General features: G+C 40.1%; 5 protein-coding genes across 6 annotated transcripts in view; 3 read left to right on the top strand and 2 right to left on the bottom strand.

Moving 5' to 3' along the window:
- The window catches only part of LOC117343820 (twist-related protein-like), a 10552-nt gene extending 8206 nt beyond the window's left edge, over positions 1-2346 (bottom strand). The window contains exon 1 of the mRNA XM_033906339.1: positions 1457-2346. Coding sequence (XP_033762230.1) covers positions 1483-2163 — 681 coding nt within the window. The 5' untranslated portion in view covers positions 2164-2346 and the 3' untranslated portion in view covers positions 1457-1482. The remainder of the gene's footprint in view (positions 1-1456) is intronic.
- Positions 2347-43148: 40802 nt separating this feature from the next.
- Positions 43149-47890, top strand: LOC117343858. Its single transcript, XM_033906401.1, has 3 exons — positions 43149-43490; positions 43984-44084; positions 45144-47890. The coding sequence occupies exon 3, from the start codon at positions 45146-45148 to the stop codon at positions 46883-46885; it is 1740 nt and encodes a 579-aa protein (XP_033762292.1). The 5' UTR covers positions 43149-43490; positions 43984-44084; positions 45144-45145; the 3' UTR covers positions 46886-47890.
- LOC117343859 lies at positions 47040-49703 on the bottom strand. Its single transcript, XM_033906402.1, has 2 exons — positions 49483-49703; positions 47040-48961 (listed from the first exon to the last, which is right to left on the bottom strand). The coding sequence occupies exons 1-2, from the start codon at positions 49505-49507 to the stop codon at positions 47466-47468; spliced, it is 1521 nt and encodes a 506-aa protein (XP_033762293.1). The 5' UTR covers positions 49508-49703; the 3' UTR covers positions 47040-47465.
- Positions 49704-51933: 2230 nt separating this feature from the next.
- On the top strand, positions 51934-84245 carry LOC117344006. The gene is made up of 10 exons (XM_033906600.1): positions 51934-51966; positions 53882-53936; positions 54676-54761; positions 59168-59239; positions 59727-59832; positions 69600-69700; positions 71129-71197; positions 77529-77682; positions 78351-78575; positions 83192-84245. Exons 2-10 carry the CDS (start codon positions 53888-53890, stop codon positions 83794-83796), a joined length of 1467 nt encoding a protein of 488 aa, XP_033762491.1. The 5' UTR covers positions 51934-51966; positions 53882-53887; the 3' UTR covers positions 83797-84245.
- A 1709-nt stretch (positions 84246-85954) lies between these two features.
- LOC117343668 (solute carrier family 28 member 3-like) lies at positions 85955-133479 on the top strand. 2 transcript variants are annotated; one of them, XM_033906125.1, is made up of 12 exons: positions 85955-86251; positions 97103-97251; positions 109097-109440; positions 110707-110860; positions 113116-113307; positions 121063-121224; positions 123757-123882; positions 124378-124508; positions 125281-125464; positions 126914-127216; positions 128611-128791; positions 131406-133479. In XM_033906125.1, exons 2-12 carry the CDS (start codon positions 97120-97122, stop codon positions 131429-131431), a joined length of 1935 nt encoding a protein of 644 aa, XP_033762016.1. In that variant the 5' UTR covers positions 85955-86251; positions 97103-97119; the 3' UTR covers positions 131432-133479. The 2 variants fall into 2 exon arrangements, with proteins under 2 accessions (XP_033762016.1, XP_033762017.1); XM_033906126.1 differs by lacking the exon at positions 85955-86251 and having other exon boundaries at positions 97107-97240.
- Positions 133480-144179: the final 10700 nt, after the last annotated feature.

The following is a 144179-nucleotide window of genomic DNA, read 5'->3' as shown; positions in this document are numbered from 1 at the left end:
TTGAAAAATGGAGATTATTCCTAAAATAGAAAGCCTAAAATAAAAATGTTTATGTTCTGACGCTCTTACCGAGAAAAAAAAATTAAAAAAAAAAACAACCTGCATCATATTAGTTATCTGCATTTTAGTTATTTTATAAATGCAATAACAATATACTAACCTCTCAACGAGGCATCACAAAACGAAAAAAAAATAGAAAGTTTAGCTGTCTAACATCCAGACCTCCTTACATAAAAAGACCATTATATTGGCATACACGTATACGTACCAGCTAGAATACTGGGGTACCGGAATACAGGGGGTACCGGAATACAGGGGGTTACCGGAATACAGGGGGGTATCGGAATACAGGGGGGTACCGGAATACAGGGGTGGCCATACAATCGAATCCCAGTATCTATGTTTTGGACTTTTCGTGAGTAAATTAAAACAATAGATACCCTGACTCGAGTATATGTCATTGTTTTATGACCTCAGTATATAGGATTCCTTACCCCTAAAGTTTGGTGTCTGGTAACACGGGGAAATGAGTACTTTGTATGATTCAAACATGATTAATATTGTTGTAAGGTAAAATCGGTCACGTGATCACTCTGTACCCCCTCGCGCAGTCACTAACCTTGTCAGTAATTAGTTAATGTAATATTAGGAGTATGTCCAAAGGGGAGCGTCTCCAGTATTCTAGTGGGATAGTGTTCTTACACAGGCTGATTCACGTGCAGGTCCCTAACAAGCGGTACGTGTATGTTGCGCGACAGAATAATTTTACAAATTTTCTGGTTATGTGCTTCACACACTGGCACGGCGTGATCGAGTGTGTGAGACAAATATTACAGATATATCTACATATCGCGTGTTTGAACAATGTTAAATATTTCAAGTTGGTCTGTAAGTATCATAAACTTAACACGGTTGAGTATCACACGTGCATTGTAATGCTGTCGGGGTGTAGTGTTACTTTTGTGTTACCCTGTCTTGATTACCGCGCTACAGATCCCGATACCAATGGAGAACTTACGTCGGAGATGACTATCCGACATATTTGTAAACGGAATAAATTCCAAGTCGTGTGTTACGGAAAGGAATCTTAGCGAATGCGCAACTCACGTGCTCTTTAAAGTCTAATTTTGAAGTCGTCAACGAAAGAGATGAAAGAAGAGATTTTGCGCTCAACACATTTGTATGTTTTATCTGCAGGCTGGAGTCGCGACACAACATAGATCTAGATAGTGTAGTCGGTCCATTTAAGAGAGCTAACATTCGCTTAGAAGATATTTTGACACTTATTTAGCGGCGAGAGTCGGTTATACGGGGTTTTAACGGCATCCCGCCGGATTTCCAACTCTCACTTCACGAAATAAAAGAAATTGTATGATGGGGCAGCGAGGGGAGAATAAATGTGGGTCGGGGGAAGCATTGTCACGGACAAGAAACATTCTTAATAAAGAGTATTTACCACAGAGAGACTCCATGAAGTTCCGGTCAGTGGGTTGGCATGGACCAGGCTCCTTCCATCCTCCACGCTGAGAACGCGTAACTAAGGCGGTCGTCAGAGACATAGTTACACGACGCCGCCATCTTGTTTGAATTGTCACTTGAATCGTCCGTCCTCAGGACCTGGTACAGAAAGTCTATGTAACGAGTGGCGAGTTTTAGAGTTTGAATCTTACTCAACTTGTCAGATGGTAGCGTGGGAATTATTTTCCTCAGACTAGAAAACCCCTCGTTCAGGGACTGAGTTCTCTGTCTCTCCCTCACGTTCGCCATCACCCGTTGATTCTGAATGTCCACGACGTTTTGTTGTGAAGCTTTGGAGGACAGCGATTTCCTTGCCTTTTTACTGCAGTGAATGTCTGTAGAGCAGTCTGAACCAGGCGAGAGTGATGCTGATGACGACAATGATGATGACGATGACATTGATTCTAGGTCATGATAAAGTTCGAAGGGTTTGCTAACGTCGACACTCACATTATTATTTTCCTCTGATCGTTTCCTTTTGTTTTTTCGCGACTTTGAATAACTTTCCTGGCACTCTTGTTTGATGGTAGTTATGACGTCATGACCCTGATGGTCAGAGTAGTCCAGTGGGGGAGAGGCTTGTTCAGAACACCGCATCCCCTGAAGCTGATGTTGGGCGAACATGCTGAGATCCGTGAGAACCATAGGGAAATCGTGGTATATACAGACAGTTGTGGTACACTCAATACACTAATTGAGCAAGTCTCTTCTCCTCGGCTAATGGAACTCCCGTTATTTAGGGTTATGAATATTTGTATGAAAATGAGCAATATACACGTGCGCGCGTGGTTCAATGGCGATGTACGTATGTGTTCTGGTCGGGGTGACGGCAGGGTATTTATAACAAACTCTTGAGAGAAAGGAGAATTATGTTTGTTTACGTTGATAGGGGCGCTTGTCCCCTCCCACTTTGCCACTGGGCATTAAACCTAGGGTACAGTCGCTAGGCTCCTTTAGCTGTGAAACCGGCTCTCGCGCTGTCAATCAAACCTTCTCGCGGACCCCGCGCGCTCTCGTCGGATCAGATTTCAACAGGACTCGATGAGATTTTACGGCGTCCGAGTAAATAAGATGTAATGACAGACGGCCACAATCTATTCGTCAGGCGTGCCAGATCGGTCAGAAAATCAAAATTTTACCTGACAGAATTGTGTGACGTATAGCGTTAAATTTGTCTCTTATCACAGTGAATTGAATAAATTAAAAGTCGGGGTGATGACGGAGGCAGGTCATTCTAATCACGTGTACATACGGGGACGTGACTCGGCCCGTCCATCTCGTTATCGCTAGGTATATACCGCTAAATGCACGTGGGCTTAAACCAGGTTGGTCGTTCGTGTTTAATCTCTCTCAAATCACCAGCTACATTTGTGTCATGGCAAGGCATCGGAAGCATTTATCAAGTAAATAAAACAAATTTTAGTTGAAGATAAAATCTCAAAGTGAGATAACAAAAAACTCCGTTCACATGCTGAAGTCATCCGATTTAAACATTTATTAATATTGTAAGGATACTTTTGAAAGGCAAAAACAAAACAAGGTATTCCAGATGTGAGACGTTTTTAGGTTTAAAAAGTAAATAGGTTTGTCCATGCCCCACATATATTATTGTTCTACATTGTAATATCCCGCCGGTATCTGCACCAAGTACCCATGTATTTTCTAAAGGAAGGAGGGCTATTCCTTTTGATAGTGTGTAACATACAAAGATATCTTTGGATGAATTTATTATTTTATAATGAACAGCTAAAACGGTAAACCCTTCAAACATTGGAGCACAGAAGAATGTGGGAGCTGTAATATTGTATGTGACAGACAGAAGTATTTTTTTAACCTTCGAATTGTAGATTTATACAATAATTTAACCCAGTATATATATCATTGACGTGTTAACTGTAAGACAGTATGAATTCATCTAGACGAGCATATGGAAAAATGATTATAACTATCATATGTACATCATGATACTACACAATAAACGTTGAAATACCAGGTACTATGTGGAAACTGAATGATTGATTTATTGATTTATTGATTTATTGATTTATTGTTTGATTGATTGATTGTTTGATTGATTGATTGATTGATTGATTGATTGATTGATTGATTGATTGATTATTAGATGCAAAACCCATTTACTGACCAATATATATCCACTATAATTAAAAAGTTAATTGTTTCTGTCTTTAGAATGAAAAACAAATGATATTCGAAGTAGAGCAGATAATGTTTGGGATAAAACGGGGACGAAATAACATAAATATCGTTAATTACGGACCCGACAGTACCCTGATTGCGTTGGTCTGGGGCCGTATGGCAGGCGAGGTATGGTGCCGAGCTGGACTGTTGTTAGAGGAAATGGAGGCGAGAAAACAAATACCCCTTGGTGGGAGGGTGTTCCGATTGACCGGCTGATCGCGTTATCTTGGGTATATCTCACCATATAATTAACACTTCCCTGTTAATCCCCATTCCGTACCCCCTCCCCGACCCCCGCCGGGGACGAACCGTCGTAAAACCAGGTGTAATCTGCAAACATCCACGTGCCAACATGGCGGCTGTCACATCGCCAACTTTGTATCGCGCCCGAAATGGGTTGTAAACAACTCGGTATTGACAAACATGACGATAAAATGGGTTTCCGAGATATCGTCAACAATACTACAATGCCTCTATTATGTGACACTTCCCGAAATCGTCCGATTGTAATTTGTGACTTTAAGATGCCGACAGGTATTAGGCCTATACTGTAACTCGGAGGTAGTTAGTTAGTCAGTTTGTTCAGTTAGTTAGTAAGTTAGCTAGCTAGTTAGGTAGTTAGTTAGATAAGTACATTTTTTTACCGCCTACATGACGCTACCCATACCTAGGCTTTGTCTCATCAACTATAGCAAGTACTCTGTCTGCGCGAGGGAGTAGTCCACTGTTTCGGAACCATCTGTCCTCGCAGACTTTTATCACAGTTTTATGAAGAGCGACACATTTTCTATGAGGGAGAATACCATCGCTCCAAAGGTGTTTTGTTTTATTTTGTACTTAAGTTTTTTTTCAAACACAACAATCTAATATTTAGCTTAACAACATAACTATCGTGGATAATCCATGTTATTTTACAAGATTTGATATGTGCCAGATTATGAATTGATATTTATTGAACTCGTTCCCGTTCTTACCGATATATATAGAACTATATGTCTGTTGTTCATAATTTAAAAATTCGCGGGTTAATTTGATTCAGATTGATGACAAGGAAACTGATATACATTCAGTGATGGTGTCAGGACTGTATCTCATAGAATTATGTGAGATATGTTTTCTTAGATTTCGTTATGTATTATTTTATAAAGATAATGAGATGTACATTATAAGAAATGGTAGATATACCATATCGTATATGTTTTATATGATATAGAGGCTAGTCAATGGTTTACCGTTTGATATCGAATATATTTCACGAGTATGGCAGATCTTTTTTTTATACTTTCACGAGTGCGTATCACTGAAAAATACACAACACAAAAACAAAGATATTTTATACAGTTAATGAAGTATCTAACAGATACAATATCCCCCGGATAAATGTCACCTTGGTTTGCCATAGTGCTTACATAAATCGAGTGAATGGATAGAGGAATAAACAAATTTAGCTGAAATGTAGTTTGGTGTAGAAATGTACGGTACATGGGTGTTTGAGAGCCTTAAAACTCTCCCTCTGTAGGAGGAGGGTTACCGCCGAAACAAGTAAACACAAATCTGTAATAGTAAAAATACAGAGCGCTGGGATCGGTTTGCCAGGAGGACATTTTACAACATGAAATCTGACGTTAACACCAACCGGTCATAGCGCCCGCTTCCGCCTTCAGCTCCTCGATCTACTTTCCCACGCTCGTTTCCACGTGCTTTCTCATTCAGAAAATCTCGAAAACTCATTTGGATAGTGTTGAGATTGAAGTTACAGAGTCCCAAACATGCTGGTTTGAACTTCTGTAGGTCTGTGACGGTGGGGGCGTACTTTGTTCTTTTTAAAATTAGAGAAACTGGGATTATTCGTGAAATTTATTTTTAATTTGGTAACCGATAGCGACTATTTTAGCAATATATCCAGACAGACCATATCTTCAGCAGTTATGTATCTGAACACGCAGAGACAATTGTTCGTTTCCATCACTTGTCTATTTTGGCAGTGACTGTCAATTCGTCCCCGGTTTTGGAATGTTCCGCCACGAAAGAGACCTATTATGCGTAATACAAGGATTAATCGAACCAGCATCCTAACACTAGATTTAAAATCCCCCTAGCCTGACCTAGTTAAGGTGGTCTAGACTTTCCCCTTCTACACTACTCCTTCCTTCACAAAGTCTTCATCCCCGAAGACAATCCACGAGTTCTATCTCCTATAACTTTCACATGGATTGGTCAACAGCACCAAAAAGCCTGTCCGAGCGCGCGCTGCAGCTCAACTAGCGACCTCTCAATCTCAAAAGGACATTCTGGCTAGCTCGAGCTAATGAAGTGACCGTATTCTCCACTCTAGATAGATATGAATGAAGATTATAATTCCAGTTCCAAGATCATTTTTAAAGATTTCGGCAACAACATTCTTGTATACAAGGGACTTTATTCAACATGACATAAATCAAACAGAAAAACATTAACGCCGTAGCGTGGCTTTTTGAGACAAACATCACGGATACAAGTAAACAAGAAACAAGCCGTACACTATCACGGGCAGCTAGCACATAGTCAGCGAGTAAAAAAAAAAAACCAATCACATAGCAACATAGAATTAGATATCAGAGGCACTAGATTTAAAACACTACTAATACTGAAGTAATGAGATAATAGTGAACACCTGCATATCACAGAGGTGTTGTTACAATAGTAGGGATAAAGTACTGGGAGTGTAATATATATACATGATAATAGAGCAAAATAGTTAAATTGGCATAATATACGTATACATGTACTCTAATATTATAGTGTAAATCAAAATATAACAAGGTACTCGAGTAAGTGAAAGATGTTGAGTTATAATGATGGTTAGAAAAAAAGGGGCTAGAAACTACGTTGCCAGTTATTTATATATACAAGCGCCATACAAAGCAGAAATTCGGCGAAATATAAATAAATAAATTAATTGTATGTATACCAGAAACTTATATAACATGTTTCTGATGTGTACGTAGTGTCAAAAACAGCGACGTTTAATAACTTATGATATCTTATCATACGTCTATGGAGAACAGATTATGAAAAAAAATCAGACCAACCAGAGATATATATATATATTAACTTTAGTATATAAGTCTGGACCAACTAATCGGCACATTATCGGAGACCTGATAAACGCCCCCCGTGACGTCACCGACGGAGTAACGGCGGTCAATCCCCAGTGACGTGATTGATTTCACACCTCGCGTGTCATAATTTACACGGTTGATTGCGTGTACGATACAGTGGCGGTCCGGCCTCGTTATAGACTTAGGTTATCGGTTATTCTCGCCTGAGTTACGTCACCAGCAGTGATAGACATCGCTCACACAATAGATGTTAATTATCTGATGCACGTCCCGTCGTCGTTGCGATTGTATCGCGCGAACTCATACACTACCCTCGTGTTCAGTAGATAGTTTGTTTATATCGATATGTGTTTACAGACATGACATTTTGTAAGACAAGATTTTAGGTCAATGGACCCGCGACTCAGCGTTTGTTAAGTCATATTCTTTAACCTCTAGGGTCATATCGATATACATGTATACCATTCCCTAAATAGTCCGGTCACGAGAAAGTCGCTCACATTGCAAAGCTCTGACCCACAGATTAATTCTAAATACGCAGAAATATGAAGTAGATTCAGAAAGTTTATTTATGAAATGTGGATGATATAGGAGATTCATTTCATTTTATCGTTAAATATAAGTGTAACGCAAACATTGGTATCGATATTATCAAACCTTATCAATTCCATAGTCATATTATGTTTAAATTCATTCAGTTGTGAAAAAGTGAAAAAATTAGGAAAGTATCTAAAAGTAAGTTGTTGTATCGAAGTGTTTTTAAATTGGATCATTTTCTCTCTATGAACCCGAGATTTGTCGTTATTTGGTGTAACACGGTGGACAGGCTATTATCCGTTAATCATGTTCTACATTTATATCTGTAAGTACAAAGTGTAAACAGGAGAGGTGTGAAAAAAACAGGCTCATCCGGGTCTTTTAATTGCGGCCTCAGGTGGTGCTCTCCGTGCCCGTGACAGCGGAAATACAACTTACACAATGTCAACAACAGGTCGGGTGTAGGCACAGCGGGAAGTTGGAGTGCTCAGAAATGAAATACTTCCTGGGGCCCAGCCTCAGCAATTTTATTAGACGAGATTTCTCACTATACGCAAAAGGCGACACGTGCTCTATTGTAATAAGGTTAGAGCGAGCTTTTACTAAGCAGTGTACATTTTTAATTTCAATTTCTAACAGCTGTACTGAGCTACTCTCTTATCGTAATTCAGGAAAACATCACCAATCTATTATAAATGTATCAAAGATAGTATTTCCTAAAAATCTGTCAAATATAGTTTATTTCAAGAAATATCCATTTTAAAATACCGATGTTATTTATCTGATCAGCATTATCGTGTTAGAATTTAATCTTGTTTGTGTAAAGCATTTTTATCGGCATAAAATTAGTGTTTTCTGACCATAACGTAACAAATGACGTCACTGTTTTTAACGTCGCCTCTGATTGGATGATAAATCGGCGTAATGATTTCTACATGTAATAGAAAAAGAGTCCATCAATAAAAGTAGATTTCCACAGTGTAGAGTAGATTAAATCAAAAGGATTAACTTCGCAGTTAAGTTAGCTACACTGCGTTTTGTTTTTGATTTAGTTTTTTTTTTATGACTATTCAAATAATGGCGAAAATGATAAAAATAAATACAATATAAAAATCACAATATGAATGGATTACAGTGAACATTGAAGTATCATACCATTTTGAAGTAATCTTTAATCAGTAAAAGAGAACTAAGTGTTCCTTATAAAGCTGGCCACCTTCTCTATACAGCGTACATAAATAGAATTTGAGACTTAAAATGAAAAACGTAAACTTGATTTATTTTTCAGTAATTGCGAAACAGGTTATAGCAACCTATATAAATCACTCTCGTTGACCCGCGCAAGCGGTCTTAGACTAGTAAAGACAAACTTGTTATGTTTGGGTGGTTCTGATAGAACGCATGGTTATATTGGCAGTCGTTATATACATTGTGACATGTCGGTTCTCGCCCCCTACTTTAGACACAGAATTTCACATGTATACAACTACACCACAACTTACTATCAAAAAGATTCAGTGTTTTAAAACCCGCAACTTTCCCGTTATGCTTAAATTATATATTTTAGATTATATGTATGCTCTGTTGGTCGGGCCTATCCGTTCCTAGAAGAAAACAATATAACGTATCGCAATCGTCACGATGATAATTAGAATATAATTAAATAATTAATTTTTCTTTGTTTTCATGGTAAACACTCAAATGTGATTGGTCGAAAAATTCTTTTCATTCTTCTATGAAAGAAATTCCGAGAATGGCGCGAAAAACGTGACGTCACAATACGAAAATTGACGTTGCGTATTGATTTGAGAAAAAGAATCCCATTTAAAACCAGTAAAATTGTACATAAAACATGTTTTAAATTAGAAAATCATTTTCAACGCGGATTCATACAGTTTGCAAACAAAATTTGTTTCATACCCCGACGAAACTAAAAAAAATGACATCAATGCTTAAAAGACTTCTAGGTATACCTTGTATATTTAATGTGACAAATTACCTAGTATCCAATAATCAAAATAAGGAAATGTTACAGAAGTAAATTAAGTTTCCCGATACGGTACTTGATTAGTTTAACACCTACAAAACAGCTTCAGTCAGTTATAGACTCTGTCTGGGATACTTATAGTATCATCACACTGAAATGTCATCGTCTGTAACCAGACATGGTAGTCTGACTCACCATTCATTCGCTATATACTGATCATAAATGTTCATATTTATACAGAAGGAATAAGGACCTCAACGTCATCCTTTTTACAAAACTTCCAAACCTGTGTAAACAGAGAACTTAGTCACAATCTATAAAGGTTTCTATCTCTGGTGTTAGTAAGAAGCAGTGCCTCATCTAGTGAGAGCCTGTGGCAAAAACACACACCACCCATGCCCAAAGGATGACGAAATTACTATCCAAGAGAAAACTTAATTCCGAAAAGCTCCTAAGAAGCGAAATATATTTTCAAAGTGTTCTTCTGACTTTGAAGATAACTATAAGAAATTTTATGACACAGGATTTTAAAGGAATTAGTGAGCAATTGGTCAAACAGCTTAAAAGCGGCGAGACCTTTAAAAGTCGAGCCGCCGCTAGGGGGCGTGTCTTGTGTCCAGCACGAGAGACGCACGTGTACTGATCACAGGCTCCAATTAATTTTGAGATTAGAATTGGGCTACTTCATCAGGATCCAAAGAAGTGAAGAGGTATCACTTTACGGCGAATTCAACTTAGCTACGCAGAGTTTTTGGTATTTTACAGAACATTTGTAATTAGCTGAAACTGGGCATGGCGGAATGCCAAGTGTCGCTGTCTTTATCCTGATAGATCTGGCGTGTCGCTAACGCTCCTTGTTAGTAAAAGTTTCTCCGGGAACAGAAAAATAGTTCATAAAATGCTGTTAGCCAGAATCACGATTCTTGTTATGTGGTTAAAGAGTTTAATTTGGAGTTTGTAAGCGTTAATGTAAATAAAAACAAAAAACGAATGGGAGCTCAGAAAGCTATACCCACTTCTAAAAAGTGGCCAAGTGCAACCGTAAACCTTGACCGATGAAATCTTAGTGTGATGTGTGAATATGAACTACATCTGTCCATGGATTTATGAGGTACATGTACAGTACCTTGTACACAATCTGTACATGGACGGAGTGACTTTTTACATTTTTATGATAGCTATATGTACATTGTTTGTAACTTCTCAATTTTCGCCACGCTTAAGCGAGTTTCCATAATCACAGGTATGCTGATGCTACTGTTTGTTTCAGCGATATCCCGGGACTTAATTGGAATATTGTCACCTTCGTAATAAAACATGTTTATAAAGGTGACCTTAAAACCTGGTGCCTATAGCCCAGTTACCCTGGTCTCATATCTACAGAACGTTTTCATCTCTTTTTTGAACAGCAGACTTAATAGGCTTTTTTAAATACATCCTATTACAAAAGTTGGGTTCAGAAAATGTTTACCTATTGTACCAATCAGCCAGTATTTTGCCTACATATGATAGCTGTGTTATATTTATCATCAGGAAAAAGTTATACGTCTCTTTTGTTGATTAAAACAAAAACTTTTGGAGAAATAGGTTATGGGTGAAATAGTAACGGTAATTCAAAACACTAAGTCTTATGTAACAATGGACATGAGTGTATACTATATGTTGATATCAAACATTGGTTTAAAACAAGGATAACAATTATTTACTGTATATCTAAATTGCTTTGATTTTATTAATTTGATAATGTAGATAGCTTGCAATATAATGGGAATATCAGCCAAAAACGTTATGATGTTTCCGTTAGACTCGTTTTAAAAATATATAGCTTGCTGATGACACCGAACTTGCGGAATGATTAAGAATGTTTTGAGTGGTATTGTAATCAATGGAAACTCAACAATGAACACAAACAAAAACAAGATTCAGGATAGTAGGTTTTCAAAGAGAAAAGTAACAACAAACTACAGCCCTGTATCACTATCAGGAGAGGTCTCTTACTAAACAGGTAAAACTACAGACCTATATCACTATCAGGAGAGGTCTCTTACTAAACAGGTAAAACTACAGACCTATATCATTATCAGGAGAGGTCTCTTACTAAACAGGTAAAACTACAGACCTTTATCACTATCAGGAGAGGTCTCTTACTAAACAGGTAAAACTACAGACCTATATCACAGTCAGGGTAGGTCTCTTACTAAACAGGTAAAACTACAGACCTATATCACAGTCAGGGTAGGTCTCTTACTAAACAGGTAAAACTACAGACCTATATCACTATCAGGAGAGGTCTCTTACTAAACAGGTAAAACTACAGACCTATATCACAGTCAGGGTAGGTCTCTTACTAAACAGGTAAAACTACAGACCTATATCACAGTCAGGGTAGGTCTCTTACTAAACAGGTAAAACTACAGACCTATATCACTATCAGGAGAGGTCTCTTACTAAACAGGTAAAACTATATACCAAGAGGCGACTGATGGGTACATTTTCTTATATCGGTATACTAGTATTATCAATGGAAAGTTTGTAAGTGTGATAAAACGCCTTACTGGACAAACAAGTTAAACACTGCGTAACAATAGCTGATCCAAAAATAAGAAACACAAGTATTCCAGTAGATTTTCTGATAATTTTTTTTATCTTTCAGTGTGACCAATTTTGATGTATTCCTCAGAAGTGATTGGAGAATGCTAGTACTATAGTGAGAGTACATCGTCAGTCTGATAAGAGAATGCTGTATGTGAGGAGACATACTGGTTCATACTTATTGTATAAATGCCTATTTGGAAGGGCATAACTTGTCTAGTAATTCATATCAACTCGTGTTTACTTATCAAAACTATATGATAATGATGTCGAATCGTCAGGAAAAGGAGATTTTGTAACCGACACCAATGTTGATATCACCGCACAAGCGGTGACTTATGTTTGAGTTGTAACACAAGTATCGTTTTACAAGATATGGTTGCTATTTGCGATAACTATTTATGTAAATGGAGTTTTCATTCTCTGTTGATAAAAGTGAGATTGTTATTTCTACAAAAGGAAGAAGACAAGTGTGTATTTATATAGAAACATTACCAGTTGTTGAAAACATTACGCACGTTGGTGTTGTTTTGAATTTTAAATTATGTTCATCAGACAGAACAGAGTCTTATTCGATCTGGTGCCCATCCTAGGACCTTAATCTTTTAACAGTTGCGGAGGTAATTAAGGCTAATGTTTTCACGTCTGCCTGTATGGGTGTGGACTATGGTAACTTTCTAGAATTGAGTAAATCAAATTAGAGCGCGCTCAAACTTTATTGTAAAATCCATTCAAGGGTTAAACATTAAAACTAATACGGCCAACTCCTTAATTGGCAGGACCTCCGTAGGAAGTTACATTGGAGGTTTCTTGGTCGTCTACAATGGTACACTGGACAGTAAATACATAACTCACACAATAATTCTCAAATGTCTCTTCCTGTATCATTTGATTGAGTCTTGTCAAAATGGGTTTGTTCCTGATATTGTGAGAATACTTCGCAAATATGATTTGTTTAATCATCTCTTGCAGAATATTTCAGATACAGTTTTTAAGTAGTATATCATTATCTATAATGATATAAAGCAGTGTAATGATTGGAAGAGCTAATGATTTACAATGGAATGAATAACGATTCAGATTTTTGCTCATTGAAGATGTAATTTCTCCTCATAATTTACTGATATTAGCATTAAAATTCCCTGAAATCTAATCAAGATAAATAATAAAGTTCGATTATGTGCTAATTTAAGATCAACAAATGTTATTAAATTGTGCTATTTTTGCGATATTTACCATAATGACCGGAGAACAATACAGTACTCCATTGTAAAAAAAACCCTGAAAGTCTTAGAGACGATCTATTCTGTCTTATTAGTACGGCTTTTGAAATAGAATTTAGCTTGTTTTTAACTCCTTGTCTAGACTACATTTATTTTAGTAGTACTAAAATTTATTAATTTCTCCAGTCATCTCTGTAATTAAGTGATGTATTTAATTATAATTTGATAATATTTGATTTGTAATTTGTGATTAAGATGTATATTCTAATTCTTCTGTCCCCAGTATTATAGGGAATGTGTAACCTATATTTGTACCCAGTATTACCCCAACCAAATCTCCCAACTCCATACATAATATCATGCCCCCAAATTCTCGCCCTTCAACCCACTATCGCTTTTACCCCTACCCCCCCCCCCCCCCCCCCCCCCCACCACCACCACCACCACAGCACCACCACAGCCCCACATCTCTTACGATCCTTCCTCCTCCGTCAAAATCCCCTCCTCCCCCTCCCCTCCGTCACGATCCCTCCTCCTTATCCTCATCATCTCACAATCTACCCATACATTAGTGGGAAGGAGGTAATGGCGGGAATATTACGTCATTAAGTCTGCATTTTCAATACATTAAACCATTAATATAATAATAATCACTTTTGGCGAAGTCTGCCATTTGTATTCCATTATGAAGGTGTTGAGATAATTACTACCTAAATCCAAAAACAAAACACGTGTTCTTTACACGCGGAAACTCGGGGGTCTAACAAGACACAGGTTGTAGGGGAGGGGTGTCGTATATTACAAACAGTCCGGGGATACATGGAATTAACTTATCTGTACTCTATAGACACTTAACATATAGTTTTATATTTGTCGTCAGTTAAAACAGTGCTAAAATATTATTAGATTTGGCAATTGTTTCATTTGTTTACTGTTTGTATTGTGCTAAAAATGTAATGAATGTAATAAACGCATTGTGAGGTGATAGGCCATGAATAACCAGTATTGTTTGTAAAGTTGTGGAATGTCGACCCCTATACGTCCCCTTAACTGCAGGGTCGGAATCAAGTTCCGTCGGCACGGTACAAGAACGAGGTAACCATCCCCACCCGTTCTCCTCAATTCACCGTGCAGCTTCCTTTGATCTCAATTGGATGCAGGAGTTCAGCCATTGGTCATTAATTAACCAATCAAGTGCTTCAGATTTAGCATTGCGGACCTACACAAGAAAAGAAGTAAATCTTATTAGAAGCAGTAAGTCGGACATTAGAGGATCCGCGTCAGACAAACAATATCATCTCCAAGCTAATCTATCACTGACCCTCACTTTGTAGTTTATTAAAAATGACCGGATGTGGTCGACCATGATACTATGTATAGACAGAGGGTCAGTAAGCAGTCAGGAAGTGATTTTCATTAATGAATAGTTTCAGAACTATGGTTGTCGAATGCTCTGTTTAAATTGTTGGACTTTCCAAGTGTCCCTCTGAATCCATTTGTACCACTTTTTTACATTAAATGCAATTGAATATAATTGTCGTAATTACTTTTAATTATTCATATCAATACGATTTGGTTTTAATCATTCTAGATATTGTCTTTAGTGAAAATGTCGTAATTTGTAGTTTTGGTAATTAAGGGCATGCAATGTGTTTTCCGGAGTTACAGATGTCCTGGTTTACCCGGGTTGCCTTATCAAACTTAAATGAATGCACAGTTCATTTATGGACCTTCGTAAGCCATCTCGTCAAATAAACCATTTTTGCAGCGCCTTATACTTTCATAAGAAACATAATATGACATCTTCCTCTTCTCGTAACGATCTATGAAGTTTGTACATGAAGCAACAGACATTGGCTGTGAACCTTCTAAACAGACATTGGCTGTGAACCTTCTCAACAGACATTGGCTGTGAACCTTCTCAACAGACATTGGTTGTGAACCTTCTCAACAGACATTGGCTGTGAACCTTCTCAACAGACATTGGTTGTGAACCTTCTCAACAGACATTGGCTGTGAACCTTCCCAACAGACATTGGCTGTGAACCTTCTCAACAGACATTGGCTGTGAACCTTCCCAGCAGACATTGGCTGTGAACCTTCCCAACAGACATTGGCTGTGAACCTTCTCAACAGACATTGGCTGTGAACCTTCTCAACAGACATTGGTTGTGAACCTTCTCAACAGACATTGGCTGTGAACCTTCTAAACAGACATTGGCTGTGAACCTTCTCAACAGACATTGGCTGTGAACCTTCTCAACAGACATTGGTTGTGAACCTTCTCAACAGACATTGGCTGTGAACCTTCTCAACAGACATTGGTTGTGAACCTTCTCAACAGACATTGGCTGTGAACCTTCCCAACAGACATTGGCTGTGAACCTTCTCAACAGACATTGGCTGTGAACCTTCCCAGCAGACATTGGCTGTGAACCTTCCCAACAGACATTGGCTGTGAACCTTCTCAACAGACATTGGCTGTGAACCTTCTCAACAGACATTGGTTGTGAACCTTCTCAACAGACATTGGCTGTGAACCTTCTCAACAGACATTGGCTGTGAACCTTCTCAACAGACATTGGTTGTGAACCTTCTCAACAGACATTGGCTGTGAACCTTCTCAACAGACATTGGCTGTGAACCTTCTCAACAGACATTGGCTGTGAACCTTCTCAACAGACATTGGCTGTGAACCTTCCCAACAGACATTGGCTGTGAACCTTCTCAACAGACATTGGCTGTGAACCTTCCCAACAGACTTTGGCTGTGAACCTTCTCAACAGACATTGGCTGTGAACCTTCCCAACAGACATTGGCTGTGAACCTTCTCAACAGACATTGGCTGTGAACCTTCTCAACAGACATTGGCTGTGAACCTTCCCAGCAGACATTGGCTGTGAACCTTCTCAACAGACATTGGCTGTGAACCTTCTCAACAGACATTGGCTGTGAACCTTCCCATCACACATTGGCTGTGAACCTTCTCAACAAACATTGGCTGTGAACTTTCCCAACAGACATTGGCTGCGAACCTTCTTAACAGACATTGGCTGTGAACCTTCCCAACAGACATTGGCTGTGAACCTTCCCAACAGTCACTGGCTGTGAGCCTTCTCAACAGACATTGGCTGTGAACCTTCCCAACACACATTGGCTGTGAACCTTCCCAACAAACATTGGTTGTGAACCTTCTCAACAGACATTGGCTGTGAACCTTCCCAACAAACATTGGCTGTGAACCTTCTCAACAGACATTGGCTGTGAACCTTCCCAACAGACATTGGCTGTGAACCTTCTCAACAGACATTGGCTGTGAACCTTCTCAACAGACATTGGCTGTGAACCTTCTCAACAGACATTGGCTGTGAACCTTCCCAGCAGACATTGGCTGTGAACCTTCTCAACAGACATTGGCTGTGAACCTTCTCAACAGACATTGGCTGTGAACCTTCCCATCACACATTGGCTGTGAACCTTCTCAACAAACATTGGCTGTGAACTTTCCCAACAGACATTGGCTGTGAACCTTCTCAACAGACATTGGCTGTGAACCTTCCCAACAGACATTGGCTGTGAACCTTCCCAACAGACACTGGCTGTGAGCCTCCTCAACAGACATTGGCTGTGAACCTTCCCAACGCACATTGGCTGTGAACCTTCCCAACAAACATTGGTTGTGAACCTTCTCAACAGACATTGGCTGTGAACCTTCCCAACAAACATTGGCTGTGAACCTTCCCAACAAACATTGGCTGTGAACCTTCTCAACAGACATTGGCTGTGAACCTTCCCATCACACATTGGCTGTGAACCTTCTCAACAAACATTGGCTGTGAACTTTCCCAACAGACATTGGCTGTGAACCTTCTCAACATACATTGGCTGTGAACCTTCCCAACAGACATTGTCTGTGAACCTTCCCAACAGACACTGGCTGTGAGCCTTCTCAACAGACATTGGCTGTGAACCTTCCCAACACACATTGGCTGTGAACCTTCCCAACAAACATTGGTTGTGAACCTTCTCAACAGACATTGGCTGTGAACCTTCCCAACAAACATTGGCTGTGAACCTTCCCAACAAACATTGGCTGTGAACCTTCTCAACAGACATTGGCTGTGAACCTTCTCAACAGACATTGGCTGTGAACCTTCCCAACAAACATTGGCTGTGAACCTTCTCAACAGACATTGGTTGTGAACCTTCTCAACAGACATTAGCTGTGAACCTTCCCAACATACATTGGCTGTGAACCTTCTCAAAAGACATTGGTTGTGAACCTTCTCAACAGACATTGGTTGTGAACCTTCTCAACAGACATTGGCTGTGAACCTTCTCAACAGACATTGGCTGTGAACCTTCCCAACAGACATTGGCTGTGAACCTTCTCAACAGACATTGGCTGTGAACCTTCTCAACAGACATTGGTTGTGAACCTTCTCAACAGACACTGGCTGTGAACCTTCTCAACAGACATTGGCTGTGAACCTTCCCAACAGACATTGGCTGTGAACCTTCTCAACAGACATTGGTTGTGAACCTTCTCAACAGACATTGGCTGTGAACCTTCTCAACATTGGCTGTGAACCTTCCCAACAAACATTGGCTGTGAACCTTCCCAACAAACATTGGCTGTGAACCTTCTCAACAGACATTGGCTGTGAACCTTCTCAACAGACATTGGCTGTGAACCTTCCCAACAGACATTGGCTGTGAACCTTCTCAACAGACATTGGTTGTGAACCTTCTCAACAGACATTGGCTGTGAACCTTCCCATCACACATTGGCTGTGAACCTTCTCAACAAACATTGGCTGTGAACCTTCCCAACATACATTGGCTGTGAACCTTCTCAACAGACATTGGTTGTGAACCTTCTCAACAGACATTGGCTGTGAACCTTCCCAACAGACATTGGCTGTGAACCTTCTCAACAGACATTGGCTGTAAACCTTCTCAACAGACATTGGCTGTGAACCTTCTCAACAGACATTGGCTGTGAACCTTCTCAACAGACATTGACTGTGAACCTTCTCAACAGACATTGGCTGTGAACCTTCTCAACAGACATTGGCTGTGAACCTTCTCAACAGACATTGGCTGTGAACCTTCTCATTAGACATTGGCTGTGAACCTTCCCAACAGACATTGACTGTGAACCTTCTCAACAAACATTGGCTGTGAACCTTCCCAACAGACATTGGTTGTGAACCTTCTCAACAGACATTGGCTGTAAACCTTCTCAACAGACATTGGCTGTGAACCTTCTCAACAGACATTGGTTGTGAACCTTCTCAAGACATTGGTTGTGAACCTTCTCAACATACATTGGCTGTGAACCTTCTCAACAGACATTGGTTGTGAACCTTCTCAACAGACATTGGCTGTGAACCTTCCCAACAAACATTGACTGTGAACCTTCTCAACAGACATTGGCTGTGAACCTTCTCAACAGACATTGGCTGTGAACCTTCTCAACAGACATTGGCTGTGAACCTTCTCAACAGACATTGGCTGTGAACCTTCTCAACAAACATTGGCTGTGAACCTTCTCAACAGACATTGGCTGTGAACCTTCCCATCACACATTGGCTGTGAACCTTCTCAACAGACATTGGCTGTGAACCTTCTCAACAGACATTGGCTGTGAACCTTCCCAACAGACATTGGCTGTGAACCTTCTCAACAGACATTGGCTGTGAACCTTCTCAACAGACATTGGCTGTGAACCTTCTCAACAGACATTGGCTGTGAACTTTCCCAACAGACATTGGCTGTGAACCTTCCCATCACACATTGGCTGTGAATCTTCCCAACATACATTGGTTGTGAACCTTCTCAACAGACATTGGCTGTGAACCTTCTAAACAGACATTGGCTGTGAATCTTCTCAACAGACATTGGCTGTGAACTTTCCCAACAGACATTGGCTGTGAACCTTCCCATCACACATTGGCTGTGAATCTTCCCAACATACATTGGTTGTGAACCTTCTCAACAGACATTGGCTGTGAACCTTCCCAACAGACATTGGCTGTGAACCTTCCCAACAAACATTGGCTGTGAACCTTCTCAACAGACATTGGCTGTGAACCTTCTCAACAGACATTGGCTGTGAACCTTCTCAACATACATTGGCTGTGAACCTTCCCAACAGACATTGGTTGTGAACCTTTTCAACAGACATTGGCTGTGAACCTTCCTAACAGACATTGGCTGTGAACCTTCCTCGGAAACATTGACTGTGAACCTTCCCATCACACATTGGCTGTGAATCTTCTCAACAGATATTGGCTGTGAATCTTCTCAACAGACATTGGCTGTGAACCTTCTCAACAAACATTGGCTGTGAACCTTCCTCGGAAACATTGGATGTGAACCTTCTTAACAGACATTGGCTGTGAACCTTCTCAACAGACATTGGCTTTGAACCTTCTCAACAAACATTGGCTGTGAACCTTCCCAACAGACATTGGCTGTGAACCTTCTCAACAGACATTGGCTGTGAACCTTCTCAACAGACATTGGTTGTGAACCTTCTCAACAGACATTGGCTGTGAACCTTCTCAACAGACATTGGCTGTGAACCTTCCCATCACACATTGGCTGTGAACCTTCTCAACAGATATTGGCTGTGAACCTTCTCAACAGACATTGGCTGTGAACCTTCTCAACAGATATTGGCTGTGAACCTTCTCAACAAACATTGGCTGTGAACCTTCTCAACAGACATTGGCTGTGAACCTTCTCAACAGATATTGGCTGTGAGCCTTCTCAACAATCATTGGCTGTGAACCTTCCTTGGAAACATTGGTTGTGAACCTTCCCAACAAACATTGGCTTTGAATCTTCCCAATAAACACTGACCGTATACCCCTGAATCATTGGTTCTGAATCTTCCCCCAAACATTGGCTCATAATCTTTCCCCAAACATTGGCTCATAACCTTCCCCCAAACATTGGCTCATAATCTTCCCCCAAACATTGCCTCATAACCTTACCCCCAAACATTGCCTCATAACCTTCCCCAAATATTGGCTCATTATCTTTCCCCAAACATTGGCTCATAATCTTTCCCCAAACATTGGCTCATAACCTTCCCCAAACATTGGCTCATAACCTTCCCCAAACATTGGCTCATAATCTTTCCCCAAACATTGGCTCATAACCTTCCCCAAACATTGGCTCATAACCTTCCCCAAACATTGGCTCATAATCTTTCCCCAAACATTGGCTCATAGCCTTCCCCAAATCATTGGCTCATAACCTTCCCCAAAACTTTGGCTCGAAACTTTCTCAAAAGCACTTGACTCTGAACCTGCCCTGAAACGTGTTCTGGACCTTCCAACAAGCATTAGCTCAGAACCTTCCAAACCAACACTGTCTCTGAACCTTCACCTGAATCATTGGCTCCGAACTTTTCCCCCCAAAACATTCCCGGGAAACCTTGCACCTCCTTGAAACCGTCTGGAGGAATCCGATGCCTTTCTGGACCTTCCGAAATATATGACGACTCCTCGAACATGAAAAGCTGAATTCCTGTACCTTCCTGTGAAATCTTACGCTTTTCTAAAACTTCCCGCGAATGTTTAATGTATCGGCGTTGGTAACCCTTCTATTGAAACAGCATGCTCTTTTGGCGAATAAATAAGAGAATGTTTTCCTTTTATATCCTTTCTCATTTGCCGTCCTAAAATGGTCATAGCTGTCGATATGATGGTAAGCAGTACTTAATAAAAACAAAACCGTCCCAATTGAAACATTATGTCTTCTATCGCTTACTACTTTTTAGAAACTCTTACAAAGTGTTTTGTCGGCTTTAATGAATCTACATATCAGAACAATGAGAAACCTGAAGTTTCGGTTCTGTTGTCTCTCTGAGTCTGACTACTCTGCTGCCCCAGATCGAACCTTGCCGATATTATTTATAACATGAGAATAAAGCTGATTATCTATGAACTACTATAACTAGCGCGCGGTGTAAATAAACAATGTGGGCACATATGATTGTAGTTTAGGACGCGCGCCGCTAATGAAGGCCAGGCTCCAGGGTCATCAGGCAGTCCATATCCCCTTTATTACCGGGTGTGAAGTTTATAGATGTTGTGTATTGCTTCTTCAAGGTCTACTTGGTATTTTATCAAGGACCTTAGAAGTAACGGGATTAGATGGAAAATATGCAAGCAATAATGCACACATGTTTTTGGTTTTGAGCAATAACACGCACGAGCAGGCACGAGCTGTGGTTTACCAAGGGGAACCTCTGTCACGAACTGGTCAAAGCGGATAACAGCATTGTTTGATGTTCAAGAATTCAGGAGAAATAAAAACAATCTTAAATGTTCAATATCAATAAATTTAACACTATTGTACCGATCTCGGTACATGTATCAGACTCGAAGGTCTGTACAAAGGTATACAAGATAATTAGCATCTTTCAATACCAATTAAGTGTTATATTCAGTAGAGTCAAGAAATAAATAAACTGTCAATATCTTTCACTTAAAAATCCATAAATACTTCACGATGAGGTTAGAAAACGATGGCCGGCCTAATATCACAACAATGTTTGCAGATTTGTTCATAAAACCTGAAGTGGCGATATACGTGTAATACCACATTGTTTGTAGGGACAAATATTCAGTTACCTCCCCTTGTATGTTGTCTTGCAATTGTAAAGGTAACTTCGAAATGAAAGGGTTCCGAACATCGACATCGTCCATTTGTAATGTTCTAAGTCAGCCTCGCTATTGTCTGGGTCACATGTCAATCTGTAATGTTCTAAGTTAGCCTCGCTATTGTCTGGGTCACATGTCAATCTGTAATGTTCTAAGTTAGCCTCGCTATTGTCTGGGTCACATGTCAATCTGTAATGTTCTAAGTTAGCCTCGCTATTGTCTGGGTCACATGTCAATCTGTAATGTTCTAAGTTAGCCTCGCTATTGTCTGGGTCACATGTCAATTTGAATCTCTTTCCCATAAGACTTCGAACCAGAGTTTGATCCCCAGTCAGATCTCATATTTGACCTATGACCTCAGATTCGTGTAAGACTGATTGTTTATTTTCATAGCATTACCGTGGTACGCGGTACATGTAGAATACCGAGTGTTAATACCAGTGTGTATCTTCTGTAATGTTGCGTTTGTGTTCCGTTTAGTTCATTATTAGAGGTAAGAACGTATGCAGATATTGAGATAACTCATTATATATGGTAGAGGGTATACACAAACATTTTATAGAAATCATTTTGTATTAGTGATAGGTATAACTACACCATGTAACAGTTTTCAAGCAACATAAACGTTAACATCATATCGATTTTTAGAATTTCACATAAATCTATGGCACCGGTAATCCTTATATATCTTGAAATGAAATACGAAATATTGACCATTAAATATCGAAAATGATTTGAAATACGAGACATTGACCGTTAAATATCGAAAATGATTTGAAATACGATATATTGACCGTTAAATATCGAAAATGATTTGAAATACGATATATTGACCGTTAAATATCGAAAATGATTTAAAATACGAGATATTGAACGTTGAATAACGAAAATGATTTGAAATACGAGATATTGAACGTTAAATAACGAAAATGATTTGAAATACGAGATATTGAACGTTAAATAACGAAAATGATTTGAAATACGAGATATTGACCGTTAAATATCGAAAATGATTTGAAATACGAGATATTGACCGTTAAATATCGAAAATGATTTGAAATACGAGATATTGAACGTTAAATAACGAAAATGATTTGAAATACGAGATATTGAACGTTAAATAACGAAAATGATTTGAAATACGAGATATTGACCGTTGAATAACGGTCTATATACTTTAGGGTTTATTACTTAGATATTACCGGCAGAACTTAAGTGGAAATATTAATCAGCAAACTGGTCTCTTCCGTGGTAATACGAACATAAGAATTTAAAATTAAGCAATTTTTGTAGATCTTCCCCCTTCTCACATCCAATACTGGACCTGACACATCAAATTTAGCCATGCTTGTTTATGCACGTGCTGGTCATCTGGGGTAGACGCACCTCCATCCGTGACATATGTTTTACGGCCACAACTCCTCTTCACCTGGCGGAAAGCGCAAGATCAAGGCTGACCAGGAGGGATGGACAAATGGAAACTGATGAGCATTTTTTCTTTCTCCATGGTTACTAGGAGTGTACGAATGTAGTGAGTCCATCTGTCGTAGGAACTCTGGGGGTAGGAATGTAGTGATTCCATCTGTCGTAGGAACTCTGGGGGTAGGAATGTAGTGATTCCATCTGTCGTAGGAACTCTGGGGGTAGGAATGTAGTGATTCCATCTGTCGTAGGAACTCTGAGGGTAGGAATGTAGTGATTCCATCTGTCGTAGGAACTCTGGGGGTAGGAATGTAGTGATTCCATCTGTCGTAGGAACTCTGGGGGTAGGAATGGAGTGATTCCATCTGTCGTAGGAACTCTGAGGGTAGGTATGTAGTGATTCTATCTGTCGTAAGGACTCTGAGGGTAGGAATGTAGTGATTCCATCTGTCGTAGGAACTCTGAGGGTAGGAATGTAGTGATTCCATCTGTCGTAGGAACTCTGGGGGTAGGAATGTAGTGATTCCATCTGTCGTAGGAACTCTGGGGGTAGGAATGTAGTGATTCCATCTGTCGTAGGAACTCTGGGGGTAGGAATGTAGTGATTCCATCTGTCGTAGGAACTCTGAGGGTAGGAATGTAGTGATTCCATCTGTCGTAGGAACTCTGGGGGTAGGAATGTAGTGATTCCATCTGTCGTAGGAACTCTGGGGGTAGGAATGGAGTGATTCCATCTGTCGTAGGAACTCTGAGGGTAGGTATGTAGTGATTCTATCTGTCGTAAGGACTCTGAGGGTAGGAATGTAGTGATTCCATCTGTCGTAGGAACTCTGAGGGTAGGAATGTAGTGATTCCATCTGTCGTAGGAACTCTGGGGGTAGGAATGTAGTGATTCCATCTGTCGTAGGAACTCTGAGGGTAGGAATGTAGTGATTCCATCTGTCGTAGGATCTCTGAGGGTAGGAATGTAGTGATTCCATCTGTTGTAGGAACTCTGAGGGTAGGAATGTAGTGATTCCATCTGTCGTATGAACTGTGAGGGTAGGAATGTATTGATTCCATCTGTCGTAGGAACTCTGAGGGTAGCAATGGAGTGATTCCATCTGTCGTAGGAACTCTGGGGGTAGGAATGTAGTGATTCCATCTGTCGTAGGAACTCTGAGGGTAGGAATGTAGTTATTCCATCTGTCGTAGGAACTCTGGGGCTAGGAATGGAGTGATTCCATCTGTCGTAGGAACTCTGGGGGTAGGAATGTAGTGATTCTATCTGTCGTAGGAACTCTGAGGGTAGGAATATAGTGATTCCGTCTGTCGTAGGAACTCTGGGGGTAGGAATGTCGTGATTCCATCTGTCGTAGGAACTCTGAGGGTAGGAATGTAGTGAGTCCATCTGTCGTAGGAACTCTGAGGGTAGGAATGTAGTGATTCCATCTGTCGTAGGAACTCTGAGGGTAGGGATGTAGTGATTCCGTCTGTCGTAGGAACTCTGGGGGTAGGAATGTCGTGATTCCATCTGTCGTAGGAACTCTGAGGGTAGGAATGTAGTGATTCCATCTGTCGTAGGAACTCTGAGGGTAGGAATGTAGTGATTCCATCTGTCGTATGAACTGTGAGGGTAGGAATGTAGTGATTCATCTGTCGTAGGAACTCTGAGGGTAGGAATGTAGTGATTCCATCTGTCGTAGGAACTCTGGGGGTCGCGATCGGAATGTAGTGATTCCATCTGTCGTAGGAACTCTGGGGGTAGGAATGTAGTGATTCCATCTGTCGTAGGAACTCTGAGGGTAGGAATGTAGTGATTCCATCTGTCGTAGTACCTCTGAGGGTAGGAATGTAGTGATTCCATCTGTCGTATGAACTCTGAGGGTAGGAATGTAGTGATTCCATCTGTCGTAGTACCTCTGAGGGTAGGAATGTAGTGATTCTATCTGTCGTATGAACTCTGAGGGTAGGAATGTATTGATTCCATCTGTCGTAGTACCTCTGAGGGTAGGAATGTAGTGATTCCATCTGTCATAGGAACTCTGGGGGTAGGAATGTAGTGATTCCATCTGTTGTAGGAACTCTGAGGCTAGAAATGTAGTGATTCCATCTGTCGTATGAACTGTGAGGGTAGGAATGTAGTGATTCCATCTGTCGTAAGAACTCTGAGGGTAGGAATGTAGTGATTCCATCTGTCGTAGGAACTCTGAGGGTAGGAATGTAGTGATTCCATCTGTCGTAGGAACTCTGAGGGTAGGAATGTAGTGATTCCATCTGTCGTAGGAACTCTGGGGGTAGGAATGTAGTGATTCTATCTGTCGTAGGAACTCTGAGGGTAGGAATGTAGTGATTCCATCTGTCGTAGGAACTCTGAGGGTAGGAATGTCGTGATTCCATCTGTCGTAGGAACTCTGGGGGTAGGAATGTAGTGATTCCATCTGTCGTAGGAACTCTGAGGGTAGGAATGTAGTGATTCCATCTGTCGTAGGAACTCTGAGGGTAGGAATGTAGTGATTCCATCTGTCGTAGGAACTCTGGGGGTAGGAATGTAGTGATTCCATCTGTCGTATGAACTGTGAGGGTAGGAATGTAGTGATTCATCTGTCGTAAGAACTCTGAGGGTAGGAATGTAGTGATTCCATCTGTCGTAGGAACTGTGAGGGTAGGAATGTAGTGATTCCATCTGTCGTAGTACCTCTGAGGGTAGGAATGTAGTGATTCCATCTGTCGTAAGGACTCTGAGGGTAGGAATGTAGAGATTCCATCTGTCATAGGAACTCTGGGGGTAGGAATGTAGTGATTCCATCTGTCGTAGGAACTGTGAGGGTTGGAATGTAGTGATTCCATCTGTCGTAGGAACTCTGGGGGTAGGAATGTAGTGATTCCATCTGTCGTAGGAACTCTGAGGGTAGGAATGTAGTGATTCCATCTGTCGTAGGAACTGTGAGGGTAGGAATGGAGTGATTCCATCTGTCGTAGGAACTCTGAGGGTAGGTATGTAGTGATTCCATCTGTCGTAAGAACTCTGAGGGTAGGAATGTAGTGATTCCATCTGTCGTATGAACTGTGAGGGTAGGAATGTAGTGATTCCATCTGTCGTAGGAACTCTGAGGGTAGGAATGTAGTGATTCATCTGTCGTAGTACCTCTGAGGGTAGGAATGTAGTGATTCCATCTGTCGTAGGAACTCTGAGGGTAGGAATGTAGTGATTCCATCTGTCGTAGGAACTGTGAGGGTTGGAATGTAGTGATTCCATCTGTCGTATGAACTGTGAGGGTAGGAATGTAGTGATTCATCTGTCGTAGGAACTCTGAGGGTAGGAATGTAGTGATTCCATCTGTCGTATGAACTCTGGGGGTAGGAATGTAGTGATTCCATCTGTCGTAGGAACTCTGAGGGTAGGAATGTAGTGATTCCATCTGTCGTAAGAACTCTGAGGGTAGGAATGTAGTGATTCCATCTGTCGTAGGAACTCTGAGGGTAGGTATGTAGTGATTCCATCTGTCGTAAGAACTCTGAGGGTAGGAATGTAGTGATTCCATCTGTCGTATGAACTGTGAGGGTAGGAATGTAGTGATTCCATCTGTCGTATGAACTGTGAGGGTAGGAATGTAGTGATTCCATCTGTCGTAGGAACTGTGAGGGTAGGAATGTAGTGATTCCATCTGTCGTATGAACTGTGAGGGTAGGAATGTAGTGATTCCATCTGTCGTAGGAACTCTGAGGGTAGGAATGTAGTGATTCATCTGTCGTAGTACCTCTGAGGGTAGGAATGTAGTGATTCCATCTGTCGTATGAACTCTGAGGGTAGGAATGTAGTGATTCCATCTGTCGTATGAACTGTGAGGGTAGGAATGTAGTGATTCCATCTGTCGTAGGAACTCTGAGGGTAGGAATGTAGTGATTCCATCTGTCGTAGGATCTCTGAGGGTAGGAATGTAGTGATTCCATCTGTTGTAGGAACTCTGAGGGTAGGAATGTAGTGATTCCATCTGTCGTATGAACTGTGAGGGTAGGAATGTATTGATTCCATCTGTCGTAGGAACTCTGAGGGTAGCAATGGAGTGATTCCATCTGTCGTAGGAACTCTGGGGGTAGGAATGTAGTGATTCCATCTGTCGTAGGAACTCTGAGGGTAGGAATGTAGTTATTCCATCTGTCGTAGGAACTCTGGGGCTAGGAATGGAGTGATTCCATCTGTCGTAGGAACTCTGGGGGTAGGAATGTAGTGATTCTATCTGGCGTAGGAACTCTGGGGGTAGGAATGTAGTGATTCTATCTGTCGTAGGAACTCTGAGGGTAGGAATATAGTGATTCCGTCTGTCGTAGGAACTCTGGGGGTAGGAATGTAGTGATTCCATCTGGCGTAGGAACTCTGGGGGTAGGAATGTAGTGATTCTATCTGTCGTAGGAACTCTGAGGGTAGGAATATAGTGATTCCGTCTGTCGTAGGAACTCTGGGGGTAGGAATGTCGTGATTCCATCTGTCGTAGGAACTCTGAGGGTAGGAATGTAGTGAGTCCATCTGTCGTAGGAACTCTGAGGGTAGGAATGTAGTGATTCCATCTGTCGTAGGAACTCTGAGGGTAGGGATGTAGTGATTCCGTCTGTCGTAGGAACTCTGGGGGTAGGAATGTCGTGATTCCATCTGTCGTAGGAACTCTGAGGGTAGGAATGTAGTGATTCCATCTGTCGTAGGAACTCTGAGGGTAGGAATGTAGTGATTCCATCTGTCGTAGGAACTGTGAGGGTAGGAATGTAGTGATTCATCTGTCGTAGGAACTCTGAGGGTAGGAATGTAGTGATTCCATCTGTCGTAGGAACTCTGGGGGTAGGAATGTAGTGATTCCATCTGTCGTAGGAACTCTGGGGGTCGCGATCGGAATGTAGTGATTCCATCTGTCGTAGGAACTCTGGGGGTAGGAATGTAGTGATTCCATCTGTCGTAGGAACTCTGAGGGTAGGAATGTAGTGATTCCATCTGTCGTAGTACCTCTGAGGGTAGGAATGTAGTGATTCCATCTGTCGTATGAACTCTGAGGGTAGGAATGTAGTGATTCCATCTGTCGTAAGAACTCTGAGGGTAGGAATGTAGTGATTCATCTGTCGTAGGAACTCTGAGGGTAGGAATGTAGTGATTCCATCTGTCGTAGGAACTCTGAGGGTAGGAATGTAGTGATTCCATCTGTCGTAGGAACTCTGGGGGTAGGAATGTAGTGATTCTATCTGTCGTAGGAACTCTGAGGGTAGGAATGTAGTGATTCATCTGTCGTAGGAACTCTGAGGGTAGGAATGTAGTGATTCCATCTGTCGTAGGAACTCTGAGGGTAGGAATGTAGTGATTCCATCTGTCGTAGGAACTCTGGGGGTAGGAATGTAGTGATTCTATCTGTCGTAGGAACTCTGAGGGTAGGAATGTAGTGATTCCATCTGTCGTAGGAACTCTGAGGGTAGGAATATAGTGATTCCATCTGTCGTATGAACTGTGAGGGTAGGAATGTAGTGATTCCATCTGTCGTAGTACCTCTGAGGGTAGGAATGTAGTGATTCCATCTGTCGTAAGGACTCTGAGGGTAGGAATGTAGAGATTCCATCTGTCATAGGAACTCTGGGGGTAGGAATGTAGTGATTCCATCTGTCGTAGGAACTGTGAGGGTTGGAATGTAGTGATTCCATCTGTCGTATGAACTCTGAGGGTAGGAATGTAGTGATTCCATCTGTCGTAGGAACTCTGAGGGTAGGAATGTAGTGATTCCATCTGTCGTATGAACTCTGAGGGTAGGAATGTCGTGATTCCATCTGTCGTAGGAACTGTGAGGGTAGGAATGTAGTGATTCCATCTGTCGTAAGGACTCTGGGGGTAGGAATGTAGTGATTCCATCTGTCGTAGGAACTGTGAGGGTAGGAATGTAGTGATTCCATCTGTCGTAGGAACTCTGGGGGTAGGAATGTAGTGATTCCATCTGTCGTAGGAACTGTGAGGGTAGGAATGTAGTGAGTCCATCTGTCGTAGGAACTCTGAGGGTAGGAATGTAGTGATTCCATCTGTCGTAGGAACTCTGGGGGTAGGAATGTAGTGATTCCATCTGTCGTAGGAACTCTGAGGGTAGGAATGTAGTGATTCCATCTGTCGTAGGAACTGTGAGGGTTGGAATGTAGTGATTCCATCTGTCGTATGAACTCTGAGGGTAGGAATGTAGTGATTCCATCTGTCGTAGTACCTCTGAGGGTAGGAATGTAGTGATTCCATCTGTCGTAAGAACTCTGAGGGTAGGAATGTAGTGATTCCATCTGTCGTATGAACTGTGAGGGTAGGAATGTAGTGATTCCATCTGTCATAGGAACTCTGGGGGTAGGAATGTAGTGATTCCATCTGTCGTATGAACTGTGAGGGTAGGAATGTAGTGATTCCATCTGTCGTAGGAACTCTGAGGGTAGGAATGTAGTGATTCATCTGTCGTAGTACCTCTGAGGGTAGGAATGTAGTGATTCCATCTGTCGTATGAACTCTGAGGGTAGGAATGTAGTGATTCCATCTGTCGTATGAACTGTGAGGGTAGGAATGTAGTGATTCCATCTGTCGTATGAACTCTGAGGGTAGGAATGTAGTGATTCCATCTGTTGTATGAACTGTGAGGGTAGGAATGTAGTGATTCCATCTGTCGTAGGAACTGTGAGGGTAGGAATGTAGTGATTCCATCTGTCGTATGAACTCTGGGGGTAGGAATGTAGTGATTCCATCTGTTGTAGGAACTCTGAGGCTAGGAATGTAGTGATTCCATCTGTCGTAGGAACTCTGAGGGTAGGAATGTAGTGATTCCATCTGTCGTAGGAACTGTGAGGGTTGGAATGTAGTGATTCCATCTGTCGTATGAACTCTGAGGGTAGGAATGTAGTGATTCCATCTGTCGTAGGAACTCTGAGGGTAGGAATATAGTGATTCCATCTGTCGTAGGAACTCTGGGGGTAGGAATGTAGTGATTCCATCTGTCGTAGGAACTCTGAGGGTAGGAATGTAGTGATTCCATCTGGCGTAGGAACTCTGAGGGTAGGAATGTAGAGATTCCATCTGTCGTAGGAACTCTGGGGGTAGGAATGTAGTGATTCCATCTGTCGTAGGAACTCTGAGGGTAGGAATGTAGTGATTCCATCTGTCGTAGGAACTCTGAGGGTAGGAATGTAGTGATTCCATCTGTCGTAGGAACTCTGAGGGTAGGAATGTAGTGATTCCATCTGGCGTAGGAACTCTGAGGGTAGGAATGTAGTGATTCCATCTGTCGTAGGAACTCTGAGGGTAGGAATGTAGTGATTCCATCTGTCGTAGGAACTGTGAGGGTAGGAATGTAGTGATTCCATCTGTCGTAGGAACTGTGAGGGTTGGAATGTAGTGATTCCATCTGTCGTATGAACTCTGAGGGTAGGAATGTAGTGATTCCATCTGTCGTAGGAACTGTGAGGGTTGGAATGTAGTGATTCCATCTGTCGTATGAACTCTGAGGGTCGGAATGTAGTGATTCCATCTGTCGTATGAACTCTGGGGGTAGGAATGTAGTGAGTCCATCTGTCGTAGGAACTCTGAGGGTAGGAATATAGTGATTCCATCTGTCGTAGGAACTCTGGGGGTAGGAATGTAGTTATTCATCTGTCTTAGGAACTCTGAAGGTAGGAATGTAGTGATTCCATCTGTCGTAGGAACTCTGGGGGTAGGAATGAAGTGATTCCATCTGTCGTAGGAACTCTGAGGGTAGGAATGTAGTGATTCCATCTGTCGTAGGAACTCTGGGGGTAGGAATGAAGTGATTCCATCTGTCGTAGGAACTCTGGGGGTAGGAATGAAGTGATTCCATCTGTCGTAGGAACTCTGAGGGTAGGAATGTAGTGATTCCATCTGTCGTAGGAACTGTGAGGGTTGGAATGTAGTGATTCCATCTGTCGTATGAACTCTGAGGGTAGGAATGTAGTGATTCCATCTGTCGTAGGAACTGTGAGGGTTGGAATGTAGTGATTCCATCTGTCGTATGAACTCTGAGGGTAGGAATGTAGTGATTCCATCTGTCGTAGGAACTCTGAGGGTAGGAATATAGTGATTCCATCTGTCGTAGGAACTCTGGGGGTAGGAATGTAGTGATTCCATCTGTCGTAGGAACTCTGAGGGTAGGAATGTAGTGATTCCATCTGGCGTAGGAACTCTGAGGGTAGGAATGTAGAGATTCCATCTGTCGTAGGAACTCTGGGGGTAGGAATGTAGTGATTCCATCTGTCGTAGGAACTCTGAGGGTAGGAATGTAGTGATTCCATCTGTCGTAGGAACTCTGAGGGTAGGAATGTAGTGATTCCATCTGGCGTAGGAACTCTGAGGGTAGGAATGTAGTGATTCCATCTGTCGTAGGAACTCTGAGGGTAGGAATGTAGTGATTCCATCTGTCGTAGGAACTGTGAGGGTTGGAATGTAGTGATTCCATCTGTCGTATGAACTCTGAGGGTAGGAATGTAGTGATTCCATCTGTCGTAGGAACTGTGAGGGTTGGAATGTAGTGATTCCATCTGTCGTATGAACTCTGAGGGTCGCGATCGGAATGTAGTGATTCCATCTGTCGTATGAACTCTGGGGGTAGGAATGTAGTGAGTCCATCTGTCGTAGGAACTCTGAGGGTAGGAATATAGTGATTCCATCTGTCGTAGGAACTCTGGGGGTAGGAATGTAGTTATTCATCTGTCTTAGGAACTCTGAAGGTAGGAATGTAGTGATTCCATCTGTCGTAGGAACTCTGGGGGTAGGAATGAAGTGATTCCATCTGTCGTAGGAACTCTGAGGGTAGGAATGTCGTGATTCCATCTGTCGTAGGAACTCTGGGGGTAGGAATGAAGTGATTCCATCTGTCGTAGGAACTCTGGGGGTAGGAATGAAGTGATTCCATCTGTCGTAGGAACTCTGAGGGTAGGAATGTAGTGATTCCATCTGTCGTAGGAACTCTGGGGGTAGGAATGAAGTGATTCCATCTGTCGTAGGAACTCTGAGGGTAGGAATGTAGTGATTCCATCTGTCGTAGGAACTCTGGGGGTAGGAATGAAGTGATTCCATCTGTCGTAGGAACTCTGAGGGTAGGAATGAAGTGATTCCATCTGTCGTAGGAACTCTGGGGGTAGGAATGAAGTGATTCCATCTGTCGTAGGAACTCTGAGGGTAGGAATGTAGTGATTCCATCTGTCGTAGGAACTCTGGGGGTAGGAATGAAGTGATTCCATCTGTCGTAGGAACTCTGAGGGTAGGAATGAAGTGATTCCATCTGTCGTAGGAACTCTGAGGGTAGGAATGTAGTGATTCCATCTGTCGTAGGAACTCTGAGGGTAGGAATATAGTGATTCCATCTGGCGTAGGACGACGACGACGACGACGATGATGATGATGATGATGATGATGATGATGATGATGATAATATATTATTAAATTGATATTCAGTCTAAACGGCATCATTTTTTTTTAATGAAAAGTATTATTTATTAAATGCGTGCAAGAATCGTCCGTAGCATTCAATGGGAAATAACTCTCTTAGAATCAATTTTCAAAAAGTTCAGACTAAGATTCTGCTGATATGGAATATGAATATTTAAAGAGCTGGACCAAACAGCCATCTGTATCCTGAAAGTACTCTTGAGTGATGTTAGGGACACCACACAGCCGTCTGTATCCTTATAGAACTGGTCAGTGATGTTAGGGACACCACACAGCCATCATTATCCTTATATGACTCGTCAGTGATGTTAGGGACACCACACAGCCGTCATTATCCTTATAGGACTCGTCAGTGATGTTAGGGACACCACACAGTCGTCTTAATCCTTTTAGGACTCGTCAGTGATGTTAGGGACACCACACAGCCGTCATTATCCTCATAGGACTCGTCAGTGATGTTAGGGACACCACACAGCCATCTTTATCCTGATAGGACTCGTCAGTGATGTTAGGGACACCACACAGCCATAATTATCCTGATAGGACTCGTCAATGATGTTAGAGACACCACACAGCCATCTTTATCCTGATAGGACTCGTCAGTGATGTTAGGGTCACCACACAGCCGTCATTATCCTGATAGGACTCGTCAGTGATGTTAGGGACACCACACAGCCGTCATTATACTGATAGGACTCGTCAGTGATGTTAGGGACCACACAACCGTCTTTATCCTGATATGACTCGTCAGTGGTGTTAGGGACACCACACAGCCATCTGTATCCTGATATGACTCGTCAGTGATGTTAGGGACACCACACAGCCGTCATTATCCTTATAGGACTCGTCAGTGGTGTTAGGGACACCACACAACCGTCATTATCCTTATAGGACTCGTCAGTGGTGTTAGGGACACCACACAGCCTTCTTTATACTGATAGGATTCGTCAGTGATGTTAGGGACACCACACAGCCGTCATTATACTTATAGGACTCGTCAGTGATGTTAGGGACACCACACAGCCGTCATTATCCTTATAGGACTCGTCAGTGGTGTTAGGGACACCACACAGCCATCTTTATACTGATAGGATTCGTCAGTGATGTTAGGGACACCACACAGCCGTCATTATACTGATAGGACTCGTCAGTGATGTTAGGGACACCACACAGCCATCTTTATACTGATAGGACTCGTCAGTGATGTTAGAGACACCACACAGCCGTCTTTATCCTGATAGGACTCGTCAGTGATGTTAGGGACACCACACAGCCATCTGTATCCTTTTAGGTCTCGTCAGTCATGTTAGATACAACACACAGCCATCTGTATCCTGATAGGATTTGTCAGTGGTGTTAGGGACACCACACAGCCATCTTTATACTGATAGGATTCGTCAGTGATGTTAGGGACACCACACAGCCGTCATTATACTGATAGGACTCGTCATTGATGTTAGGGACACCACACAGCCATCTTTATACTGATAGGACTCGTAAGTGATGTTAGGGACACCACACAGCCGTCATTTTCCTGATAGGACTCGTCAATGATGTTAGGGACCACACAGCCGTCTTTATCCTTTTAGGTCTCGTCAATGATGTTAGGGACACCACACAGCCGTCATTGTCCTGATAGGACTCGTCAGTGATGTTAGGGACACCACACAGCCGTCATTATCCTCATAGGACTCGTCAGTGATGTTAGAGACACCACACAGCCGTCTTTATCCTGATAGGACTCGTCAGTGATGTTAGGGACACCACACAGTCGTCATTACCCTTATAGGACTCGTCAGTGATGTTAGGGACACCACACAGCCGTCATTATCCTTATAGGACTCGTCAGTGATGTTAGAGACACCACACAACCGTCTTTATCCTGATAGGACTCGTCAGTGATGTTAGGGACACCACACAGCCGTCATTATCCTTATAGGACTCGTCAGTGATGTTAGGGACACCACACAGCCGTCTTTATCCTTATAGGACTCGTCAGTGATGTTAGGGACACCACACAGCCGTCATTATCTTTATAGGACTCGTCAGTGATGTTAGGGACACCACACAGCCGTCATTATACTGATAGGACTCGTCAGTGATGTTAGGGACACCACACAGCCGTCATTATCCTTATATGACTCGCCGTCATTATCCTTATAGGACTCGTCATTGACGCTAACGGCCAGATGTGCTACAATATAAAGAAAGTTGTAGTGATCTCGTATAATCAAATACAATTAGTATAGTTTAAATATATTTGTAGTATGATTTTTAAAGAACATGGAATATATATACATGCATATATTGAAATGGTGCCTCTTTCCATAAAATAAATGAGTCAGGTGATCCTGTTGGGTCGGCATGGTACTGGAGAAGGCTTAAAGAAAGATAACTCTCACGGAAATACTAGTATGAAGGTAAGAATATAAACTATTTTGTCGGTTCTGTGAGCAGATAATGCTGAATAGGACACAGACTAATTCCATCCATTACTAATTTAGGAACAAGATTAAAATTAGCCTTGTTGGTTTATAACCAGGATGTGTTTTAAAGTAGTCAGTAGGCCGTAAATGGTCGATTCCATAGACCGGATTACAAAGTTACTAGTATATCATTTTGATTCACTTTACAAAATAAACAGAGGAGATTAGTATTAACACGATTTAGGTGAGGGTAGTTTGGTATTGTTTAACGTCCTTTAATAGCTGTGGTCGTTTAATGACGGCCTCCCCTGTGTGCGATGTATGCGTGTGGTGTGTGTGTGTGTGTGTGTGTTTTTTTTTTTTTGGCAGGTTGCGGTATGCTCGTGTTTATCTCATTGTGATAACACGAAACTACGAAGGCCGATTCGAATCTGGGGGTCGTTTTCAAAAATGTATCACCCCATAAATTAGACAGGCGACTCTCTTCCACCCTACTTTCTTTTTTCGTTCTATACTGATCCCATTCTACTCAATATCCTATCTTTTCTCGTCCGATGAATTGCCACAAGGCCGTAATAGTTTGTTTTTTCAAAGAGATACAAATACAAAAATGTCCTCATATATGAGGGCTGACATTCGTCATGCTTCTTTCTTCCTATTGCGATGAATTTATTCCTGTGTGTTGTTTTACACCGATGAGAATGAGACACTTAGGCCTTTGTAAAGTCTAATATTTTCTTTTTATTTATTTATTTATTTATTTATTTTAATTTCAATGTTTTCATTTTTCATTTCGTATGATTTCGTTTCGTTTAGTTTGATTTCGTTTGGTTTCGTTTGATTTCATTTCGTTTCGTGTCGTTTCGGTTTGCGTTCGCTTCGCACTTTACAGGTACCCACTTTGATTGGCTCGCTAACATACTTTACACGAAGTGATTGGTTATTTGCTGTCTGTGATGTTACTGCAACATTCGTAGATGTTAAGGCGGGGAAAATAATTGCAAACAAAAGTCAGAGAGATACATGATTGTTGGACATTGTGTTGCTCTTCCACACACGGCGGCGCTGTTGTTTGGTTATGCTCGCAAATCAATATTATTCCTAATCTGTGTATGAGAGAAACTCCACAGTACCACCCGACTAACATATTAACAGTTGTCATGGACGCACTGAATACCAAAATATATCCCTCTTAACATTTACAAAGTTTACTGATAAGAAAAAGTAAATAGGATTAGACATCAGGCATAGCCAACTAAGTCTTCTCCTAAGGGTGGCAACAGGTGGTAAAATACAGACATATACCTAATAGGCCAGGTCAGGGCACGAGTCAAAAAGTTGTCTTCCTTCGTCATTTGTTTTACTAAGTTATATATCTATTTATTAGCACAATGTGTCAGATACACTATGTGTTGGTGATCCGAAGATATGGATTTTGATTTCCTGTCGTAGTTGTACCGAGAGAAATATATATAATATATGTACAATTCGTATCCATGTATGTAAATACATTGCGATCCAGGTATTCATATCATCTTATAGACGACTTCCACAATGATCATGTCAGGGTATCGGGCCGACCACCACTCCGCCTTTTATTTATTTATTTATTGATGGGTTTTACGTCCGCTATTACGGCCTTACGGCCTTTCAGCTGACGAGAACAGATAGGAAATTGAGTAGAGTGGGTACAGTATGGAGTGAAGGGAGAGAGTGGGAAAGAAGAGAAGGGAGTCGGTTGGAGAACTTATGGGTAATTTTGAGACGACTCCCAGCTTTTTAAAGAACGCCGATGTGGCGCAGCGGTATAAGCTGCGGGTATTTCTAGCTAGGCGATTGGGTGCCGTAGATCGTGAGTTCGAGGCCCGGTCAGGGCACGAGTCAAAAAGTTGTCTTCCTACGTCATTTGTGTTGCTAAGTTATATATGTCGTACGGGGATTAAATAGATAATGTACTCTGGGGTTTTTCCGTTTCAGCAGATTTATTGATATACAAGACAAAGACCTGTAATACAAAAACAAACACGTTGCATATAGACTTACGTACACACTCTCCGACCTCGTACCCATACACAAGGATACACTAAATCGAGCACACCCTCACTTCCATTCGCACCAACACTATGCTTACCAGGCTTCCCGATCCCCTTAGCTGGATGATATATATTGCCGTATATGATGATACAATACAATACAATACAATACAATACAATACATGAGTACAACTCATAACAGGTAACAAGGACGGATATAACACCACACTACGATTCACAGTACAATAAGTATAGGTCACCGAGTATACTGCACAGGGACCTGACACATTCAACATCCAATAATTACCCTGGGTTACACACACATATATATATATATATATATATATATATATATACACATTGACATGATAAATTGATTTAAGGGGATGTAACTCCTTGAAGTAAGTAGACTTATTCAGTGATCTGTAAGATATTAACCCTTCAACTAGGGTACTTAATTTGAAATACTGACTTGACTATAACCGTATGTTATCAATGGATAATACCTAACAATGAGCTATTCATATAAACATACTGTTAAGTATAAATATTTGGTGATAATGGATTTACTCAACAAAAGTGCAGGGTAGAAGTATCGACCCTTTGGATAATCCAGGTATACTGTGTACTGCTATATCATTGAAGTCTACCAGGGGATTTAACTCAATAGATAGCATAATTATATGCAAATAACTTAGCAATATAAAAAGCAAAACAAAAACCAAAAAACTGGAAAGCTTACTTGTTTTAACTTATATTTAAAAAAAGCTTACCAGGTCAGACTGGGTTACCTCCCTTCCAATACTTGGACTGGCACCCGGAACCACGAATGGCTTCGCTTCGAAAAAATGTAACCAGCGCAATCTAGCGGAGAGAAATGGTACTAAGACAGGTAATCAAGTCTACCATAACCATTTCTAAATAGGAGGGCGAACGCATACTCTTGAACACCAAAGAATCGTAATATGTTATTATCACAGTTCAGGTTAGGTTTCATGCCTTATCAAACAGTCAAAACTCTTCCCCGAGGGGTTGGTCCCAACACCGAGGGGGAGGGTTTTAACTGTTGACTGATAAGACATGTAACAATTGTAACCTGAATACTCCACAAGATTTCACTCATATGTTATTTCATTAGGCTGATGAACGCGTAAAATGTCTTCAGTAAAGTCTTACTCCAAAGTTGACGTCCCTTTGGCCTCGCAGTACGCCGTAAGATTTCATACAAACTCTTTTATGACATTTTATGTGGTAGCCGAATCCCTGTTTTTTTTCAATAAGATACAACAAACCCTGATTGGAGATGTTTCAAACTTTTCTGACTTCGAATAAAGTAGCGTTGCTAGAGATACTGTTTATAAATCACGATCAGAAAGACGGTTCATTGAATCATTTCGATGTTTGGGCGCGTGCGGATGTTCCTCGCCAGTTAACAGTCAAAAATATTGACCGGTCAACAGTCCAAAATACTTAATTTACATTTACTTAGAAAGTCAGGTAGCAATAATGTCTACTACCGTTGTCCTACCTTTCCCTCGGTGGCCGAGTGGTTAAGGTGTCCCGACACTTTATCACTAGCCCTCCACCTCTGGATTGCGAGTTCGAAACCTACGTGGGGCAGTTACCAGGTACTGACCGTAGGCCGGTGGTTTTTCTCCGGGTACTCCGGCTTTCCTCCACCTCCAAAGCATGGCACGTCCTTAGATGACCCTTGCTGTTAATAGGACGTTAAACAAAAACAAACCAAACAAACCAATCTCGCAAAAGTGAGGTGCGGGTCGTTGTTCAGGAGTATAACTTCATAATTTTGTCACAATGCAGTATACTTTTTCCGCGCTTTTTCTCGGGATGAGATTTTGAGAAATCATGCAGAGTTCACTGTGTTGAATCTTCGCTTGGTCTTGAAAAGCTGATTAGTCAAAACAACTTAGATTCTACAATGAACAATTGATGAGATGCTTACTCCTTCTTACGAAACAATAACACATACGTAACTATATTAGGTAGGTTACGAGACAATAACACATACGTAACTATATTAGGTAGGTTACGAGACAATAACACATACGTACCTATATTAGGTAGGTTAGGAGACAATAACACATACGTAACTATATTAGGTAGGTTAGGAGACAATAACACATACGTAACTATATTACTGTAGGTAGGTTACGAGACAATAACACATACGTAACTATATTACGTAGGTTAGGAGACAATAACACATACGTAACTATATTAGGTAGGTTAGGAGACAATAACACATACGTAACTATATTACTGTAGGTAGGTTAGGAGACAATAACACATACGTAACTATATTAGGTAGGTTAGGAGACAATAACACATACGTAACTATATTAGGTAGGTTAGGAGACAATAACACATACGTAACTATATTAGGTAGGTTAGGAGACAATAACACATACGTAACTATATTAGGTAGGTTACGAGACAATAACACATACGTAACTATATTAGGTAGGTTACGAGACAATAAGACATACGTAACTATATTAGGTAGGTTACGAGACAATAACACATACGTAACTATATTAGGTAGGTTAGGAGACAATAACACATACGTAACTATATTTTTGTAGTGATGCTTTTACTGCTGTAGTATGAGGATAAAATCATCAATTCACCTAGGAACTGGTGTAATACCCAGGTGTAGACTTATATGTTTGTCACAGATAAACGTAGAGCAGCATAACAAATATTGACAAAACAGAAAGGCTGGTTATATATCTGTGTCCTGGGGGTAGGTATAACACACAGCAATATGTCATGGTCTAAACACCATAACGCTTGTACGAAGATAGTTCAAAAGATAATCGGAACTCATTAATTTGTAACACGAGTTCCGATTCCTTCACACCGCTATAAACGGACCATCCGAGCCATGGTCAGTCATTCCGCGGGAACTCGACAGCTAACATGAGGCAAAATCGCGTGCTCTTGGTTTTCTACATGGTCCAGATGATTACAAGTCAAGTTTCGTGTCAAACATCAGAAGATGCTAAGAGCTTGTTGACAGATCTCTTCAAGACCCAATCTTACAATAAGATTGTTCGTCCTATATACCACCAAGCAGATCCAGTGAAGGTGGTTATCAGCCTGCACCTTTCCGGAGATATATTTCTAGACGAGGTGAGCGGCAAAATGATTTCCAGTGCATATTTAGGACTTTACTGGATTGACGAAAACCTTATTTGGTCGAGTTTTGATTATAACGATATCAGTACTTTGTACATTCCTCAAAATGACATCTGGAAACCGGATATTGTCTTAAGAAATGATTTTAACAAGATGGTGGCGCTAGGCGACCCGTCCATGTTGACAATTGTTCAGCACGACGGAGAGGTTTCCTGGGAGCCGTTTGAAGTCTTCCAAACGCTGTGTTCTATAGATGTTGCTAATTTTCCGTTTGATACACAAACATGCACCATCGAGTTTGAGACAGTTGCCACTACTATTGATGAAATCTGTTTTGAAATTGGTTCCGAGGGTATTAATCTCGAGGGATACTCTGACGGTGGGGAATGGAAACTCCTATCTTCGTCCATTAAATTGGGAGTATCCTCTACGGGCAGATCGGCAGTCGTTTGTTCATTTACTATTAAAAGGCGAGTTGAACATTACCTGTACAGCATCATTTTGCCATTGTTATTTCTCTCGGTCTTGACAACCTTTACATTTGCTATACCTAACGACAGCGGCGAAAAGACTGGATTTTGTATGTCCGTATATCTTACATTCGCTGTATTCCTTACATTGATTGGTGATAATCTGCCTATTACACCGACCCAGTCGGTGTTAAACTTGTATTTACTCTTTCTTCTTGTGATCGGAACGGCTATTGTCATAATTACGGCGATCCAGCTACGTATCAACCACTGGGAAATTGCGTCTCGGAAGATCCCGTTCTCATTGAGAGGACTCGTGAGATTCAGCAGAAAACTACAATGTCTAAACAAGATATCAGCTATCAAGGACACCCTGGAGCTCGAAAAGGATGGCGAAGGAAATAACAATGATACTATTCCAGACGATCCAGCCGAGATGACATGGCCGGATGTGACGTCAGCAATTGATTTTGTGTGTTTTTGGTTGTTTCTATTCATGGATTTAACAGCCACGTGTGTGATATTTCTCCCCGCCTATCTGCGCAATTTTCTTCCGAGTAATGTATAGTGTTTTGACAAGGAAATTCTCATATTCAAATTATAGGGCCTCCTCTTAGCCTAGTACTATACTCTGTGGTATAATACTCGTTTAGTCATTGTAGTATTGCATGACATACAAATGTATATGTAAAATTATATACCACCTAGATGTCGCCTTACATTATTTGAAAAATCATTCCTTCCTAGTACTGTGAAATTTTCGAATCCTTTAGACATTTCAATACGGTCTTCAGAAACTGTCAAAATTTAAACAAAAAATTAAACCGAAAAAACCTGTAACTAGACTGACCATAGGAAACAGAAAACTTGATGTTATACATACAAAACTCCGACATGGTTGTAGTGCATTAAATGGTGACCTCTATAAAGTTAATATAATTCTGTATCCATTTTGCAATTGTTCCTTTCCTGTTGAAAACGCATTTCATTACTTTTTCGATTGTAATCAATTTAATAACCAACGTGCAATTCTTTTGAGAAAATTATCAGTACACAATGTTAACATTGATTTGAAGTTGATACTTAATGGATCTGATGACCTAAGCGAAAAAGAAAATGAAAATATACGTTTAATAGTCCAAGAATACATAAAAAATACTGAACGTTTTCTGTGGTGGTTTAATTTTCATGACTTATAGTACAGTGTATTTATATCTTCAGCTACATAATTATATTATATATCTTATAATATGTATACAAATTGCCATGTAATGGAAAGCTTACTTTCTATATAAATTATGGGTACTGGTATGTCAAGTGTATTATTTCTTGTCACCTATAATAATTAATGTTGTGTTTCTTATATATATACGTATATATGTCATCATCATTCATTATAATTGCTGCCATTGTATATATCATCTCATACTTGTATATGGAAAAGGACGATATATAAGTTGAATAACTTGTGTCCAATTCCTATTGAATTTTTCAATAAAAATATGTTTAAACTAAGTGTATAAACTGGACGCGTAAGAATACCTATCACGCCAAGCCGGACCGGTGCACACATGCGCAATTAGTGTGAATGCGCAATGACTATTTTCGTTTCTGTTTTGACATTTTTTTCCAATAAGATATCAATGAAATATGGTAGAATTAAAATATAACGATGAAAGAATATAATGTTTGAAATTTCTTACAGAAATCCAATAAAAAATACGATGTTTCTGTGAAACTTTATTTTGTATGTTGGCATATTTCTGCCATCGATTTAAAGATGTAGAAATAAACCGAAAAATATGTCGACTTATTAATTTACTTGCCGAGATGATAACGCCGTGATAATCATCTTGGAAGTTGGAATCTCGACTTTATATAATATTTTTCTGTTTATGTCGACATATTTTTTTAGTTGTGTTGGTTTGGGTCGTTTGTTTGTATAGCCTATTTCGTATATTCATATATTTATATATTGTGGTCCATCACATCACATTCTTACCACTTAATGATAATATACCTCGATTTTGTAACATACTTTCACCATGTAAGCTGCTCTCATTGGAGATAATCTACCTATTAAATATCGAGCTTTGTTTTTATCAAGGCTATTTCGATAATTGGTTCTGTTGTTCATTTCCGAATCTGTCTGATTTAAAACAAATTTTGTGTTCTCTTTGAACGCTTATTCTAGCAAATGTGAAGAACTTTTATCTGCAAGATCCGTTATTAACATGTGGCTATCAGTTACAGTACGGGGGTAACGACAACAGTTGGTATATCACAGGTCATCGCCAATGGTAGCCTACCGCATTACGTCCCTTTGTTACTTGCCGCTATAAAAAATTGGCGCTGTATGTCAACGGTAGTTCCGGTCTGACCTCCCGTCATATCTCCGGTGTAAACAACGCTACAATGATGCGACTATTAACGTAAATGTAGTAAACACCGTTCTTATCTTGTAGATGATATTTGTTAATACGGTTAGATATGGTTTGTTACATCTATAGTTGATGTTTTTAACGGCAGTTTCATAGTTTTGATACATTAAGACTTAGTTTATAATCGAGGTATCGCCCGACCTCCAGAATGTCTCGTCCTCAGAACTTCAGTCTCAGAAGCCCTCGGAAGCTGCTCTATAAATCTACGTTATCGCAGCTAGGTCCATCACAGATAGGGCAACGGATTCAACATGACATAAGAAGTGTAAGTATCAGATAAGTTAATCATAGCCATGTTCGATGACCCCACATGGATGATGTATGCTCGCTATATTATTTAGAGTCGAATCGGCCCAACCCGAAATTGACCCAAGATTAAATAGGCCCAGCGTATTTGAATTGCTTTGAAAATGTTGTTTAAATAATTCATTAGTCTTGATATGACAACAGAAAGTATTCTTTTAAATGACTTATTTTTTTCAGTGTTTGTTTGATTCCATGTTACCCATCCATTGTTTGTGAGATACCTGTACTAATATTGGTAATAATAAAAAAGGTGCATGTTAGGCACTCGTAAAAAATCCTTGTAATCAGATCAGTCACTAGCCTTGTGTATCAATACACTCTTATAATGTTAATTATACTTAATATAAATCTGAATTATACTGGATGTAAAGTTCTTGACAGACTGACTGACAAGGCTATACTATAAGCAAGCACATAAATAATGCTGATGTGTATCTTTTTTTCTGTTTTAGATATATAATATACTGTCATATATGTCATCGCAAGCAGTACTGGAGCCAGACCAACCACAGATATAGAAAGTTTCCACTACTTAGTCTACTACATGGCATAGGTAAGCTTTGAGTCTTAAGAGATCATATAACTTAAAAATAATAAATCGGTCTATATCATTGTTTACTGTTGTGTAAACTGTAACTTATGCCTTGGCGCAGCATCTGTTTGTCAAGAGTTCCTTTAAGTTGTTTCTAGTCATAAAGTACTTGATGGATTTTCACCACAAACATTGTACATGAACATGTCACACCTTGTCAAAAAAATTATTTTACATTTAATTTCAACACATTTTATGGCAGGATTTAAAATGTTAAAAGGACAAACGACTCTTTTCAACACATTTTATTACAGAGCCAAAGGAATGGACAACCAGGCTCTATACTTGTCTATATAAATACAGTCCTGAATCTGCAGAGTTTTACATACATAATATTTGTAACAAAACAGTTAACATCAAATCAACTCTTATGGAAACAACATCAATTCAACTCTTATGGAAACAGCAAAAGTTAAAACAATACAGGATACAGAATTACACAATTCCAAAACACATTCAACCATATGATTTGGTAAATCTACATACAATATTTGTCCCATTTAGTGTCCTTTTGTCAAAACAGTAGACCTAAGGAATTCCACTGAACCTATCGCTGAGAAAACATGATTAAGTTGAATAATGAAAATTATATGCAATGAATACTTTTAAGAATGACATTCTCGCATGTGTTCATTGGGTGAAGCTTCAAAATGCTCCAACTTTGAACCCCGCAACCACTTCCAGTATTGTGACGCTCGCAAAATTTGCGCCCAGGGAACACAAGCTTATGGTGTTGAATATTGTAATGAAATTTTAATGCATAACAACAGTATTCATACAACTTCATATGCACTTAAACATCACATAGTGGAAAGTAGCTCATGGTGTAGACCAGGGAGATAAATTTATGGGTTTTATGGTGAGTGGGGTCATGATAACGTTACATGCAAGACGTACATTTAAATCACATGGGTATTGTAGCTGGTTGAGACCATAACCTAGAGTCTAAGAGATAATTGACATTATGTATAAAGTCGTTTATACATGGTATTTAACCTGAATAATAATTATTGTTTTCAGAAATGGAAGACAGTGTCCATGAAGTGAGTCTTTCTTCTGAAGAACTTACCACTTGGTCCAAGAAAAATTTACAACATTGGCTTTCGAAACGTGGTTTAAAAAAATCTGGAAACAAATCTACTTTGGTGAACAGAATAATTCGTACAATTAATTTCGGTGAAAGTGATATATCATCTGATACTGATAGCTCAGACGAGGAAAATAACTTCACAAACTTGCCTAATATAAAGGAACTTGAAAAATGGGATGAGCTGACTACATCTAATAGCCCTCCAGTGAGAGTAGAGGATGTTCATAACTATTTCTTGTTTGAGAAGAATCCAGTTACAGGGAGAACCAAACATTGCAACAGACAATTGCAGAAATCAAAAAAGTTCAGTAACGAGAACTATATAGGGGACATACAATATAATTCGGTTGATAGTACATCCCTTTATTGTGTTGTTCGTGCAAAATGCAAACCAAGTATGCGGCAAAAAGTAGCAGTTACTGATGGTAAAGTCAGAAGCTATTACAGCCTTTCGGTGACCTTGACCAAACAGACGGGCAAAATAATATGTGCCACCTGTGACTGTAAGGCAGGACTTTCAGGTGTGTGTAGTCATGTTGGAGGTCTTCTTTTAACAGTTGTGAAAGTGAGAACATCGTGTACTTCCACTGGCTGTACTTGGTTGGAACCTAATGCAAGTCTGACAAGACCACTCAGTCCTAAACGTATTGCAGATATAAATTTTGAGACAGACTCTACAAAAGATCATGCAATAAAACCATTTCCTAATGTATATCAGGCTGGTCCAGGTAAAGATCCATGCAGTTTTTTCAATGACATATTGAAAGGGTTAAAGCTAGCAAATCCATCTAGTGTGTTGTACCGCACAATGTGTGCTTCATCTGGAAATATAGATGAGATTTTGAGTGTTTATAAACCCAGCTACATGTACTCTAACTCAGTAGATTTGTCGTCAACAGTGTGTCAGACTGAATTCCGAGAATTCACCAATAATTTAAATATCTCTGATAAGCAGTCAGAAAGTGTCAATATTGCAACTAGGGGACAATCTAACAACAAGAACTGGAAAACCATGAGATCATATTTGTTGACAGCTTCTAACTTTGGAATGGTATGTCGTCGTCAAGAAAAAACCCCAGCTGACAACTTGATCAAACAGCTCAGAGGTTACAAACCTATTCCAGAAGGTGTCCCCTCATTACAGCATGGTAGACGGTATGAGAATACAGCCAGAAGAGCATATATTAAAGAACATGTGACAAAATGTAGTGGGGAAGTTGAAGTGAAGGACATGGGTGTTTATGTCAGCCAACAATTTCCATTTTTGGGTGCAAGTGTCGATGGACTTATTACATGTTCTGTGTGTGGCTCAGGTGCTCTGGAAATAAAATGTCCATATGGCAAAAACTCTGACAAATGGAGACATAAAACACCTACAGAATGTGCAAAGAACAAATCGTTTTGCTGCGAGTTCAATCTAAGTGGTGAACTATCTTTAAAACATAATCACCAATATTACTATCAAGTCATTGGACAAATGGCTGTGTTGGAACTTACCTGGGCAGATTTTGTTATCTGGACAAAGAAAGGAATCTCTGTTGAAAGGATAACATTCGATGAAAACTTTTGGCAGAGTAATATGTTATTCAAGCTTAAAGACTTTTACTGTCATGATTTTGTTGCAGAGCTTTTCACTGAACGCGTTAAACGTGGTTTCCACCTATATAAATAGGTTGGTAGTGTTTGTGACAGAAGTTTCCTGTCTGGTAATGTAATTAGCATTAAGAAAGTTTCAAATCTTGTATACAAATTGCAATTTAGTTTTTGATGTTTATACCTTTAACATTCTTAAACACCAACTGTGCGTTGTGTTGTGTTGGTGTGTGACAGCAGGTTGTTTGTTAAAATTTGAATCACTTTCTGTATGATTAATATATTTTTGAAATAGACAATATATATCCATCAATTGCTTAAAATAATGAACAAATTACGAAAGAAATCACACATAATTCAATATTGTGTGCAAATTTAAGTACATGTACTTGCATACAATTTAACAGTGCATGTACCAATCGTATCTATATAGTACAGTATGACTGACATGGTGTCATGCCACAAGATCTAGAGTATTGATAAAGAGAGTCATCCTATAGTTCTGAGCATGGTACATCCTTAAATGACCCTGGCTATTAACAGGAAGTAAAACAAATCATTAAACCAATATAAATCTAAAAGATGTGTAGTAATATTAATCTAGAACTGTTAAATATATATATTAAGGACACTAGTAGTAGTACTGCAGACAGCTTAATTCACTTCAGTAAGGGTTCGTACAAGTTTGTCATGGCACAACATATCATTATTATTTGTTCAGCTAAATGAACTTCATTAATTGGTAGCACAGACTGTAATATCTTGAAGTTTTTGATTTGTTCCATTTTCATTTCAACAACAATCCTAGGAGCAGCTATTTGTTGTGTTTTAAAAAACTCCTGTACACTCATCTGACAACTAGATGATACAAATGGTGGCATATTTAGACCTATATGTGCAGGAAGTAAATCCCCAACTGTGAAGCCTTTGTCTGCAAGTATGACATCTCCAGGTTCTAACTTTGGTAAGAAGAGGTCACCATCCTTTTGTACTATATGCCTATCTGATGCATGCCCTCCCCAAATTCTTGACACAAATGTTACCAAACCATTTGGTGCAACTCCAATTAAAACTTTGAAAGTGTTATGGTGTTTGTATTCACTCCATGTAAGAAATTGAGCCTCTAAGTTACCTGGTTTCTCACAAAAGAATTCTGTTGCATCTATAACTATACGGACTTGCGTCATTTCTGTAAAATGCTTTGGCAAATTGCTTAAAATTTGTTCTCTTGATGGCCATGGTATTAGTGACTGCATGTGGTCAAACATAAAGTTAATCCATGTATTTATGGTTCTGGAAACTGTCATAACGGAAACACAGAACAAATCTGCTAGAAACTCTTGCCGAAGACCATGTCTCAACTTCAAACACACCATAAAAAACTCATCAACTGGTCGTAGACTCCTTTTCTTCCCTGGTTTTTCCGTATTTGGGTGAGAATATTTCCTGTTTTCTGCATGTAGTGTAGTTCTTTTCCCCCCTTCCCAGTATGTTAACTTTTCTGCTCCATACTTACAGAAAGTAGTAAAAAAGAGTAGAAATGTTGCATAATTTGGATACCCTGTATAGTATCTAGTCTTTTCATCATCATTTTCAATTGCCTCTGGCTTGAAAATTGGTACAAATGTCTGTGATGCAGACGACTTCATACATTTTGAATTGTCATTCAACGGTGTCTGTGTTGCATTATCATTTGCATTTACTTCTGATGTCTGAACATAAACAGTCTCTCCAGCTATATGATCCGTTTGTGTTTCCTTACTCTCTTTTAAGGACAAAGAACTGATACTGATACAAGAGGTATCCTCACAGGTAATGTTTTCAGTGTTCTCAACCTCAGAATGGCGCACTAAAGGTCTGCGAGGTAACACTATTTTCCTCGGTGTAGCCAGATTTAGTTTAGTTGGAATAGATCCCTGTTTACATATATTGTTTTCAAAGTGTAAATTACATAGCCTAGAGTTAGAACTGATAGGAGAGTCTGGTCGCACAAGTTTAATTTTCTGAATCCATAAAGATCGCCTTGACTTTTGATCTGTGCTATCACCGGATGGAATGCAATGTAGCTTTATCACTGTACCATCTTCACAAATTTTGCCTCCATAGTTGGAACAGAGTAAACAATATCTTTTTCCTCCCTTGACAATGGTAGAATCTGAAATCAAATAAAAGGATTGATGATGTATGTATGTAGGTATATACCTTTGTTTATCGGAGTAATCCGCTGATAATGCAACGGTACACCGGTATCACATACATTCCCCTAAGGGATTACTTGTTGGTACATGGCATATAAAAATTTAACTCCTACAGACTAGAAAATTCAACAACTATATAGATAGATCTACAGGCATGCAATGAAATACAAGTTACAGATATAAACTACCATATTGGTACCCCAACCCTCGAGAATGCACCGACACCTTCTGTATCTGTATACATATAGTGTATTTGCTTCGTAGATCCTCTGGGCTATGATATGACTAATGCTGGAGGAAAACCACAAGGGGACATGACATTTGGCGGCAAGAACACATTATATTTAATAATAGTGGCATCGAGGAATGAATTCATTTCGCTGGAAAACCGTGAATTAATATACGATCCTGTTATAAGGACGTGTTCATTTCACTGAATTCAGCAAAGAATAAATAAGACCTTCTGACAGTATCGTACCTTTATTTTCCTTTCGATCAGCCATGATATAAGTCCAGATGTTTCCACATAACTATAAACCACATTTACTCTTTCCTCCTCAAAAATTTCATTCACCGAAGCTCTCCAGTCATGGTAAAAAAGATAAGAAATGCGCAGCAAACGGCAAATAGCAACTGGGACGCCGGCCCATGGTTACACCGGAACTACCGTACTCGCGTTAAACGTTAATTGTCACATCCGAGTAGAGGCATAACGCGTACAAAGGGACGTAATGCGGTAGGCTGCCATTAGACTGACAATAAACCTGTATATACAATGTAAATAAAAAGTAGAAATAATACAATAGGGAAGTCGCCAGATATATCTGTGTACATGAAATGTAGAAATATCCCACTGGGAAAGTCGCCAGATATATCCGTGTACATGAAATGTAGAAATAACACAATATGGAAGTCGCCAGATATATCCGTGTACATGAAATGTAGAAATAACACAATATGGAAGTCGCCAGATATCTCTGTGTACATGAAATTTAGAAATATCCCACTGGGAAAGTCGCCTGATATATCCGTGTACATGAAATGTAGAAATACATGTAACACAATATGGAAGTCGCCAGATATCTCTGTGTACATGAATACCAGAAATAACACATTGGGGAAATCGCTAGATATCTTCGTGAACATGAAAAAAAAAGAAATATCACAATGAGAAAGTCGACACATATTTGAACATGTCCATTTTGTTTAAAGATTATACAAAAGAATAAAAAAAATGTTTTAATACAATACAATTGGATGACAAACAGTATCAATAAATCATCGTTTTTCCCCATGGGACTGATTGTACAGTAAATGTTAATCGACTGTGCATTAGCTCCTGGTAACAATTTTATTAATATATAGGACAACTGTTAACTGCTACAGATAAATCTCATATCCTGATGACGGAAAACATATCGAAACAACAGGACAAAAAAAGAAAGACAAATAGGAGACTAGAAAAACATGAGGGATTAGAAAAAGACGGACAGGAGACTGACAAAACGTCAGGAAATACAAAAAGACGGGGACAGGAGACTGAAAAAACATCAGGACATACAAAAAGACGGACAGGAGACTGACAAAACATCAGGACATACAAAAAGACGGACAGGAGACTGACAAAACATCAGGAAATACAAAAAGACGGACAGAAGACTGACAAAACATCAGGACATACAAAAAGACGGACAGGAGACTGACAAAACATCAGGACATACAAAAAGACGGACAGTAGACTGACAAAACATCAGGACAAACAAAAAGACGGACAGAAGACTGACAAAACATCAGGAAATACAAAAAGACGGACAGGAGACTGACAAAACATCAGGACATACAAAAAGACGGACAGGAGACTGACAAAACATCAGGACATACAAAAAGACGGACAGGAGACTGACAAAACATCAGGAAATAGAAAAAGACGGACAGAAGACTGACAAAACATCAGGACATACAAAAAGACGGACAGGAGACTGACAAAACATCAGGACATACAAAAAGACGGACAGGAGACTGACAAAACATCAGGAAATAGAAAAAGACGAACAGGAGACTGACAAAACATCAGGAAATACAAAAAGACGGACAGAAGACTGACAAAACATCAGGAAATACAAAAAGACGGACAGGAGACTGACAAAACATCAGGACATACAAAAAGACGGACAGGAGACTGACAAAACATCAGGAAATAGAAAAAGACGGACAGAAGACTGACAAAACATCAGGACATACAATAAGACGGACAGAAGACTGACAAAACATCAGGACATACAAAAAGACGGACAGGAGACTGACAAAACATCAGGACATACAATAAGACCGACAGAAGACTGACAAAACATCAGGACATACAAAAAGACAGACAGATGACTGACAAAACATCAGGACATACAAAAAGACGGACAGGAGACTGACAAAACATCAGAACATGGAAAAAGACGGACAGGAGACTGACAAAACATCAGGAAATAGAAAAAGACAGACAGAAGACTGACAAAACGTCAGGAAATACGAAAAGACGGACAGGAGACTGACAAAACATCAGGACATACAAAAAGACGGACAGGAGACTGACAAAACATCAGGACATACAATAAGACGAACTAGAGACTATTTAAACATTTGAATGAAAAGTTAGATTATGCGGAAAGAAGAAAATATCAAAATAACGTTCAGAAAGTCACAGAAAAAGGAGAATCAATTTGAACGAAAGGAAATATAGCAACAGAAAAGAAAAATGAAAATGTAGAACAAATATATGACAATATATGTTAAGAGAAAAAAACACAATAATGACTACCCAGAAAGTGCATAGTGCTGTCCCACACGTGTGGGAAGTCATATTTGTCGTCCATGTGTATAGGTCACTGACGGCCGAAGTCATGATAGACAAGATCAGATTAAGATCCAAACTGATAAGCTTTTAGTCCACCATTATATCTACAGAAGATTGGTACGTACTTGATACGTCTTGTATTCCGTTAGATTCTCGCAACATAAAGAGAAGTGCAGAAAAGAAAATGTTTTCAATATCATTAGTACATTTTGTATGTTTATGTGGATTTCATAAAATATAGTCTTGTTTGTTTATTTTGTTGTAGACTGTAATGAAGGGGTACATTATATTTTGTTTATTCTGTTGTAGACTGTAATGAAGGGGTACATTGTATTTTGTTTATTCTGTTGTAGACTGTAATGAAGGGGTACATTGTATTTTGTTTATTCTGTTGTAGACTGTAATGAAGGGGTACATTATATTTTGTTTATTCTGTTGTAGACTGTAATGAAGGGGTACATTGTATTTTGTTTATTCTGTTGTAGACTGTAATGAAGGGGTACGCTGTATTTTGTTTATTCTGTTGTAGACTGTAATGAAGGGGTACATTGTATTTTGTTTATTCTGTTGTAGACTGTAATGAAGGGGTACGCTGTATTTTGTTTATTCTGTTAATTGTAGACTGTAATGAAGGGGTACGCTGTATTTTGTTTATTCTGTTGTAGACTGTAATGAAGGGGTACATTGTATTTTGTTTATTCTGTTGTAGACTGTAATGAAGGGGTACGCTGTATTTTGTTTATTCTGTTGTAGACTGTAATGAAGGGGTACATTGTATTTTGTTTATTCTGTTGTAGACTGTAATGAAGGGGTACATTGTATTTTGTTTATTCTGTTGTAGACTGTAATGAAGGGGTACATTGTATTTTGTTTATTCTGTTGTAGACTGTAGTGAAGGGGTACATTGTATTATGTTCATTACTGTGTTGTAGAATGTAATGAAGGGGTACATTATATTTTGTTTATTCTGTTGTAGACTGTAATGAAGGGGTACGCTGTATTTTGTTTATTCTGTTGTAGACTGTAATGAAGGGGTACGCTGTATTTTGTTTATTCTGTTGTAGACTGTAATGAAGGGGTACGCTGTATTTTGTTTATTCTGTTGTAGACTGTAATGAAGGGGTACGCTGTATTTTGTTTATTCTGTTGTAGACTGTAATGAAGGGGTACATTGTATTTTGTTTATTCTGTTGTAGACTGTAATGAAGGGGTACGCTGTATTTTGTTTATTCTGTTGTAGACTGTAATGAAGGGGTACATTGTATTTTGTTTATTCTGTTGTAGACTGTAATGAAGGGGTACATTGTATTTTGTTTATTCTGTTGTAGACTGTAATGAAGGGGTACATTGTATTTTGTTTATTCTGTTGTAGACTGTAATGAAGGGGTACATTGTATTTTGTTTATTCTGTTGTAGACTGTAATGAAGGGGTACATTGTATTTTGTTTATTCTGTTGTAGACTGTAATGAAGGGGTACATTGCATTTTGTTTATTCTGTTGTAGACTGTAATGAAGGGGTACGCTGTATTTTGTTTATTCTGTTGTAGACTGTAATGAAGGGGTACATTGTATTTTGTTTATTCTGTTGTTGACTGTAATGAAGGGGTACATTGTATTTTGTTTATTCTTTTGTAGACTGGAATGAAGGGGTACACTGTATTTTGTTTATTCTGTTGTAGACTGTAATGAAGGGGTACATTGCATTTTGTTTATTCTGTTGTAGACTGTAATGAAGGGGTACATTATATTTTGTTTATTCTGTTGTAGACCGTAATTAAGGGGTACGCTGTATTTTGTTTATTCTGCTGTAGACTGTAATGAAGGGGTACATTGTATTTTGTTTATTCTGTTGTAGACTGTAATGAAGGTGTACATTGTATTTTGTTTATTCTGTTGTAGACTGTAATGAAGGGGTACATTGTATTTTGTTTATTCTGTTGTAGACTGTAATGAAGGGTACGCTTGTATTTTGTTTATTCTGTTGTAGACTGTAATGAAAGGGTACGCTGTATTTTGTTTATTCTGTTGTAGACTGTAATGAAGGGGTACGCTGTATTTTTACTGGTTTGTCTTTCCTTACAAACAGGTAAATAAAAATCCTATTTGATCAGCTCTTTATATGTCCTCACCTTCACTACTATGTAATTATAGTTTTTTTACACAGATAACTACACACCCATCTTCATACATATACCCGAAAGTTCATCTTAATAAAGACCTGTTTCTGTACAGGTATTATATAATTAAGACCTGTTTCTGTACAGGTATTATATAATTAAGAGTTTCTATATCCTCTATTAATAAACTCTTTTACAAAATGCATCATGCCGGCGTACATTAAATATTCATGAGCATACCTGTTCAAACGGTATACTTTGTAACTCGATGAGGAGGCGTACTTTTTCACACGTACAGTCATAGTTCGGAACAGATATGTTCTATCATTTATGATACGGGATACGTCGAACTATAGAGCTAGACATGTTTAGACTGTATAGAAAGGCAGAAACAGGGGAGACAACTTGTACGTATATATTCAAACGGATCTAGATAAACGTTGTAACAGAGACGACATCGTTCGGCTCCATGATCCTTCAAGGTAGCAAACACGACAACCATAATTCAATATGAGGGATACACTCTACTCGTTACTCCACTGCCGTGACTTAATATTGCTGTCTCCTTGAAGGAACTGGCTAACTGTCTCGATATGTACCACGGTACTGGTATCCAGTTCATTAATGACTTTCTTGTCAGGCGCCACGGTTCCACTTTGATATTGTCCATCGTGATGATGTCCCATTTATCTATGTATTTGTTAACAGGTGCTACAGGTCCGCTATGTTTTTCCTGTTCCTCAATGTCGCAGGCTCATTTCTGTGACTTCACAGAGAGATGTGGTGATCACCAGGTATGTATAACGATCGAAATCTATATACTTGTTTGTATGGCATTCATTGAACAGATACAATACACCTTCATCAATTTCATTCAGTTTCAATCCGTTCTATTTTCGTTGGGTATATTTTTGTCGTATTTATCTAGAATTGATGTTGATATTGATGTTATTGCTATTGGCATCTAGTGGGTATTTTATATAATATCTGTTCCTTCCTTCCTTCCTTCCTTCCTTCCTTCCTTCCTTCCTTCCCTTAAGAAGTTCTATCTAATAGGATAATCCTCTAATTTAAGGTACCAACGTCGTCCCTTCGCCTTCAAATTGTCCATATCCTGTCCACGGGACAAACATAACCTTGCATCGAATATAATACTTGTGTTAATAAACGAAACCAGTTTTTTAATGTTTACATAATCTTGTTCACAGCATCTTGTGTTCCTAGTCATATTGTATAGCTCTTTTGTACATTAATAGATAGATTACGAGCAAATATAGATTGATCTTTATTGTATATACACCCCAAAAAGACTATTAAAACCAATGCATCATAGAACTTTTGCTGTTCACCCTTGTCAATTTCCAGTTAATTGATTTTCGAAATCCAAATTAAAAATCTATTATTGCAGATTAAAACATGATACTTTTTAAATCTATTAAAAAAATGTAGGTATAGGCTTGTAGTATATTTTATCTTCCTTACATTTCAAGGCTAACATCTATCAAACATTTCTAACGTAAGCAATTCATTTCTTTTCAGAACGTTAACACCTCATGTTGAAAAAGTTTTTAAATCGTTTCCGAGATGCAGTTTCGTTTATTTATAGATAATGTTTATTCCATGACCTTCACTAGAGTTACTTGTGCACTCTGCCAATGAATAGTCAGCCAGAAAATAAAGTTGTCTGGTAATACCAGCGAGGATTTGTGTATACCTATGCTTCTATACGATCCGACGGAACAATGGCTTATTGGATCAGAGTCGCTGTGATTGACATACACATCTCACTTACAGAGAACTATCCGGCCGTATAAGCCATACAGCTAATCCATGTTTGGCCATATCATATTTTTACTTTTATTTTATTACAATTTTTTCATTTGTCTTAAAGATAATCTGCCATTATAATAATTATTATTATTTCAATTCCTCCTTCGACAAAACTTTTGAAAATTAACGGTACATTGTGATTGACTCTCTCTTTCTATTCATTAAACACGAAAATTCCTGATGAGCCTGTTTGTGAAATATTTCTTTGCGTTTCAATGATTTTATAACGAAGCCACAGTCAAACACGGATAAGTCGAAGTCGTCGGGACCGAGTAAAATACTCGACTTTCCAGGGATTCGACAAAACCGTGTTTCTACATATGGCAAATGACATAAATAAATTAATCGGTTGCCTACCGTATGTACCTGTCCGATAACATAATGTTACAAAGTAATAAATGAATACAAATAATTTATATTGTATTTCCATATATTTTGAAATATTACTTCCCACATATTTCCATATATTTTGTGGGAATAATTTACGGTTTGGGGATGAAGATTCACCCCAAGTGTTTTACGCATTTTCGTGACAAGGATTGGTTTTTTTAATTGAACTTTATTTCTCCACCTATTTTCGTCTTGTATTAATTAATTACATGGAACCAAAAGTTAACATGCAATTGGAATTAATATGACAATGGAATGACTGCGCATTTCTAATCATCTACTAAGCAAGGATTATTCTAATTAATGGATTTTCACAAAGACATTCTATAATATGTTACTGTTTTCATTCAGTATTTCATACAATGAAACGATCAATGGAACACTTGTGTTATACTGACAGTGACAGCAACTCCCAGTTTACACATTTCACTCGCCTGATGTCCCATAAGGCAGTGTTGTAATAACTTGTTGGGTTATTTTGGTCGTGTTCACGCGGGAACAGTCGATACATCCAGGCGATGTACAGACAGGTGTAGGCTACCCTTGTCAATAAAGTTATGTATCACAGACCATAGCTGTGTTTTTTTCAGTATATGACCTTAATAATATTAGCATCCAAACAGGCAAGATAAGATATCATTTCATACATTTTTTGCTTTTTGAATTTGATATTGGATGACGACTCGATTATCACAGTAGAAAGGCAAGCTAACCAACCATATATTTAACCATTTGACCTTGAAGTTGAAAGACGATTAAAGTATTACAGTAGTAAGGCAAGCTAACAATTCACACGTTTTAATATTTGACCTTGACGCTGAAAGAGATTCAAGTATTCAAGCAGTATGACAAGCTAAGATTTCAGACATATTTCACCATTTGACTTTGACGTTCAAAGAGGATTGGAGTATCCCAATAGTAAGGCTAACAATTCACAGTTTTACCGCTGGACCTTGAAGTTAAAGGGGGTTTTGAGTATCCCAGAAGTAAGACAAGCTAAGAATTCAGACATATTTCACTATTTGACTTTGACGTTGAAAGATGATTGAAGCATACCAATATGTAAAAAAAAAAAACGTTCGTTTCACACATCGTTAGATTTTCGACCCTATTGCCTGCAGTACCAATGCGTGAAGCAATCGTTCCGTTCAGATATGTCTTACAAACTTAATCACACTGGGAAGGTTCCATTTGCCTTTTTTTTTTTTTTTTATCTTAACACATTTTCCTCGAGGTAATTACACACACTCCGATTACCGGAAGTGTTAAAGAATCCTATCGTTTATTGACTAGAGAAGAGAAATTATAAATGACAAGTTTTGGAACCCTGTGAAAATGTGTAATCCACGCTTACGGAACAATTGTGATGTTATTTTTCTAATTATAATGCACCATGAAAAATATTTCAAAAACGTGGTCCTAACATATTAACAGCCTTTATATATTCTTTGTCATAACATATTAATAACCTTTATATTTTAATGATCATAATATTTTAACAGCATTGATATCTTTTTAATCATTACATATTAAAAGCCTTAATATCTTTATGATCATAACATATTAACAGCCTTGATATCTTTATGGTCATAACATATTAACAGCTTGGATATCTTTATGGTCATAACATCGTTAACAAACAGTTGTTCGTGTTATCCAATAAAATATTAACAGCATCGATAATCTTATGATTTATCACATAGTTAACGTCGTGGATAATACTTATGAGTTACTTATCAACAGTTATGTCTTTATATATACATTTGTTACTGTCTATCAATCTTAGTGTTTATCAACATTTAGTCTGTTTTATGTCATACAGTTAGTGTCGTGTTTTATCCAATACAGTGTCGTGTTTTATCCAATACAGTTAGTGTCGTGTTTTATCCAATACAGTAAGTGTCGTGTTTTATCCAATACAGTAAGTGTCGTGTTTTATCCAATACAGTTAGTGTCGTGTTTTATCCAATACAGTTAGTGTCGTGTTTTATCCAATACAGTTAGTGTCGTGTTTTATCCAATACAGTTAGTGTCGTGTTTTATCCAATACAGTTAGTGTCGTGTTTTATCCAATACAGTAAGTGTCGTGTCTTATCCAATACAGTTAGTGTCGTGTTTTATCCAATACAGTTAGTGTCGTGTTTTATCCAATGCAGTTAGTGTCGTGTTTTATCCAATACAGTTAGTGTCGTGTCTTATCCAATACAGTTAGTGTCGTGTTTTATCCAATACAGTTAGTGGCGTGTTTTATCCAATACAGTTAGTGTCGTGTTTTATCCAATACAGTTAGTGTCGTGTTTTATCCAATACAGTTATAGTGTCGTGTTTTATCCAATACAGTAAGTGTCGTGTTTTATCCAATACAGTTAGTGTCGTGTTTTATCCAATACAGTTATAGTGTCGTGTTTTATCCAATGTCTTTAGACAGTCGTTATGTATTGATGTTGCATTGCTATATTTACTCATCAGTTGTATCACTTTTAGCGATGTTTTTCTTCCACGATAAAAACAACAGGGGTTTCAATAATTCCTAAAATAGATAACCAAGCATACACATTTTTAGGAGAACAAAAAAATAATATGCCGGTAAGAGGCGTGGTTAACATTATTGTATGTTAAATGGCAAACAGGGAGGAGTTGCTAGTGATGTTTTATAACATGTATAATGCACTTGTATATGAGTGAAGTACAAACAGGGATTGCCATTGCAACCAATGTAGGTAAACTACAATTAGCTCAATTATAACTTAAAGGAATGCTTCCAACGCGAAAAAACGCTAAACCAAGATTACCACAAAATAGGTATGTACAATACGTATACAGTCGTCAAATTATTCTGGAATGTTTTCATCTGATGACAAAGATAGTAAACCAGGCATGTATATACATACTTAAATAGCACAACACTGCAGCTATGAAATCAGAGACTGTCTTTGGAATATAAAGTGTTTGATTAACACATCTTCATGTTTAATTACAGGTGTGTTACGTTAAAAGAATCCTAACTAACAGTGGACATACCAAATACACCTCAGGATGTATTTATAACCAGGTAAATATAACAAGGTGAATCTAACCAGGTAAATATAACCAGGTAAATCTATAATCAGGTAAATATAACAAGGTAAATATAGCCAGGTTAATAAAACCAGCTTAATCTAACCAGGTAAATCTAACCAGGTAAATATAACAAAGTAAATCTAATCCAGTAAATCTTACCAGGTAAATTTATAACCAGGTAAATCTAACAAGGTAAATCTAACCAGGTTAATCTAACCATTAAATCCCCCTTTTCACTGTTTCTACTCATTTTTGTTTTGTTTTGGTAGACTTTGCCTTTCAAAAGTGATCAAACTATACATTAGTATTTTTCGATTTCTTATCATCCTTAAACGATGTCAACATTAACTCAAGCTTTGCGTTGATCAGGTATAGTTATAGAAATATTGTAATAATGTAGGCCTAAGTAGCATGGTTAAATGTTTGATACATGTATATATGCCAATGCTTATGCCAACTAAAACTTCTCTATGCTATAGACATGTACCAAGAGTGACGTCACGGATCACACTGCACATGGGCTGGTCACGTGTCTTGAGTGTTGCCAAGGAAACATGTGTAACAACAAAGGGTGCGGTGACACGGGTATGTTTCTAACAATATACATAGATGTTTTAGCAATTTCTGTAATACTTAAAGATAAACGGAGAAAAAAAATGTAATCAACGAAGTCTGACGTCTGAAATGAATCTTCACAAATTCACATAAACGTTGCGGATTTTGGGATAATGTCATTCTGCGTTTCTGCCCTGAAGAGGAACTAGTGTGTCGAGGTGTGAGTCCCCAGGACCATACAGCCTGTCTGTTTACACACGGACTATCTCTGGTCGGAATGCGGGAACAGTGGGTGTAAGCATGTATATTGTGTAAACCCCATTGCAGTGTAAATCATCGACGGTTGGAGATACGGTAGGATTATTGACATGTATACTGTACGAGGGTATCTAGTATCTAGTAATTTCATCAAGATGCAAACATGTCGATAGTTATGTCTCCATGAACAACAGGACGAATATCGCTGATTCCTCTGTAGATTTCCACTCAATATCATCAGATCGCCGACTGAAGTATCCTCTGTGTGAACAATGCTTGGCGTTGGTTCCAGCCATGTGTATCGTTTACACACCAATACCAATCGGTCAGGCTAACCAACGTGATCCTTGCAGCGGTCATTAATGTAAACTCCCACCTGAACGAGTACATTTAGCAAAACAGGAAACGTTTCTAACTATCAACAGGTTACGTATTTATCTGTTTCCGTATACAATGTGTACGTTAAAAGACATCCAAACCAGGGTTAGTACTGTGTACAATATAAACCACCCAAACCAGGGTTAGTACTGAGTACAATATCAACCACCCAAACCAGGGTTAGTACTGAGTACAATATCAACCACCCAAACCAGGGTTAGTACTGTGTACAATATCAACCACCCAAACCAGGGTTAGTACTGTGTACAATATCAACCACCCAAACCAGGGTTAGTACTGTGTACAATATCAACCACCCAAACCAGGGTTAGAACTGTGTACAATATCAACCACCCAAACCAGGGTTAGTGTTGTGTACAATATCAACCACCCAAACCAGGGTTAGTACTGTGTACAATATCAACCACCCAAACCAGGGTTAGTACTGTGTACAATATCAACCACCCAAACCAGGGTTAGTACTGTGTACAATATCAACCACCCAAACTAGGGTTAGTGTTGTGTACAATATCAACCACCCAAACCAGGGTTAGTACTGTGTACAATATCAACCATCCAAACTAGGGTTAGTGTTGTGTACAATATCAACCACCCAAACCAGGGTTAGTACTGTGTACAATATCAACCATCCAAACTAGGGTTAGTGTTGTGTACAATATCAACCACCCAAACCAGGGTTAGTACTGTGTACAATATCAACCACCCAAACCAGGGTTAGTACTGTGTACAATATCAACCACCCAAACTAGGGTTAGTACTGTGTACAATACCAACCACCCAAACCAGGGTTAGTGTTGTGTACAATATCAACCACCCAAACCAGGGTTAGTACTGTGTACAATATCAACCACCCAAACTAGGGTTAGTACTGTGTACAATACCAACCACCCAAACCAGGGTTAGTACTGTGTACAATATCAACCACCCAAACTAGGGTTAGTACTGTGTACAATACCAACCACCCAAACCAGGGTTAGTACTGTGTACAATATCAACCACCCAAACTAGGGTTAGTACTGTGTACAATACCAACCACCCAAACCAGGGTTAGTACTGTGTACAATATCAACCACCCAAACCAGGGTTAGTACTGTGTACAATATCAACCACCCAAACCAGGGTTAGTGTTGTGTACAATATCAACCACCCAAACCAGGGTTAGTGTTGTGTACAATATCAACCACCCAAACCAGGGTTAGTACTGTGTACAATATCAACCACCCAAACTAGGGTTAGTACTGTGTACAATACCAACCACCCAAACCAGGGTTAGTACTGTGTACAATATCAACCACCCAAACTAGGGTTAGTACTGAGTACAATATCAACCACCCAAACCAGGGTTAGTGTTGTGTACAATATCAACCACCCAAACCAGGGTTAGTACTGTGTACAATATCAACCACCCAAACCAGGGTTAGTACTGTGTACAATATTAACCACCCAAACCAGGGTTAGTACTGTGTACAATATCAACCACCCAAACCAGGGTTAGTACTGTGTACAATATCAACCACCCAAACTAGGGTTAGTACTGTGTACAATATCAACCACCCAAACCAGGGTTAGTACTGTGTACAATATCAACCACTCAAACCAGGGTTAGTACTGTGTACAATATTAACCACCCAAACCAGGGTTAGTACTGTGTACAATATCAACCACTCAAACCAGGGTTAGTACTGTGTACAGTATCAACCACCCAAACCAGGGTTAGTACTGTGTACAGTATCAACCACCCAAACCAGGATTAGTACTGAGTACAGTATCAACCACCCAAACCAGGGTTAGTACTGTGTACAATATCAACCACCCAGACCAGGGTTAGTACTGTGTACAATATCAACCACCCAAACCAGGGTTACTACTGTGTACAATATCAACCACCCAAACCAGGGTTAGTACTGTGTACAATATCAACCACCCAAACCAGGGTTAGTACTGTGTACAATATCAACCACCCAAACCAGGGTTAGTACTGTGTACAATATCAACCACCCAAACCAGGGTTAGTGTTGTGTACAATATCAACCACACAAACCAGGGTTAGAACTGTGTACAATATCAACCACCTAAACCAGGGTTAGTACTGTGTACAATATCAACCACCCAAACCAGGGTTAGTACTGAGTACAATATCAACCACCCAAACCAGGGTTAGTACTGTGTACAATATCAACCACCCAAACCAGGGTTAGTACTGTGTACAATATCAACCACCCAAACCAGTTAGTACTGTGTACAATATCAACCACCCAAACCATCGTTAGTACTGTGTACAATATAAACCATCCAAACCAGGGTTAGTACTGTGTACAATATCAACCACCCAAACCAGGGTTAGTACTGTGTACAATATCAACCACCCAAACCAGGGTTAGTACTGTGTACAATATCAACCACCCAAACCAGGGTTAGTACTGTGTACAATATCAACCACCCAAACCAGGGTTAGTACTGTGTACAATATCAACCACCCAAACCAGGGTAAGTACTGTGTACAATATCAACCTCCCAAACCAGGGTTGGTACTGTGTACAATATCAACCTCCCAAACCAGGGTTGGTACTGTGTACAATATCAACCACCCAAACCAGGGTAAGTACTGTGTACAATATCAACCTCCCAAACCAGGGTTAGTACTGTGTACAATATCAACCACCCAAACCAGGGTTAGTACTGTGTACAATATCAACCACCCAAACCAGGGTTAGTACTGTGTACAATATCAACCACCCAAACCAGGGTTAGTACTGTGTACAATATCAACCACCCAAACCAGGGTTAGTACTGTGTACAATATCAACCACCCAAACCAGGGTAAGTACTGTGTACAATATCAACCACCCAAACCAGGGTTAGAACTGTGTACAATATCAACCACCCAAACCAGGGTTAGTGTTGTGTACAATATCAACCACCCAAACCAGGGTTAGTACTGTGTACAATATCAACCACCCAAACCAGGGTTAGTGTTGTGTACAATATCAACCACCCAAACCAGGGTTAGTACTGTGTACAATATCAACCACCCAAACCAGGGTTAGTACTGTGTACAATATCAACCACCCAAACCAGGGTTAGTACTGTGTACAATATCAACCACACAAACCAGGGTTAGTACTGTGTACAATATCAACCTCCCAAACCAGGGTTAGTACTGTGTACAATATCAACCACACAAACCAGGGTTAGTACTGTGTACAATATCAACCACCCAAACCAGTTAGTACTGTGTACAATATCAACCACCCAAACCAGTGTTAGTACTGTGTACAATATCAACCACCCAAACCAGGGTTAGTACTGTGTACAATATCAACCACACAAACCAGGGTTAGTACTGTGTACAATATCAACCACCCAAACCAGGGTTAGTACTGTGTACAATATCAACCACACAAACCAGGGTTAGAACTGTGTACAATATCAACCACCTAAACCAGGGTTAGTACTGTGTACAATATCAACCACCCAAACCAGGGTTGGTACTGTGTACAATATCAACCACCCAAACCAGGGTTAGTACTGTGTACAATATCAATCACCCAAACCAGGGTTAGTATTGTGTACAATATCAACCACCCAAACCAGGGTTAGTATTGTGTACAATATCAACCACCCAAACCAGGGTTAGTGTTGTGTACAATATCAACCACCTAAACCAGGGTTAGTACTCTGTACAATATCAACCACCCAAACCAGGGTTAGTACTGTGTACAATATCAACCACCCAACCTAGGGTTAGTACTGTGTACAATATCAACCACCCAAACCAGGGTTAGAACTGTGTACAATATCAACCACCCAAACCAGGGTTGGTACTGTGTACAATATCAACCACCCAAACCAGGGTTAGAACTGTGTACAATATCAACCACACAAACCAGGGTTAGTACTGTGTACAATATCAACCACCCAAACCAGGGTTAGTGTTGTGTACAATATCAACCACCCAAACCAGGGTTAGTACTGTGTACAATATCAACCACCCAAACTAGGGTTAGTGTTGTGTACAATATCAACCACCCAAACCAGGGTTAGTACTGTGTACAATACCAACCACCAAACCAGGGTTAGTACTGTGTACAATATCAACCACCCAAACCAGGGTTAGTACTGTGTACAATATCAACCACCCAAACCAGGGTTAGTACTGTGTACAATATCAACCACCCAAACCAGGGTTAGTACTGTGTACAATATTAACCACCCAAACCAGGGTTAGTACTATGTACAATATCAACCACCCAAACCAGGGTTAGTACTGTGTACAATATCAACCACCCAAACCAGGGTAAGTACTGTGTACAATATCAACCTCCCAAACCAGGGTTAGTACTGTGTACAATATCAACCACCCAAACCAGGCTTAGTGTTGTGTACAATATAAACCATCCAAACCAAGGTTAGTACTGTGTACAATATCAACCACCCAAACCAGGGTTAGTACTGTGTACAATATCAACCACCCAAACCAGGGTTAGTACTGTGTACAATATCAACCACCCAAACCAGGGTTAGTACTGTGTACAATATCAACCACCCAAACCAGGGTTAGTACTGTGTACAATATCAACCACCCAAACCAGGGTTAGTACTGTGTACAATATCAACCACCCAAACCAGGCTTAGTGTTGTGTACAATATAAACCATCCAAACCAAGGTTAGTACTGTGTACAATATCAACCACCCAAACCAGGGTTAGTACTGTGTACAATATCAACCACCCAAACCAGGGTTAGTACTGTGTACAATATCAACCACCCAAACCAGGGTTAGAACTGTGTACAATATCAACCACCCAAACCAGGGTTAGTACTGTGTACAATATCAACCACCCAAACCAGGGTTAGTACTGTGTACAATATCAACCACCCAAACCAGGGTTAGAACTGTGTACAATATCAACCACCCAAACCAGGGTTAGTACTGTGTACAATATCAACCACCCAAACCAGGGTTAGTACTGTGTACAATATCAACCACCCAAACCAGGGTTAGTACTGTGTACAATATCAACCACCCAAACCAGGGTTAGTGTTGTGTACAATATCAACCACCCAAACCAGGGTTAGTACTGTGTATAATATCAACCACCCAAACCAGGGTTAGTGTTGTGTACAATATCAACCACCCAAACCAGGGTTAGTACTGTGTACAATATCAACCACCCAAACCAGGGTTGGTACATGTACTGTGTACATTGTATCACAACACCGGTTTATTTTGCCAAATATTTACGCCCCTAGGGGAGATTTCTACGGAAGCCCATTGGTGCCAAATGTTATATGTAAAAAAATAAATTTATTGCGTTTAAACGCAATACTTTTGCGAATAAACGCAATACTTTTGCGAATAAACGCAAAACGTTTGGGAATAAACGCAATACGTTTGCGAATAAACGCAATACGTTTGCGAATAAACGCAATACTTTTGCGAATAAACGCAAAACGTTTGCGAATAAACGCAATACTTTTGCGAATAAACGCAATACATGTATTGGGTCCTTATGTACGAGTCGTCCTCTGTTGTATTTCTCAAGGACAAACAGTGCTCGGATGTGGTCTTTAGGGACGGACAGTTCTGGGGTATAGTCTTTATGGACGAACAGTTCTGGGGTGTAGTCTTTATGGACGAACAGTTCTGGGGTGTAGTCTTTATGGACGAACAGTTCTGGGGTGTAGTCTTTATGGACGAACAGTTCTGTGGTGTAGTCTTTATGGACGACCAGTTTTGTGGTATAGTCTTTATGGACGAACAGTTCTGTGGTGTAGTCTTTATGGACGAACAGTTCTGTGGTATAGACTTCATGGACGAACAGTTCTGTGGTATAGTCTTTATGGACGAACAGTTCTGTGGTATAGTCTTTATGGACGAACAGTTCTGTGGTATATTCCTCTATCGACGAACAGTTTTATGGTATAGTCTTTATGGCCGAATAGTTCTCGGGATATTCTTTATGGACGAACAGTTCTCGAGTATAGTCTTTAGGGACGAATAGTTCTCGGGTACAGTCTTTATGGACGAACAGTTCTGTGGTATAGTCTTTATGGACGAACAGTTTTCGGGTATAGTCTTTACGGGCGAATAGTTCTGTGGTGTAGTCTTTATGGACGAACAGTTCTGTGGTATAGTCTTTATGGACGAACAGTTCTCGGGTATAGTCTTTATGGACGAACAGTTCTGTGGTATAGACTTTATGGACGAACAGTTCTGTGATATAGTCTTTATGGACGAACAGTTCTGCGGTATAGTCTTTATGGACGAACAGTTCTGTGGTGTAGTCTTTATGGACGAACAGTTCTGTGGTATAGTCTTTATGGACGAACAGTTCTGTGGTATATTCTTTATGGACGAACAGTTCTGGGGTATAGTCTTTATGGACGAACAGTTCTGTGGTATAGTCTTTATGGACGAAAAGTTCTCGGGTATATTGTTTATGGACGAACAGTTCTGTGGTATAGTCTTTATGGACGAACAGTTCTCAAGGATATTCTTTATGGGCGAACAGTTTTGTGGTGTAGTCTTTATGGACGACCAGTTTTGTGGTATAGACTTTATGGACGAACAGTTCTGTGGTATAGTCTTTATGGACGAACAGTTCTCGGGTATAGTCTTTATGGACGAACAGTTCTGTGGTATAGTCTTTATGGACGAACAGTTCTGTGGTATAGTCTTTACGGACGAACAGTTCTCGGGTATAGTCTTTATCGACGAACAGTTCTGTGGTATAGTCATTACGGACGAACAGTTCTGGGGTAAAGTCTTTACGGACGAACAGTTCTCGAGTATAGTCTTTATGGACGAACAGTTCTGTGGTATAGTCTTTATGGACGAACAGTTCTGTGGTATAGTCTTTATGGACGAACAGTTCTGTGGTATAGTCTTTATGGACGAACAGTTTTCGGGTATAGTCTTTACGGACGAATAGTTCTGTGGTATAGTCTTTACGGACGAATAGTTCTGTGGTAAAGTCTTTATGGACGAACAGTTCTGTGGTATAGTCTTTATGGACGAACAGTTTTCGGGTGTAGTCTTTATGGACGAACAGTTCTGTGGTGTAGTCTTTATGGACGAACAGTTTTGGGGTGTAGTCTTTATGGACGAACAGTTCTGTGGTGTAGTCTTTATGGACGAACAGTTCTGGGGTATAGTCTTTATGGACGAACAGTTCTGGGGTGTAGTCTTTATGGACGAACAGTTCTGTGGTGTAGTCTTTATGGACGAACAGTTCTGTGGTATAGTCTTTATGGACGAACAGTTCTGTGGTATAGTCTTGGGTACAAACTGTCTCGTGTGTAGTTTTCAGTGACAAACCGTTCTCGAGTGTAGTCTTTAGGGACGAACTGTTCTGGGGTATAATCTTTAGGGACGAACTGTTCTGGGGTATAAGATACGTCATGAGTAATGGTCTATCATACTTTGTTGCTAAAGCAGTTGTTGATTTCTGTAACAAAGCTGACAACTCCAGTGGTACAGTCATACTGCGCTCTAACTCTAAATGTTATTGACGTTATTGTCGCAGTCAAAGATACTAGAATTAGTTTGCCAGAAAAGACTATCTGGGGTATGGAATTACCCATTAAATTTGTGCCCAACACAGTGGCAGATAGACTGCGGATTGTTCCAAAATATCAGATGGGAGCGAGAATCAGAATAGGATGGAAAGTCAAGAATAATCCGGATCTCTTAACCTCAATAGAAAGGCTAAGAAACAACATGCACCGCACGTGTTCAAAATTTGAGAACACCAAACAGTAACTAAATAATTAAATTTTTTATTTTTTTATTTTTAAAGCATTTTCATCAACAACATATGATGTACATAATAAAATAATTCATTCAACTTCCCTTCCGTTCATCATCATCATCATCATCATCATCATCATCATCATCATCATCATCATCTTTCATCCGGACACATCATCATCTTTATCATCATCATTATCCAAACACATCATCATCATCATCATCATCATCATCATCATCATCATCATCATCATCATCATCATCATCTTTCATCCGGACACATCATCATCTTTATCATCATCATTATCCAAACACATCATCATCATCATCATCATCATCATCATCATTATCCAAACACATCATCATCATCATCATCATCATCTTTCATCCGGACACATCATCATCATCCAAAAACACATCATCATCATTATCATCATTGTCCAGACACATCATCATTATATTTCATCCAAATACATCATCATCATCATCATCATCATCATCATTATCATCATCATCATCATCATCATCACCATCATCATCCAAACACATCATCATCATATTTCATCCAAATACATCATCGTCATCATCTTTCATCCAAACACATCGATCTTAAATCTCATTCATATGTTGTTTTTTTATGAGAGAGAGAGAGAGAGAGAGAGAGAGAGAGAGAGAGAGAGAGAGAGAGGCGGGACTTTTAATGTAATGAAATTTGAATTGAGTGTAAAAGCTGGATATAAGATATACTATATAAGACTATGGCCTAGTAACAACAAATGACAGAGTATTAAATATACTATAATTTGGCATTTCACGGTACTTATTTTAAAAATGAAGAGTCCTGGGACAGACTGTCAGGGTCAAAAAGGAGGGGGGAAAAAAAACCCAAAACCCCCCAAAACCCCACATAAATCAATAGAATAAAACATACATAATGATAAAACAGAAATAAACACTTTTTAAACTTTTAGAGGTCTTAAATAGATAATATTAAATAATAAGGAGGCAATTGAGCCAAACGACCATGACAGAAGGATACACAAGGTAAAAACCGTTACAAATTGTATGAAAAAATCATGAATAAAATCAACATTAACTTATTTTGAAAACAATACATAAGCATACGTACTGAATCACGCGAATCGCACATGTCATCTCGTGATCGATTGCTCATTTCAGAAATTCAGAGCATATTGACATCCTGATTTGTTTACCTGTGCTGATTTTGTTTACCTGTATTGATCGGTATTTGAGGGACGTTCAGCTGTTAGAAATGACATTTTCTAACTATATTTAGGTTAGATTTTATGTGTATACACGAAGTAGTCATATATGTAAATCGTTTGAATTTAGATTTTTAATAAATACATTTTGCTTCACTTATCAGGGCCCATATCACGGCCTTACAGAGGGCCTTACTGCTTCCAGTGTGATCACCAGTCCCATCCCAGTGAGTGTGAACAGCTCAACATATGTGATGTCGACCAGGTACAGATACACCCTGTCATATAATAACGGTCGTGTATATGCAGTAAAATATCACGCAACACCTTTTCCCACCTTACTCTACATATCGCGAACTCCTTTAATACTGTCAGATTTAGGTTGCGTCAATAATGACAATATAGATTATTACTGTACATGAAATGAGTCATAATTATATCGCGTGTTTGGTAATCAGTCATTATAACATACAAAGGAGTTATCACAACCTACCTTTGTGTACCTGACACTAGTTCTGTCATTGTTATTGATAAATTTGATAGATGTTGATCTATAATAACTGCAATGTTTGAATATTCAGTGAATCGTACAGTCCTGAACATCTACTAATATTTATTTGTCGCTATGATAATACTTGAGTAGTACATGGTAAATGACAATTGCTGTCGTATCACGACAATTTGTACTTTGATACAAGTATGCCACAATGTCTGGTACACCATGATAAACGTGATCTGACAAATTGTAAACAATATTTTAACTGTTCAACAGGACCGACTTCCGTTCCCGATGTATCATGAATTTGGATTCCTTGGTTTTGTTTGTTTATTTTTTTTTTTTAATTTTTGTTTGTTTGTTGTTTTTTTTTTATCACAGTAATTTCGCTATATTCGGAGTTATCAAGTATACCACCAAAATAAATACCAAAGGAATGTTTTTATGTACAAAGTAACGTATACAAGAGTTTTTGTGCGAAAGGAATACTCAAACACTAGTTCAAAAAGGTAAACAACAATACAGATTTTTAAGAAGGTAATATGCTCTCATATTACCTGTAGATCATATTACCTGTAGATCATATTACTTGTAGATCATATTACCTGTAGATCATATTACCTGTAGATCATATTACTTGTAGATCATATTACCTGTAGATCATATTACCTGTAGATCATATTACTTGTAGATCATATTACCTGTAGATCATATTACCTGTAGATCATATTACTTGTAGATCATATTACCTGTAGATCATATTACCTGTAGATCATATTACCTGCCTTGGTTTCATATTTCCCAAGTCGTATTCATGCTGCAAAACTTACTGCGTGACTTTGTATATCCCGTGAAGAATCAGAATATAACAAAACAGCTTGGTAATTGGGCAATGAAATACTTTCGATTTTCTTTTGCGGTAGGACTGGTTTCGGCATACTTTTCTCTCCCTAATCTGTGGCTATTACTCTTGGCTCTGAACGACATCTAGATCCTTCTGACTCTTGCTATCTCATGTACATACATGTGGAGATTTCTTCGGAAATTTGTTGATAAAATGTCTAGTTTTGAGAGGATATAAAATAAAAATGAACTCCTAAACACAGGAATGGTAATTCTAACGCCGAGAAAGTCTAGATTTATTCTGTGTAAAAAGACCTTGTAGCATTAAAGTATTAACCATTAATTTGTCGCCAGGTGTGTGGTATACAGGAACACGTCAATGGTTTCGGCAGACAATACACCAGTGGCTGTCGGGGGAAACTGGTAAGTGTCGTCAACTTGTCAAATGTTTGTACACCAGTGGCTGTCGGGGAAAACTAGTAAGTGTCGTCACCTTGTCAAATGTTTGTACACCAGTGGCTGTCGGGGAAAAAACTGGTAAGTGTCGTCAGTTTGTCCCGTATGTGTACACCAGTGGCTGTCGGGGGAAACTGGTAAGTATCGTCAACTTGTCAAATGTTTGTACACCAGTGGCTGTCGGGGGGAAAGTTACATGTAAGTGTCGTCAACTGGTCCCATATTTGTACACCAGTAGCAAAGGAGCATGTTAATAAGTAGCACTTAATGTTTGACGTTGAAAACTGATTGTGTGGTGATATATGATGTTATAATAGAATGCTCAACGCAGAATTTTTTCCTGTTACTTTGTCCATGTAAAATGGACTGAATTATTATCAATATAATTCATTTTATCTGTTCTTCATAAAAATCCTGGTCTTAAAATAATGTCGTTCTGTGTGATCACTACCAAACATTTTATCAACACAGGTGATGATATAAGTACATTTGTATATGCATAAATATATATACTGTACATATATAATAAAATAAAAAGTCAAACACAGATCTGCTGTCTCCCTAGTACGTTCGCGGCTACATCGTGCCTCTCTTCAGGGGATTATAGCCGCGAAAGTACTAGGGAGACAGCAGATCTGTGTTTGACTTTTTATTTCATTATTATTTACCGTCACATGGACACGTTAACTTTATTATATACATATGTATATACATTTATCCTGCAACTACCACACACATCAGCCGATAAATACTATCAGATGAAGCAGTGCGTTATCCGTCAATACGATTCATGTGATTTTTTTCTGATTCTGACGGGACTACTTTCAAGTTGACCTGATCATGAATGAACTTTGACCCTAATGTGTTTGTCAACAATCGCCAGTTGTTATCGTCTGCCATCTACATTAGAAAAAGTAATCAGCGACAATGTAACACAGCAAAGAAGTAATTCCAACATATTAGCCACTCAGCGTAAACAGAAAATCCCGTTAATTTAAATCCGTTACGCAAATCTAGCGAAACACAAATGTCATACGTATTCCATCCGTAAATAGCAATAGCAGTACACTGTACTGTTACACAAGAGACCTTGCAATTTTACTCCAGTTTTATGGTGCAATACTTCATATTCACAACACGAATACCGAGTAACCCTATGTAAAGCCATTACAGAGTTGGTGATGTATATCTCCGTAGATCACATCCTGATTACAACTTCACAGTGGTACACATACGGATATATTATTACTATAGACAAACATTTTTTGCATGCGAAATGTAAAACGTTAACGTGATTAACTAATGGAATTATTATGCTATTAAACAGTTCATTATAGAAAATAAATAGCATCTGTTTGATATTTTCATACACAAATGAGTGAAGTTACACTTTGAGGTAACAAAAAAAAGGTTGGAACTATATTATAACTGCACCTTGACATTTCCGAGAAAGAAGTAAATATAGTTATCAAGAATGATATTTTCCTACGCAACATAGCGGATGCATCACTCCAGTTCAAAACGGTAAACAAATGGCGCTTCGCTCCGTTTAACATGTCAGTTCCTGTTGAATAGCTGCAGGATGAACAGAAAACATGGCTAGCATCTCGCATTACAATCTTTATTTTTGACTCGGAAAGGTGAGATGGCTCGTATTTCCTAACCGTCGCCAAAAATAAACCTGGTATCGTAAGATACTAACCATTTGTTCTCTCTCTATATATGTACATATCATCAAATAGGTAATTTGTGATATTTCACTGATATTTAATTACAATAAAACAATAAAATAACAACACATAACGTTTGCATCAATATTTAGATATCAACGATAACATCTATTAACTCCGCGAACCTTTGTTTGATAGAGAAAACACCTGTACGAAGTCCTGGGAGACAGGAATTAATGATTTTAATTAAGATGCATCTGAATAACAAATCCTGTAAAGTCTACTATGATACAATTTAACATTAGTAATTTGATCAACGTTTAGTATGTATCATGGCAAACCGTAGGACTTGCTGTTGACATGGAATTTATTAAACTGCTTGTAAATTTCAATAAAACATGCGAAAATGCATGTTTCAGAGGGACATGGCTCATTTGTATCACATATATTGCATAAAATAGCCATGACATTTTGCACACAGGCGTCTGAAGCACACAATATGAGCATTGGTTTGACCAGATTTGACTTTAAAATATGTTAAAATACCGATTCAATTTGGACCTTGAAATGCAAATGGATTTATTTTGTTCTCAAATATATGGCGGTTGTTGATAATATCGCAAAAATATGACATATAAGAGATATTTAAACATTAAAACATTTCTTAGACACTATCAAGAACTCTTGACGTGGCAAGAAGACTGTTTTAGGAAACAAAATGCCCAACCGCTGAATCTAGGATAAAAGATGCATATTTCTGAACAAGGCCCACAACTCACCAGTTTAACACTTTGTCCTAAAAACGTCTTTCTTATTGTGATCAGTTGTCTTCAAAGTATAGTACATCTATATGAGCATTTCTTGATTGATTATTGACTGAAATGCCTCCGTTACGTCATAGATGTGTAATATTATTTACAGCCGCCATTTGAATTCCAAGATAAAAACAAAATAAGTGTTTATATGTACAAAAAGCTAAATCTATTCAAACAAATGTTCCTATCGTATTCTAAAGACACTCATGAGCATAACAGCTTGGCTATTTTTCAATTCTGTTCTGTTATGTTGGTCAATTTTTTTTAATGTACGTCAGTTTTCGGTAACCACAGTTTGTCACCTTCATCAGACGTTTCGATGACCACAGCTTGTCATCTTTATCAGACGTTTCGGTGAACACAGTTTGTCATCTTTATCAGACGTTTCGGTGAACACAGTTTGTCATCTTCATCACACGTGTTGATGAACACAGTTTGTCCTCTTCATCAGACGTGTTGATGACCACAGCATGGCATCTTCATCAGAGGTTTCGATGACCACAGCTTGTCATATTCATCAGACGTGTCGGTGACCACAGCTTGTCATCTTCATCAGAATTTTCAGTGAACACAGTTTGTCGTCTTCATCAGACGTGTCGGTGACCACAGTTTGTCATCTTCATCAACCGTGTTGATGACCACAGCATGTCATCTTCATCAGACGTTTCGATGACCACAGTTTGTCGTCTTCATCAGACGTGTCGGTGACCACAGTTTGTCATCTTCATCAGACGTGTCGGTGAACACAGTTTGTCCTCTTCATCAGACGTGTTGATGACCACACCTCGTCACCTTCATCAAACGTTTCGTTGGCCACATCTCGTCACCTTCATCAGACGTGTCGGTGGCGACAGTTTGTCACCTTCACCAGACAAATAACCAGTTGAGTGTATCTATGTTCGTCGAGGTGGCAAACAAGGGACAAGTCGATTCGGGAACACTACAGTATTTGTACACTGGGTTAGCAAACAGTCTAATAAAACAATTAAACCCCAAGCTCGCAAGCACACTACATCCAGCTAACTCTCATCATCTTATGACATTACCTACCCATATCTGTCTAATTTAGGAATGAGAAATCGTCTTTCATTTTTTGTTTCTCTTGAAACAAAAATAAATTTAATCAAAACAGAAGTTACCGTCAATCTGTCTTTGTCAATTCTGTACGAGCACTTAATAAAACACGACACTATAGAGTATTAGTCATTCTTTGTGGAACATTGCGACTAAAACCAAATTTCTGATTTGTAATTACTTCATATATAACATTACTGATGGCCTGACACATTGAGAGCTAGTGGCCGTCTCGAAATAACTCCTTGTATTAGGCTCTGACAGAAGTAATGCCTCTCGCTTCCAATTCTTGTTTAAGAAGAGAAATCAATGTCACACGTAGACTGTGGTTAGAATAACATGTGCCATATTTCAGATATGCATCGGTAGCGTATGTCTGGTATAACAGTTGTCTTGAGGATCCACATTCAATTCATTCAAACTAAAGTACAGTTCTTTTTTCAGACATGTATCATGTATACATAGGATTAGCTGCAGATGGATACACAACGCTACCCGAACTGTTTTTATTATAAGTTCTTTGTGTTTACATAAACAATCATGGGTTGTGACAAAAATAAAGTCATCATTTGCACATCAATTACCAAACAACTAACACGATCACCAAAAGATATTTTTCCATAAATTTGTTAAGTATGAAGACGTAATAGCGCAGTCGGTTAGAGGTCTGGTCACATAACATCGGGCAAAGGTCCGAAGTACGTGGTTGGACGCTCCCTGGCATGTCGGGTTGTGTTTCTCGGGAAGATGAGTAACGGGTCTATCTAGTCTGTCGTGGTTGTATCCTAGGACAAGCACTTGACCCTCATTGATCTAGATAACATCCGACGGGTCTCTCGTATGCTGTGTAGGTTGTTCGATGAGGTAGTTTCCAGCTACAACAAGGAGACTCCACCTCAAAAAAATGCAGTAAACAAAAAAAGTACAAAGACAAAATTAATGGTTATTTTTTTAGGAATACATGTTTGATACAGTATATCAGCCAATGTTTTCAATATCCGCATCACACGCATTTTTGTTTCTGATATCACAGTATAAAGGTACATGTAATTAAACCACTGATCACGCATTATCGTGTTGACCCGTTCAGGAATCTGTAGGGGTTAGTTTAAGAAGATTTTCCCAGTTCAGACATCACGGACACTAGTGCCACATACAATTCGCTAGTAAGATACAAAGTCTTTTACGACAAGGCGTTAGGCATGGGTCGATGATTATGTGATAGGAGATCATTGATGTACATGGCGTCGAGAAAAAGCAACGTTTGATACAACATTTAGATTTTTTTTATCAGAAAGAAAATGCCCATAACGAAAACAAGATCCGGGAGCACTAGAAGTCAGAAAACTGTATCGAGACAACGCCAAGAGTAACGAGATAGGACCATGTCAAAGACCGTTGCATGATAGGCGCGAAGCAAGAAGGTGAACAAGCTAACCCTCTGATTCAACTACTGGGCATGCGCAGAAGACGACATCAAACCTTGCTATGATCGATATCGGACAATGCTACTACGCTGATTGTAGAAAACTAAAGTATTCTGTCTTAACGTAAACAAAATTAATTCAAATATACGACAATTTTTCGGGATTTATGTCACCGGCACGTATGTTCATAGGTGTAATTGGTGTTTTTCCTATTACAGGAATGCCAGACTCCCACACATCTGTTGGTGGGGAGGGATGTCACTGACACACGTGTTAGTAGGTATAACTTGTGTTGTTTATATTACAGGAATGCCAGGCTCACACACATCTGTTGGTGGGGAGGGATGTCACTGACACACGTGTTAGTAGGTGTAACTTGTGTTTTCCTTATTACAGGAATGCCAGACTCCCACAAATCTGTTGGTGGGGAGGGATGTCACTTACACACGTGTGTTAGTAGGTGTAACTTGTGTTTTTCCTATTACAGGAATGCCAGACTCCCACAAATCTGTTGGTGGGGAGGGATGTCACGGTGACACACGTGTTAGTAGGTATAACTTGTGTTGTTTATATTACAGGAATGCCAGGCTCACACACATACATGTATGTTGGTGGGGAGGGATGTCACTGACACACGTGTTAGTAGGTATAACTTGTGTTGTTTATATTACAGGAATGCCAGGCTCACACACATACATGTATGTTGGTGGGGAGGGATGTCACTGACACACGTGTTAGTAGGTGTAACTTGTGTTGTTTATATTACAGGAATGCCAGACTCCCACAAATCTGTTGGTAGGGAGGGATGTCACTGACACACGTGTTAGTAGGTATAACTTGTGTTGTTTATATTACAGGAATGCCAGGCTTACACACATACATGTATGTTGGTGGGGAGGGATGTCACTGACACACGTGTTAGTAGGTATAACTTGTGTTGTTTATATTACAGGAATGCCAGGCTCACACAAATCTGTTGGTGGGGAGGGATGTCACTGACACACGTGTTAGTAGGTGTAACTTGTGTTGTTTATATTACAGGAATGCCAGGCTCACACACATCTGTTGGTAGGGAGGGATGTCACGGTGACACACGTGTTAGTAGGTATAACTTGTGTTGTTTATATTACAGGAATGCCAGGCTCACACACATCTGTTGGTGGGGAGGGATGTCACTGACACACGTGTGTTAGTAGGTATAACTTGTGTTGTTTATATTACAGGAATGCCAGGCTCACACAAATCTGTTGGTGGGGAGGGATGTCACTGACACACGTGTTAGTAGGTGTAACTTGTGTTGTTTATATTACAGGAATGCCAGACTCACACACATCTGTTGGTGGGGAGGGATGTCACTGACACACGTGTTAGTAGGTGTAACATGTGTTGTGATGGCGACTTCTGTAACTACGCATGCTCCCAGAACCTTTCCACTTCAGCTTCGAACATGGCTACACAAGCACCTGGTAAAGTTTTAGATTTTATCAAAATATCGTCAAATAAGCTTCACCTGTATACATTATGAAAACAGTCGTTTAATTTAACCAGCGTATCGTCTACAGTACACACACAGTGCAGTTATTTTCCAATAACATTAATTAGAATAATATCTATCTTATTCGTTTTGCCAAAGGCTAATCAATTGTGCAATTTATGTTAAATAAGTAATTAAAATTCGAATGAATTATGCAGCTCCGAAAAAGCGCCGCCGTCTGTGGGTTAAAGTAATGTTGCCAGAATAGCGAGACTTCATAATTGAAAGCGTATTGTTTATCAAAAATACTATTTACATTAAAACGCGCAGCTCTTCTTGTGGCGAAGTACAATTGTAAACGGAGTTGTAGATTGGCGGAAGTGACGTAATACACAATATCTGCTATAATCAGGATACTAGTTATGCCACCGAGATGAGAGGAATCTTTTTGATGTGTGAATACTTTAAACTCTTTCTTAACTTTCTTTTCTTAAGAAATATCTTTCAGATGATTTCAACTTTCTTTAAATATTTACAAATATACACCCAGTAATTTTTTTTAAAACATAGATCTATTAAGAATTCTACAACAAAAGAATAATTTCAATGATTAAATGTAACCAAGTTTTCTATCCGACCTAAAACTTATATTTATGATAGTGACTTACCACAGCACATCCCTGTACAAGCCAAATCCCACCACAGCGGTCCCTGGACTGACATTTGAGCCATGGGGGTCTTGGACGCCTTGCCCTAAAATCTGTGGTCGTAGTCGGCAGGAGCGTTACCGGAAGTGCCGTGACGTCAATAATGTTCTGCTGAGTAACCCTTCATGTTCCGGGTTAGGAGTAGAAACTCGGACATGCCTCAGTGATTTCTGTCCAGGTAAATCATTCTCTCACCATAATAGTTATGGTATTACTTTAACTTTTAATCACAGATAACTATTCTGAGTTATATGATTCATATATACATGTAGCATTAATTAAAACTGTCACGCCTTAAAATTGTCCTCTCAATGCTAGGCCTCTCCGTCCGTAGTTAGGTAGCAGTGTACAGTAAAAATGCCAAATTCTGAAAAATATGGCACATGCTTTAGATATGTAAACATTGCCAGTTAACCTTACATATAACCTCTAATAAAGTATATATATTTGAAATCTGTACAACATTTGCAATTTTAATAGAGCTCTGAAGGATAAGTAAACTGATATTTTCTGTGATTTTTAGAGCTGTGAATACCATGGTAACAGCTTAAAAAATTCTCAAAAATTGCAAAATATTATGATGTTTGACCCAAAATGGCACAATTCTCTACACAATTTTTTTTCTGAAACCTATTTAAAATTAAATATCTCTATCCCAAAGACAGAATTAATCTTGTTTGGACATATGTTGTAAATTAAGTTTTTCCGCTATCTTACCTTTTCTGTGGGCTTCCATTTTGCGCTGTAGGCGAAACTAAATTTCCTGTGTAAACACACGTTCGGAAAATCCGGATATTTAAAATCCGGAACCAATTTATTGATTTTTGTTTTAATAAATGTGAAGCCTGTATGTACTACTTCATACTGGATATACCAATTATAGTGTACATTTATTTTTTCATTTTTTATACATATCATAATACAGGAGTTATTTGCTTAACAAAAAAATTGCCCATGGCCAGGCTGTCTTACTGTGGTGTGCTACCTTATACATCACTTTTGTTAATTCTAATTTTACTAAAATCCCCATGAATGTCTAGAATATGTTCCGACGAACAAAATGACATATCGGGTTACTGTGTATCTTTAATAGTCACGGAGTATTGCTGATTTCCCTGAGAGGTGTATTTTGACAACTTTTTCTCCCAATCCAGTAATAAGGGGAGGTAATTTTAAAGATGAAAACTCCCATAATTCTGTATATCTCTTGAATAAAGTTGTGTTTTGAGTTGAATGTGGTACTTTGAGTCTCTGTGCATGTAATCAAGCAAAAAATACTATACAACTATCAAATTTAGCCTTGTAATATGACGTCATAGTTACCATGACGTCATCAGTAACTATGACGTCATCAGATGGTATCTATGACGTCATAAATACTCAATGGTGTCATAATAAATAACCAAATTCCTTTCCAAACCTCAGCTTAGCAACACATGCAATATTCTAACTGATAAATCATGACATGACATCCAAGATTTCAAAATGTCATGCCTATGACATCACAGTCATCTGTTTCCACCCCGGTAATTCAGATATGTACCAATGATCATATGAAAGTGTCCGCTGATCCCATTTTATGCGGAAAATGCTATTTTTTCTGCTTTACCGAAGGAAGTGACAATAATTGACAATATTGTATCAACCGTACACTCCATCAATTGAAATTGCATGCTTACCAATGTATAAATAAATTGAAAATAATGGTTTCACCAAATATTTCAAAAAATAAGACTTACTGTAATAGTTTCCATGGATACGGGGTAATAAATCAGGTAAAACAAACCAGAATTCAGTCTATATGGTTTGTTAGATACCCAATAAGTTATTTTGGGTTTGTTATAAAACATAGAATATCTTTTCAATTTACACTGACTCATTAACATTATGCTTAATTAACCCACCCTTAAAAAGGGTAAATATGCGAGTTACCTCCCTTGATTCCTCTAATATGACAAGCCAGATAATAAACAAGTTTTAAATTGTTTTTATGCATTTTTGAGCAATAATGAACTAAAATGAAGCTTAATCAAGCATAATTAAGCACAATTCCCAAAAAATAACATTTTTCAGCCCTTATAAGGTAGCAGTGTACAGTAAAAATGCCAAATTCTGAAAAATATGGCACATGCTTTAGATATGTAAACATTGCCAGTTAACCTTACATATAACCTCTAATAAAGTATATATATTTGAAATCTGTACAACATTTGCAATTTTAATAGAGCTCTGAAGGATAAGTAAACTGATATTTTCTGTGATTTTTAGAGCTGTGAATACCATGGTAACAGCTTAAAAAATTCTCAAAAATTGCAAAATATTATGATGTTTGACCCAAAATGGCACAATTCTCTACACAATTTTTTTTCTGAAACCTATTTAAAATTAAATATCTCTATCCCAAAGACAGAATTAATCTTGTTTGGACATATGTTGTAAATTAAGTTTTTCCGCTATCTTACCTTTTCTGTGGGCTTCCATTTTGCGCTGTAGGCGAAACTAAATTTCCTGTGTAAACACACGTTCGGAAAATCCGGATATTTAAAATCCGGAACCAATTTATTGATTTTTGTTTTAATAAATGTGAAGCCTGTATGTACTACTTCATACTGGATATACCAATTATAGTGTACATTTATTTTTTCATTTTTTATACATATCATAATACAGGAGTTATTTGCTTAACAAAAAAATTGCCCATGGCCAGGCTGTCTTACTGTGGTGTGCTACCTTATACATCACTTTTGTTAATTCTAATTTTACTAAAATCCCCATGAATGTCTAGAATATGTTCCGACGAACAAAATGACATATCGGGTTACTGTGTATCTTTAATAGTCACGGAGTATTGCTGATTTCCCTGAGAGGTGTATTTTGACAACTTTTTCTCCCAATCCAGTAATAAGGGGAGGTAATTTTAAAGATGAAAACTCCCATAATTCTGTATATCTCTTGAATAAAGTTGTGTTTTGAGTTGAATGTGGTACTTTGAGTCTCTGTGCATGTAATCAAGCAAAAAATACTATACAACTATCAAATTTAGCCTTGTAATATGACGTCATAGTTACCATGACGTCATCAGTAACTATGACGTCATCAGATGGTATCTATGACGTCATAAATACTCAATGGTGTCATAATAAATAACCAAATTCCTTTCCAAACCTCAGCTTAGCAACACATGCAATATTCTAACTGATAAATCATGACATGACATCCAAGATTTCAAAATGTCATGCCTATGACATCACAGTCATCTGTTTCCACCCCGGTAATTCAGATATGTACCAATGATCATATGAAAGTGTCCGCTGATCCCATTTTATGCGGAAAATGCTATTTTTTCTGCTTTACCGAAGGAAGTGACAATAATTGACAATATTGTATCAACCGTACACTCCATCAATTGAAATTGCATGCTTACCAATGTATAAATAAATTGAAAATAATGGTTTCACCAAATATTTCAAAAAATAAGACTTACTGTAATAGTTTCCATGGATACGGGGTAATAAATCAGGTAAAACAAACCAGAATTCAGTCTATATGGTTTGTTAGATACCCAATAAGTTATTTTGGGTTTGTTATAAAACATAGAATATCTTTTCAATTTACACTGACTCATTAACATTATGCTTAATTAACCCACCCTTAAAAAGGGTAAATATGCGAGTTACCTCCCTTGATTCCTCTAATATGACAAGCCAGATAATAAACAAGTTTTAAATTGTTTTTATGCATTTTTGAGCAATAATGAACTAAAATGAAGCTTAATCAAGCATAATTAAGCACAATTCCCAAAAAATAACATTTTTCAGCCCTTATAAGGTAGCAGTGTACAGTAAAAATGCCAAATTCTGAAAAATATGGCACATGCTTTAGATATGTAAACATTGCCAGTTAACCTTACATATAACCTCTAATAAAGTATATATATTTGAAATCTGTACAACATTTGCAATTTTAATAGAGCTCTGAAGGATAAGTAAACTGATATTTTCTGTGATTTTTAGAGCTGTGAATACCATGGTAACAGCTTAAAAAATTCTCAAAAATTGCAAAATATTATGATGTTTGACCCAAAATGGCACAATTCTCTACACAATTTTTTTTCTGAAACCTATTTAAAATTAAATATCTCTATCCCAAAGACAGAATTAATCTTGTTTGGACATATGTTGTAAATTAAGTTTTTCCGCTATCTTACCTTTTCTGTGGGCTTCCATTTTGCGCTGTAGGCGAAACTAAATTTCCTGTGTAAACACACGTTCGGAAAATCCGGATATTTAAAATCCGGAACCAATTTATTGATTTTTGTTTTAATAAATGTGAAGCCTGTATGTACTACTTCATACTGGATATACCAATTATAGTGTACATTTATTTTTTCATTTTTTATACATATCATAATACAGGAGTTATTTGCTTAACAAAAAAATTGCCCATGGCCAGGCTGTCTTACTGTGGTGTGCTACCTTAGTTTGGACACTTTTCTTACCGTCCGATATGTCAACGTCATTGTGTTATCAGGATGTCATATGTTATGCCGAATGCGGATCCCTTTCCGTGACATCCACGACACTTGTTGTATAATGAAATGTATTAATGCCCGCTTCCCTTGTATATACAAATATACTTATATAATTTGTTTAAATCAGTAAAATTAAGATCAGCTTCGAGATAAACAAACCAACAAACCAAAATTCATTATTTACTTCTTGGACATTTAAATGATATAGGTCATAACTTGTTGTTATAAACTTTTATTATTTTCATTATTTCTCTGTATTTCAGACTGTAACGCCCTCTACAATATCGGTTTTAATATGTCCGGAAATTACACAATCCATCCGGATAACAAAACCGGATATGACGTATACTGCGATATGGAGCATGGGGATGGGGGCTGGGTCGTGGTCCAGCACAGGTTTGATGGGTCGGAGATGTTCAACAGATCCTTTGCTGAGTACGAACACGGATTCGGCGACCTGAACGGAGAGTTCTGGTTGGGACTGGAGAAAATATCAAAGCTTAGTAACCCTGGACGGAAAGTCCGGTTTCTTCTACAGACATTCAACGGCACATGGATGGCACTCGAATATGGGAATTTCTCGGTTGCCAATGCCAGTCAACAATACACTCTGAATGTGTCCCAGCATATGTCTGGATTCGCACCGGAATCGTTCGAGTATAATTCCGGGGAGAAATTTTACACGTTTGACAATGATAACGCCGGACACTGTGCCGTTCGGAGATTCGCGGGCTGGTGGTTTGGTTCGTGCACGTTTCTAAACATCAACGGCGAATACGGACTCCGGGATGACGAATCCGGAATCATTGAACACTTCAGTAACAATCATTTCCATAACTTTCAGAAAACTTTGATGATGATACAGTGATTTTGCGGTGTTTTAATTTAGCTTTCATGTACATCATGCAGAATGAAAACTCACTTACTAATCTGTGTAGTTGTGTTTACAGTGGTAGGTGTAAGTTTGTGATGTATTTTGTATTTTGGCTGTAAAAGTTATTGAATGTTTCAATTCCATTTAAGGATTTTACCTCATTTTGACTGCGTATACGGTAGTATGCCCGCAGTTGGCAACGAACATTTCCTATGGTTATCGCATTAGCGCAGTCAAAATGAGGTACAATCCTTATATTTACATCAAACAAATCGTTTAATTAAATAGAGTACGAAGAAAATAAAATGCAGGGTGTGTTGCGACGTTGGTAACTACGGTAGTCGTGGTTAACGTTACTAAGATATTATAGTTCATGTGAATCTACGTAAAGACAACAGTATTGTTAACACAATTAAAAGAAACAACTGATCATTTTTGTTTTATACCTTTTACGTTTTTAATTAATTGATATAATCACAATCCACAATTTCCGTCTCAGATTAACTATGTTTGTCACAGCGTGTATTGACACAGATTTAGTAGTGACGTGGTCAAATCTCTAGGAACTGTACGCTTCAGCCATTTGTTGTTAGATTACCTCGTGGAGAAGTTAAATATGCACGCATTTCGGCAATATTCAGTTTAGTTTTTGACAAAATACTCACTTGACGTTAGTTTTTTGTGCGGAGATCATCGAGTAACAGGAGAAAACTCTAAAATTGCGTTGATCAGTCCATTCAAAATGGCGACGTCTAGTTGACGTTCCGGGAACGTCACAAATAGACAACGTCATAATTATGTTACCGATTCCCGCGCTTATTAATCCGCTGAGCCTTTTTGCACTGCGTATACGCTAATTTATTCGCAGTCAGAGTTTACTAAGCTGAAGAAGGGAGAGATGTAAATATATGGCAAATACAACAAATGTAGATACATTGTTTGGTGCTACATTTAAATGACTTGATACTTTTGATTGGTTATTTTTTTTTATTAATTGATTGAGTAATTAATTAATCTGAATGAATAAATCGTTGATTGGTTTATGAATTGTAGTAGTGAGAAAAGAAGGAAATACACTGTATTTAAGATCCCCCGAAGTGTTGATATTGGGCAGAGGAATTACAAATATACCTTCTGAATGTGTCATAATAATAGACTATGTCGAATTTAATCAGTAATGAGAAACAATTTGGCCAAAATACGATACATTATGAAAATAAAAAATACATCCATAGATATGTATATACGTACATGTATGTAAATTGACAGACACTTTTATCTGTGACCCACTTAGTCATTTAGTTAATCTTATTTTTGTGGATATATGTTTTAGGTTGAAAACTTGAGGTTTCGAGGAAGCAATAACAAATCTTTATTTCTTCTACTTTTTTTTTTTTTTTCGAAAGGGGTAAAAACTATATCATATTTAGGTGAATTTTGAGAATTAGTGATTGGCTATTTATACGTGTTTACAACCAGTACGGGATGATACCATTTATAACTTTATTGATATGGAGGGTCATAGGGTTGTTTTGAGGGAAAATACAGAAATTTGAAATAAAACTGACAAAGCGGTACAGGCGAGAGACATAATTTCGCGCAATGTTTGTGATGTAATGTCTGGACTGTATGCTAACCAAACTTTATTTCCCTCCAGGTGGGTGGAGAGCCTGCAAGCTAGTGTAGACTGAACGCCGATAGACATGTATTGGGGAGATACCCCGGTAAAGCTACCGAGGGTTAACCAGCCAAGCATAAGCATGTACATGCATATAATTGCGATATTATATCATCATTCAACGGTTAGTGAACCTTCCGACAAACAACCTGTGTTCACACACACACTGTTGACACCATTTTATATGACGGAGATTTTTATGAGCATTGTGCCTCATCGTCAAATCTTATTGCATTGTTCAGCTCCCTGCTTTGACCAACAATGACATTCAAATGCCATTTCATTTGATAAGCATCTCACATAAGAGTCAGATTTTATCAACTGTTCCGTATAGTTCAAAAACCTCAATGTGTTTCTGAAAACAGGGAATATTTCGACCTACCCCAGTGGGTATAGTGTGTTTAATTGACAATCATGTGTGGTGTTTGTGTACGGAGTGTGGGACTCCCTGGGACCCGAGCTTGCTACCCTGTAGCTACGGGGTGGTTAACTATAACATAGGCTGGTCGAATTCTCCTTAATGTTTTCCAATTTACCTTGGTTTTATTTTACTGTCAGCAGAAAGGACATAAAAGCGATTCTTTATTTCATTGTTAACCCCTAACAGTAACACTACGTAGATATATACACACTTCCTAAAGCAGGTGACTCTTTATGTGTTCACTGACACGTAACGGATAGGTACGGCTTGCTTCTCAAACGTAAGCGAGTTACACCTGCCTGCTACATTTTAGGACCAAGCTTGAGGTCGGAAGATTGACACCCTACCTGGTAAGAGGTTTTTTCTCGTTTGTTTCAACATACTATTTAATACATGCTGGTCAAACATGAATTTTCATCACTGTACATCCTCAAACCACTTACTTTGTATCCGAATTTCCGTGCTACCAGGTAAGTCAAAAACTGTATGTTTTTGACTTACCTTTACGTTCGGACTGTTAATTATTGCTCCATTTTCGGAGCGTTCTGATTTGTGATCTAAATAAGAACACGCACGAATTTAGAATTTCTATTCCATTGTTTACTAGAACTGTGATCCAGTAAACCCAACCCCTACCCTGCACTGGACGATTTTGTCTTCTCATGAGAGGTTCCGAATGTCGAACAGGTACATGTAGATTATGTAAACACCCCACCACTAGCCCGTACTGGATGGTTTTCCTCATTCCAGGAGGCTCCGAATATCCTGTAGATACCCCGCCCATACCCCGTACTGAGACGTTCCGGAGAGTCTATCATACGTACGTTCAGGTTTCATTGTCCTTCACGTGTTATAAAGCACGTGCACATTAATTGTTTTATCAACGCGATGGTAATGAGTCTAAGGACTCATAACAATAATTAAGAAGTTGAACTTGACTTGTCCGTCAGTATCGTACTCGAAATGTGCTACGGTAGTATAATTTTATTATGTATATGTGACCCGGTTCAATCTGGAAAATCGTCAACTAAACACGTGTATATAACTCGGTTATGTCGTTTAAGCGGGTTTTGAATGTGGCGATATTGATGACAGTTCATTATGTTAATATTGTTTACAAGTACAAAAATTATGCAGGAAATATAATGTTTTCGATTCAATGAAATTAAAGCCACCAGCCCCAGATGGAGACATAATTCACGCCCACTATTTCACCACTGGGAGAACTCGCGGCTTTATTTGTTTACCCGATCTCTCAGCTGGAACGACAACCAATAAAAGGTCACAGACCACTATTGAATTTTACAGCCTCTCGAGGTTTTATCGAGAAACCTCCACCAAGTATGTGTACCAAGGGGCCGTCAAGCGTAACAGATATGGTAATTGAACTTTTTCACTCGCTCACACTGTGGAAACACTGCGGAAACACCGGCTTATTCATACGTTGTTAATTTCACCTACTAACCGAAAGACATACGGAATAAAATGAACACGAACATCGGCTCAACAATCAGTGTTATACTGACAATATATATTTAGTGTTTAGTAACACAGGTGCGCGTTACGATGTATAGAGGGGTTGTATTGGGTAAGGGGGAGAGAACTCGGGTAAACACAAGGTGTAATACTATTATCCTACCACCTCACTTCATTAAACACTTTCTGCACCAGACGTAACCCATTCACATTTACACCCACATTTCTAATGAAGTGGTATATTTATGTGAACACATTATCACAAGTTTAAAATGAAATTATCACCAGGATAGTGGGTTGTTTTTAACTTGTTTATCGTGGCGTGTCCGTAGATGCAATTAATTTTAGTTGTATACTGTTTTTCTATTTCAAAATAAAGCTGGTAAGATATAGGGATTTTGAAATTATTCTTGCTTTAAGGGTTGGTTAGGTTTTGTATTGTTTAACATCATATCAACAGCTGTGGTCATTTAGGAGGGACCGCCTCCCTATGTGTAAAATGCATGCGTGTGGTTTTGCTGACACTAACAAGGTTTTCAGACAATTGGGTGGCCGATATTTTCGCTAACACTAACAGGGGTTTTATACGATAAGGTACCTGATGGTTTTTCTGCCTCTATCAAGGATTTTTTTCAGGCGATGGGATGCTTGGTGGGTTCAAAGTTACTTACGGGGTTTTCAGGCGATGGGATGCTTGGTGGGTTCAAAGTTACTTACGGGGTTTTCAGGCGATGGGATGCTTGGTGGGTTCAATGTTACTTACGGGGTTTTCAGACGATGGGATGCTTGGTGGGTTCAATGTTACTTACGGGGTTTTCAGGCGATGGGATGCTTGGTGGGTTCAATGTTACTTACGGGGTTTTCAGGCGATGGGATGCTTGGTGGGTTCAAAGTTACTTACGGGGTTTTCAGGCGATGGGATGCTTGGTGGGTTCAATGTTACTTACGGGGTTTTCAGGCGATGGGATGCTTGGTGGGTTCAATGTTACTTACGGGGTTTTCAGACGATGGGATACTTGGTGGGTTCAAAGTTACTTACGGGGTTTTCAGGCGATGGGATGCTTGGTGGGTTCAATGTTACTTACGGGGTTTTCAGGCGATGGGATGCTTGGTGGGTTCAAAGTTACTTACGGGGTTTTCAGGCGATGGGATGCTTGGTGGGTTCAATGTTACTTACGGGGTTTTCAGGCGATGGGATGCTTGGTGGGTTCAATGTTACTTACGGGGTTTTCTGGCGATGGGATGCTTGGTGGGTTCAATGTTACTTACGGGGTTTTCAGGCGATGGGATGCTTGGTGGGTTCAAAGTTACTTACTCACATTTACACCCACATTTCTAATGAAGTGGTATATTTATGTGAACACATTATCACAAGTTTAAAATGAAATTATCACCAGGATAGTGGGTTGTTTTTAACTTGTTTATCGTGGCGTGTCCGTAGATGCAATTAATTTTAGTTGTATACTGTTTTTCTATTTCAAAATAAAGCTGGTAAGATATAGGGATTTTGAAATTATTCTTGCTTTAAGGGTTGGTTAGGTTTTGTATTGTTTAACATCATATCAACAGCTGTGGTCATTTAGGAGGGACCGCCTCCCTATGTGTAAAATGCATGCGTGTGGTTTTGCTGACACTAACAAGGTTTTCAGACAATTGGGTGGCCGATATTTTCGCTAACACTAACAGGGGTTTTATACGATAAGGTACCTGATGGTTTTTCTGCCTCTATCAAGGATTTTTTTCAGGCGATGGGATGCTTGGTGGGTTCAAAGTTACTTACGGGGTTTTCAGGCGATGGGATGCTTGGTGGGTTCAAAGTTACTTACGGGGTTTTCAGGCGATGGGATGCTTGGTGGGTTCAATGTTACTTACGGGGTTTTCAGGCGATGGGATGCTTGGTGGGTTCAATGTTACTTACGGGGTTTTCAGGCGATGGGATGCTTGGTGGGTTCAAAGTTACTTACGGGGTTTTCAGGCGATGGGATGCTTGGTGGGTTCAATGTTACTTACGGGGTTTTCAGGCGATGGGATGCTTGGTGGGTTCAATGTTACTTACGGGGTTTTCTGGCGATGGGATGCTTGGTGGGTTCAATGTTACTTACGGGGTTTTCAGGCGATGGGATGCTTGGTGGGTTCAATGTTACTTACGGGGTTTTCAGGCGATGGGATGCTTGGTGGGTTCAATGTTACTTACGGGGTTTTCAGGCGATGGGATGCTTGGTGGGTTCAATGTTACTTACGGGGTTTTCAGGCGATGGGATGCTTGGTGGGTTCAATGTTACTTGCGAGGTTTTCAGACGATGGGATTCTTGGTGGGTTCAATGTTACTTGCGAAGTTTTCAGACGATGGGATTCTTGGTGGGTTCAAAGTTACTTACGGGGTTTTCAGACGATGGGATGCTTGGTGGGTTCAATGTTACTTACGGGGTTTTCAGACGATGGGATGCTTGGTGGGTTCAATGTTACTTACGGGGTTTTCAGACGATGGGATGCTTGGTGGGTTCAATGTTACTTACGGGGTTTTCAGGCGATGGGATTCTTGGTGGGTTCAAAGTTACTTACGGGGTTTTAAGACGATGGGATACTTGGTGGGTTCAAAGTTACTTACGGGGTTTTCAGACGATGGGATGCTTGGTGGGTTCAATGTTACTTACGGGGTTTTCAGGCGATGGGATTCTTGGTGGGTTCAATGTTACTTACGAGGTTTTCAGGCGATGGGATGCTTGGTGGGTTCAATGTTACTTACGAGGTTTTCAGACGATGGGATGCTTGGTGGGTTCAATGTTACTTACGGGGTTTTCAGGCGATGGGATGCTTGGTGGGTTCAATGTTACTTACGAGGTTTTCAGACGATGTGATGCTTGGTGGGTTCAATGTTACTTACGAGGTTTTCAGACGATGGGATGCTTGGTGGGTTCAATGTTACTTACGAGGTTTTCAGACGATGGGATGCTTGGTGGGTTCAATGTTACTTACGGGGTTTTCAGGCGATGGGATGCTTGGTGGGTTCAATGTTACTTACGGGGTTTTCAGGCGATGGGATGCTTGGTGGGTTCAATGTTACTTACGGGGTTTTCAGGCGATGGGATGCTTGGTGGGTTCAATGTTACTTACGGGGTTTTCAGACGATGGGATACTTGGTGGGTTCAAAGTTACTTACGGGGTTTTCAGGCGATGGGATGCTTGGTGGGTTCAATGTTACTTACGGGGTTTTCAGGCGATGGGATGCTTGGTGGGTTCAAAGTTACTTACGGGGTTTTCAGGCGATGGGATGCTTGGTGGGTTCAATGTTACTTACGGGGTTTTCAGGCGATGGGATGCTTGGTGGGTTCAATGTTACTTACGGGGTTTTCTGGCGATGGGATGCTTGGTGGGTTCAATGTTACTTACGGGGTTTTCAGGCGATGGGATGCTTGGTGGGTTCAATGTTACTTACGGGGTTTTCAGGCGATGGGATGCTTGGTGGGTTCAATGTTACTTACGGGGTTTTCAGGCGATGGGATGCTTGGTGGGTTCAATGTTACTTACGGGGTTTTCAGGCGATGGGATGCTTGGTGGGTTCAATGTTACTTGCGAGGTTTTCAGACGATGGGATTCTTGGTGGGTTCAATGTTACTTGCGAAGTTTTCAGACGATGGGATTCTTGGTGGGTTCAAAGTTACTTACGGGGTTTTCAGACGATGGGATGCTTGGTGGGTTCAATGTTACTTACGGGGTTTTCAGACGATGGGATGCTTGGTGGGTTCAATGTTACTTACGGGGTTTTCAGACGATGGGATGCTTGGTGGGTTCAATGTTACTTACGGGGTTTTCAGGCGATGGGATTCTTGGTGGGTTCAAAGTTACTTACGGGGTTTTCAGACGATGGGATACTTGGTGGGTTCAAAGTTACTTACGGGGTTTTCAGACGATGGGATGCTTGGTGGGTTCAATGTTACTTACGGGGTTTTCAGGCGATGGGATTCTTGGTGGGTTCAATGTTACTTACGAGGTTTTCAGGCGATGGGATGCTTGGTGGGTTCAATGTTACTTACGAGGTTTTCAGACGATGGGATGCTTGGTGGGTTCAATGTTACTTACGAGGTTTTCAGGCGATGGGATGCTTGGTGGGTTCAATGTTACTTACGAGGTTTTCAGACGATGTGATTCCTGATGGTTTTGCTGCCATTCACAATGTTTTCAGGCGAAATGGTGCCCGGTGGTTTTTTTCTGCCACATACATTTCCCCCCAATATCATTTCTATGATAACTGCCGACTGCGGATAGACAGCTTACAAGAACAGAGAGTCAGATAGAACGAATGACAAGTTACCACCCGGCTCACAGGTTACATGTCAGAACATTTGTATGACGTCTGTCCATGAAACAGAAGACGCTCACCTTTCTGGAACATCAACTCAAATCATTCTTGTATTATCCCGTTGGGCTGATTTTAAAGTAAAATGATGATTATACATTGTAGCATGCATAACCTCTGCCAGCTACCTATTTCGTAATAAGACACGGTCACCTTAATCTTGTGTAACAAAGAATTGCCCCAAGGACATGTATTTATAGAAATGTCACTCATTACACATGTACACAAGTAAAAAGCAGTCTTCGCCCGTAAAAGCCGAATATGTTGACTGTTAACAAACAGTTAAAACAGTGAGTATTGAGGAATGCTTGGCTCGGAGGAGCCAGGTTCATATGGAGACAGGTGTTGAGGGGTACACCAACAATCAGTGTCATACGGGCGGGTGTCTAGGAGGACCACAGCGGTCGGGGTCTTAATAGGATGGGTGTTGAGGGGTACACCGATAGTCGGGGTTATGTGAGGACGAATGTTGAGGGGTTCACCAACAGCTTGGGTCTTATTGGGACGAGTTCGAGAGGGTTCAACAGTCAGGGTTGTATGAGGACGGGAGTTGAGGGGTACACCAACAGTCAGCGTTATATGAGGACGAGTTTGAGGGTAACACCAACAGTCAGGGTTATATGAAGACGAGTTTGAGGGTTACACCAACAGTCAGTGTTATATGCGGATGAGTTTGAGGATAACACCAACAGTCAGTGTTATATGCGGATGAGTTTGAGGGTTACACAAACAGTCGGGGTTATTTGAGTGAGGGTTTCTAAGGGAATACCAGCACCGCTTATCCATTCTTTTTAGCATTATTTCTTTATTTCCTCCAAGATGTGAAGAGTATACAGAAATAATTTACAAATTAGAACAAAATTCATTCACGCTCATTATCTCTCGCATAAGGATTAACGCGTTACACAATAAACTACAGATATAATAATGATGACATGATGTTAGTAAAGGAAATTTCTTCGTATGTTTCTTAAGTTAAGACACATTAGATTCTTAATTAGCACATGTATACGTAATTCATTTTTAGAAAATGAATAGCAGTCATTTCATTCTGTGGTCTAACGTGAGATAATATCATTTAAGTGGCTACATGTGTTATGTAGGCTTGCAAATGCATTTTATATACATGTATGAATATCTATAAAACAACATTAATAATAATTACAAGTTCTCTTTTTCATATGAAATAATTACAAAATACCACTGCATTGAAGAATCTTGAATACAATAACGATTGAATTAACTCTGAAGTCCTCGAGTTCGTATGAGGATAAGTCATAATTGACGATACCCCCAAGAAGAACATGGAGAAGATGGTAATTTGATAACGTGTTAAGGTAACATACAAAATCGACATCTTTTATAGTACAGAGAACACACCACAGTTGGTCACGCAAAGACTCTGTATGATAGCATTCAAGCGCGCTATGTAAGATTACATCATTGTAAATTAAACCACAATATTGACACAAAAATACATTTTCGTCATCTCGCATTTCAACACAAAGTTTAACAATTTGTTTAAAACATGAACTGTATTGGGGGAAATGTAGAGCTAATTTCCATATTGAATATGGTTGTATTTTATTATGCAAAAGACCGAAACGAGAAAATTCTTTATCAGTTTTCATTCTTTCACATAGATTAAACTCCTCACAATTTCTTACATGGTCATTCACTAATCGTTTCCATTGGCATCTGTTTGGGAACAAGCCACTCTTCAAAAATTCACCAAGAACATAATTCAAATTATATTTTGTCAAAATATTGACAATGTCGGGAATAAAACCTCTGGAGAAAGTACACAGTTTGTAATCAAATATGCGCTTTATAAAAATTTCGCGCGTCAAAACTCCAACATCCATGGAACATATTCTACCAAGGAATAGTAATTTTTTCACACTGATATATACTTCTATTGAAAACCAACCGATCAATGACGTACACATGTCTGTTCTTGTTCTTACATTAAAACCCTGAATTGATTTTACAATGAAGTTCTGTGCTTTTTCAAGCATGTACATTTCATTTTTCTTTAACTGCCACAATTCGCAACCATAGAGTGCGGAAGGATATACTTTACATTTAATAATTTTAGCAATGGTTAAAGGATTGAGGGCACATTGGTGTGCTCCAGAACGAATTAAGGACATTACACCACATTTTAATTTGGAGCAGGCACGTTCTGTACGTTCGACATTGTTGTTTCTATTGTTTAATAAAACACCAACATGATTTATGCTATCTACAATTGGTAAATTCTTTTCGTAAAAGGATACATTTCGACAAGTACTTGACTTCTTTTTGTATGTGAAAACAACAATATTAGATTTAGAGGCGGAAAATGTAAATCGCCACTTTCTACTGTAATTGTCACACATAGATAGTAAGTGTTGGAGACTTTCAACGTTATTAGTAATTACACATATATCATCTGCTTGTGTAGGTATATTAACACGTGATGAATTGACTACTGCTCCTTTTCTACTGGATTCTACTTCGTTTAACAAATCATTGATAAAAACAAGATACATTTTAGCAGACAAAGAACCTCCTTGTAAGATCCCTCGTTTCATAATTACACTTTCTGATTTAAAACCATTAAAAACAATATTACTAGTGAAACACGAGTACATTTGTTTCATAATAAGCCATATTTTCCCTTTAATACCCATATTGTATAAATTGTAGAATAAGCCTTCTTGCCATACAGAATCAAAGGCTTTATTGCTATCAAGAAAAGCAACAAGAACTTCAGATCCATTCTCTAAGTTATAATTAATACTCTCTTGTAAGTTAAATGAAGTGCATAGACTACACAGTTTTTTCCGATAAGCTGATTGCTGTCTGTTAGGAAAAGTATGAGATTCTAGAATGGGATTTAAACGGGTAGACAAAAGTGTTTCAAAAATCTTAAAAAATACAGGAATTAATGTAATACCTCTGTAGCTATTGGGGTCATCTTTCGGTTTTTTATCACCTTTATAAAGAGTAACAATGATGCCGACTTTCCAAGATTTTGGAATATACTCGTACTTAATTATAAGATTAAACAAAAACGTGATATGTTCAATCATCAGATCATTACAATATTTGACATGTTCATACACAAGACCATCTGGACCACCAGATTTATCATTCTTCAGACATTTGCATATATTCGAAACCTCTTTCACACTGAATTCTTTTTCAAGAAATACATCTTTGTCATGCTTTGCTTTTACACACATGTTTGATACATTACTGTTCACATGATTTGAGAACTCTTCATCGAATAATGTATTGGATTCATTTTGAAATAATTTACTAAAATGTATACCCCATGCCTTTGCTATTTCGCTGGGATTACGTAGGACCTTACCATCATATTTTAGTTCTGTCTGTGACAATTTGGGTTTATGTGATTTACTTTTATATAGTTGCCAAAACAGCGTTTGGTCAACTTACCTGATCTATCCATTTCTTCGAATTGGCCTTTCATATATTGGTTAAAAGCAATTCTTAGCATCTTTCTAAAAATGGTTTTACATGACTTATAGTCTAAAAAATAAACATCAGTACCTCTACATTGGCCATTGTCTTTCCAAAGTTGCCTTTTACTACGCATTCGATTGTGCACAAATGTTAACTCTTCATTCCAGTAAGGCTTTAAGTGCCTTCTGAATTTGCGTTTCTGTATGCATTGACTAGATGCACTGAGCAAAACAGATTTCAGAACATCATAATAAATTTCGCTGATACTAACAAGATTTTCAGACAATTGGGTAGCCGATATTTTCGCTGACACTAACAGGGGTTTTATACGATAAGGTGCCTGATGGTTTTTCTGCCTCTATCAAGGGTTTTTTCAGGCGATGGGATGCTTGGTGGGTTCAAAGTTACTTACGAGGTTTTCAGGCGATGGGATGCTTGGTGGGTTCAATGTTACTTACGGGGTTTTCAGACGATGGGATGCTTGGTGGGTTCAATGTTACTTACGAGGTTTTCAGGCGATGGGATGCTTGGTGGGTTCAATGTTACTTACGAGGTTTTCAGGCGATGGGATGCTTGGTGGGTTCAATGTTACTTACGAGGTTTTCAGGCGATGGGATGCTTGGTGGGTTCAATGTTACTTACGAGGTTTTCAGGCGATGGGATGCTTGGTGGGTTCAATGTTACTTACGAGGTTTTCAGGCGATGGGATGCTTGGTGGGTTCAATGTTACTTACGAGGTTTTCAGTTTTTAGACAGCTTACAAGAACAGAGAGTCTGATAGAACGAATGACAAGTTACCACCCGGCTCACAGGTTACATGTCAGAACATTTGTATGACGTCTGTCCATGAAACAGAAGACGCTCACCTTTCTGGAACATCAACTCAAATCATTCTTGTATTATCCCGGTGGGCTGATTTTAAAGTAAAATGATGATTATACATTGTAGCATGCATATCCTCTGCCAGCTACCTATTTCGTAATAAGACACGGTCACCTTAATCTTGCGTAACAAAGAATTGCCCCAAGGACATGTATTTATAGAAATGTCACTTGAAATCGGTATTCATTACACATGTACACAAGTAAAAAGCAGTCTTCGCCCGTAAAAGCCGAATATGTTGACTGTTAACAAACAGTTAAAACAGTGAGTATTGAGGAATGCTTGGCTCGGAGGAGCCAGGTTCATATAGAGACTGGTGTTGAGGGGTACACCAACAATCAGTGTCATACGGGCGGGTGTCGAGGAGGACCACAGCGGTCGGGGTCTTAATAGGATGGGTGTTGAGGGGTACACCGATAGTCGGGGTTATGTGAGGACGAATGTTGAGGGGTTCACCAACAGCTTGGGTTTTATTAGGACGAGTTTGAGGGGGTTCAACAACAGTCAGGGTTGTATGAGGACGGGAGTTGAGGAGTACACCAACAGTCAGTGTTATATGAGGACGAGTTTGAGGGTAACACCAACAGTCAGGTTTATATGAGGACGAGTTTGAGGGTTACACAAACAGTTGGGGTTATATGAGGACGGGTGTTTAGGGGTACACCAACAGTCAGTGTTATATGCGGATGAGTTTGAGGGTTACACAAACAGTTGGGGTTACATGAGGATGGGTTTGAGGGTAACACCAACAGTCGGGGTTATATGAGGATGGGTTTGAGGGTAACACCAACAGTCAGGGTTATATGAGGACGGGAGTTAAGGAGTACACCAACAGTCAGTGTTATATGCGGATGAGTTTGAGGGTAACACCAACAGTCGGGGTTATTTGAGTGAGTAAGGGAATACCAGCACCGCTTATCCATTCTTTTTAGCATGTAATCCCTAGAATTTCTTTTTTTTTTATTTTGCGAGTTGGGTAGACAGACTAATTATCAACTTTATCTCCTGATAGGAAACGGAATAACTAAAATGTCTACAGACGGAATCCATCTGAGGACAGTGAAGCCTCTGGAGAACGATAGTGACTCTGCCATTGGGAGTAGTGTTGGTGTGGACAATGTCGCCCTGGATCTCGGGGACGAGGCCAGAGGTAATAGTCAGGTACGTGAAAACAGGAAATAACTCAGTTCTCCCCCCCCCCCCCCCCCCCCCCCCCATCGACAGCTCCAATGGTTTTTCCCCCCACAACACCCCTTTAAATGGGAAATTTTAATCCCCAAACACCCCTTTAATTGGGACGAGTTTATCCCCAACAGTGGGTTTAATGGGAATTTGGGGGTTTCCCCCCCAAACAGGGGGTTAAAAGGGAGGGGGTTTTGGGGTTCCCCCCCCAAAAAGCGGTTTAATTGGGGGAAATTTTAGGTTCCCACCCCCTTACAATTAATGGGTGGGGGTTTCCACCCCCTAGGGGGGTTATATGGGGGATGGGTTTACCCCCCCAAAACAGGGGGGTTATATGGGGCCCGGGGGTTTAAATCCCCCACACCCCTAATCCGGATGGGGTTTATCCCAAAAACACCCCTTATTATAAAAGGGGACCCCCCACACCCTGATTCCCCCCCCTTTTTTCCCATTTAACCAAAAATTTCCTTTTTTTTTTTTTTAAAAGGGTTAAACCATTGGGGGGGGTTTTTGGGGGCCCCTTTAAAACCCCTTTACCTAATGGAAACCAGGTTCTAAATTCCCTACAGCCCCTTCCACCCGGGGACGTAGGGCTTCTAGACGATTACCTTTTGGGAGTATTTTGGTTGGGGACAACCCTTTACCTACCACAGGTTTTCCCCCCCCAAAACGGGAAAAAAACCCATTCCCCTTCCCCCCCCCCCCCCCCCCCCCCCCCCCCCCCCCCCCCCCCAAAAAAAAAAAAAAGAAGGTTTAAAAAAAAACCCAAAAAAAAAAATTTTTAAAAAAAAACCCCAAAAAAAAAACCCCCCCAATAAAAAGAGGCCCCAAAAAAAAAAAAAAAAATTAAAAAAAAAAACTGGGAAAAAAAACAAAAAAAAAAACCCCCGGCCAACCCCCCCCCTCCCCCACCCCCACCCCAACCCCCCCCCCCAAACCAACCCCCCCCACCCCCCACCCAAAAACCCCCCACCCCCCCCCCACCCACCCCCCCCCCCACCCCCCCCCCACCCCCCCCCCCCCCCCCCCCCCCCCCCCCCCCCCCCCCCCCCCAAACCCCTTACCCATCCGGACGTAGGGTTCTCCACTCCCCTCACAGACCCTTACCTATCCGGACGTAGGTTCTCCACTCCCTCACAGACCCTTACCTATCCGGACCTAGGTTCTCCACTCCCCTCACAGACCCTTACCTATCCGGACCTAGGTTCTCCACTCCCCTCACAGACCCTTACCTATCCGGACGTAGGTTCTCCACTCCCCTCACAGACCCTTACCTATCCGGACCTAGGTTCTCCACCCCCCTCACAGACCCTTACCTATCCGACCTAGGTTCTCCACTCCCCACACAGACCCTTACCTATCCGGACGTAGGTTCTCCACTCCCCTCACAGACCCTTACCTATCCGGACCTAGGTTCTCCACTCCCCACACAGACCCTTACCTATCCGGACGTAGGTTCTCCACTCCCCTCACAGACCCTTACCTATCCGGACCTAGGTTCTCCACTCCCCTCACAGACCCTTACCTATCCGGACCTAGGTTCTCCACTCCCCCACACAGACCCTTACCTATCCGGACCTAGGTTCTCCACTCCCCACACAGACCCTTACCCATCCGGACGTAGGTTCTCCACTCCCCTTACAGACCCTTACCTATCCGGACGTCGGTTCTCCACTCCCCACACAGACCCTTACCCATCCGGACGTAGGTTCTCCACTCCCCTACACAGACCCTTACCTATCCGGACGTAGGTTCTCCACTCCCCTCACAGACCCTTACCCATCCGGACGTAGGTTCTCCACTCCCCCACAGACCCTTACCTATCCGGACCTAGGTTCTCCACTCCCCTCACAGACCCTTACCCATCCGGACGTAGGTTCTCCACTCCCCTCACAGACCCTTACCTATCCGGACGTAGGTTCTCCGCTCCCCTCACAGACCCTTACCTATCCGGACGTAGGTTTTCCGCTCCCCTCACAGACCCTTACCTATCCGGACGTAGGTTCTCCACTCCCCTCACAGACCCTTACCTATCCAGACCTAGGTTCTCCACTCCCCTCACAGACCCTTACCTATCCGGACCTAGGTTCTCCACTCCCCTCACAGACCCTTACCTATCCGACCTAGGTTCTCCACTCCCCTACACAGACCCTTACCTATCCAGGACGTAGGTTCTCCACTCCCATCACAGACCCTTACCTATCCGGACTAGGTTCTCCACTCCCCTCACAGACCCTTACCTATCCGGACCGTAGGTTCTCCACTCCCCACACAGACCCTTACCTATCCAGACGTAGGTTCTCCACTCCCCCCCACAGACCCTTACCTATCCGGACCTAGGTTCTCCACTCCCCACACAGACCCTTACCTATCCGGACGTAGGTTCTCCACTCCCCTCACAGACCCTTACCTATCCGGACGTAGGTTCTCCACTCCCCTCACAGACCCTTACCTATCCGGACGTAGGTTCTCCACTCCCCTCACAGACCCTTACCCATCCGGACCTAGGTTCTCCACTCCCCTCACAGACCCTTACCTATCCGGACGTAGGTTCTCCACTCCCCTTACAGACCCTTACCTATCCGGACCTAGGTTCTCCACTCCCCTCACAGACCCTTACCTATCCGGACGTAGGTTCTCCACTCCCCTCACACAGACCCTTACCTATCCGGACGTAGGTTCTCCACTCCCCTCACAGACCCTTACCTATCCGGACCTAGGTTCTCCACTCCCCTCACAGACCCTTACCTATCCGGACCTAGGTTCTCCACTCCCCTCACAGACCCTTACCTATCCGGACCTAGGTTCTCCACTCCCCTCACAGACCCTTACCCATCCGGACCTAGGTTCTCCACTCCCCACACAGACCCTTACCTATCCGGACGTAGGTTCTCCACTCCCCACACAGACCCTTACCTATCCGGACGTAGGTTCTCCACTCCCCTCACAGACCCTTACCTATCCGGACGTAGGTTTTCCGCTCCCCTCACAGACCCTTACCCATCCGGACGTAGGTTCTCCACTCCCCTCACAGACCCTTACCTATCCGGACGTAGGTTCTCCACTCCCCTCTACAGACCCTTACCTATCCGGACCTAGGTTCTCCACTCCCCTCACAGACCCTTACCTATCCGGACGTAGGTTCTCCACTCCCCTCACAGACCCTTACCTATCCGGACCTAGGTTCTCCACTCCCCTCACAGACCCTTACCTATCCGGACGTAGGTTCTCCACTCCCCACACAGACCCTTACCTATCCGGACCTAGGTTCTCCACTCCCCCACACAGACCCTTACCTATCCGGACCTAGGTTCTCCACTCCCCTCACAGACCCTTACCTATCCGGACCGTAGGTTCTCCACTCCCCTCACAGACCCTTACCATCCGGACGTAGGTTCTCCACTCCCCACACAGACCCTTACCCTATCCGGACGTAGGTTCTCCACTCCCCACACAGACCCTTACCTATCCGGACCGTAGGTTCTCCACTCCCCTTACAGACCCTTACCTATCCGGACCTAGGTTCTCCACTCCCCTCACAGACCCTTACCTATCCGGACCTAGGTTCTCCACTCCCCTCACAGACCCTTACCTATCCGGACCTAGGTTCTCCACTCCCCTCACAGACCCTTACCTATCCGGACGTAGGTTCTCCACTCCCCTCACAGACCCTTACCTATCCGGACGTAGGTTCTCCACTCCCCCACACAGACCCTTACCTATCCGGACCTAGGTTCTCCACTCCCCTCACAGACCCTTACCTATCCGGACCGTAGGTTCTCCACTCCCCTCACAGACCCTTACCTATCCGGACGTAGGTTCTCCACTCCCCTCACAGACCCTTACCTATCCGGACGTAGGTTCTCCACTCCCCTCACAGACCCTTACCCATCCGGACGTAGGTTCTCCACTCCCCTCACAGACCCTTACCCATCCGGACGTAGGTTCTCCACTCCCCTCACAGACCCTTACCTATCCGGACGTAGGTTCTCCACTCCCCTCACAGACCCTTACCTATCCGGACGTAGGTTCTCCACTCCCCTCACAGACCCTTACCTATCCGGACGTAGGTTCTCCACTCCCCTCACAGACCCTTACCCATCTGGACCTAGGTTCTCCACTCCCCTCACAGACCCTTACCTATCCGGACCTAGGTTCTCCACTCCCCTCACAGACCCTTACCCTATCCGGACCTAGGTTCTCCACTCCCCCACACAGACCCTTACCTATCCGGACCTAGGTTCTCCACTCCCCCACACAGACCCTTACCTATCCGGACGTAGGTTCTCCACTCCCCTCACAGACCCTTACCTATCCGGACCTAGGTTCTCCACTCCCCTCACAGACCCTTACCTATCCGGACGTAGGTTCTCCACTCCCCTCACAGACCCTTACCTATCCGGACCGTAGGTTCTCCACTCCCCTCACAGACCCTTACCTATCCGGACGTAGGTTCTCCACTCCCCTACACAGACCCTTACCCTATCCGGACGTAGGTTCTCCACTCCCCTCACAGACCCTTACCCATCCGGACCTAGGTTCTCCACTCCCCTTACAGACCCTTACCTATCCGGACGTAGGTTCTCCACTCCCCTCACAGACCCTTACCTATCCAGGACCGTAGGTTCTCCACTCCCCACACAGACCCTTACCTATCCGGACGTAGGTTCTCCACTCCCCTCACAGACCCTTACCCATCCGGACCTAGGTTCTCCACTCCCCTCACAGACCCTTACCTATCCGGACCTAGGTTCTCCACTCCCCTCACAGACCCTTACCCATCCGGACCTAGGTTCTCCACTCCCCCTACAGACCCTTACCTATCCGGACGTAGGTTCTCCACTCCCCCCCACAGACCCTTACCCATCCGGACCTAGGTTCTCCACTCCCCTCACAGACCCTTACCTATCCGGACGTAGGTTCTCCACTCCCCTCACAGACCCTTACCTATCCGGACGTAGGTTCTCCACTCCCCTCACAGACCCTTACCCTATCCGGACCTAGGTTCTCCACTCCCCTCACAGACCCTTACCTATCCGGACGTAGGTTCTCCACTCCCCTCACAGACCCTTACCTATCCGGACCTAGGTTCTCCACTCCCCTCACAGACCCTTACCCATCCGGACGTAGGTTCTCCACTCCCCTCACAGACCCTTACCTATCCGGACCTAGGTTCTCCACTCCCCACACAGACCCTTACCCATCCGGACGTAGGTTCTCCACTCCCCTCACAGACCCTTACCTATCCGGACCTAGGTTCTCCACTCCCCTCACAGACCCTTACCTATCCGGACGTAGGTTCTCCACTCCCCTCACAGACCCTTACCCATCCGGACCTAGGTTCTCCACTCCCCTCACAGACCCTTACCCATCCGGACCTAGGTTCTCCACTCCCCTCACAGACCCTTACCCATCCGGACCTAGGTTCTCCACTCCCCACACAGACCCTTACCTATCCGGACCTAGGTTCTCCACTCCCCTCACAGACCCTTACCTATCCGGACCTAGGTTCTCCACTCCCCTCACAGACCCTTACCTATCCGGACGTAGGTTCTCCACTCCCCACACAGACCCTTACCTATCCGGACGTAGGTTCTCCACTCCCCTCACAGACCCTTACCTATCCGGACGTAGGTTCTCCACTCCCCTTACAGACCCTTACCCATCCGGACCTAGGTTCTCCACTCCCCACACAGACCCTTACCTATCCGGACGTAGGTTTTCCACTCCCCTTACAGACCCTTACCTATCCGGACCTAGGTTCTCCACTCCCCACACAGACCCTTACCTATCCAGACCTAGGTTCTCCGCTCCCCTTACGACCCTTACCCCCCGGGAAAGGTTTCCCCACCCCCAAAACCCCCAAACCCTTCCCCCTAGGTTTCCGCCCCCTAACAGACCCTTCCCCTACCGGCCCTAGGTTTTCCGCTCCCCAACCAAGACCCTTCCCCATGGGGGATGGTTTCTCCCCCTCCCCACCAGCCCCTTCCCCATGGGCCCTGGGTTTTCTCCACCCCCCCCAACAGCCCCCTTCCCCATCCGGCCCTGGGTTTTCTCCCCCCCCTCCAAACCCTTCCTTCCGGCCCTGGGTTTCCCCCGGCCCACACAGCCCCTTTAAAACCCTGGGGGACGTGGGTTTCCATTCCCCCAAAGACCTTCCCCATCCGGCCCTAGGTTCTCCATTTTCCCCTTTACAGTCCTTAACCCTGGGCCCCCCCCTTCCCCCCCTTATATCCGGGTTATTCCCCCCCCCTTTCCGCCCCTTTTTTCCCCCACCCCCTTCCCCTTTTCCCTTCCTTCCGAAAGGTTTCTCCGCTCCCCTTACAGACCCTTACCTATCCGGACGTAGGTTCTTCCGCTCCCCTCACAGACCCTTACCCATCCGGACGTAGAATCTCCACTCCCCTCACAGACCCTTACCTATCCGGACCTAGGTTCTCCACTCCCCCACACAGACCCTTACCTATCCGGACGTAGGTTCTCCACTCCCCTCACAGACCCTTACCTATCCGGACGTAGGTTCTCCACTCCCCTCACAGACCCTTACCTATCCGGACGTAGGTTCTCCACTCCCCACACAGACCCTTACCCATCCGGACGTAGGTTCTCCACTCCCCACACAGACCCTTACCCATCCGGACGTAGAATCTCCACTCCCCTTACAGACCCTTACCCATCTGGACCTACGTTCTCCATTCCCCTCACAGACCCTTACCTATCCGGACCTAGGTTCTCCATTCCCCTCACAGACCCTTACCTATCCGGACCTAGGTTCTCCACTCCCCTCACAGACCCTTACCTGTCCGGATCTAGGTTCTCCACTCCCCTCACAGACCCTTACCCATCCGGACGTAGGTTCTCCACTCCCCTTACAGACCCTTACCCATCCAGACCTAGGTTCTCCGCTCCCCTCACAGACCCTTACCTATCCGGACGTAGGTTCTCACTCCCCTCACAGACCCTTACCCATCCGGACGTAGGTTCTCCACTCCCCTCACAGACCCTTACCCATCCGGACGTAGAATCTCTACTCCCCTCACAGACCCTTACCCATCCGGACGTAGGTTCTCCACTCCCCTCACAGACCCTTACCTATCCGGACGTAGGTTCTCCACTCCCCTCACAGACCCTTACCCATCCGGACGTAGGTTCTCCACTCCCCACACAGACCCTTATCCATCCGGACGTAGGTTCTCCACTCCCGTCACAGACCCTTACCCATCCGGTTGTAGAATCTCCACTCCCCTCACAAACCCTTACCCATCCGGACCTAGGTTCTCCACTCCCCACACAGACCCTTACCTATCCGGACGTAGGTTCTCCTCTCCCCTCACAGACCCTTACCCATCCGGACGTAGGTTCTCCACTCCCCTCACAGACCCTTACCCATCCGGACCTAGGTTCTCCACTCCCCTCACAGACCCTTACCTATCCGGACGTAGGTTTTCCGCTCCCCACACAGACCCTTACCCATCCGGACGTAGGTTCTCCACTCCCCTCACAGACCCTTACCTATCCGGACGTAGGTTCTCCACTCCCCTCACAGACCCTTACCCATCCGGACCTAGGTTCTCCACTCCCCTCACAGACCCTTACCTATCCGGACGTAGGTTTTCCGCTCCCCACACAGACCCTTACCCATCCGGACGTAGGTTCTCCACTCCCCTCACAGACACTTACCCATCCGGACCTAGGTTCTCCACTCCCCTTACAGATCCTTACCCATCGGGACGTAGGTTCTCCACTCCCCTCACAGACCCTTACCCATCGGGACGTAGGTTCTCCACTCCCCCAAAAAACCCCCTTTTTACCCACCCGGCCCAAAAGGTTCCCCCATCCCCCCAAGACCCCTGGACCATTCTTCCCCCAAGCCCCTTTTAAGGGGAGTAGCCTCCCCCCCCTTTCCAAAACCCAAACCATTGCCAAAAAGGCCGCCCCCCCCGATTCCCAGGGAAGTGGGGTTTCCCCCCAACCCCCCTCCCTACAAAACCCCCTTTAACCAACCCGGGCCCCTAGGTCTCCACTCCCCCACGCCCCTTAACCAAACCCGGGGAAACGTGGGTTTTTTCCCCCCCCCCCACCCCCACCGGGAAGGGTTTCCCTTCCCCCAAAAACCTTTCCCTAGGCCCGTGGGGTCTCCCCCCCCCTTCCCCAACCCTATTACCGCTATTTTCCCCCCTTTTAAGACCCCCACCGGTAGGTTCCTCCCTCCCCCCTTCAGCCCCCCTTACCTTCCGGCCCCTAGGTTCTCCACTCCCCCTTACGGGCCCTTCCTTAAGGGTTCCTCCCCCCCAAAGACCCCCTTTCCGGCCGGGGCCCATAAAAGCCCTTAACCAAACCGGACTTTAAGGTTTCCGCTCCCCAACAAGACCCCTTCCCCAAAATCCGGCCCAAAAGGTTCTCCACCCCGCCACAACCCACGCCCCCCCGGTTCCCCCACCCCCCAAACCCCCCCAGGGTTTTCCCCAAACCTTACCAGCCCCCCTTTCCCCCAAATCCGATTTCCCAAATTTCCCAACACAGATTACCGGACCCGGAAAAGGGGGTTTCCCCAACCCCCCAAACCCCCTTACCACCGGATTTCCCACCCCAAGCCCCCTTCCCCACCCGGGACGTGGGTTTTCCTCCACCCCCCACCACCCCACCACCGGAGTTTTTGACCCCTTCCAACCCCATACCGGACAAAGGGTTCCCCCCCCAAAAACCTTTAACCGGGCCCTACCCCCCCCCCCAACGCCCCTAAAAAGGAGGGGTTCCCCCCCCCTTCGTTATTCCCGCACCTTTTCCCATCCCCCCCCAAAAAAGCAACCTTCCCTACCGCCTATTTTCCCCGGGGCTTTAAAAATTTTTAAACCCATAACCCGGGTTCCCCCCCCCCAAAATTCCAACCCCCCTTTTTCCTCCCCCCCTTAACAGTTCCGGCCGGGGCCCTGGGGTTTTCCCCGCCTCCCCCCCCACGAAACCCTTACCTATCCAAAACCCTGGGTTTCCTCCTCCCCCAAAAACCGGCCAAAACCCCAACCCGGGGAAGGGTAGTTCCCCACCCCCCCCTCAACCCCCTTTACCAGACCCTTCCCCCCCCCCCACACACCGACCCTTGCCATTAGACCCCCCCCAAAGGCCCGGTCCCCAAAGAACCCCCCCCAACCCGGCCCTAGGTTCTCCCACTTCCCCCACAGCCCCAAAACCTATCCGGACCTGGGTTTCTCTATCCCCCCAACAGCCCCCCTTCCTACGGCCCTAGGTTTTTTAAACTCCCCCCCAAAACCCCTTTAAACCTACCCGGCCCCGGGTTTTTTTTCCCACTCCCCAAAACAGCCCCTTTACCCAATTTCCGGACCTAGGTTCCCCACTCCCCACGGGCCCCCTTACCTACCGGACCTGGGTTTTCCCACTCCCTCAAAAGCCCCTTCCCCACCCGGGGAAAAACTATTTTCCCCCATTTCCCCACCGGGCCCCTTTTCCAACCCCGGCCCTTAGGTTCTCCCCCTCCCCCACAAAACCCTTCCCTTTTCCAAAAATTTGGGTTCTCCACCCCAAACCCCAGCCCCCTTAAAGGTAAATAGCCTACTTCACGGCCCCACCTTTTACGGTTCTCCACCCCCCTTTACAAAACCCTTACCTTGGGGGGAAATGGGTTCCCCAAAGGGCCCCCAAAACAGACCCCTTTCCATCCAATGGGTTCTCCACTCCCCACACAGACCCTTACCCTATCCGGACGTAGGTTCTCCACTCCCCTTACAGACCCTTACCCATCCGGACCTAGGTTCTCCACTCCCCTCACAGACCCTTACCTATCCAGACCTAGGTTCTCCACTCCCCTTACAGACCCTTACCTATCCGGACCTAGGTTCTCCACTCCCCACACAGACCCTTACCTATCCGGACCTAGGTTCTCCACTCCCCCACACAGACCCTTACCTATCCGGACCTAGGTTCACCACTCCCCTCACAGACCCTTACCTATCCGGACGTAGGTTCTCCACTCCCCACACAGACCCTTACCTATCCAGACCTAGGTTCTCCACTCCCCTCACAGACCCTTACCTATCCAGACCTAGGTTCTCCACTCCCCTTACAGACCCTTACCTATCCGGACGTAGGTTCTCCACTCCCCTCACAGACCCTTACCTATCCGGACGTAGGTTCTCCACTCCCCTCACAGACCCTTACCTATCCGGACCTAGGTTCTCCACTCCCCACACAGACCCTTACCCATCCGGACGTAGGTTCTCCACTCCCCACACAGACCCTTACCCATCCGGACGTAGGTTCTCCACTCCCCACACAGACCCTTACCTATCCGGACGTAGGTTCTCCGCTCCCCTCACAGACCCTTGCCTATCCAGACCTAGGTTCTCTGCTCGCCACACAGACCCTTACCCATCCGGACGTAGGTTCTCCACTCCCCACACAGACCCTTACCTATCCGGACCTAGGTTCTCCACTCCCCTCACAGACCCTTACCTATCCAGACCTAGGTTCTCCACTCCCCTTACAGACCCTTACCTATCCGGACCTAGGTTCTCCACTCCCCACACAGACCCTTACCTATCCGGACCTAGGTTCTCCACTCCCCACACAGACCCTTACCTATCCGGACCTAGGTTCTCCACTCCCCTCACAGACCCTTACCTATCCGGACGTAGGTTCTCCACTCCCCACACAGACCCTTACCTATCCAGACCTAGGTTCTCCACTCCCCTCACAGACCCTTACCTATCCGGACGTAGGTTCTCCACTCCCCTCACAGACCCTTACCTATCCAGACCTAGGTTCTCCACTCCCCTTACAGACCCTTACCTATCCGGACATAGGTTCTCCACTCCCCTCACAGACCCTTACCTATCTGGACGTAGGTTCTCCACTCCCCTCACAGACCCTTACCTATCCGGACCTAGGTTCTCCACTCCCCACACAGACCCTTACCCATCCGGACGTAGGTTCTCCACTCCCCACACAGACCCTTACCCATCCAGACCTAGGTTCTCCACTCCAACTATATGAAATGAGATTGATGTTAAAAGACACTGGTCCAAAACGGATTATATTGAAGTTATTTCATTTGTTCAAGATTCATTGATGTTTAGTTATACACTGCATGTAGAATTGTACCTGCTGCCCCAATTGCATGATCGTATGAGCGACTTCCAAATCACACATACCTGTACGCACTCACCACACGCATGCATATCGCTGGCACGAGAGGCCGTCCTTAATTGACCTTAGTGGTTGATAGGACGTTAAATAAATCACACCAAACCAAAATATATGCTTAACAATCGGAACATATTACATGCCATGTAATTAAACTGAAGTAATTCCGTTTCAAATAGGCAGATACAAGTATGGTAGCTGTCGATACTTTAGTAGCTACGATGACGAATTGTCTAGCTGACCATAGTCACGATCGGATTGTTAAAGTTTTCCATTACGGTGAGGGCGCGCGAACTCCGGGCCCAGTTGTTCAAAACGTCAGGAACTAATCCCAGTTTAACAACAATTTTAAATTCTTCATCATTTGTAGTAACACTAACTTACCAAAATGTTACAAAACTCTACAGCACGCTATAGTCTCCTCCTTCATACCCATTTGAAGGAATAACGCATACATAGATTTGGGGGGAAAAAATACGGAAACGTTACGTTTTAACTAATCAAGTACATATGTAATTAAGCTAATTAAAACAACTGGGTCGAGATCAATAGCTACAACAATCGAATGCTTTACTACAATACTCAACTGAGTTAAGTATTCTTAAATATATGTGTACAGCCGTACTATGTATGTTTTTTTCATCAACAAATGCCCATTAATTTGCAGAATGAGAAAACAAAAAACGGCGCCCCTATACCTGGGGTTGAGTTTGACGGGGACACTGGATTTGTGTACCACCTCCAGACGACAGTACGAACTACTTACAGATCACACAGTGACGTCATATGGGGGTGCATTTACCTCATACTCTTTGTGTTGTACTTCGTCTATTTCGGATTTGCGATGGCGCACGAGAAGTTTGGAGACGAAGGTTCCATACGGCTCCTCGTTTGCACCATTCTATTTTTGGTCGGACTTTGCTGGCATTTCTTATCGAAACACATCGGACATAAGCTGAAATTACCCGAAATGCCATGGGAGCCAGAACGTAAAGAAAAACTTGCCCGGATGTACGTATATTGTAAAGAGTCAGAAACTAACAACATACTCTCTAAAATGTCCTTATAAAATATCCATATAAAACAGTCCAAACGAGAATATCCATACATTTTCATAGCATTGGAAATATGGATAATTTTGCCACTAAACGCCTTTAATTACTACAGAAAAATGCCATATTTTGAGGCCGATATCGATTAAGTTTTCAGGTTTGATTTCCGAGGAATCGCGATATTGAAATGTTCAGTAATTAATATTTCACAATCATACTAATAAGGTTTCATGATGGAACTACTTTTCGTGTCTTGGTCTGTTCATAGATAAGATAATTATTAAAACATATATCCACGTATACCCACCATTGTTATAATCAATATTTAGTATCCACGTATACCCACCATTGTTATAATCTATATTTGGTATCCACGTATACCCACCATTGTTATAATCTATATTTAGTATCCACGTATACCCATCATTGTTATAATCTATATTTAGTATCCACGTATACCCACCATTGTTATAATCTATATTTGGTATCCACGTATACCCACCATTGTTATAATCTATGTTTGGTGTCCACGTATACCCACCATTGTTATAATCTATATTTGGTATCCACGTATACCCACCATTGTTATAATCTATATTTGGTATCCACGTATACCCACCATTGTTATAATCTATGTTTGGTATCCATGTGTACCCGTCATTGTTATAATCTATATTTAGTATCCACGTATACCCACCATTGTTATAATCTATATTTGGTATCCACGTATACCCATAATTGGTATAATCTATATTTGGTATCCACGTATACCCACCATTGTTATAATCTATGTTTGGTATCCACGTGTACCCATCATTGTTATAATCTATATTTAGTATCCACGTATACCCGCCATTGTTATAATCTATATTTAGTATCCACGTATACCCATCATTGTTATAATCTATATTTGGTATCCACGTATACCCGCCATTGTTATAATCTATATTTAATATCCACGTATACCCACCATTGTTATAATCTATATTTGGTATCCACGTATACCCACCATTGTTATAATATATGTCTGGTATCCACGTATACCCATCATTGTTATAATCTATATTGGTATCCACGTATACCCATCATTGTTATAATCTATATTGGTATCCACGTATACCCATCATTGTTATAATCTATATTAGTATCCACGTATACCCACCATTGTTATAATCTATTGTTTGGTATCCACGTATACCCATCATTGTTATAATCTATGTTTTAGAGCCTACATCGCGCTCGTTGTTGCTGTCGTCCTCTTCATCATCATCTACATCATTGCTGAAGTTGCCGTTAACACCACCGAAAATCTCATCAGTTTGACGGGCCTTGTCTTCTTTGTATTTATGTTCTCCATCTGTTCTCGAAATCCAGCCAAGGTAAATGACATCATTTTATACAGAATGTGATTAAGTGTGGCCCACGATAGCTGTTCAGCCTTGTGTGCGTTTGACAAGCACCTGCATACATTGTTCTGTTGATATAGACAGAATTGAACCATAAATTGCAATTCATTCAGTGTTCTAATTACTAACAAACATTACAGCAATTCCCTTTAGCATTGTAAATGTGTGCTCTGTGTCGATTATCAAATGTCGGTGAAACAAAATGAGCATTACGACCATGAAGGAATGGCCATCGCTCGTCAGTGAACAGTGGAGAAAGGCAATGATTGTACCAACATTTCAACCTCTCTTACTATTTGATGCTGTTATGAGCGTTCGAAATCTCAGAATAATTTCCCATCCTGCAATGACCGCTTGAATTGGGAACTCATCCTCTCCAGGATACAGTAAAACAAATGTAATGTCATTGTTCAAGTCTTTCCGTACAGATAGCTACAGTGTCCCATTTTAACTAGGAATTCTTTGTTCAATCCTATCAGAACAGATAGCCACATTGTCCCATTTTAACTAGGAATTCTTTGTTCAATCCTATCAGAACAGATAGCCACATTGTCCCATTTTAACTAGGAAGTCTTTGTTCAATCCTATCAGAACAGATAGCCACATTGTCCCATTTTAACTAGGAAGTCTTTGTTCAATCCTATCAGAACAGATAGCCACATTGTCCCATTTTAACTAGGAAGTCTTTGTTCAACCCTGTCAGAACAGATAATCAGAGTGTTCCATTTTAACTAGGGAGTCATGATCAAGTTTGTCCCAACAGATAGCAACATTGTCCGACTTATCTAGGAAGTCTTTGTTCAGGCCTGTACCAACAGAAAGCCACTGTGTCCCATTTTAATTAGGAAGTCTGTGTTCAAGTATGTCTGAACAGTTAGCCACAATGTCGAATTTTAATTAGGAAGTCTGTGTTCAAGTCTGTCTGAACAGATAGCCACAATGTCGAATTTTAATTAGGAAGTCTGTGTTCAAGTCTGTCTGAACAGAGTAACTACAGTGTCCCATTTTAACAAGGAAGTCTGTGTTCAAGTCTGTCTCAACAGATAACTACAGTGTCCCATTTTAACAACGAAATCTTTGTTCAAGTCTGTCTCAAAATATAGGCACAGTGCCCCATTTTAATAAGGAAACACTTCCTACACTTTTTCCAGTTTGCTGTTTTTGAAATACTGACCAAATCTTTCTTCAGTATAAAACCCCGGGGTTATGAGCGATACAGGTTGATTAGAATCATGGGAAGGTTTATGGTTGACATCACGCTTTCAGTAGGAATATTATATTTCTGTATCCGACAGGAGGATAGACGTGTTCCATGCTTGTTGATATCCCTAGTTGTTCCGTTGTCACCATCCGAGATTTTAAGAATGTGACTTAACCCAGATTTGACCTAATGAGATTTATATGGCTGATGTCGTCGGTGTAGTGGAAGGTGTTTATCCTTCCGGAACACCTGGATTCAGTTGTTCAGAATGTAATTAGCTTAATCACTTGATTAGTGAAAATTTCACTTCTCCTTTACTTCAAAAACATAGAAGAAATGGTTTTATCGGGATTTAAAAATTGTTGTAAAACTGTGATAAGCCTAATCACCTTTTGAACAGCTTGGCCTGAACTCCTTGCACTTTTCAATGGTCTTTATTCAGACTTATTTAATGTGTGTGTTTTTATTTTGAGTTATAATGATGTTAAATTTAGATTTGTCTGTCCAGCCGTTCCTCTGTCCGACTGTTTGTTTCTGTTCAATAACTGAAACAAATGTTAACGAATTTTCTTCAAACTTGGTAACAAACCTTATGGGCTCGGCCAAGTTGTATTGCCACTTTTGGTGGACGTTGTTTGGCAGAGGTATGACCCCAGTATTAACGAGAAATGTTTCTTCCGTTTCCATGCCAGAACTCCCACAAATATCATTAAAACAATTCTTTAAGTTACTAACAGAGCTATCGCCACTTGATCCATGCAAACATTGTTATTTGCCGTTAAATAATATTGTCTAAGTCTTCAAACTTAGGAACAAGATTGGCTGATTAAAGGGGTTCATCAAAACTCGTAATTGGGTTTGGTAAAGGCAGATTAGAAAAAAAGTCTTGCAAAGGCGTAATATGTTTGGCAAGCGGGGGAAATAACTTCCATTAATTTGCTTGTTTTTATTGTTTTCATTGATTGTCTGTTTTATTTTATATTTTATTGTTTGTCCATAAATAAGATGTGTAATCTAATACCTACAGATTAAATGGCGTCCGGTGTTTTGGGGACTGGTGATCCAGTTTTTCTTCGCGCTCCTGATTCTCAGATGGCCATTCGGCTACCAGGCATTCCTGTGGCTGGGAGCACGTGTGTCAGAGTTTCTGGCCTACTCCGACAAAGGCGCCATATTTGTGTTCGGGGAAAAATATACAGATCATTTCTTCGCTTTTAAGGTTTGTCAACAAATTAAGATACACAACACGTCTTCACTTTTAAAGTCTGTCCACAAGTTAAAATACACAACATGTCTTCACTTTTAAAGTTAAAATACACAGATTTGTCACTAAATACGCAAATCATTTCCTTTTACGATTTGTCAAAAAATTGAAACATATATACAATTTCTGGCGTGTAATGCCAATAGGGTAAATACGCAGACTATTTTCTTTTAAGATTTTGCAACAAATAAAAACACATACAATTTCTGGCCGGCCATGCCAATAAGTTAAAGTGACTGACATCTATACTTTAAAACAATTATCTAACTGTCATGGTTGTAGGTATAATCATGTCTAATATCTCAATATAAAAACTAATATCATTGATCTCAGTTGTATTACAAAAATACCAAAAGAATATGAAAAATAATTAAGTACCTGTTTAAGCTTGATTATAGCGTGTTCTGGAGATTTACAGTTTTGATGTTTATGACTAGTATATGCCTTCAACAGTATTTACGTCGTCACGTCGTTTTCAATTACTGCCATCTTTGGTACACTGTACTTGATTCTCCAGATACAGCTGTACATGCTGCTTGGAATTAGGTCTATCTTTGGACAGATGACTGGAAGGTCCTCGTTGGTTTTAAGGATGACTGGATGTCCCATCGTTTTTAGTTACATGTGATGTGTCGTTATGTTTGTATATTTGATGTGTCCCATTGATGTGTTTACATACAGATTAAGTGCTCCGTTTGTGGACTGGTGATAGTTTCCTCCCTTATTTTGGTTGTTACAGATCTGTGTAGGCACTGTTGGTTTCAGGTACTACGGAAGGTCTCCATTGTTTGGTTGGAAGTACGATGTGATATTTTTCCTTTTTAGGTTGTCAGACTACTTGAGTCCACCAACCGTTTTTTAAGTCTGACGTATACCACCATCCTATTTGTTAAGTACGACTGTGATGTTTCACCGTTTTAAGATGACTATAGTCTTCCTTTTGTTTGTTACAGTCTGACTGTGATAGTTTCTGGTGTACAAGGTACTACTGGATATTTCTCTGTTTGGTTTTAAGCAATAAACACTAGTATAGTGTTCCTCCCATCCTGTTGGTGATACATTATGACTGTGATATGTTCTCACTGTGTGGTTGTTTAGGTATATCTGTGTAGTTTCCTCCAATAGTGTGTTACAACTGACGTAATGCTCCTGTTGGTTGCACAGGTACAGTGTATGTTCCTACCATGCCATTGGTTGTTACAGTAGCTGTGTTCTTTTGGATGTTACAGGTATTGCTTGATAGTGCAATCTGTTTGTTGTCAACAGTATTGACTGTCGTAGTGTTTTCATTCTGCATCTTTGGTACAGACTGACTTGAAGTTCCTCCCATACCTGGTGTTACATGTCTGCTGTGATAATTTCCTACCTCCTGTTTGGTTGTTACAGTATGATTTTCTGGTGATAATGGTATACCCACTGTTTGGTTGTTAAGGTACTAACTTTTGTGTCCTCCATCGTTTGGTGTTCTTACTAACATGTTCTACCTGTGTTTGTTGCTAATACAGGTACTGAGTGATATTTCTCCGTTTGTTTTACATACTGACTGTGATAGTGTTCCTCCCATCCTGTTTTGGTGTTACAGGTACTGACTGTGATAGTGTTCCTCCCATCCTGTTTGGTTGTTACAGGTACTGACTGTGATAGTGTTCCTCCCATCCTGTTTGGTTGTACAGGTACTGACTGTGATAGTGTTCCTCCATCCTGTTTGGTTGTTACAGGTACTGACTGTGATAGTGTTCCTCCCATCCTGTTTGTTGTTACAGGTACTGACTGTGATAGTGTTCCTCCATCCTGTTTGGTTGTTCTCAGGTACTGACTGTGATAGTGTTCCTCCATCCTGTTTGGTTGTTACAGGTACTGACTGTGATAGTGTTCCTCCTGTTTGGTTTGTACAGGTACTGACTGTGATAGTGTTCCTCCCATCCTGTTTGGTGTTACAGGTACTGACTGTGATAGTGTTCTCCATCCTGTTTGGTTGTTACAGTTACTGACTGTGGTAGTGTTCCTCCCATCCTGTTTGGTTGTTACAGGTACTGACTGTGATAGTGTTCCTCCTGTTTGGTTGTTACAGGTACTGACTGTGATAGTGTTCCTCCCTCCTGTTTGGTTGTTACAGGTACTGACTGTGATAGTGTTCCTCCTGTTTGGTTGTTACAGGTACTGACTGTGATAGTGTTCCTCCCATCCTGTTTGGTTGTTACAGGTACTGACTGTGATAGTGTTCCTCCTGTTTGGTTGTTACAGGTACTGACTGTGATAGTGTTCCTCCCATCCTGTTTGGTTGTTACAGGTACTGACTGTGATAGTGTTCCTCCCATCCTGTTTGGTTGTTACAGGTACTGACTGTGATAGTGTTCCTCCATCCTGTTTGGTTGTTACAGGTACTGACTGTGATAGTGTTCCTCCCATCCTGTTTGGTTGTTACAGGTACTGACTGTGATAGTGTTCCTCCCATCCTGTTTGGTTGTTACAGGTACTGACTGTGATAGTGTTCCTCTCCTGTTTGGTTGTTACAGGTACTGACTGTGATAGTGTTCCTCCCATCCTGTTTGGTTGTTACAGGTACTGACTGTGATAGTGTTCTCCATCCTGTTTGGTTGTTACAGGTACTGACTGTGATAGTGTTCTCCATCCTGTTTGGTTGTTACAGGTACTGACTGTGATAGTGTTCCTCCATCCTGTTTGGTTGTTACAGGTACTGACTGTGATAGTGTTCCTCCCATCCTGTTTGGTTGTTACAGGTACTGACTGTGATAGTGTTCCTCCCATCCTGTTTGGTTGTTACAGGTACTGACTGTGGTAGTGTTCCCTCCTGTTTGGTTGTTACAGGTACTGACTGTGATAGTGTTCCTCCCATCCTGTTTGGTTGTTACAGGTACTGACTGTGATAGTGTTCCTCCATCCTGTTTGGTTGTTACAGGTACTGACTGTGATAGTGTTCCTCCCTCCTGTTTGGTTGTTACAGGTACTGACTGTGATAGTGTTCCTCCCATCCTGTTTGGTTGTTACAGGTACTGACTGTGATAGTGTTCCTCCCATCCTGTTTGGTTGTTACAGGTACTGACTGTGATAGTGTTCCTCCCATCCTGTTTGGTTGTTACAGGTACTGACTGTGATAGTGTTCCCTCCTGTTTGGTTGTTACAGGTACTGACTGTGATAGTGTTCCTCCCATCCTGTTTGGTTGTTACAGGTACTGACTGTGATAGTGTTCCTCCCATCCTGTTTGGTTGTTACAGGTACTGACTGTGATAGTGTTCCTCCTCCTGTTTGGTTGTTACAGGTACTGACTGTGATAGTGTTCCTCCCATCCTGTTTGGTTGTTACAGGTACTGACTGTGATAGTGTTCCTCCCATCCTGTTTGGTTGTTACAGGTACTGACTGTGATAGTGTTCCTCCTGTTTGGTTGTTACAGGTACTGACTGTGATAGTGTTCCTCCCATCCTGTTTGGTTGTTACAGGTACTGACTGTGATAGTGTTCCTCCCATCCTGTTTGGTTGTTACAGGTACTGACTGTGATAGTGTTCCTCCTGTTTGGTTGTTACAGGTACTGACTGTGATAGTGTTCCTCCCATCCTGTTTGGTTGTTACAGGTACTGACTGTGATAGTGTTCCTCCCATCCTGTTTGGTTGTTACAGGTACTGACTGTGATAGTGTTCCTCCCATCCTGTTTGGTTGTTACAGGTACTGACTGTGATAGTTTTCCTCCCATCCTGTTTGGTTGTTACAGGTACTGACTGTGATAGTGTTCCTCCCATCCTGTTTGGTTGTTACAGGTACTGACTGTGATAGTGTTCCTCCCATCCTGTTTGGTTGTTACAGGTACTGACTGTGATAGTGTTCCTCCCATCCTGTTTGGTTGTTACAGGTACTGACTGTGATAGTGTTCCTCCCTCCTGTTTGGTTGTTACAGGTACTGACTGTGATAGTGTTCCTCCCATCCTGTTTGGTTGTTACAGGTACTGACTGTGATAGTGTTCCTCCCATCCTGTTTGGTTGTTACAGGTACTGACTGTGATAGTGTTCCTCCCATCCTGTTTGGTTGTTACAGGTACTGACTGTGATAGTGTTCCTCCCATCCTGTTTGGTTGTTACAGGTACTGACTGTGATAGTGTTCCTCCCATCCTGTTTGGTTGTTACAGGTACTGACTGTGATAGTGTTCCTCCCATCCTGTTTGGTTGTTACAGGTACTGACTGTGATAGTGTTCCTCCCATCCTGTTTGGTTGTTACAGGTACTGACTGTGATAGTGTTCCTCCCATCCTGTTTGGTTGTTACAGGTACTGACTGTGATAGTGTTCCTCCCATCCTGTTTGGTTGTTACAGGTACTGACTGTGATAGTGTTCCTCCCATCCTGTTTGGTTGTTACAGGTACTGACTGTGATAGTGTTCCTCCCGTCCTGTTTGGTTGTTACAGGTACTGACTGTGATAGTGTTCCTCCATCCTGTTTGGTTGTTACAGGTACTGACTGTGATAGTGTTCCTCCCGTCCTGTTTGGTTGTTACAGGTACTGACTGTGATAGTGTTCCTCCCATCCTGTTTGGTTGTTACAGGTACTGACTGTGATAGTGTTCCTCCCATCCTGTTTGGTTGTTACAGGTACTGACTGTGATAGTGTTCCTCCATCCTGTTTGGTTGTTACAGGTACTGACTGTGATAGTGTTCCTCCCATCCTGTTTGGTTGTTACAGGTACTGACTGTGATAGTGTTCCTCCCATCCTGTTTGGTTGTTACAGGTACTGACTGTGATAGTGTTCCTCCCGTCCTGTTTGGTTGTTACAGGTACTGACTGTGATAGTGTTCCTCCCATCCTGTTTGGTTGTTACAGGTACTGACTGTGATAGTGTTCCTCCCATCCTGTTTGGTTGTTACAGGTACTGACTGTGATAGTGTTCCTCCATCCTGTTTGGTTGTTACAGGTACTGACTGTGATAGTGTTCCTCCCATCCTGTTTGGTTGTTACAGGTACTGACTGTGATAGTGTTCCTCCTGTTTGGTTGTTACAGGTACTGACTGTGATAGTGTTCCTCCATCCTGTTTGGTTGTTACAGGTACTGACTGTGATAGTGTTCCTCCCATCCTGTTTGGTTGTTACAGGTACTGACTGTGATAGTGTTCCTCCCATCCTGTTTGGTTGTTACAGGTACTGACTGTGATAGTGTTCCTCCCATCCTGTTTGGTTGTTACAGGTACTGACTGTGATAGTGTTCCTCCCATCCTGTTTGGTTGTTACAGGTACTGACTGTGATAGTGTTCCTCCTGTTTGGTTGTCACAGGTACTGACTGTGATAGTGTTCCTCCCATCCTGTTTGGTTGTTACAGGTACTGACTGTGATAGTGTTCCTCCCATCCTGTTTGGTTGTTACAGGTACTGACTGTGATAGTGTTCCTCCCATCCTGTTTGGTTGTTACAGGTACTGACTGTGATAGTGTTCCTCCCATCCTGTTTGGTTGTTACAGGTACTGACTGTGATAGTGTTCCTCCCATCCTGTTTGGTTGTTACAGGTACTGACTGTGATAGTGTTCCTCCCATCCTGTTTGGTTGTTACAGGTGCTGACTGTGATAGTGTTCCTCCTGTTTGGTTGTTACAGGTACTGACTGTGATAGTGTTCCTCCCATCCTGTTTGGTTGTTACAGGTACTGACTGTGATAGTGTTCCTCCTGTTTGGTTGTTACAGGTACTGACTGTGATAGTGTTCCTCCTGTTTGGTTGTTACAGGTACTGACTGTGATAGTGTTCCTCCCATCCTGTTTGGTTGTTACAGGTACTGACTGTGATAGTGTTCCTCCTGTTTGGTTGTTACAGGTACTGACTGTGATAGTGTTCCTCCTGTTTGTTTTTACAGGTACTGACTGTGATAGTGTTCCTCCCATCCTGTTTGGTTGTTACAGGTACTGACTGTGATAGTGTTTCTCCTGTTTGGTTGTTACAGGTACTGACTGTGATAGTGTTCCTCCTGTTTGGTTGTTACAGGTACTGACTGTGATAGTGTTCCTCCCATCCTGTTTGGTTGTTACAGGTACTGACTGTGATAGTGTTCCTCCTGTTTGGTTGTTACAGGTACTGACTGTGATAGTGTCCCTCCCATCCTGTTTGGTTGTTACAGGTACTGACTGTGATAGTGTTCCTCCCGTCCTGTTTGGTTGTTACAGGTACTGACTGTAATAGTGTCCCTCCCATCCTGTTTGGTTGTTACAGGTACTGACTGTGATAGTGTTCCTCCTGTTTGGTTGTTACAGGTACTGACTGTGATAGTGTTCCTCCTGTTTGGTTGTTACAGGTACTGACTGTGATAGTGTTCCTCCTGTTTGGTTGTTACAGGTACTGACTGTGATAGTGTTCCTCCCATCCTGTTTGGTTGTTACAGGTACTGACTGTGGTAGTGTTCCTCCTGTTTGGTTGTTACAGGTACTGACTGTGATAGTGTTCCTCCTGTTTGGTTGTTACAGGTACTGACTGTGATAGTGTTCCTCCTGTTTGGTTGTTACAGGTACTGACTGTGATAGTGTTCCTCCCATCCTGTTTGGTTGTAACAGGTACTGACTGTGATAGTGTTCCTCCCATCCTGTTTGGTTGTTACAGGTACTGACTGTGATAGTGTTCCTCCTGTTTGGTTGTTACAGGTACTGACTGTGATAGTGTTCCTCCCATCCTGTTTGGTTGCTACAGGTACTGACTGTGCTAGTGTTCCTCCTGTTTGGTTGTTACAGGTACTGACTGTGCTAGTGTTCCTCCCATCCTGTTTGGTTGTTACAGGTACTGACTGTGCTAGTGTTCCTCCCATCCTGTTTGGTTGTTACAGGTACTGACTGTGATAGTGTTCCTCCTGTTTGGTTGTTACAGGTACTGACTGTGATAGTGTTCCTCCCATCCTGTTTGGTTGTTACAGGTACTGACTGTGATAGTGTTCCTCCCATCCTGTTTGGTTGTTACAGGTACTGACTGTGATAGTGTTCCTCCCATCCTGTTTGGTTGTTACAGGTACTGACTGTGATAGTGTTCCTCCCATCCTGTTTGGTTGTTACAGGTACTGACTGTGATAGTGTTCCTCCTGTTTGGTTGTTACAGGTACTGACTGTGATAGTGTTCCTCCTGTTTGGTTGTTACAGGTACTGACTGTGATAGTGTTCCTCCTGTTTGGTTGTTACAGGTACTGACTGTGATAGTGTTCCTCCTGTTTGGTTGTTACAGGTACTGACTGTGATAGTGTTCCTCCCATCCTGTTTGGTTGTTACAGGTACTGACTGTGATAGTGTTCCTCCCATCCTGTTTGGTTGTTACAGGTACTGACTGTGATAGTGTTCCTCCTGTTTGGTTGTTACAGGTACTGACTGTGATAGTGTTCCTCCTGTTTGGTTGTTACAGGTACTGACTGTGATAGTGTTCCTCCTGTTTGGTTGTTACAGGTACAGACTGTGATAGTGTTCCTCCTGTTTGGTTGTTACAGGTACTGACTGTGATAGTGTTCCTCCCATCCTGTTTGGTTGTTACAGGTGCTGACTGTGATAGTGTTCCTCCCGTCCTGTTTGGTTGTTACAGGTACTGACTGTGATAGTGTTCCTCCTGTTTGGTTGTTACAGGTACTGACTGTGATAGTGTTCCTCCTGTTTGGTTGTTACAGGTACTGACTGTGATAGTGTTCCTCCTGTTTGGTTGTTACAGGTACTGACTGTGATAGTGTTCCTCCTGTTTGGTTGTTACAGGTACTGACTGTGATAGTGTTCTTCAGTACGGCCGTCTCCGTCCTCTACTATATCGGAGTAATGCAGTTTATAATCCGTTATCTGGCCAGATTCATGTCCTGGTCTATGGGTACCTCACCCACCGAGTCCCTGAATGCCGCCGGTAACATCTTCATCGGACAGGTAATTATCACCGTCACATCTTCATCGGACAGGTAATTATCACTGTCACATCTTCATCGGACAGGTAATTATCACTGTCACATCTTCATCGGACAGGTAATTATCACTGTCACATCTTCATCGGACAGGTAATTATCACTGTCACATCTTCATCGGACAGGTAATTATCACTGTCACATCTTCATCGGGACAGGTAATTATCACTGTCACATCTTCATCGGACAGGTAATTATCACTGTCACATCTTCATCGGACAGGTAATTATCACTGTCACATCTTCATCGGACAGGTAATTATCACTGTCAGATCTTCATCGGACAGGTAATTATCACTGTCACATCTTCATCGGACAGGTAATTATCACTGTCACATCTTCGTCGGACAGGTAATTATCACTGTCACATCTTCGTCGGACAGGTAATTAGCACTGTCACATCTTCATCGGACAGGTAATTATCACTGTCACATCTTCGTCGGACAGGTAATTAGCACTGTCACATCTTCGTCGGACAGGTAATTATCACTGTCACATCTTCATCGGACAGGTAATTATCACTGTCACATCTTCATCGGACAGGTAATTATCACTTAAAAATACAGTAATATACCAGCTACCGAATATATGACAAATAGATTATTTCCTCTGATAAAAATGCGAAGAACTTGAGAACGACTTGAGAACAACATGAGAAGAACTTGAGAAAAAATTCTGGTGGGAAAATGCACATGCTGTGACGTTTCTACCGAAGAAAAGACGAATTTGTGTGGTTGACAATGACAGTGACCGGATTACAGTTTGAGAAAATTATCTGACGAATAGATATATAAAATCGTAGTGTGAATGTGCCATTTTTCTCTTGTAAATTACTAGCTGCTCTGGGTTTGTTGATGGGCGTCAGTTCCGTTTTATCAGCTGTAAGCCTTAAAACACACGCTGAGTTTTACTACTGCGCCCAAAAAATAGTCCGTTCAGATTTCTTAAATTGTTTAATTAAAAGTGTATCATTTGGAAACCAAAACATAATTTCTGGTATAGATATGCATATTTAGAGTAAATTGGCATTATGCATATTTTGTTTGTTTTGTTTTATTAAATTCACTGAGCACTACATATTACTCCGCCGACATTTTAATGTAGCCTTGACATTGAAAGACGGTGGACACATCATCGTGTGCTTCGTTGCTGTTGAAACTTGTTTAAGTCGACAATGTTATTGATTACAATTTAAAATTGACTTTCGTTCAAAAAAATAAATGACGAGTATTATATACATAATATATCCACGAGGTCACGATCATCTTCATCTGACAGGTGACTATCATTGTCACATCTTCATCAGACAGGTATTTATCAATCTCACATTATCATCGGGCAGGTAATATTCAATGTATCATCTTCATCAGACAGGTAATATTCAATGTATCATCTTCATCTGACAGGTAATATTCAATGTATCATCTTCATCTGACAGGTAATATCCAATGTATCATCTTCATCAGACAGGTAATATTCAATGTATTATCTTCATCTGACAGGTAATATTCAATGTTACATCTTCATCTGACAAGTAATATTCAATGTATCATCTTCATCAGACAGGTAATGTTCAATGTCACATCTTCATCAGACAGGTATTTATCAATCTCACATTATCATCGGGCAGGTAATATTCAATGTATCATCTTCATCAGACAGGTAATATTCCATGTATCATCTTCATCAGACAGGTAATATTCAATGTATTATCTTCATCTGACAGGTAATATTCAATGTTACATCTTCATCTGACAAGTAATATTCAATGTATCATCTTCATCAGACAGGTAATGTTCAATGTCACATCTTCATCAGACAGGTATTTATCAATCTCACATTATCATCGGGCAGGTAATATTCAATGTATCATCTTCATCAGACAGGTAATATTCAATGTATCATCTTCATCAGACAGGTAATATTCAATGTCTCATCTTCATCAGACAGGTAAAAATTTAATCTATTATCTTCGTCAGATGAATAGCACTAACATAACAAACCTAACCACAGTCCATGAAGTTATTCTCTTAGCGACTTACCTAGAATAGCATTGACAATTCCTATATACCTGTTGTAACACAGGGTGACTTTTATGTTAGTTGATTGGTGGTTATGGATAATAGAACTTTTACTTAGTCTATGTAGGTGTTATTGTTTTAAGGATCATAAAGTCGGCTACGTATGCACCTTAAGAAGCCATAATTGAACAATATGACCGATTTTATGGTATTGGTAGTGCAGTGTTATAAAATAGTTATGTTTATGTTGTAAACGATAAGTAGGTTTGGTTTTATGGACACAGTGTCGTAATGTGCCTCTGATGTGCTGGCTTTATATAGTAGTGTTAACGACCTTCTACAAGACGAACTGCAGTTCATTAATACATTAACTCGGTAACGGATATTTACAATTTCAGCTTAAATATCAACATTGATTATTTATGATTATGCTTAAACGTTTTCAGTTGTATAAAATACATAAAACTTTAATTTCAGAGCGAAGCACCTTTGCTCATTCGGCCATTCCTAAATGATATGACAAACTCGGAATTACATGCCGTTTTGACAGGAGGATTTGCTACAATAGCCGGAAGTGTCATGGCGGCCTACATAGCAATAGACGTAAGTCTGTGTTATTTGTAAAATTACAAAGCTATAAGACTGTGGTACAGCTATAAACTTATAACGTATACATTTCCAAACACTGAGCAGATTTATTTATCAATATTCGACTAAAAATATCAAACAGTATTTCTAAATTGAAATAATGTTTATTACAAATTGGCACTTTTCCTAAGAAAATATACGTGTATGCTACAGAATTTATCATCCGAAATGTTGTAAATACTATTTTTAGATTGAAATAAGGCTCTTTACAAATTGGCACTGTTCCTTATAAAATGTACGTGTTCCATATTTATCATCTGAAATGTCGTACCCTAAAAATAAATGTTGAAATCAATAAATCATCTAAGAATCCTGATACAACGTAAGTTGTTGTGCCATCAGTAACCTGATATTATATTGTTTATAGTTTTGTATATGTCACGGACCGTTGATAATTAGACTCGTTGGGGGCCATATTCTTCTGTCATAAGTACCATGATTCTGTGACAGGTTCCAGCTAACCACCTACTCTCGGCCTCCGTTATGTCCGCGCCTGCTGCTCTGGCTATGTCAAAACTGATTTGTCCGGAAACTGAGGGAAGCAAGTCCGACCCTGAGAAGGTCTACAATATGGAGCAAAGGTCTATACCGCTAACTCAAATATGCAGCGTTTACTTTTTAGTTTTTTGTTTTGAATTAAGGATAGGTAACCCAGCACATATAGCTACATCCTTTATAGTTCCGTGTTCGTTGTCTATCTATAACAAGACAGATTATGTGCAATTACGTTTCTGATAAGATACAATTTTCTTGAATTGGTTTTAATTTTAATTTTCAAATTGAGTCTTTGATGGATTTTCTGTCCTAGATAACGGTGGTAGTAATTTGTATCACTATTTTCATTACTTATCAAACAGTGACGTTCTAGCTATAGTTTATAAAACGTGACACATTACTACATTAGTATCAAACAGTGACGTTCTAGCTATAGTTTATAAAACGTGACACATTACTACATTAGTATCAAACAGTGACGTTCTAGCTATGGTCTATAAAACGTGACACATTACTACATTAGTATCAAACAGTGACGTTCTAGCTATGGTCTATAAAACGTGACACATTACTACATTAGTATCAAACAGTGACGTTCTAGCTATGGTCTATAAAACGTGACACATTACTACATTAGTATCAAACAGTGACGTTCTAGCTATGGTCTATAAAACGTGACACATTAATACATTAGTATCAAACAGTGACGTTCTAGCTATGGTCTATAAAACGTGACACATTACTACATTAGTATCAAACAGTGACGTTCTAGCTATGGTCTATAAAACGTGACACATTAATACATTAGTATCAGACTATAAACTGATTTATGGAATAATGCATTGTTTTTGTTACTAGCCCTGAGAGAAATGTAATTGAAGCCGCTTCTAATGGCGCCTCGCAGTCGGTCAAACTGATCGGGAACATAGCAGCGAACCTGATCGCCTTTATTGCCGTACTGGAGTTCATTAATGCCACACTTGATTGGTTCGGGTCACGCGTAGGACTTGAGGAACCTGAATTTGAAAGATTGACATTTCAAGTAAGTATTCAAAAGGGATTTTTTGAGTATTTTCCGGTGACGTATCATCTACTGAAGGAATGATTTTTGTGTTTTTCGTTCACTGGTTTACATTTTAGTATGACGCACGTCATGTTGAAATAATTGTATTTCCGGTGTGTTTTCGTTATAAAACCTAACTAACGAAAATATAAGATTTGATGCGTAGGAATACATTGTCCATAGCCGGACCGGTGCACACATGCGCAATTAGTGTGAATGCGGAAATACTATTTTTATTTCTGATTTTCTTACTTTTTTTCCGCAATAAAATATGAATGGAACATGGTAGAATTAACTAAAATATAACGTCATTGTATGAAAACACTTAAACTGTAAATAAAAGGAATAATTCTTGTTTGTTACCGTTTACTGGTGTGTAAACAGCATTTTTTACAAATATTTCAACATGAACGTGCGTCATATAAAAGATCTGTAAAAACGATGAAATTACACACTATTAAACGATACAAAACTAGAATTATTCAAAAATATCATGAGTTAATTGGACAAAATGTGTGCGAAAAATGAAGATTGTGGTTGTTCAGATCCATGGACTTTATTGTTTCACTGTCGAGGCAAACTTGTACTAGAGGAAGGTTTTTCATCAGTCAGGACACATTTGTGAACTCCTCTTACCAGAATCAGTCAAATGACTTGGAAATGTTCAGAGCTTATTTTCTTTGAAGCCTCTCTTTCAAAAATCACAGCAGAGTTAAAGAAATAGGCGTCTCTTTAACCTAATTGCGACAGATTTCTTTTTTAAATTGTTTTATTTACCTTCTTTCTAAAACGATCTTTGTCGAACTCGACTCGGAAATATATGAGATAAAGACTCTGATTACCCATGTCAGTGTTGGTCTACAATGTACATAGTTCTAATTCTCAAGTCGACAATTCTTAATACCTGAAAGATATCGGTTAGTAGTAAAATGTACATTACTAGAGGTTTGTCTTAAACCTGTTGACTTTTGGATACCAAGGCTTACTGGTTTCAAAATGCATGTAGTATCCTGAATAGTATAGGATACTGGCTAGACATTTATCCCCGTGGTTCTCTGTCCAGGACACTCGCAATGATAATCCTTTATGGGATTAATGGTGTCGGAGCTGTCATGCTGGATCCAAACATTGTACTTTACACTGCTCATATGTCTCGGGTGGATCTGACATCATATAATGTTCCGTGAGTGCCGATAGATCTAGATCTCATAATCATTATTATCACTCAGGTGCTCATTAATGTATCTAGATTTACCAATAGTGACCTGGCTCTTCTGCCTGGCTCATCTTTCACACACTGAGCTAACTTGTCGTGTATAATTGTTGACTAACTTTGTTTATATCCACGACGCGTGGTGAGTTACTGTCGATCCAACTGTTTTTTATCCACGACATGTCGTGTATTAATTTTGATTATTTTTGTTACAGTTTATCTGTTCCTACGTTTTCTACCCCGTTGCCGTCATGATGGGTGTCCCGGTTGGATCTGACTGTCGTAAAGTGGGCGAATTAATAGGCATTAAAACCTTCCTTAACGAGTTCGTGGCCTACGGGGAGCTGTCTACATATGTTAATAACGCCAAGAATCTGAGTTGGTACGAGGGCCTTAATGGGACGTCCACCAACACGCTGATGTGGGGTCAGATCAACCACACGGGGGCGTGGCACTACAATAAATGGGACATCGTTTACGAGGATATCAACGTCACTCTCACTAAAGGGGTCCTAACGGTAGGTTATTTAGGACAAAATGTCTTAAATGTAGATTAATTAGGAGAAAGATGTCCTAACGGTAGGTTAATAAGGGGAAAATGTCTTAACTGTAGGTTAATTAGGACAAAGACGTCCTAACGGTAGGTTAATTAGGACAAAGACGTCCTAACGGTAGGTTAATTAGGACAAAGACGTCATAACGGTGGGTGGTTGAATAAGGTCAAAGGATAACTAACGGTAAGTAATGTAGGACTTAACAATATTACATTCGTCGATCATACATATTTATTTATCAGACTTCCTGTTAAATTACTGATGTATTGTGATCTTATTAATCAATTGATTTTATTAAACTACACGTGTCAACAAAATTTAGCCGCTCACAATATATGTATTTGCATATCTTGTTACTTGTTTTGTTTTTGTTGTTGCTGTTTTTTGTTGTTGGTTTTTATTTTGGTTGATTTGTTTTTACTTTTTTGTTTTTGTTTGGTTTTTCTATACGTTTGTTGTGAATTGTGTCATGTCAAACATGATTTTTTTCATAACATTATGTTTTAGTTAATAAACCGATATCGTTTACTTCGCCAGTCTGATATTCTGTTAATGATGTCATATTTGTGGTGTATTTAAATAATGTGCTTACATTGAATGTTGTTGGTGTTTGAGAGAGTTTGTCAGTGTGTGTATTCTGGAAGTTAGTTAAGTATGACGTTTGTAATGCATCATGGGTAATAAAAGCTCATGATTGGGTTTGTCCTTTGAGAGGTCCAACGATTTGTTTGTCCTTTGAGAGGTCCAACGATTTGTAACCACTATCTCAGGGTTAAAATGCATACCACCGATATTCTGAAAATGAATATTGAACAAAATTGGTAATACTAATAACCATTTGGATAAGCATATGTTTTCGACACAGGCTATTACATTCTTTATCATAAGATTAAAGAATGTCCACCTCCATTCCATTTAAAATGCAATTTTCACCGAGTCTTGTCATGGACTTGTTTGAATAGGATATGAAAGGGAACTCGCACTAGGATCAGCAGTTATTTTGTATAATTTGATTTTAGAAATGCATTCAACTACGAGAATTGATACTCTTGTGAAAACATGTAGAAATCGACGGGTATATTAAAAGAATCGCTGGTTTACATAATTTGTACTCTACTTTGAGTGATCGATTAGCACTGTGAAAACACAATTGTCTTTCACCTAGGCGGCCGGGGTCGACTCTCGATCGGACGTGAAAAGGTATGGGGTCACCTGCCCCGACCACGTGAGTTTCCCCGGTACTCCAGCTTCCCACACAGTAAGACCCCTTGGGCTAATAAGGGTGATTAATATAAGTTGAAATAACTTGTTCCCTAATTGTTGTAAACTAAATAAAGTCTAAAATTTGTATTTAACAGGATCGCGCTGTTGTCATATCTACATACGCTCTCTGTGGTTTCTCTAATATCGCTTCTATGGGAATCATGCTTGGAGCGTTAGGAGCTATGGCGCCCACCAGGAAGTCGGACCTATCACGGCTCGTAGTCACAGCAATGATTGCTGGCAACGTGGCTTGTTTCATGACAGCAAGCATTGCAGGTAAGCATGGCAACCATTTAGTGATCCTCATAGATATCTGACTTAAATGTTTCCAACATCACAAGTTCTTGAAATAGAAATGAATAAAATAAAGATATTAAACAAATATATGATACATAATTTTTCAAGTTCTTTGTCCATTGCTGTTTGAGGGAGGTTAACCGAAACCAAACAAGGAAAATCATGGGTAGGAGATAAAAGGTTTAAATCAAATGAAAACAGTTGTAAAACAAGAATGGAACAACGACATTTTTTTAAAGTTTATAAACAATCTTATTTGCCTAGATATTTATACTCCATACACTGACCTGTCTGCAGATAGGCAGCTCCTTCTACAGTCCACATAGGGATTGGATTTCACTTTTATGTTAACCATGCTTTTATGCTAGCGCCCCATTTAGAATATATTCTTAGAGGAATTGATCCATAAAAGCATGGTTAACATAAAAGTGAAATCCAATCCCTATATTTACACTTACGGATGTTGTTTCGATAAGTCTTTGTGATTACAATATTTTTCCTTTGTAAAAAAAAAAAAATCATATAAAAGTCGGACACAGTGGGAGGAGTCAATTATTAGAACAGCAAATGGTGACGCTTCACAACAAATTGAGACTTTTTTTCCGCGGTAAAAAATAGTTCTGTTTTTTATTATGATATTAACATAAATAACAAAAACATTTTGATAGATTATCATATTTAATATTGTCAAACATGTTATTTAGATTTCAAATTAAAAAATAACCCTTTGTAACTTAAATTGTAAATGTAAACAAAGCCATGTGCTTGGCGAAAGTAGTTCCCGTACCCTGTCATATTTTCATACGCAAGTTCAAAGGTCAATGTTTCCATGCAAGAATGGTAAACAAATCGGTCTGGTATTGTTATATAGTGACAAAACTTTGCAAGTGTAAATATAATACAAAAAATCTCAATCTAGTGAGTTTCACTCCTTTTTTTTAAAGTCACATCATACTGACACCGTGCAAACCAGTCGTCCGATTCCCAAAACTAGAATAGGCTACCTTTTTCAAGACTATGGTATGTCTCGACTATGAGACCAAACCCAAAGCCTTCCTTACAGGAGCAATGTCAAAAGTGAGGCATTGTCAAGGGAGACATTCCGAAGAAGACAGATGTTAGAACTTTGTCTCCTGTTACGATCATTTAATGGGGGCAGCAGGTACAATTCCTACGCCCTACCTGCAGGAATTTCATACATACATACATACATACACACGTAAATGTGTTCTTATTGTCAAATTATGTTCAAACAAAAAATTAAAACCGACATTTCAGGTATTACTATATTTTTCATACAATATGCATGTAAAAAATATTCTTATTTTCTACATGTAAAACATTCATTGTTAAATCTTCAGATTTTCATTGCTTATTCATAAAGGTTTCCAGGTATATGTATATATACATTGCAGTAAAGGTTTTAAACTAGGGGGCATAATCTAGTTTTATAATTTCGATTGACAATTCTTTACAAAAAGCTGGTGGCCAGTCAACGTAGAACACATCATACGTCCTATCGCGTTGTATAGGATGGTGTTAGCGTTGTATAGGATGGCGTTAGCGTTGCATAGGATGGTGTTAGCGTTGTATAGGATGGCGTTAGCGTTGTATAGGATGGTGTTAGCGTTGTATAGGATGGTGTTAGCGTTGCATAGGATGGTGTTAGCGTTGTATAGGATGGCGTTAGCGTTGTATAGGATGGCGTTAGCGTTGTATAGGATGGTGTTAGCGTTGTATAGGATGGTGTTAGCGTTGTATAGGATGGCGTTAGCGTTGTATAGGATGGCGTTAGCGTTGTATAGGATGGTGTTAGCGTTGTATGGGATGGTGTTAGCGTTGTATGGGATGGTGTTAGCGTTGTATGGGATGGCGTTAGCGTTGTATGGGATGGCGTTAGCGTTGTATGGGACGGTGTTAGCGTTGTATGGGACGGTGTTAGCGTTGTATGGGACGGCGTTAGCGTTGTATGGGATGGTGTTAGCGTTGTATAGGATGGCGTTAGCGTTGTATAGGATGGTGTTAGCGTTGTATAGGATGGTGTTAGCGTTGTATAGGATGGCGTTAGCGTTGTATAGGATGGTGTTGGCGTTGTATAGGATGGTGTTGGCGTTGTATAGGATGGTGTTATGGATCATTTAGCTCGTTTTAGGTTTCGGTACTACAGGGTGTCAAAACGTGTACGTCTAATAACCGTAAATATCTCTTGAGATCATTTCATTGATTAATTGAATACTCGCAGTCATTCTTTGGCAAAATTATCTACAATATCAGTAGCTCATGTACTCAACTCGTTAGAGTTGTTTCCCCTATAACCTTTCACGCGTTCCGTCGACACTATGACTACTCCCAAGAGACGGTAGTGATATGTAGTTTGAAATGGATTATCTAGATTTTAAACACAACTTTCCAGTTCTCTTCAACTAAAACCCTCTACCATTGATATATCCAAACCAAGCTGAACATGCCATGCAATCCCCTGATCAGAGCTTGTTTTTCGTAGCAGATACCACTACTTAACATATTATACTATTTCATTATCTTTATCATCTATTGGTGATTTATTGACCGTCACTGTATTGTAATGTTTCAGGGCTGTTTTACGAAGGAAATCTGTGATACAGGGAAAACAACGTTATCCAATCAAATGATGAGCAGGGACAAACTGTCGTTTAACAATTCAGGATGTATCGCATTGTTTTATATTTTGTGAATAACAATACCTATGATGATACGGTAGATTTATTTTATCGAGACTCATGGTATCTTATATATTATACAAATGTCCTGTTTTAAATGTAAGATTGTATTCTTGCATTCCAATATATACAAATTAGCAAGTTCGAAAACAGACCTGTTGTTGATGATTATATTTTGTAGAATATTGGTTTTTTTATCTATAAACATTACACAAATCAGAAAAGTTTGCTCACTTAACCATGTCACACAAAAACTTGGATGAGACAAAAAAGAAAAATATCAATGTTGTTGAAACAGAATCCAACATATACGTGCTGTTTTTGCGTATTCCTGTTAATAGCATTTTGTTCCAACAACATTCATTTTTTCACTTCTGTCTCATTTTTGTGTGACATCGTATATTGTTGTGTTAATTAAATTGTTTAATAATATATAATATGTTTAAATGGCGTCTTGACTGCCTAATTTTTATTTGGACGTCATTTCCATGTGTTCACTTTCAACAACAATTTTAATGTGATCAGGTTTTCCGGTTTTAGTTATATTGTTTATATATGCATGTTACAGATTATAATTATGTATATTTTAGTGTTCCAAAAGGACTTTTTTAAGACATATGCTGGATATAGCAGTTTTAAATTTCATGCATATAATTTCAATTGTTTGTTTTAAGAAAACTTTACTTACATGTAAATTACATCGGTTTAGGCGGAGACGGCTTTACAATTACATATATGTAATAACAACTGCTTGGGTGAAGACGTCACTTAGTTACATGTGTTTAATTACAACTATTTGGTGAAGACATCTTTACATATATGTGTGTTATCACAAATGTCTGAGTGAAGACGTCTTTGATTAATGTGTGTATTAACAACTGTCTGGATGAAGACGTCATGACTTAATTACAAGTGTTTACTTATTTACATTGGTGTAATTGCATTTTTCAGTTTAGAAATCTTAACTTATATGTGTTTAATCATCTTTGTTTGTTTAGAGTTTAAAAACAGTTCATTAGAAAGTTGTTAACATCAATAAAGGAATGGACACGTAAAAACTAAATATAGATAAGTGTACTGTTGACCAATGATCATGTGAGTATGTCGTTACTTTCTGTTGGATCCTGAACTAATATAAAGTCGTGTAATTTCAATAATAAGGTCGTGGAATTTTAGTATAAACGTCGTGGAAATTTAATTATAAGGTCTTACAATTCTAATATGAATGTAGTGTAATTTTAATGATAAAGTCGTGTAATTTTAATGATAAAGTCGTGTAATTTTAATGATAAAGTCATGTAATTTTAATGATAAAGTCATGAAAATTTTAATGATAAAGTCATGTAATTTCAATGATGAAGTCATGTAATTTTAATGATAAAGTCATGTAATCTTAATGATAAAGTCATGTAATTTTAATGATAAAGTCGTGTAATTTTAACGATGAAGTCATGTAATTTTAATGATAAAGTCATGTAATTTTAATGATAAAGTCGTGTAATTTTTATAATAAAGTCGTGTAATTTCAATGATGAAGTGGTGTAATTTTAATGATAAAGTCGTGTAATTTTGATGATAAAGTCAGGTAATTTTAATGATAAAGTCATGTAATCTTAATGATAAAGTCATGTAATTTTAATGATAAAGTCAGGTAATTTTAATGATAAAGTCGTGTAATTTTAATAATAAAGTCGTGTAATTTTAATGATAAAGTCATGTAATTTTAATGATAAAGTCGTGTAATTTTAATGGTGAAGTCGTGTAATTTAATGATAAAGTCAGGTAATTTTAATGATAAAGTCGTGTAATTTTAATAATAAAGTCGTGTAATTTTAATGATAAAGTCAGGTAATTTTAATGATAAAGTCGTGTAATTTTAATGATAAAGTCAGGTAATTTTAATGATAAAGTCAGGTAATTTTAACGATAAAGTGGTGTAATTTTAATAATAAAGTCGTGTAATTTTAACGATGAAGTAATGTAATCTTAATGATAAAGTCATGTAATTTTAATGATAAAGTAATGTAATTTTAATGATAAAGTCGTGTAATTTTAATAATAAAGTCGTGTAATTTAAGGTCGTACACTTTTACTATTAAGGTCGTATATTCTTTATATCAAGGTGGTGTTACCTCAATATTAATAATAAGTTCTTGCGATTTTAATGATAAGGTCGTGCATCGTGTAATGTCAACATTAAGGTCGTTTAATTTTAATATGGTCGTGCAGTTTTAATATTAAGGTCGAATTATGCGTACAATTTCGAGATTGATGTCCGTCGTACATTTTTGCCTACATGTATCATAATTTTTTTAATTGTGTATCCACCTTTCTGCGTTCTATTATCTGAAAAACAAATATCGTGTTATAATAGGAAAATTTAGAAATGTCTACAAGAAATTGTAATGTACATATATAGTTACATGTAAAGAGAAGTTTACGTTATCTTACTTATATTACCCGCTTGTTGTATAAACCATTCATAGAATAGAATTATAAGAATGAAACACCTGTATGATGAATTGTCGTTCATTAATTGGCGTGTAGTAATTATAATTGATATTTAAAGGGGTGCTGTTGTTTAGTATAGCTCCTAGTGAGAACCAAATGATGTGGTAACACGCTGTCTTATCTTCAGGCTAATTTGGTCTCTTAGCTAAAAATGTATTTAACAGTCTATACCTGTCTTAATAAAAAAAAACTGGAGTGTACTCTCTTCATAAACCGCTTCGCGGTTTATTTAGAGTACACTCCAGTTTTTTCTGTTATGACTGTATAACAGAAAAAATAATTGATGTAAATCCTTAAATATATATTGTAGATATAAAACCTGTATACAGATGACACTTACCACCTATATAATATTTTATTTTTATTCCGGCATTAGATATGTTGTTATACAAAGTGTATGATATATTATTTTTATACAAACCTGAAAATAAATATTTTTTAACATATTTTTTTGTGTTTTTACTTTATTTCTGAGATATCCTTATAAATATCGGAAATCAAAAGGGACGAATCCCACCGTTATGGCCATAAACGATTTCCATAATAGTAGTGGAATAATTTAGAGCACTTTAGTTCTTCCAATTAATTGTCTATATTAACGGATAGAAGGTTATGACAGATGTCTTGTGAATTCGAAAGAAGAATATTGGAATGGGATAATACTGATTGAATACCCTTAATACATGGTCGAGAATTCTATACCCGGGAAAATGTCAGTGTCCGTCTAATCCATGCTCCGACAGCCACAATCACCCAGAATATCTCACAGTCGTGAAGATTGTCTGTCCTACCCTCAAACTAAGGAACTCTTTTCTGTCGTTTTACCCACATAATCAGATACAAGGGGACACGAGAGCTGCACCAGATCCATTACGATTATATAACTCTCCAGGCACCGTATACTATAGAATAGGAGTGGTATGAAAAACAGAAACTGACGACGGCAGGACATTGACCACAAGTCATTATACTTTTTAGTTCGAATACATTAAGTCTGCATTCATTATAACAGCTACCAGCCCCTGTGACACAGTACTGATTTTCCCTTTAAAATGTTGTTTTGTTTTGGCTTTTTTCGACCAATCACAGTGTCGCAAATTGTAAAGCTCGGGTAGAACTTAAACTAAGCTACACACAACACGAGTTATTGTTTCCCCTGCTGATTAAACCCGTTGAACATTTTAATTTTCAAAATAATTTTGTGGAAGTAGTAGATTGACAATATATATATAATTGAATCAAGACTTTTTAACGTGTTTACATTTCTAAATATTGAAATAGTGGGCTCCCAAAGATAGTTCATCATGATAGGGTCTAGATATACCTTGAATGTACACATACATGTACAAATAACTGTATGGACTGGCTTGTGAAAACAAGGGACTAAAAATGGCGACATTTCTTCTACCTCCTTTCTGTAACTGACGGAACCGCATCACCAATAGTGTAATATATTTGAAGGTAGAAATACTGAGAGAGAAAGACGAATGACACAATATCAAAAAGAGGGTTATTTCTAGGAAACATTCTGTTTTATCAATGTTATGGGAACACGGGTTTAATCAAAGATGGAGTTTCGATATATCCAGTTGATGTCTCCTCTATCCCACTTTGCTCTTCATTATTTCTCAATGAAAGCTCAATATGAAGCACATCTTGATTTTCGGTGGAAGGAAGAAACTAAACTTTACAATTCATCCCTTTGTTTTTTCTGCTCAAAATGACAAAGAATAGACAAATGTCATGCAAGAAGACGAAAATGTAATTGAAACCTTTGCTAAGATTAACTGATATTTGATAGTTCCATTTGCTCTGCATGACGACTATATAACCTTACCAAATAAAATAGGTTATCATGTCATAATTCTCACATAATTCCCATTGGTGTATTGACACGTGACCAAGTTCGTGACGTCGTCATTAAATGACATCGTTTCGTCTGCCGTCACTATATTTGTTTGACGTCAGGAAAAGTCGTGCTGCCGGAATAAAAATCAATGTAACTTTCAAACAACTATGTAGATCAGTTACACAAAATGATAATATCATCAGGATTGAACATATTTATTCAAATGTTGAAAATTAATTGATGATTATGTGTTTCACGAATTGTATTTTTGCCGGGAACTGGCCTTGATGTCACAGGAACGTGTCTCCTTGACAGCGTGAACTTTGGTTTAAGAATGCTACAACACTGTTACCGGTTAAATATAGGAAAACTGAAACGGTAATATAAGTATCAAGCTGCCTTCTTCGGAAAATTATTGTCCTGTGATTTTCATAGAAAAGCAGACGCATTAATCATAACGTGCATTATTCAATTTGACTGCAATCCTGTGAAAATTATATGACATTAACTTTCCAAAGAGGCTGCTAAATGGTAAAATAATTCTCGTGTCAAAACGGCATTCATCGCCGCCGTGATATCTCATGTCGGATTACTGATGTATATGTTCTAACATTCCGTGATATCGATTAGTAACCTAGTTATTCTCTAGGCTCTGTTTCGGTGTTACGTAACACGAAACACGACACGTGCATATCCATAGTTTTATTGTCAGACTGCTGTAAATGATCGGCGTAGTTGTTTATAACTATGTCCCTCTGGTGAGGAAGGCTGTAAAATATTCTACATCAAGACAGAATTGATAGCGAATCATTGTATTAATGGTATTTCATTTACATTTATTAAAACTATTTCTTCCATACGATAATTTCCCTTTTCCTCTCTGTTTTTTACCATTAGATAATATCCCTTTTCTTCTCTATTTCTTCCATTATATCATTTGCCTTCTCCTCTTAATTTCTTCATTAGATCATTTTTCGTCTCCTCTCTATTTCTTAATTAGATCATTCCCTTTTCCTCTCTATTTCTTAATTAGATCATTTTCTTTCTCCTCTTTATTTCTGTCATTAGATAATTTTCCTTCTCTCTATTTCATCCTTATATCAATTCTCTTTTCCGCTCTATTTCTTCCATTACATCATTTTTCTTCTCCTCTCTATTTCTTAATTAGATCATTTCCCTTCTCCTCTCTTTTTATGTCATAAGATCATTTCCCTTTTCCTCTTTATTTCTTCCATTATATCATCGCTCTTCTCCTCTCTATTTCATCATAAGATCATTCCCCTTCTCTCATTTGCTTCCATTATATCATTTCCCTTCTCCTCTCATTTTCTTCCATGAGATATTTTCCCTCTGTGACCTAGACTTGATGAGAAAGAGTATACAGATTGATAGTCTCCTTTAGGCGATGTGTGGTATTTACATTTCCAATGTAATTCCTCATGCAGATTAAGTCAACCAAATAAGAATTAGTGAAGCAGAATAATATGTTTCACCTTAACGGTATCCAAACGCAAAATTTGAATCATCTTTGAATTCAAAGCTTTGTCCTACAAGGATGTCAAATTCAACTCTCACCGTCATCTGCAAAATTTATTTTCCAATATTTTACGAGTTGTTTCCAACCAATGAGTTTAATATATAGAGAATAATTATTATTACAAAAAAAAAAAAAAAAAAAATCAAGTGTAAGGGAATCCATGATTCTAAATCGATAAAACGAGAAGATAATAAACAAAATCTAAACACTGATATCCTTAAAGTTAATGACATGTTTGACATGTTCATGACGCTAAAGATACGTAAATGAGATGGCGACAACAGTTTGCGCTCCACATCGGGTTCATCCTGCCACTCGACCGTAGGCGGCTTGGATTTATTAGCTTAAAAACCGCAATTAAACGTACATGTACAGAAGAACTGTGTGATGATGATTTGGGTGTCGTTTCGAAGGATAGTGATGATATTTGTTTTTATTTCCGAATCAGAAGACATAATATTACTACCGGTATACGACAAATCTAGAAATACCAAAATAAGACTACCTGTGTTTTGACAATTCTTAAAAAAAAATAAAAAAAAAAAAGCAACAAAAGCAACCATGGCGTGAATATTCGGTGTCGACAGATCGATTTTGTGAGGAACAAACATAATGTCCCAACTGTTGACCCCGATCAGCAATTCGACAGAAAGCGACGACGACGACAACGAACAGATCGTTTACTTTCAATGCAGGTCAAAAATAAAGTATAATACTATAAAAAGTATGTTTCATGTTAATTCGAAAATGTTTAATGTAGACAAAGCCGCTGAATTAATTGTATAAATGCCTCCTTTGAGAGTGACCCCACTCGGATGTCACGATAACAGCATACTCAACTAAACAGCCGGAGTCCGGTCCCCTGAACAGACGAGAACAATTTGGAAGACAACTGCCCTACTATGTGGGTTTGTCTGAGTACTCCGATTTCTACCTCAGTAAGACTTATCGCGCATTATAACCAGGCCAACAAAAGCTTTTCGCAATATCAAAAAAAATAATAAACTATTACCATACAGTTCTTTCTTCTGAATTTGAAATAAATCTTAATCCATACTTATGAACATCAGGTGCTTACATCTATCTCAAATTACTTTAAAGGGAGACAGCTTGTTCATTGCGCTGAGAAAATCGATTTCCTTTTAATGTGATTTTTGTCCTTATACATTAGTACACGTACCTTATTGATCGGTTCATACATCCCCTACATTATCTTGTTCTTGGATTATGTCTACTGCAGGTAAAGAAGCTTAATATAAACAATCGTTTCCGGTGTCGAACATTGATAAACCAAGTTGTGTTGATCCCAATGCAAAAATATTTTTCAGACGCGAAATGAAGCTCGATATGCTTGTTAATATTCGTTGTCACTGATCTGGTTCTCAAATTTGTGAACGTGACATTACTTAGTTTCGGCCCTCATTTAGTTTACTTTTCGGATCGGGGACCACAATAGGTCAGTCAGTTAGAGTGCCGGCCACGTAATCTTATGTGAAGATCCGAGATGCGTTGTTCGACGCCCTAAATGACTCAAAGTGTCAGTGAGCCATAAGATTATTCAATATCAATACGTATACTCCTTACTCCTGGCAGTATCTGTTTTGTTGGATCTTGACAAAAGCTGCGTGGCTTGTGTCCTTGGGCAAGATACCATCCTGATAGAATGTGTACGGTCCGTATATTGTTCAGTGAGGTAACTACTAACTACTACACGGAAACCTCGCCTCATGGTGTTCACCGGGCGATACACCCAACAAACTTTCCGGACCAACTGTTCTTATTCTCGTATTAAGTATGCAATTTAAGAGATATGACTGGAAAACATTCCAAGTATATTTCCAAGTTTGTTTTTCCAACAGCTAAGGTCATTTAAGGACGACCTATCTTGTGTGCGAGATGCATGCTAGTAGTAAGTGTGTGTGTGTGAGGGTGTGTTTGTGTGTGAGGGTGTGAGGGTGTGATAATGTGGGAGTGTGTGGTAATGTGGGAGTGTGTGAGGGTGTGATAATGTGGGAGTGTGTGAGGGTGTGATAATGTGGGAGTGTGAGGGTGTGATAATGTGGGAGTGTGAGGGTGTGATAATGTGGGAGTGTGAGGGTGTGGTAATGTGGGAGTGTGAGGGTGTGATAATGTGGGAGTGCGTTAGGGTGTGAGAATGTGAGAATGTGTGAGGGTGTGAGAATGTGAGAATGTGTTAGGGTGTGAGAATATGAGAGCGTGTTAGGGTGTGAGAATGTGGGAGTGTGAGAATGTAGGAGTGTGTGAGGGTGCGAGAATATGGGAGTGTGTGACAATGTGGGAGTGTGGGAGGGTGTAAAATGGGAGATATTTTGATTTAGGAAGTTGTTTGGAAAGAAGAAAAAAGACAATGTTCCAAAAGTCGCTTCTTACGATTGGGAAGTCCTAACTGCAGGGCAGAATAATGATGGATATATCATAACATCGCTATTCAGATAGCAAAACCAACAATATACACAAGATAGCATTCTATGTGAGCATACTGACACCCAAATCGTGACATCATTCCATTCGTTCATTTTATAATTATATTTTATTTGCACGCAACACAGCCATTCAATGTTGGCATTAATGAAATTTCACATTAATTTCAATAATATCCAAAAAATAATTTGATAAGACCGTATTACAGGGACATCCACTATCTATTGCTTTACACACGCTGAAGGGTCATCTATATAGCAGAATAATGTTGTATTTCAAACACGAATAAATATCTTAAATTTGCACAAAAATAGTCATATAATATACCAAAATGTTTGTTTGGACATGTAGTGTCTTAAAATCACAAATAATTTGATGTAGATGCTAAAAATTTCTTCTATAGAGTTACTTTGTGATAAGTTGTAGCATGGAATAATTCTAAGTCACAAAAATAACCAAAACTGAAAAATAGCCCAGCTGTCATGCTCACAAGTGTCTATACCACAGGGTAGGAGCCTTTGTTTGACCGGATTTGACTATATGTAGGTATAAACACATATTTTGTTTTGACCTTGAAATGCAAATGGCGGTTGTGGATAATATTACACAAATATGGCATAAAGGGGGGCATTTCAGCCATTAAAAATGCTCCTATATCATACTTTTAAGACATCTGATTATAGTAAGAATGACATTTTTAAGACAAATTGTTAAACTGGTGAGTTTTGGGCCTTTTTCAGAAATATGTATCTTTTACCCCAAACTGAACGGATGAACAATTTTTCCTAAAAACATTCTTCCTGCCATGTCTAGAGTTCTTTATAGTATCTAATAAGAGCATTTTTGACGTTTAAAATACCTTCTTATATGCCATAATTGTGTTATATTATACATAACCGCCATTTGCATTTCAAGGTCAAAATAAAATCAGTGTTAATATATATCATAAGCCAAATCTAGTCAAACCAATGCTCCTATATTGTGCTTTAGACTCTTGTGAACAAAACGACATTACAGTTTTGCACAATAAATGCGATACAAATGAGTTTATTATGTCCCCCTGAAACATACATTTTTCTCGTGTTTTGTTGAAATTGACAACAACTGAACAAATTAAATGTCACCAGCAAGGCCCACAGTTTGACATGATACATATCAAAATTTTATCAAGTTACTTCTATTAAATTGTACCCTAGTAGGGATTTATAGCCTTGTAAAATATCAACTGTTTTGGCTGGATTTGCTGTTTATATGCCCCTTAAGTGATAATGTAAACAGACAGCCTAAGCGAACGCAAAGTCTACGATACAGTGACTAGCCCCTGTGTTCCGCCCTCGTTAGCAACGTTTAGTATCGATCTGTAACATTGATAACCGGACCGCGTTCCTAGCATTTTGTCTAAAACTTAGGCTGTTTTAACGACTACCAACCGTCGTCATGTCTCTGTGCGGTAGATGGATAAGTTCACACCATGTTTCTTTGGTTATTCAAGCTTCACTTTTAAGTCCAAAATCGACGTATGCAAATTCATTCATGCGCAAAATATAGCCGTTTTCCCCTTATCCTGACCTAGGTCACGTACAGCGATAATCTGGGCTAAAAATACAGGTAAAATATCATGTGACCCCAGTGATTCCCACAGTACCAAAATAGATCGTCATGGTCCATTGGCGCGATGTGCGTTGTGAACGGATTATATAGTCAATCAATGTCATATGAAAATTGACATGTTAAATAGTAATTTTACACTACCCGTCAATGTATGCCTGTATAAACTGAACTGAAGTGTGGAGAGTGCGAATCTGCAGTCAATTTTGTGTCGGGCAAGTATGACGAGCTCAGTGCCAGCATGGTAAGGTGCCAGGAACTATCGGAGGCAGTTAAGGAACAGGAGGTAGCCATCAGTGGATTGTGTAGGGAGACTCTCAGATTGGACCGCGACAATACGAAACAAACAGTTCTAGACCTTCAGTGCAGGTCTATGAAATACAATCTTGTATTCACAGGTCTAGCAGGGGAAAACCGAGACGAAGATACCTTGGCTCTTATCAGAGACTTCATATGTATATAGAACTTGGTATCGAACGCAGGATTGACTTTGTAAATGTCCACAGGTATGGTAGGCACATACGTGGTAAGCCTCGACCGATTGTTGCTAGGTTCGTGTACAACCAAGATCTCCAACTAGTCAAAAGTAGGTCATTCCATCTGAAAGGAAGCATTCACGAACAGTACCCGGCAGAAATAGAGGAAAGAAGGAAGAGGTTGCATCCAGTCCTCAAACGTAGCAAACAGCTGGTAACAACGCTAAGCTCATCCGAGACAGGCTATACATAGACGGCAGTTTATATGAGGAACGACCAGAAGTCGCGCACAGTAGCGATGCCAGACACGTCCACAACAGCGTTCACCAACACACCGGCTGACCAGGTGACCATTCTGCTGGACGAACCACCTGAGCCCCTGACACAGGATGTCAACAGCCTACTGCTGCCCCGCGGCAGAGATACACACCAGTTACCCAGCCTCGCGCTACCAACAGACCCGCAGTCCAACAACAGGGGGCCTCAACGGCCTTGGGAACCATCAATCACCCCCCAACCGAGGCAGAACAACAGGTAGGACATACAGGAGGGTAAGTTGCCATTCCTGTCATGGAACATTGGTAAAGGACTTACAAACTCAAGGAAACAGACTTTCTAGAAATGGTTTATAAGCACGACATGTTTCTATCAGAATGTTGGATCTCAAAAACAGACGAGATTGAGCTTCCAGGCTACGATGCTTATGTAATGCCAAAAACAACTGGGAAAGGTGGAGGTGTGGTTATTTTCTACAAAAGTAGTTACGCCAATGATATTAGGCTCGTTGAAAATATGCACGACTGTATCTTTTGGATAGAAATTAATAGTACATTATAGACTTTGTTTTTATGTTTTTGATACTTCCCACCAGAAAACAGCGTTTTTTACCACAACCGTGATATCGATATTTTCCAAGATCTCGAAGACTCTATAGGTCGATACAAAACGAATGGTAATATATATGTTTTCGGAGATCTTAACGCTAGAAAAGGTACTGGATTCGATTTTATCAATAATGGTGGACTTTATAGATTGGATAACGGACTTTTATCTGACTATAATAAGGATTCTGTTATCACAAAACGTAAAAACATGGACAAAACTGTTAACACTTTTGGAAAAAAATTGTTGTCTTTATGTAAATCTTCAAGCATGCGCACTGTAAATGGGCGTCATAAAAGTGATAGGGAAGGAAGTTTTACTTTTTGTAGCAGTAATGGTAAAAGTCTTATCGATTATTTACTCATAGACTGAATATATTACATGTGTTCGAAACTTTTCCTCGGGTAAGTTTAACACTGTATCTGATCATTCACCATTGTCATTTGATATACTATTAAGGCTGCCGATATTCGACAAACAAAATGTGCATCAAGCTTTTAATACAGACGACCATTTTAGATCGAAATGTCAAACAGTTAGATGGAATGAAGTGAACGCTAATCTTATTCGGGATAAATTACAACAGAATATTGAAAATATTGAGAAAGAGTTGGATATTGAACTGTCGAGTCAATTGTTAGTGAACAACTGTGTTACAAATATATGTATAAATGAATGTACTGTACCTCATTGTACAGACTGTAGCAATACAAATGACGACCGTCCCAAGCTTTTGAATAGAAACAATAGAGTCATTGATAAGCCTTGGTTTACAGAGGAATGTAAAACTTTATTTAATGAATATAAGAGAGCCTTAAAGAATTTTAATAAAAGCAAATGTGATGCTAACCATGAGGTTCTGAAAAACGCAAAGCGACGGTATAAACTAACGGAATTTAGGCTCAAACGTAAATACAAACGACAAGAAGGTGATATGCTGGATCGTTTAAAAATATCAAGTCCTAAACATTTTTATAAATTATATTCAAAGAAAAAAAACAAGTAATACCTCTGTACTAGGAAATGAAGATTGTTATCAACATTTTCTCAACCTCATGGGTGGCAAAGAATAAGGAAATAAGAAGGAATATTACATAACCTGATTTAGACCAGGAAACTGTATATGAAGAACTTGATTCAGTTATCAGCAGATCTGAAATTTTAAAAGCAATTAATAAACTGAAGCCTAATAAAAGTTGTAGTGAAGATCTTATTATAAATGATTTTTTTTAAGAAATGTAAAGATTTATTGTTGTCTTGTCTGGAGAGTCTGTTCAATGCTATTTATAGCTCTGGATTTTTTCCAGAGTCATGGTCCCAATCATGCATTGTGCCTATATTTAAAAAAGGAGATGTCAATGAT

Source organism: Pecten maximus, chromosome 15, assembly GCF_902652985.1.
Source record: "Pecten maximus chromosome 15, xPecMax1.1, whole genome shotgun sequence".
NCBI lineage: Eukaryota > Metazoa > Mollusca > Bivalvia > Pectinida > Pectinidae > Pecten > Pecten maximus.
Note: the sequence above shows the minus strand (reverse complement) of the source record. Positions and strands in the feature narration are given on the sequence as shown.

Bases quoted from the DNA above. Each gene is read 5' to 3' on its own strand.
- LOC117343858 (XM_033906401.1), top strand. From the start codon at position 45,146: ATGGAAGACAGTGTCCATGAAGTGAGTCTTTCTTCTGAAGAACTTACC.
- LOC117344006 (XM_033906600.1), top strand. From the start codon at position 53,888: ATGAAGGGGTACGCTGTATTTTTACTGGTTTGTCTTTCCTTACAAACA. The intron at 59,833-69,599 runs GTATGTTTCTAA...TTCACTTATCAG, and splicing joins CAAAGGGTGCGGTGACACGG to GGCCCATATCACGGCCTTAC. The intron at 78,576-83,191 runs GTAAATCATTCT...TCTGTATTTCAG, and splicing joins CCTCAGTGATTTCTGTCCAG to ACTGTAACGCCCTCTACAAT.
- LOC117343668 (XM_033906125.1), top strand. From the start codon at position 97,120: ATGTCTACAGACGGAATCCATCTGAGGACAGTGAAGCCTCTGGAGAAC. The intron at 110,861-113,115 runs GTAAATGACATC...TAATACCTACAG, and splicing joins GTTCTCGAAATCCAGCCAAG to ATTAAATGGCGTCCGGTGTT. The intron at 113,308-121,062 runs GTTTGTCAACAA...TGGTTGTTACAG, and splicing joins ATCATTTCTTCGCTTTTAAG to GTACTGACTGTGATAGTGTT.
- LOC117343859 (XM_033906402.1), bottom strand. From the start codon at position 49,507: ATGGCTGATCGAAAGGAAAATAAAG. The intron at 48,962-49,482 runs GTACGATACTGT...ATTTGATTTCAG, and splicing joins TGATCGAAAGGAAAATAAAG to ATTCTACCATTGTCAAGGGA.